Raw genomic sequence first — 144,179 nt, forward strand, 5'->3', positions numbered from 1 at the left:
TGAGTTACTGGCCCATGATCTCTGCAAAGGCCCAGACACATCAAACCGACAAAGGCCCCTATTGCGTTGCCTAGTGTTGCCTACCAGCCAAAAAGTTGCACATGAACACATCACAAAGACTACAACCAACAGCCAACAAGCATACACATTCTGAAGACAGCTGTCACCTATAATTGTCATTTTAAAAGGGAAAAAGGAAGACCATCTTGATGCTGGTTATCAAATTAGCACATAAACAACACAAACCAGTGTTGAAAGGAGAAAACATATACAGCAGTGAACAACAACACAAACCAGCAGAAAACATTTCTGCTTAAGTGATCAATGGCAAAATAAAAACAGTCTTACCTTATTTAACAAGTTTCTTTCCACCTCACTCTCTCGTGACTTTAGCTTCTTGTTTACTCTTCTCACTTCTGCTTCTCATCTCGTGTGCTGAGCTGAACTGCCAATCAGAGTGACTGCCTTCACCTGCAGGATTCAACACGCTGAATTAATGCAAAAAAAAGCCAACTAGCACTGATGAGGGCCAACAGTGTGGGACACACTGCAGCAACAAAGGCGACAGTCAGTCACTACTGTCTCAACATTGACTCACGGACAGTCACTGGCTCGGTGTGTCATGTAGTTCCATTATTTTGGAGAGAAAGCAAACATCTCTACGGCCTATATTTGCAGCTCACACCAAAACTATTTAGATTGATAAATAGAACTTACCTTAAGATTGCAACCTCAAAAGAAAAACATTAAGATCCACATTTTTTTTTCAACTGCTAAATGGCCATAGATATAAACAGATAAACATATCCTTTTTATTGAGTTGCTGTGGTTTTGTTTTACAGGTGCTCAAATCAATATGATTGAAGATGATGTAATTAATATGTTTGCATTCAGTTCTCATCATTTTAAATATTATAAAGTATTGTGTGTTTTTAGGTCGCCACTATACTATAGCTTTAGACTCTTTCTCTTGTTCCTTGGTTGATAAATGCCTGATACATATAACAGCTAAAATCTTCAGAATGGTTTATGAAACTGTGAGTCCTCCTATGATAAAATACATGTCCAAAAAAAAAGTATATTTTAGTCCCTTTCCCCAACATTTGGCTAGAATTAGTGTAAACCAAGCCTGGTTACACCCGTTTTTCATTGCGAGTGCTACTTGAAAAAGACCAAAAACAAAATGAAACTAAGATGTATAATGCACAGATAAACAATGAATCATATGCTTTCACTGCATATTTATTTCAACACAATACATTATTTACAGTTTCAAAATTGCAAATCTGTGAAAAAAGGAAAAGCAAAAAACAAACTTGGCCATAAGGGAACATCACCGGTGATAAGCAGTATGACTGTCACACTTTTCACCTTTAACATAAACATTCATATAGCACGTAAATCAAAATCTTCAGTACAGAGAATGTTTTGAGATGTTTCAAACATATATAAATGCATTGCACTGTATACATAACCATTTTAAGAATAAAATAATATATTTTTAACATTTCCAGCAGTTTCATCTGATAAATAGAGTGATATGAGAATAAGATTTAAAAGGCAGTAGATTTCGTTCTGGAAAGAAAAGCAGAGAAACATAAACAATGGAAAAAAAGTAATAAAGTTTTGAATTAAACTTTCACCACATTTGATGAATTGATATACTTTTACTCAAGTTAGCATTGTTTTCTATTTTCTCCAAAGCAATGCAGATCTTAAGATAGTAGGCTGTGAGAAAAACACATTACATCACACGTCTGAATAAGCTGAAAGAGTAGCACTAACTGTAGGCTGGATTTTTCCAAGGACACGATTACAGCTTTTCAAAAGTTACACACAACTTTCCTTCACGCACTCACACTCACACGCTCTCTGAGTCATCCAGTTTATGGAAAGGACACTGACGGACACGCCGAGCATCCTCAGGTGACAGATGGTCAAATCGTTTTTAGTCAGCTCGTCGCCGCTGTAAGTTCCTGGCATCGGAGATAACAGGTTTAAATGCTTCAGCGTTCTCAGGAAAACACCTCTGCAGTGTATACAAGGTGGGCACTGTGCATGGCAATGGACAATACAGCTTTGCATATTAACACACTAGTTTCTTTGATATGGTGAGAATAAAAAGACATTCTGGTCAGACTCTCGGATGACACCAAACCCACATGGAGAGGCACAATTAGTTAAAAAACTGTAATTTTTGTGGTGCACAAATAAAGCTCATCTGTTTTCTTTTCTAATTTGCATGTATGTTTTCATGTCTGTGTGTATGTGGGAGAAACGGAGGCTCGAAACTGCACAGAAGTTAAAAATATTTCCTGCATCTGAAAAAAAAGTTCAAGGTAGGTGTGTGAGGTTTTTGAGTGGACACACTGGGAACAAAAAAAAAACAGTTTCTAAAATGAGATCTGGCAGCATATCACCTTGCTGTCCAAGCCAAAAAAGTCAATTCCAATGAAGTTTCAAGGCCTTCTGCCAAAAAGATTTCCGAAACAAAGTCCAAAGTAATCTTCACTCCAGCAGTGTCCATAAAATCTTTACGAGGTGGCATAAATCAGAGCAATGTCACCGCCTGTTATAGATCTGCATAGCGAGGTGTGGTGCCTTCCCTGACTGGAAATCACTGAAAATTAGGGAGTTTAGTGGAGCACTGATCACACTCAGACGTGCAGAGATGACTAAAGTAAAGCTTTCTGCTGTGATGTGTAAAAAGGTCTCCTGGAGCAATGTGGTACGCCTTGGCTGTGTCCCTTCTCTACAGGACAACATTTCCATCGAGTCTCACGGTCCAGTTCTTTAAATATAACTAGTAGCTTGGTTGTTCAGTGGACCATCAGCTTTGTAAAAGGGTGGTTGTCAAGACAAATTTCCTTTTTCAAGCTTTCTGTCTACTGGAATAATTTATGTTTCTCTAAGTTGTTGGTGGAGTTTTAATATTTTCCTTAAAAGTATAGGATGGAGGAAGTTCTGCCTGAATATTTTTGCATGTCCTCCTGTCCTTCCTTCTTGCATTTTGCTTGCATTTTTGTCACTACAGTACCTGCCCTAAAAGGTCCCTCTAACCAGCTGGAATTTAGTATCACATCCTGAGATCTGACTGATCCCATCCCAACATCTGATACATCTGTAAATACAACACAAAAAAGTGGATAAAATCTGAGTTTACCATAAATGAGTTGTCACACAGGGCCTCGAGGAGGACACAGGACATTTTCGGTGCTTCAGCAGAAAGGTCAACTCCTGATTCTGAAGGAGTCAGCTCTTACAGTGATGATACATCAGTGGGATATGTTGTGGGTAATAGCTCAAGAAACGGTCACTCAACTGGGATGATTCTTTCCTCTTTTGAGACCGGATAAAGAAATAATCTTTTTCCAAGGACAGCAACGTTTGTCACCATTTGCCAACACTGCAGCTCTGCAGGAGGTCCCAGCTTTGAACAGGTGAGATTGCTCTTCCAGGTGGCACTGTGGGAGACAGCCATCCACAGTTGTCAGCACACTTTAGAAGTAAGCAGAAAATCCATGTTCATGTGTTACTGGAAAGGAGATGTTAATCCCAGATGGAAACAAGTATTAGAATTATTCGATTGATGTAAAAAAGTCAATGTAGTCTTAAGGATGGCAACAACATATGTACATGCTGGTATCCTTAACTGAGGACTGGATTTCAAATGAAAGGAGCTGGTCCCAATTGCTGCACTGCTGGTGCCAAGTCTGGTGATGGTGTCATCGTCAGTTCCTACAAATCTGGAGGCTCATCAACAATACAATAGGTCCATATTACTTGAAAAATCTCTGAGAGGACATTTATTCTCCTTCTGAAACTCTCTATAGTCCATCTGATGAGATGGGGACAACCCAATCAGAATAACTTCAGTGCATATAGGTGTATTTTAAACAGGTTCTCAGTCAGTCAAAAGCTGCTTTATGCTAGCTCCTAAAGCCAAGAGGCCAAGCACTTGAACATATCCCTATACAATTGTTTGTATAATATCTTATGATTTAGCACTCCACGAATTTGCGCACAGGTTAGGTTAGGTTTTGAAAAAGACTCATGGACATGACGTTAAATACTGAATGTAAAGTTATGTACTTACAGTAAAGTTACATAGATTAGGTTTAGGAAAGCAAAGATATGTAGGTTAAGTTTAGGAAAGTTAAGTAACGCTGGTAAGGTTCAGCAAAGTAAAATTAGGTAGATTGGGTTTAGGAAAGAAAAGTTTAGGAAAATAATCATGGTAAGTAACAATGTACCTTAAAATAACGCAAAGTTCATTTGGTGTCACATGAGACACGAATACTGGTCTCCTGGGGGAAAGTCCTGTGTTTGCTTGATCAATCCAGCACCACAACCTATAGGGTGCAGACCTACAGGTCATATGCAGATTTTTGCTCTTTATACTATTTCTGTCTTTACTCCCTTTTGCGCATTGGTCACATGAAAGCCTTCAGGATAACAAATTACTGGCTCACAAATAAGTGAGTTGTATATAAATTCTTTGTGCATTACTTTTTGTAGGTATACGCACAAACAGTAATGACAACAGTCGCCATACTACTGCTAAAGGTCGTTTAACAGCTAAAAATAAGTACTACCATCATCAAGAGGTTACATTAGATGACTTTAAGCCTTGTCTTCATGGTAATAATAATCTTGGATTGTCTGTCTGACTGGGACAAATGAATTCATAACGGATCTGTAAAGTGCAGCATGTACAAAAAGTAAAATTATTACTTATATAGTTACTTCTAAAGCTATTATGATTAGGTGATTCATCTATTGGTCAATCAACAGCAAATTGAGCTTCATTCAGTTCCAGCATCTAAGGAATAATTATTATTAATTATTCCTTTGTCTTCTATAAAATCAAACTAACTATCTGTAGGTTTGGACTATTTGTTGGATAAAACAAAATATCTGAATGCATTAACTTTGGGAAACTGCAAGGGATATTTTCATTATTGGCTGACATTTTATGGACAAGACCATTGAAATCAAGAAAATAATCATTAATCATACTCCAGTTGCTTCAACCAATTCATTATGTACTTTTAAACACAAAATATAGACTTTACCGCACTGTTGCCTGTATTTACATGCTTAGTTGAGATTTATATCCTGTTGTCAGTGGTCTATATGGCCTCCATGTGAGTCAGTTTCTTCCAGGTGTAAATGTATTCCAAGTTTTGCCCTTTTTGCACAGTGACCTTTTCAGCTGATAGTGGAGAATCAGTCCCTCCTTACAGAGGTTTGTCTGCACATGTGGTGTTCTTTGATCCATATAGATGGCTTGCAGATAGACTACAGGTTTCTGTTATTTCCACTTTGATCATCTGAAAGTCATGGGTGAGTGAAAATGGATTATCAGGACCTCAGACTATCAAAGGACACACATATCTCTGTAGTAAGATACAGCATCTCAGAATAGTTCCATGAATACAGAAATCACTGGAATTTGGTTCTCCACTGTAGAGCCACTATGAGCATGCTTGAGTCTGCATCCTTTTTTAGCAGCTTGAATATAAAACTTTGGAATCTTAGTTATAATTATAAAGGAATTCCTTTGACATTTTGGAATTTTTCTTATTTGCTTTCCTGCTGAGAGAAAACACAGAAGATCTCAAATCTGTCTGCTTAGTTAAACTAAGCTTAAAGATTAGAAGCAGTCAGCACATTTACATGTACAGTTAATTCGAGCTACAGTTATAGCTCATTTAGGCCATTTAATTGGACTACTGTTGACTACTTCTGTAAATTCAACTTCATACGATTTCAAATGGAGCAGCACTTTTACGTGTATTTTAAAGGTCCAATTTAAGTCGAACTAATACCATAATTAATTTTTTTAACATCATGTTAACAAACTGAGAGGAAAGTCAAGAACCAAGAACTCTGCACATTAGAGCTATGATCAGGCTCAACCACCACGGCAGCAGTTTTGGTCCCAAGCAGAATTTCAACTGTAATTTTTATATAAAACATTTATTACATGCTTAAGTCAACTTAAGTCTTTTTAGAGTGGTAAAAGATATTTGTGACACAATGTCTGACATGCCACTTCCTCTACCCTACCAAATATTCAGCTAAAAAATGTGTCATATGCCATATATATTAAGCGGACATAGGTTAACGTTTCTTCTCATGAATGAGTCAGAAGTCGCAATAGGATGACGGCAAAACAGCCCATACACGAATCATGACGTTACATAGACTATGCCTGCACTAAAAACAACCAGACAAATAAAAAAAAACGCAAACCTGACCCCCTTAATTTAGAAAAATTACAGCCCAGAGCAGCCCGATCCAGCGGGTAAGGTCAGGTCCAATCAGGCTCAGAGAATCAAAACTTCAGTGTGCATACGTCCACGTAAAACAGCAAATTCTTGTCTTTACCCAACAGTTTTTGTTCAGATTACAACAAGATACCACAGTACTAGAACCAGACTAGCTGCTCCCTGCTTCAAATCTTAAGGCAAAGCTAAGCTAACTTCTAGCTGTAGCTTCATTTTTAATGCAGACACACATTGTATTGATCTTCTCAACTCTCAGCAAGAAAACAAATTGCATCTTTAACTTAATTGATAGCTTTTTAAACTTTCCAATTTCCAATTTTAATTTGCTAATTTAATCAGATGTTCAGATATTGAAAACCAAAAGTGACCACCTTACTTGTGTCTAGGCTTATGATAGTTCAAACAGCTACACAAAAACTTCAACATGGTATATTAGCAGCAAAGCGCCTCTGTAGTTTCTTTCATATCTCTCTTAAAATTTGATTTTGTACTTAAATTTTTCATCTCTTGGCTGGATGCAGTTTTTGAAGTGTCACAGTAGCTGAATTCTCCACTGTACAATATGCTGGGCTGTCATGCCCTTTTAAGAACTGAATTCATTAAATAGTTAAAAAGAGAGAGAGAGCCAACACAGAGTTCAACAGGAAATCACTTTATCATGTTTAGGGGGCAGGCGGAGCGACTCTGGCTGGGGAAGAGAAGACAGAGGAGTGGGAATGAGAGCTGGCCAAGTGTCTCCGAATAATGATACCCAGGTGTGATCCAGATGACCCCAAAAAAGATTAGCTCAAATCAAGCCACGCATCTAAAGTTAAAATTCAAAAATTCAAGAAAAACAAAGTCCCAGTGGGTCTTGAAAGTACTCGCCACTTGACCAACACCAACACTTGGCAGTGCGTCCAGTATGAAGTCACTTATCACACAGAGAGACACTAATATTCCTCCAAGAGAAGCAGAAAGTGATCATTGGGGTAACTTACCCTCTTGTGCAGCCTTTGCTTTGACGTGTTCTGCAAGTAGGGTTAAAAATGTAGTTCATGTGAATGTTTTTTTTTTTTTAGCATGTGGACATAAATGCTAATCAGTGTCTCCGACTAAAGTTCTGACAAAATTACTATCCAGTACTCCTTCTCCTCTACCTCCTGCACTGACATTAGAGACGCGTTACAGAAAAAGAAAAAGAAGCGTTAGGAGATCTTGGGAAATGAATGACAACATAATGACATAACACAAAACATTTTGACAGCCTGGACGACTGTTTGAGGGCAACTGCCAGCACATCCGATCACGGTAAGGTCACAACACCGGCCTGACTGGCAGTCTGTCTAAAACTCACTCCATCCTAAGCGGAGAGTCTTCTTCACACAGATATCCATAATCCGTTGAATACAGGTTATCAACGTGTCAGGAGGTGACACTTCTCAATCAAAGATGGGTGTGGGATTCTTATATCCATTTCTATAATGTTTTGTCGGTACTTCTCAGTAACACATTCCCACTATTCTCTGTCTCGTTGTTGCTTAAATCCCGTCTGTCTGTATGCGCTATTTGGTTTAGCAGAGGTGTTCCTTTAGTAACAGTCCAAAACTGAGTGTCCCTGCTGTCCCTTTTGCGTCTCCTCCTCCTCCCCATAGGTTAGCTAGTACACCTGATCATCAGCGTTCATGCAGTAAAGGTTCATCATTATTTTGATCTGCCGTAGATCCGCCCTACCCAAGTTTAGAGAATTCTGAGTCCCGTTCTTCTCTGCTGCAGCCAAGAGTGGCGGTCCTGGGGGACTGGACCTTACCGATTTCCTCCAGGGCACTGGCCAGAGAGTCCAGGTCCCCCGAGTCCTGGTGCTGCGCTTCCCACAGACTCAGAATCACTGATGATGGGCTCTCCTGACATGCAAAGTAGCACAGATTCCTACAGGCCAGGGAAAATGCAATATTATATTAGAGTGGATCACATGGCAAGGTGTAATTGCTGAGAATGAATGAGAGTGCCGGTTAATGGTGGTTCAGCAATGAAGTGATTGCTTTGTGCTAATTATGATTAGAGGGCCAATGCAAAGAGATTTTTATAAGGGTTACTACTGCACTTCAGTACACTCACAGGCGACAGGTTAGAAAAAGTGCAAAACTGAAGCAACAAAGGCAGAAATATCCTGACTTAACCACTAGAATAGATCAAATTTCATAACACTACATTTCCCATGATACAACTCAATACCATCTATCATTACACCTTTTCCTGTCTGCTACAGACACATTTTTTTCAGACTCAACAATTTTGTAATATGGGCTGTCTCAAGCCCAAGCCTAGCTAACCCCTGATATATATATATATTTTTTTTTTAATAGAAGATTAACATAAGACATCACACTTAACACTACTTTTTTAATTTCACAGGCAGGCTGAGTAGCAACCTTCTTCTCCTATAAAGTTTAGTAAACATCATGTGCAAAACTGGTGGAATGCCCCTTTTAAGTTTGTGATTTTTCCAACCTGGACCCCATTTTTCCACATTCTTGTGTCTAATGACTAATGGGAACATTTTTTCAAAGTGGTCCAGTATTGAATGAGAGCGCTGTAGTCAGTGAAAAAGACTGTTACGTAACAGCGTGAGGCATGTTCACACCAATTTATGCCCACTTAAAGTGCTTGTTTTTGCTACTGACAGGCTTAGATTATTATTCTAATGTATGACAGGATCCCTGCAGAGACAGATGTATTTGTGTACAAATAGGATCCTTTTTGTTTAACAAGAAACAGCCCCGAAATCAACATCACCAGTGCACCGAATATTAAATAAAACAGCTATCTTATCATCCTAAAACACATTTCATGCAAAGCTGACAGGAACAAATACCATTATGGCTCATCTCTATTGTTCCAAAAATCACCAACTGTGGTTTGGTTGAAATAAACCCTTAAGTCACCCAGTTAGATGTGAAAATATGGTGGTTCTATGCACGCTAAAACTGGTGATGCTGTGTTTGGGGCTGTTTATGGGTTAACAAAAAAGATTGTACTGTTCAATAACAGGTTTATCTCTGTAGGGATCCTTTTCAAAATATTGTCAGATATTTCTATCATATGCAATATAAGCCTGTCAGTAGCAAAACAAGCACTTTTAATGAACATAAATTGATATTGCGAACATGCCTGGAGTAGTTACATTGCAGCCTTTCGCTCAATACTCAATGCTGCTCAATATAAGCGACCTTGAGTTCTTGAAAGGTGCCATATAAATCCAATGTATTAATACTGGATCAATTTCAACAGTTGTTCCTATTATCATTTTGACACATTGTAGATTTATTTTGAGTACAGTATGGGCTGTTGTCTTTTTTATATACATAGAGGAAGATATTTTTCTTTTTTGTGATTCCTGAATTTCCAGCTTACATGTTTTTAAAGTTGTTTTTTTTTTTCAAATATTTTACTTCATGTTTTGCTACACAGATATCTAATCATTAAGCAGTCAGTAAAAGTCAGCAGAGATCAAATAAACTGATTTGTCTTTACAAAAAGTATGGATACCATAAAATTCAGTTACAGTCTGTAGTGTGAACCTGTTGTTTACTGCATAAAAAAACAAGCTCTAAGCAACATTTCACTGACACTGATTTTCTTCCCATGCTGTTGTTATAACGCCTTCCAACAGAGTGCACTGTTTCATCACAATGGGATTTCCTTTGTTGCCTTCTCCTCGCTTTTCCTTTCTATCAGACTCTTCCTTCTCAGTGTCAGGATGTTCCTGCACATTCAGAGGAATAATTACAGAAATCTGCTTAACTAGGTAGACACATTTCCATTACATGCTTCCTGGTGTGTTCGACTGGGTTGAAAAACCTCTGAAATCCTTTCCCCCATTCCTCGGTCACAGATGTTTGTTTTCAGACTCGGTTTAAGTGAAATTCCTTAATCACATAGTTTCTGTCACAGTTTCTTAGTTAACGTTTCCCTCTCATGTTCCTCCAACTGGCAAGAAAGAGCGAATCCAGTACTTTCAGTACTTTTTTTCTCCCTCAAGTGCTTGATGGAGCTGACTGCACAGATCTAAAGAGTCTTCATGGCTATAAGCTCTTGATTATTGACTTGTCTTCTGAAGCACAAATAGAGATCACCCCATTCCACGAAGCTAAAATCCTCCGCAGCCTACGCAAATACTGACCTGGCACAACCTCTGGAAAGTTTAGCAGGGGGTGAAGGATGGAGCACATGCAGAGATGCTGCTAATGAAGAGTGCCAACATGAACACATATTCTTGCCAGAGGCTGGCCTGTCAGCGGTCTCAGACCTTCCATCTTATTACTGCAAAACACGGCATCTTCTCTCCAGTTATTCTGACTGTGCTAAAGTTGGCCCTCACATCTCTCGCTCCTCGCTCTCTCTCTCTCTCTCTGTGCATGTGTTTCTAGATCTATAATGAAATCAGCAGTGTGGCGTGTTACTGAAGGCTGGTTGGTGATGGAAGATTAGGGCTGACACGGTGCCTAAATTCCAGATTAAAAATAGTATTCAAAGTAGGAACACGGTTAATATAGACCAGAAAATGCAGCATGTCTTCTTTCTATTCATTATTCTCCAAATAACACCTGAACAAAAGGAATCATATATACGATGCATAGATCTGAGCTTGTGTAAGACAGACATGACTCAGCAAAATGTAAACTGCATACCGCAGCTGGGTGATGCGGCTTAATAATAATATTAATATTTTTAGGCTACATGGGATGCACAATATACATCTCGATATTTTGAAATCTCCTCTAAACCACTGTTGACTACTAAAATCTGAAATTATTACACGAACAATGGTTACAATAAAGTTAAATAAAGTAGCTTCTGTAATATAACAAAATTAAATAAGGTACTGCTATAATAAAGTTCAATAATACAGTTATCATAAAGTTAAAAATAAATTGTTATATAAAAGCCAAATAAAGTACGATTGTGATTATGAGTTAAATAAAGTGATGTTACTCAATCAAAGTACTATTACAATAAAGTTAAATAAAATACTGTTATAATAAAGTTAAATAAAGCGCTGTTATAATAAAGTTGAATAGAGTACTGTTTTAACCCTTTGAAATCTGAGCAGATTGGTTTAATTTCTTTAAAAAACATGGGGAAAAAAGACAATGACGAACTTGGTAAAAAATGTCCCACTAATTGAAGAAATTACTAATTTAAGAAATTAGTAAAAGGTGACAAGAAAATGACCTGAAATTTTGTTTTTACAAAAGTTGGAGGACTACTGGGAAATTATTAAATATGAAATACATAAATAAATTAATAAGGAAACATTGTCCAGAAAAGGATATTTACAATTATTATAATACAAATTTTCAAAATTATGTTACAGAACAAAATGTTTACAAATATATATTTGTTCATTTTCAGCACTTTTTGGGTCATTGTCTTTGTTTTTGTTTTTTACTTACTTATTTTTTGTGTGCTTATTTTGAGCTAATTTTCTTGTACCCTTTTATTCTTTATTCTTGCTAATTTTTGAGCCATGTCTTGGTAATTTGCTCATTGCCTTTCCCCCACATTTTCGAGAGAAGTCAAACAAATTTGATTAGGTTTCAAAGGGTTAAGTACTATTATAATAAAATTGAATAAAATACTGTTATAATACAGTTAAATAAAACACTGTTACAAAAAAAAAACTATTAAAGTACTTTTATAATAAAATTAAAGTACTTTTATAATTAAAGTATTATAAAAATAAAGATATAATGAAATAAATCAAAGTGAAACTAATGGTGCTTTTATTTTGAAGCACCCCGTTCATCTTGGGCGGAGAGTTATTGATGTTTTGCTGTAAACTTGAAGCTTCCAGACAACAGTTAGATGATGGCAGTTAACAGAAAATCAGACTATGCCTTTAAACATGAGAATTTACCAACTGTGAGCTGGAAACAAACTAACAGGTCTCCAGTTAATGTATTAATAACATTTGAAAGTCACATTGGTGCTCTATGGACGCAGTCCGGAGCTCCGCAGATACAAAAATGCACGCCTCCCCTGCTCAAACTGTCATTAAACTCATTAAGTTAAACTAATACAGAGGCATTGTTTGTCACTGTGCGTCAACTGTTAAATTACAATTTTCCTTGATCCTGCAGGATCAAGGACACATTGAAATTCTATTTTTTAAACTTATTTTAAAAATGACTAATAAATCTATCTTCTACCTTTTAAACATGACAATTTCTTCACTGTAAGCTGGAAAAAACTAACAGCTCTCTGTGACTGAATGATGGCGGTCTGAAGCCCTGCAGATAGAAAAGCACACACTTTGCCTGCTCAAACACTATCACTTCAGGAGAAAGCGGTCTGGATGAACGGTCGAGTGTTTGTGAGTCATGTTTGTGAGTCTTTCTTTTTGTGTGTGTCTGTGAGAGGAAGAGAGTGAGAGAATCAAAATGCAAAATGACATGACAATATATGCTTGATGTTCTTGATAGTGATTTTCTTCATCCCACGTGGAACAAGCCAACTGTTTTCAATATATCACCCACGTCTACTGCAAACAATACAGAATAAGAGTGTAATGTAGCTTTCAGAGTACTGTGACATCTGATACCTGTCTATGTGGAGCTTCTGAGCCAGGAGCTGCCAGTCCTTCCCCTTGGCGTTCGCTGTGTCAAAGGTGGCGCTGATCCGCTGACGGATGGACAGGGGGATTTTAAAGGCCCTTGACCCTGTCTGAGAGGTGATGGTACAGTCTGACTGAGTGAAAAAGGGAACCACTCCTTTTTCATTCTAATAGCAAGGAAGACAAGAAGAGAAAGACGTGTCAGGGTGATTTGGATACTGCTGCTGAAATTCTCAATATGAAGACAAGGACTTATCAAGACAATTTGAATCTATACATGAAAAGCTCCCTGAGAGGCTCATTAGGCAAGCCCTTAAATCAAATCAAGAGTTATTCAGTGTAATAAAAGAACCTATTAACAAGCCGCTTGACTGCCCCCGCGCGCCGAGGACACCGCTTCCATGAGTGCCACTCACCTCTACCACAGACGTATAGACCTGGAGTATCTGCTCCTCGCCTTTAACCTGTCGGATGCCGATCTTGCAGGAGAGCTGAGACGAGGAGTGGCTGTATCGCTCCAGAGAGAAGGCACACTGCAGGGGACGCTGGTTACTGGCCCACACCTGAGAAAAGGAGAACTCCTGCCGAGCGGGGACAGACGGACAGCGGTCAGAGGGGACAACAAACTCATTAAGTCAAAGACGTTAGTTATTTGAGTCCCGCTTTGTCTCCCACTTTGCTGTTTACATGATTAATTAAGAGCCAATGAGTGGCCTCTTTAGCCAATCAATGATGTTACCTAATCAAGCGGTTTACCCGTCAGACAGAGCACCAGCAGGCATATAGAGCCCATGGGAGGAAAATGTATCTTTGTGAACTCTGAGGGAGCTGATGTCATCAGTGCAAAAACTGAATAAATTATAAATTAGGTTACTTAATGTTGCCTGAGAGAAATAATCAAGTTACTCTCAACAACTTTTGCATTATAACTCTCAGCATGGCTACATGTGATCGTCTAGAGATGCAGCGGTTATGAAAATCTGGGCTGATAACAATATTGATACAAATGTGATACAGATACTGATGCCAATATCAATACCAAAATTAATAGCATGCTGATACAGATACCATGTTTAAAATAATAAATTGGCCTATAGGTGATACCGATACTGATGTTCTTTTTTGTGTTTTTAAATTATTTTTTGTTGTATTTATTCATTCCTCTTTCGTGCCAAGGAAACAAAAAAAATCTACACTATAAAAACAACTAAACTGTTTTAAAGTCATTAAGTCATTAATCTCATTATCTGTAAGGACAAACACCATTATACACATTTATCAAACAACTTTTAATATAACTATCTGTCACATGAAAGAGATTGAGTTTCCTTTTATCCTTACGGCACCCCGGGGAAGATCTCTGCTTGTCCCAAACATGTTTTCTATTATCCCAGGATGTCATTACTTTTGAGTTCTCCTTTTTGACTTGAGCAAAACTGATGTGACATAACAGAAAAACAGTGGTGCATGCCATCTTATTTGCCGATAGGCTGATGGCAGCCAATCGATGTACTGTAGATAACATGGTGCATCCCTAATTAGGTCAATAAATATTACAGACATACACTGCACATCATTAGCAGAAAAAGTCTATGATTTTTTCAGCAAATGTAAAGCCCACATCATTAAATACATACATTCCAGGCGTTTTTAAGCAATTAGTTGGCTTGTTATATTTTCTTCTTCTAGCTCCTTTAATATACCTCGAATATGAGTGCAAATGCCAATCTGTAACATCTGTAATGTGATCATGGCATTAGGACAGACACGGCTTAATTTTCCCAGTTTGCACTGCACTGTCACCCAAAACTGGCAGCTGAAAAGCCAAAAAGTAACAGAGCTTTGGAGTAAATGGGAATCTAAAAAGGCCAATTTTCGACTTCCATTACTAACTACTGTGTGACCCAGACAGTGGCGCAGTGAGAACAGGTCAAAAACACTGTTTTACCGATGAATCATCCTCTTCTCAGATCCATCAGACAGGAGGATGGCTACTTGTAAAAGCCTCATTTAGAAAAGAGAGGTGTTGAGAATGACGGCCTACAGTCATCTTCCCTGTAGGACCCTCACGCAGCGGCTCTCCCCCTCTCTAAGAAAAGCCTTGTTGGTATTCTGGACGCACTATGGTGGGCTAATTCTGCTAATAGGATGTCACTGGTGGGATAAACATCACAGGGCAGAGCAGAACATACAGCATGTAGACCCCTAGGAAGATAACTAGGAGGTGTGTGTGCTTGTCTGTGTGTGTGTGTGTGTGTGTGGGAGCTTGCCTGCCGGTCATAATTAATTTTTTAAGGGTGTGTGTGTGGGTGAGATAGCTAGCCTTAGTGATCTCCTGCTGTGCCCTTGCTGCTGTCCTTTGGCTTTGATGTGACCGAGTAAGAAAACTGGTAGAGGACAGAGCTCTAATGGAGGAACAGTGGAGGCTGCTCTCTGATAAAGCGCAGCTCGCTATACATCAGAGATGCACATACAGGTAACGTACTTGCCGCTGAAACTTCTTCAAATTGACACACAGCTGTAAAGGGCCTACCTGGCAGGTGGTGAAAGGCTTGATGCTCCAGAGTAACTGTGGGACGTCCTGGATGGACACCTGGAGGCTGAAAGTGTTCCCCCGGAACAGCATCATTTTCGGCTCCTCCAGCAGCCGCCCGCCCCTGCTGCGCTCGCCCACTGCCACCTCCTGATAAGGAAAGGTGTGGGTTGTGTTTTCACGGGGATGGGCCAGGGGTTAGGGAAGTGGAGAGAGAAAGGTAGATATTTTATTTGGTTGACAGACTCAGTGTTCCCAGCCGAGACTCGGGTACAGCACACAGCTGGTCATGGACAACAAAATGATTTCGGTTGATATTTAGAAAGACAGAAAAAAACCCAAACATTCTCACACAGGAAACAAAAACAAACAAATGTGAGCCTCGTTGTATTTGTAATAATTTATCTGAAGAGAAATAAAATAAATAATAATATATAAATAAAAATAAATAAATTAAATTAAAAGACAAATTTAAAAGAGTTAACAGTAAACTGAATTTAGGTTTTGGATTGTTGGTTAGACAAAACAAGCCCGTTGAAGATGTCATAGGCTTCAGAAAAAATCTGATGAGTCATTATAAATAAAAATAACGAGAAAAAACACTGCATTTTTCTACCCGTACCAACCAAAAGATTAATCGATTAACTGAGAGAAGAAAAAGCAGATTCATCAATAATGAAAAAAAATCATTCAGTGGCTGTTTATGTACCAAACTTTCTTTTCCAAAAACTTTTGAGAGATCACTTTCTTAAAAACAGTTTGTGACCATATTATTCTGTCTTCTGATTAAAAAGAGGAAAAAATAAAAAACAAAAAACCCTCCCCCAAAACACAAAGGAATGTCCAAACTAAGACAACAAAACTAATGTAAGTACACAGTAGAAGCTTAAATCTAATATTATTTTCTTAACTTGGTTTTAAGTTATATGAGCCTTAGATGACTTGTTACCATGATTAAAATAAAATAAAATAAAATAAAATAAATAGAGTGTTTGGCCCTTGAAAGTTAATCAGACAGTAAAGCTGCATTTAACTGCAGTACCCGGTAGATTAAATCACAATAAATACATTCATTAAGTTATCTAAACAATCATATCTATATCTAAGGTTGTCTAGCAGTAAAAAAACTATATCTGAATGTTTTTATTTGGAGGTCACATAACAAACATGTCATGCCGATATCTCAAACACTGTGAAACTCACACTAAAACAATCTATAGTGATAAAAAGCACTACAGGTAAGACACAAATATGCATTATTTTTTTTTTATGGGTGCCTATAAGCTCTACAGCAGCCCCTGAGAACCCGATTTGTTAGTCATACAAATTGAAAGTACACAAAAATGAGAAATAAAGTCTTTTGTCAATATTATACTCTTCTCCATCAACCCTGTGGTAATGAAATTTCCCTTAATCTATGGAGAACAATAACATCTGTGCGCATGTGTTTGTATGTTCTTCCATGTTTGTGTTTACATTGCCGTTATCTTGGGACTGCACAGAGGGTGAGCGGTGGTGGGATGAGAGTCTGGTATGTATGGAGCTTTTCTTCTCAGTCACACAGCACAAGAAAAGGGAGCAAGAGGAGGAGCTGTCTTGAACCTGATCAATTCCTGCTTCAAGCTCACAGGGGAAATTAATTGTCGTATGAAGCACAAACAAAAGCCAACAAAAAAAGAACAAATGAACAAATAACCATGTCTGACTGATGGAAAGGTGGGGTGAGCCGGCTCTTGGCGCCTACATCCAATTTCTCTTTGCTCACATGCAATTCTACCTCTCGAATGAAGCCGAAAGTGAAGTAAAGCCGGTGGCTATACGGGACAAATATCAGCGCTACTTCAGAAAAGCTGTGTGTGTGTTTATTAAGATAGGAGACAAATTACACCCGCAAAAAAAAAAGTATGTTTTCACTTGAACAGAAAGTGGTGTGTTTGTGAATTCAAGTGAGCCCACACTCCGAGCACAAGGGCAAACTTTTTCCACAAAGCACCATTCAGCGGCGCAGTGTGACGAACTGCGGCATCTGAGAATGTGTCTCATTCTAACGTGTTCAAATACTTGTCACATGGAATGCAATGCTGAAACACGTTTAATTAACAGAGAGCAAATTAAATTACGCAAATTAAGGGCAGAGAAGCAACCTTGGAGCATCTGTTGTCTTTGTAATTAAAAGTCCCTCTTTGTCTCCTAGTCATCAAGCATCTCCCAGTGGCAATGTTACTGAACAGGCAGATCTTCAGTGGAGCACAAAGAAAACCCAGACAGCAACTCTCCCAGGCAAAACCACCAGCCACAACCACCAAACCTGTGCAATTTAAATTTCTTATATCATATATTTACCTCAGCTGAGAAGGTTGTGTTATCAATTTGGCTTGTTTGTTTGTCAGCCACAGAAAAACTTCACGCCTGGTTTTTATAAAACTTGGTAGAAGGGTGAAGCATGGGGTCAAGGAAGAATCCTTTAAATTTTGAAGTGGATCTGAATCACTCTGAATCACTGTCTATCCAACACTTTGTTTCAAACTGAAGTATCTCAAGAACTATTAAAGAGTAACTAAACCCCCAAAGCACTTTTTAAAGCTAAAAACCAACGTAAGTGGGTATTTTGTAGAGTTTTTGATAGAGTCAGGTCCAAATCTTGACATTTTACTGCAAAGTATCTGCATCTATCCTCACTAATTTTTATTTCTACATATTGTGTTACAGATATGCAGTGTGCTTGCCCTCTACTGGTTAAAACATGGCAATCACAATGGAATTTGAAGTGTGTTCCTTTTGTTAACCCCTCCTTACCACACAAAGGACTAACTGCCTGTGTCTTACCCCCCTGCATCCCCGGCCCTGCCCATTTCATACTTTATTCATGTTTACGAGGCTGGGGTTTGATCACTCAGCCAAAAATGATGTCATTATGTATTTTGTGAAACGCACAAAGCCTCCACAAGTTGTTAGTTATCATCTCAAAGACACACAATTTGATAGATGGTTGCGTTGGCCCGACTCGGCTAGAAATCTGTCTGAATGTGAGGCAGACCTGACGCATCTGACAAAACAAACACAATATGAAGTTGTAGATTCTTGTGGTTCCCAGGCTACCTCCTTCTTCCCTCATACCTGAAATGCATGGGGCGTGTCATCCACACAGTAGACCCTGAGGGTGAAGCCCAGAGAGTTGCTGGTATCCGGACTGCCAAACACAGCCAGCCTCAGCCGCTTGGCCGCCTCCTGGTTCAGCGGCTCCCCCACTAGGGCATAGCGGCCTGGATGCTCCAACAGCACGTGGCACCTTTGGGCGTCCAGCAGACAATAACAGGACGTGCTCTCCTCGTCCACACACATCACCTCCTTTGGAGGAAGGACACATCAGATTCAGTTTGGATGCATTAGCACACATTCCGAGCCATTAACAGTTCATTTTGAGGTTAAGCACGAGAACAGCTCAATAATGGAAAGCTGCCTCGTTGATAATTTTTGCTTCAGAGGATTTAGCACAGACCTATACACAGTGGAGCTGAGCATACAGATTCATAATTATTAACATTTCAATTACTGCCAAGAATTTGTTTGCAGAGGTAGAAAGAGGCTTTAATGTAACCATCAAACTAAAAGCTGAACACCACTCAGCCACTTTTATGGGAGCAACACTCCTGGTTGCAAATGTGATTTACTGAGCAAGATCTGTTATTCTATCTTTTATCTATGAGCTTATTTCATATAGGAAAATAAAACAAAAAAACAAAAACACACTAGAATTATCAGTTCTATGCCTCTGTAAACCACTCAAGTTGCACTTATAGTTTACATCCACGTCTGTGAAAACATGGATGCTTCAAACACAAGATCTTTACGATTAGCACAGTTTTGATGTGGACACCCAAGATTAGTCACCAATTCAATATCTGGCCAAATATCTCCTCTTTTGTTGAGTTATAATATTAAATAATGGTCAGAATAGAGTTTCTGTAAAACATTATGATGTCACAGTGAAGTTGACCTTTGACCTTGGATATAAAATGTTATCACTTTATCATTTTATCCCATTAGACATTTGTATGAAATTTTGTCATAATTCGCCTATAAACTGTTTTGTGACGTCACAGTTACCTTGACTTTTAACCACCAAAACCTAATCAGTTCATCTTTGAGTCCAAGTGGACATTTGTGCCAAAGTTGAGAAAATACCCTTGAGGCCTTTTTTGAAATATGTAGTTCACGAGAATGGGACGGATGCAAGGTCACAGTGGCGTTGATCTTTGATGCCCAAAATCTAATCAGTTCATTTCTTGAGTCTAAGTATATGTCTGTGCTGAATTTGAAAAGAAAATCCCTCAAGATGTATGAGATACCACATTCACAAAAATGAGACAGACAAGGTTACTGTGATGTTGACCTTTGACCTATGACCAAAATCTAAGAAGTTCATTGTTGAGTCAAAGACATTTGTGCCGATACACTCCAGGCTTTACTTTTTTATTGTTTTTAATAATTTTTTAAGAAAATGAGACAGATGCAAAGTCAAAGTGACCTTTACCTTTAAGCACCAAAATCTAATCAGTTAATCTCTGAGCCCAAGTAGATGTTTGTGCCAACTTATAAAAAAAGGTCAAGATGTTGTTGAGATATCATGTTCACAAAAATGACTAAGACACAGTTACAATGACATTGACCTTTGACCTATGACCGCCCAATTAAAATCAGTTCATCTTTGAGTCCAAGAGGACATTTGTGCCAAATTAAAAAAAAAATCAAAAATCAACATGTTGCTGACATATATTCACAAGTTCAGGAGAATGAGACATATGCAAAGTCACAGTGACCTTTACCTTTAACCACCAAAATCTAATCTGTTCATTTTTGAGTCCAAGTGGATTGAGATATCATGTTCACAAGAATGAGACAGATGAGGTTACAGTAACCTTGACCTTTGACCCGTGACCACCAAAATCTAATCATTTCATTGTTGTGTTGAAGTGGATATTTGTGCCAAATTAGAAGAAATTCCCTCAAGGTTTTCCCTCAAGGAATTTGCAACGTGAAAACATTATTTCTCCAGCCACAGCTATCGCCAGCGCAGAGGCATAAAAACAATTTCTCAACAGGACATGAGTGGCTTCACTCCAGCATTTATATTCAAGATGTAACTATATTGTTTAAGAGTGTTATTAAGGCGGTTCACACAGTAAACTGGAAACTTTCCCTCATACACAGACTCAGGATCAGGAACTGTGCAAAGCTGAACGATCGCCAAATGAATAATGATGCATCAACTAAACAGATGGGGATACAGTAACACTGACAAAACGGATTAGCGGGGTGCAGTTGTATCCGATGGCCAATTGCTCCTCATCTTGTGCTCAATCCTCCCTAAATCACCTTTTAAACATAACTGTGACCCACAGGTCCCCTCTGCATATGGCCTGGCTGAGCCATATTAAGCAATGCAGGGTAATTTAGTAGCCCACAGCTTCCTAAACCTGCCCCATTAGCGCCGCAGCAAACATGAAGGATCTCCATGACATAGCTCATCCCCGCCAGGCAGCTGGGGAGAAATGATGGAGTCAAACTCTAGCAGTACAAAAGTGCAAGCTTTAATGGGAATGGCACTGAGAAGCAGACGGAGCGAGGGAGAAGGAAGGAGAGAAAGGCGGAGGGGGAGAAAGACCTCCATCTCCCATTATATTACTAATTCCAGAGATTAGGTTTTGAGTAAGCATCCTTTCTGAGATAAAGGGCTCATTATTTCACAGTGACAGAGACGGGTCACACCGTTACATTTTCTTGGAGAACATCTCCCCCCTCTTTCTCAGAACCCGTCTGCTTCTCTGTCTGTCTCCTTCTCAGCCAACTCTCTCTCCTATCCTCTGCTTTAGGATGGCATATAGCTACCGTCAGTGATGGGTCTTTTGATAGCTCCCTTTTGTGCAACACGTCTGCTGGCAAATTACGTCTGTGTAAATGTCACAGCGAGTGAAAGGACCAGGCCAGGGAGGGAGCCACAGGCCCTCCAAGGTCACGCAAACCGGGGTTGCGCCGCCTCGATGAGGTCCCTAAAGCTTTTGTTGAGGTTAGTTAAACATTAAAAGAGCATCTTAGATATGGATAGAGGGTGTTTGTATTGAAGTCAGATGTCTGAACAAGTCTCCAGGAGGCTGTGAAGTAGCTCTGCAGGACAGAGTTGAAGGACTTTTCGGAGGTGTTATTTTACTGAAAGCGCTTGATGTGAGAAAAGAAATCTCACAGCGGCAATCACCGAGATAGCACTATACTGGATTCTTAAATATTTAAAAAAAGCACACTTGCCGGGTTTTATCTGTTTTTGAACTCACATTGAAGTTTCACAATGGACTGTGTGCATAAACATATTAGCAGTATAAAACCCCCCCTGAACATTTCACTTTCAATACAACTAAATAGCTCGTTTGGGGACATCATTTTAACTTCTACTTTTTAAGTGTTTCATGAGTAGCACTTGTGGATAAAGTACCATCATTTCGATACAGCCCTACTTGCACAGGACCTGTAACACCAACAGACCTGATGTGATTTAGAAATGAGCCCCCTATGTCTGTGTTTCATGCAGCAAATTCGCAAAGAATACGCAGTCTGTATTTGACTTGAATTTACTGCCTTTATCCCCTGAATATGATGCGCACAGTCATTTGTAATCTCTCAAAACAACAGGAACACTACACAGCACCATTATTGGCGATGTACAGTAATACATGTACAGTGTACACCTCTTTTTTTGTTAAATTAACAAAATCAATTCTGCAACACATTATAATGTGTCATCCAGGTCATTATTTTTGGAAATTTTGGCAAAATATGGTAGGTAATTTGAATTGGAAGTTTTACATGACAAATTACCAACATTGAAGATTCACAAAGACTTAAGATCAAAGAAGACCAGCAATAATTACTGGAGGTCCCCAGGTAATACTAGGTGCAATTCATGGATGTAGAAAAAAAACTGGATACACTTTACAAGGCAGGGTCCTGTATGTAACCCTAACCCTAACCCTAACCCAGGTACAAAATTAGCTGTATCTTCTGCATCTTTGGCCCACAGAGCAGACGCACTGGAGACTTTTGCTAACTGAGTGGCTAACTTCTGGTTTAACCCTCCGCTAACTTTCAGGAGATAAACTGATTTGATCGTGCAGCTCTTTTTGACTCGTGAAATGTTATCGGACCAAATAGATCAAATCCTGATAGTGGTACGAGGGTTGGGATGCTGAAGAAAGTGTGTGCTGTTTGTCTCTGTGTTTTATCTCTTGCTACAACTCCCTCCCTCCTCCCTAACTCCCTCACTCACTCAACCCCTCCCAATCTCACACCTTCCTTCCCTCTAATTCACTAAATCAATCCCTCCCTCCCCCCTCACTCACTCACTTACTCAATCCCTCCCACTCTCAATACGTCTCTCTTTCTCTCTTTCCTTCCCTTCTCAGTCAGTCAGTCAATCCCTCCCTCTGTCTCCCCTGTCCTCTCTCCCTCACTCTATTCATTCACCTTCTCCTTCCTTCCTCCCTCCCTCACTCCCTCTCTCACTCACCCTCCCTTTCCTTCCTTCCCTTTCCTCACTCACTCACTCACAGGCCATCTCTCCCTCCCTCTGTTGTAAAGAAGCAGTGATTTTCTGCCGTTTGACATCATTTGATGAAGATGAAATGAATAATGCTGAAGTAGCTGAATCTATTTGGTGGATGGTATTTTCTACAATTCATGTGTCATGATAATTATCAAGAATAATCGAGATGATACATCTTCCCTCATCTACTGTTTTTCCATTTAATAAATAACACAAGATAAACAGACATACAGAATGTGCACTTTGTAAAAAAGATGACTGTGTTTTTTTCTCTCCCTCTAATATAAATGGTGCTTGTTGTGCTAAGATGTTCTGAACAGCTGCAGCGCAAAAATCACAGATTCATGAAGAAGCAATGCTTTAAAATACCATTATCATTAAACTGGGAAAAGAAATGAATGTTTCAATGACTAATAGCCGCCATTCGCATTTGCTCTGACATTTCTTTTGGATGTATGACAGCATGAGGTAGAGCTTGAAAGGCTGAATTTTATACAGAATGACGAATCTGAGCTGGCAACCCTGAAATCGGCTCCATGCTTGCATGACTACACTGCAGGATGAAAATTTTCATCAAAGTAAGTGGTAGCAGTTTTATCAGATCCTTTTGATATTCTGGGCGCTGCTGAAAGTTGTGTGTTTGCACTTGTTAACATTCTGCACTCATGTTGCAGCAAAGAATTTGGACCTGATAACCGCAGCTGAAATTTAATAGAAATCGCTCACCTCCCACTTGTTGTCCTGCATTTGTCTCTTTAGCCGGATGGTCCAATTATCGGCGGCGACCTCCGCGCAATGGGCAATGGTCATGGCTATGGGACAGGACAGGTCGAGGCCTAGTGGGCCGTACGTGACTGCGGGACTCAAGAAGATCTCCGGCCCGTCCTCGGACACAGAACTACAAACAAAGAGGTACAGAAAACAAACATGTTAAAACAACAAATCTCACAAATATTTCTGATAAAATTTATATTTGTCTGTATTGCAAAAAAGGTTTTAAGATGGTATGAAAACGAAGGCTAATGAATCACTGCTTAAACAAGCATTTAGATAGCAGAGTGTGACCCTTGACTGTGAACAAAGTAAACTCAAATCCTTGGACACTCATAATGAATCAATCCCTGACTAGCTGACACGCAGACACACAGATAGAGGAAGATTAAAGCACCAAGACTAATGGACAGTGGGGCTAGGGAGGACAGGCTTTAGCACACAGCGTGTAAGCTTGGTGGGTCGATGGAGCTTATGAAGCCTGCTCTGGCCAGCCTGGTGACAGATTAGCTGGGCCAAGCTGCTCTTGGCCAGGGGCCCAATCTTGGCTGGACGCCCTGAAGACTGAGAGCAATCAATGGGACCACCATCAGTCATGCAGCTGGCCCGGCTGGACACCTCGCATATACGGGACACGATAGCGGTGCTGTTGTCACCGGAGCAGCATGGATATTTCTCAACATCATTAATACAAGTGCAGTGGGGACAGGCGCTGACATGCAGGCACAGATGCATCACAAATGTGAGCACTGTGCACGGACCCACACAAACACGCACACAAATATTGGAAACACCAACAGAGTGGGAATGAGTTAGTATCGTTTTTATAGGTTACACTTCTCATGTTGACACATAAACACTGCACCACCTGACTCTGTAGATAACCAAGTCAATAGCTGTATCCCAATTTTATTTTTTTTTTCACAATGAGACCCACAAATGACCTATTTTTGTCCCTCTACAGGACACAGGGGTCTTTAGATGAAGATAGCAGGTCAGCAGTATATGCAACATAGAAGTGGTATGCATAATCGAAAAGGTGGGAATTTGAAGATTAATTTGAGACACAGTTTTGCACTATATGTCAATATTTTCTAAAAATCTGTAATAAGCATTGTGATTAGTTAGGCACCGCTTCAAACTTTTAAAGTTTAGTGTAAAAGAGCTTAGATAATTGACAGAAGTATATGACATATGTCTGTCCCATTCATGTGAATGTGATACCTTAAGGGAAAGATATCTCAAAAAAGCCTTGAGGGTATTTCCTCCCATGCTCCATTATGTCTCACAAGTCGTTGCAGCAATTTTTGAGTTGATACCATTTGCTACTAAGATTTTATGCTAAGTTTAAGAATGTTTTATTACTCAAGAATTGATAGAAATGGTCAAAAAACCTTCCAAAATACCACATTAAGACACCAAAACCTTGTGGAACACCATCAAAAATCAATGATGTGATTTGTTATCAAGGACTTCTGACATTTGAAGATTTCTGTCTTCTTCTGATGATTGGATGGCCAGCACTTCTGTTCCTAAAATTGCTGAGAAACCCACTAATTGTCAATATATCCAAGAAAGCCATTAAAAAAAGCCTTTCAATGCCAGAGGTCTCTATTTTCTGGCTACTACGTTCCATGATGCTCTAATTATCCTAGAGGTCACTATAGATCATTCTATACAATGATTTCAAAAAATGGCTGCTATGGGGGCTAACATCATCACACATGAATTCAGTTGGGCTCATTATGTATCAGCTCTCACGTCAAGTTATCCAATTCCAATACTATATAAGGACACCAATTGTTAGAAATATTCAAATACAATAAGCTAAATAACACAATTATACTGCATGCAAAAAGCTGCATTGTTTTTGCCTGTAAAGGGTACACTTGTGGGTATCTAGAGAACCCTTATTTTATGATATCTTGAGGTGAAAGGTCAAGGAATCCCTGTGAAAATGGCCATACAAGCTTCCCCCCTGCCAAAGTTTTGCCTAACTTTGGAGTCTTATTTATTCTCTTCTCTTCACTCTAGCTTTAATACTCAGGCGGATATACAGCCTCTGAAAGACAGCAATGTCAGTCGAGATCATGGTCTTGTGGGTCTTTCAAGGGTTAATCAGCTGTCCATCACTACTTCCTGGAGCCAAATATCTACATCTACAGATGTCTTGTTTTGTCTGACCAGCAGTCTGAAACCCAAAGATATTCATTTTAGAGTCATGTGGATACATTTGAGAAACTAAAACCAACAAATATGAAACTCTTACTTGAAAAAAAATTATGAAAAAAGTTGCAGATTATTTTTCTGATCACCTTATCTATAAATTAATTCATTGTTTAAGCACAGATGATTGCTTTGGTACACTAATACACCACTAGTATGCAGCACTAAATTGGGACACAGCTCCTAGTTCTTTCCTATTTTTCTTGAGTAGTTTTTAACAATAATAGCTGTTATTTTTGTAATCTCCAAATTACGAAACAACACTTCCAGCTAACAGGATTTTCTAGTGGTTTCCATGCCTGCAACAATATCCCTACAAGACAACTGACTATTGCTTTCTCAATAAGACAGAGGTGGGGAGGTTAGTGGTGATGTATGAGCATGTGCGTGTTTGTGTGTGTGCCGAGACTGTAGCCTTCCCACGCAGCAAAACATGTATTTGAGTTTGTTTGCTTCCTGTTATTTTAACAGTTTCTGAGGCAGAGTGCTGTGTGAAACTCCGTCATTATACTGTTACCAATCAAACTTAAAAAATTAAAAGGGGTTATGATCTGCTGTCTTAAAATAAATTTACACATCCAGACAGCAGCGTGGCCCTGCAGCTGCACTTTTGTGCTAATCAGCCCCAGGCTCGGAGGAAACCAAGGTTACCTGCTGCTGAGACTATGATAATTAGCCAGATTGCCTGTGAGCAAAGATTAAAGATGGTTATTTAGCATCTCTGATTGTGGTTATGAGAACAAGGAAATATCACTCCAGGACCATGGTTAAATTGTGGATAATAGATCGGGGTTATTAGTTAAGTCTTGTTTCAAATTTGGAGCACATACAACACGCCTGTTTCACTTTCTTAACATTCTGACTGTGTGACATTGGCTTTTTTTTTTTTTTTTTGCTCAGACTACAATCAAAAATATTTTGACAAAGCCTCATTAGACACTGAAAGTCTGTCTCTCAAGCTCTCAGGAGTATGAAATCAGAATTTAACACAATTGCAGCCATAAAACTGAACTTTTTAGTAGGAAATTTTTAACTGAGTTATTTAAAGGGCCAGTTTACTCAAATTAAACCAACAAAAGAAGAAAACTCTGGTAAACAATGAGAAATTATATTTAAAAAAAACCCAAACTTCCTTCCTGAAACAGTATCTCTGTTACTCTGGATATAATTCACAGGACATGATGCGAACAGCCTTGAAGCAGTTGAAATCTCCAGACTGTAAAAAGCTATGGTACCAATCAAAAAGGGACATCACTTGCATCAGTTTATCCGTTTTTTGTGAGTTCACCTTTAGCAAGCGTCAGTGAAACGTAAGCATACATAACATGATCTTTTGTCAAGCAAGAAATTTTAAAGGAACACTTCACCTCCAAAATCATTATTTGTATATCAATCACCCACCCTGTGTTACTTTGAATTTGTATAGAAAACTTCATATCGAAACATTTCTTTAAAAGCTTTCACACAACAGCTTGTCATTTGTCGTTTGCGTAGTGCTTCCCAGAAACACTGCCCTTTCTGACGGGGAAATGAACTGAAAGTGAGAGTTATTGATGCTCTCTTCAAAGCTCCATTGACAAAAACAGTAATTTTACCTCACTGAACACAGGAGCTGCTGATCTACCGCTGCCTCTATCAGTTATTGTATTTGTCTTATTATGTGAATTTTATATTTTAAATGTGAGGTTAGATGTACCCAAGTCAAACAATAAATGAAAACAAACTACTGATTGAAGCAGAGGTAGACCACCTGCGCCTGTGCTCAGTGAGGTAAAGTTACTGTTTTTGTCGACGATGTCTGGCTTTGAAGAAAGCATCATTTCAGTTTCCCTTTCAGTTCTGTCCCCATCGGAAAGGGCTTCTCTTTTTGGGAAGCACTGAGCATAGAACTGGATGAATGGATGTTTTGATATAGTTTTTCTGTCATTAACGGGACCCCTATGGCTTCAATTCATGAAGTATTTCCTCTGTTCTTGGATTATCTGTTAATCATGGAGGTGTGCAAGAAAAACAAAATTTTCTTCACAAATTCAAAGTAACATGGAGTAAGTAATTGATATACAAATGATAATTTGGGGGGTGAAGTATTCCTTTAATGTCTTAATTTATTGCTTTGATTTTACAGTTAGAAATCTTACTGTTTTGATTCACTCACCACTCTCATCAATGTATTTTTCAGCAATAAAAACCTCTAATAACCCACTGTACACTCCCCGCCCAGACACAAATGGCAATTAGCTAAAGCTAAAGATATTTCCCTAAGAGGTAAGTGGTGACAAACACAGGCCTTAAAAAGGGTGAAACTTGGACCTAAATTTGGCAGTGGCCGCAGACGTGACTCCAAAATAATGCTAACTGCTGTTTACTTAAACATTAGCCACAACAACTGTCTAAGGTCAATTTATGTTACAAATGGGTTCAAAAAGCTTAATAAAGTATTGATTCTAAACAGAGTCGGCTTACTCAGTTCATACTAACAAAACAGTATAAATAACATCAAACATAACCTACAACTCAAAATTTAAAGGAAAGCCTTGTCTGAAGCAAGTCTGACTGACACCACAGAGTGACAGGTGGCTCCGTGCAATGTATAACCAAAAAATTAGACTGACACTGCTCAACTTATTGACTCAAACTTGCCTGAGTCACACCATATCGGGCGTCCTTTTTTTTTTGTCACCCACTACGACTCTGTCCTTGGACTACCCACCGTTCCCCTGCTGAGCCGGAGAAGATCACACACAAAACAACCTCGTGAAGCCCAGAGGACGAACGAAAGCTCTTGCGAACACCTGAAACCGAGCCAGAGCTGATCGATTCCTATTCTTTGCCGAGGAAAGCGCCGTCTTATGTAGATGGCCGAGTTTGAATGAGAAGAAAGGATCCAATTTCTCCCCTGGACTCTGCGGCTGTCAGAAGATAGGCTGTGACTGACAGCTCAGCGGTGCACGGCTCCAGCAGCTTCTTAAACGACAGCCAGAGAAGTAAACAGCGTCGGGCTTATCAGAGCAAAGCAGGAGCCTGGAGGGCAGCAGCTGGGCTGAAATGGGGGAGATTTTAGGCAGGGGCAGTGTACAACCAGCTCACTAATACAGCTCCGAGAAACAACCTGTAGCCTCAGTGACCTTTGATCTGTATCTACGCAGATGACCCTTGCGACTTAATGGATGAGTGAAGGTTGAGGTGAGATGACAGTTGGATTTCAAATGTCACTAAATGTCACTTTTGATTCTCTCCCAGATGTACAAATCGAATTTCACTGAGAAGCACAGGCGGTTAGCCGTGTTGTTAGCGATATCTTGCTAGCTTCACACAGACATGCTGACACGTTGATACTGTCTGCTATAAATCAAGCGCTTGTCCAAAAAACTGACTCCTGGTTGTCAGATACCTTTTGAGACTGTGTTGCAAAGAAGTCAAAGTTATTATCCCTCTTTTCTCCTTATCTCTCATGCCACTTCCTCCTCAAGTAATAGCTCTGTGAAAATCCTGACGGTGAAGCTACAGACTCCTGCCGGCAGTCATCTAAACTTTATGGTGTTCCAGATCCCCCCAAAAAATCGAATCAATATCATCTATCATCGCAAAGTTCACAATATTCACCACTCTAAGCAGTCACAACGGAGAGAGATATCGTCACTGTTATGTCTACAAACACAAAACAGGCCACCAGAGTCGTGGAGTGTATCTCTCTCTGCTGAGACAGTTGCTCAAGGCAGTAATGCAATCTGTCTGCAGCTGCCAATGTATTTGTGACACATCATGTCCTCCCCTGTAGTGACTGCAAAATGAGCAAGGACCACATGCTGAGTGGGAATATGTATCTGTATGTGAGTACAGTACACGCTGTCCATCTGAGAGGATCCGCATGTCTGTTCGCGGCGCATGTTCAGCAAAGAGAGGAGGAGACGCTATGGCAGGAAGGGGGATGAGAGATGCGGTGCGACGGGCTGAAAGATTAAAAGAGAGCATCCTAAGAAGCAGACTGCACTGCCTCACTAAGAGTCCCTCACCTGCTGTCCTCCTGGTTGATGATCATGTACATTTCCCAGGTAGTGTCTTCTGCGATCCCCCCATGAGGCACCAGCAGACTGATACCTGCAGAGAAGCAGGGATGCAAAAAAAAGAAAAAAAAAAAAGATCAGAACACGAAACGTGCACACATGACTCGCACACACCTGTCAGGCTGTCAGGTCGCTTTACTGCAGGTGACAGCCAGAGAGGTGATGGCACCAGGAAAAAGGTGACGGGAGCAAGTCCCCAAGGCCTTGTGAATCATCACTGGTAGCACAAACACACACAGTTTCTTAGACACACACATGCACAATATTCTACTGTATGATAAACAATTACTGCCAATCTACGCTGCAGTTGATAAAAGCCCTCAAGGGACAGGATGATGAATGTAGGCCATGAGAAAGAGCTGCCTGAATAATGAGGTAGACTAAGCATCACAGGTTTACATTACATATGCTTGTTAAGATTCTCTTCATAGTGTACAGTGTGTTCATTGATATGTTAACACTGGGAATGCTTGTGAAATGAACACACAAAAAATCTGCATTTGCTCTGCTTAGAAAAACTGAGAAATGCCAATGCTGTCTCACTCCATCACTTCAATAAATAATATATTCATGTTCATGTTACTTATTCGATCGAAGACGTTTCCACACATTCCCCGCAGACCAACACTGACAAGGTCAAACAACTTCAAAATGCAATACTAGATTCCCTGTATCAGCTTCGCTGTAGTTTCAAAGTGGAAACTTATAGATTTCAGCTTCTGTGTGATTTCTCGTTTTATGTTGAGGGATTTTCGGTTTACACACACAGACGTGTCGAATGGAATTTTTTTCCGCAGCGGGCTCACCTGTGTTGGGTACCACCAGCCTGCCTCCAGCATGACCGAACACAGCGGTTGCTTTGTGGAGGGGCCTGCTGAGAGTCAAAGAGACTTGTGGAGTGAAGAGGTTCTTGCCTCTTCTGCCCAGCGTCGTCCCGACTGCGACCCCTCTGTAGTCTGGAGCCAGGCCCCTTGGGAATGTCTGTGGGTGGGACATAACGTGGAACTCTGCCCTTTCTGCCACCCCTACAGATACAAAGACATAAAAGTGACTCTGTAGCAGTGAAATGATTTGAAACATTAGACTAAGAGAAAAAAATGGGAATGTGGAATCACTGTACACTGTAAAAAATGATAGCCCCATGAAGTAGCAACTTATTTCTTCCTTTTAACGTAGTAATGACACATTTGGATATTGATCACAAGTTTATAATTATTCAAAAGATTAACTTCAAGTTGCTTGTTCTTTGTAACGTGTGAAAGTTGTATTTGTTTGCTTGTATTTATTGTTGTAACTATGTTTATGCTGCTGTTTTATATATATATACATACATATATAAAAATACAGATTTATGTACACACACACACACACAAACACTTATACATATATTTAAGTTGTTCACTGTCTTGACTAATTGTGAGTTTGGGTGGGGTTGTCAACGTTCATTTAACTCACGTCTGTAAGTTATAAGTTTAACAATAGATTACAAGGGGTGTGGGGATGGGGGAGATGCCAATGAAATTCAAAGTTTCTGTGTAGCTGCCATTTTTTAATAAGAAAGGCAACAAGACTGGAGCCCGAAAGAGTAAGCTAAGTTGATTTTATTCACTTTTTTTAAGGCAACAGGTGAAGTTACATCTCTAACTTTGACAGACTTGAAATGTATTGCAGTGTACAATCAGATTTTTAACTCCAAAAGCAATGTAAACTGTAGGTTTAAAAAAAAATTATGGATGTAGACACAGTGACATCGTTTTGTGGACTCCTGTTTTGAAGCTTCGAGTTCGACAGTCTTGGATTTTTTGGGTGCCAGTAGTGATGGAGGAGGAGCGAGGGGTGGATCTAACTTACAGACTGCAGCCCCACGCATTATGCAACTTCCAAGCCGTAACAAATTGGTATACATGCCATACAGTTGTCATGAATGTTGAGACCAATATCATTTTTTGCACCAGGCAGTAAACATGTTTATTTCTGCTTCAAAGTTTGGCATTTGGCATTGAAATTATGGTCCCATTCTTTCAAAAATGACCACAAATTTAAAGTGGTAAATCGGTTTCACTGTAAACTGCACAAAGGACAGCTTGACAGGCATAGCAACAGTAACTAAGGAGGATGGCATTGCAAATGGTCAATTCTTGATGCCCCTCAAGGTGATGACCATTTTTCTTTGTATGACAGCTTTCTTCAAGATTGCTTCAAAGCATGTTCAAAGCATGATGGATTATGCTTTAACCTTCAGAAGCAGAACATCATATTACTCTGTAATTCTTGCCTTTCCAAAAGTGGTTGGCGACCATAGGCACTGACTTTCAAAACACTTCTATTCTCTGACCTTTGACCTTGAGATCAGGCAACGGGTCGAGGAGCGAGCGCTCGGCCATTAGCTCCTTGTCAATAGAGTCCTGGAAACACATGGGGCTGGTGTAGGTACGTGACACTGACAGATCCGGTTGCATGGATGAATTAATAAGCAGGGGGTTTGCTGGAAAACACACAGAGAAAAAGTGATATTTACTGTCAACAATTAGACGCCTTTACGCAACAACTACATTAGCAGAGAATGGCTTTAAATGAGACTTCCTCTATTAACAACAACAAAAAAACAAACCTAAAGCATGTCATGACAACTACTTTTTTAATCCACCTGTGAGTATTGCAATAATGTCATCCCCATGGAAACAGGAATAGCTTTCACCTGACTGTAACAATGTCTCAATTAAAAGCGACAACTGGCACATTGGAAATTGCTGGGGTGTAGTAATATGCTTTAATTTGATGTCATGGTGATTTAAAAGAATGCTGTGACAATGTGAAGTGCCAGTGAGTTACATTCTAGTTTAATTAACAGAGTTTACTTTGTGAATATAAGCATTTTCCTTTATGATGCACTGAATCAGTCACATAATGTAGCCATATGTAGAGAAAGATGCCCCCCTTAAACCAGAGTCATGTCATGACATGGCAGTTAACTGTTAAATAAAAAGCACTTGAATGTAACAGTAGCATGTGCAGGAGGATGATGCATAAACCAACACACTACAGGGAGAAATAAATTGGTAGAGTAGCCAATTATGATGTTGTAGCACAAAAATGAAAATCTTTTAGGCCCCCAGCTCAAAATGCATGGTCAGACTAAATAAAATAAACTGAAATCCCAACCCTGATTTATTATTGGATTATCTCAGAGCCTTGCAGGCTTTCCTTCAGGCATATTGTTTTACTTCAGGATGTCGTCCTTCAGCAAGCTTGCAAAAAATGTTGGCTAATTCTTGCTATCTAGCAAATGCTAATATTTGCTTGCTAGCTACCTTATAATATGTAGACGTTAACTACATACACAGTGGTGCAGAGGTAATTAATGAAGTGGGTATACTACTAGGGAGATGGGTAGGGTACCGAGAAAAGTAGGTAGACTTCTACATATTCCAATTCTTAAAAAAGGGGAAAATGTTCACAAAACTATATTCATAATTAGGCCTTTAATAATTTAAAATTTGTAAATTCTGAGACAAAATGTACTAAAATCCATTATAAATATTTGTTTTTCTGCACTTACTAAAATCCATTATAAATATTTGTTTTTCTGCACTTTTTAAAAGGAAATTTTCTTGTTTGTTGCAGTTTTTTTTTTTTTTTTAAATTTTCAGGTAATTTTCTTGTAACTCTTTTTTTTTTTAAACTCATTTGTTGCTAATTTTTGGGCCATGTCTTGCTAAGTTGCTCATTGCCTTCACTCCGCATATTTTAAAGAAAAAAACCAAACAATTTGCTAAGGTTTCAAACGATTAATGGAGAAAAAACTTTTTTGTCTTTTCAAATCAATCAAATAACTCCCCCCATAAATCTCTGATCATCATATTTTAGGCCTTTCAAAGCTTTTTATGTACAACTTAACATAAATACATAGATTATATTTTAATTAGATCAGTTACCCTCAAACGGTTCTGGAGGAATAAATCTCATGAACGCAGCAATTCAATACATGTGATGAGTGTAGATTTAGAGCCATATATTGTTTAGACGAGGAATTAAGGGGAAGGGTGCATCTTCCTCCATCTTACCCAATGTACGTTGTACTGGAATCAAATCACAGGACTTTGTGGATCAATCAAGAAACACAGAAACAGAGAGAAGAGATTATAGATAAGATAAATGTGTTTATTGTGAGGTGAAATATTGCTGTGATTAATGACGCGTTGACAGCTGTTTCAGCGAGCGTGAAACGACAATGTAAGACACGCTTAAGTAAACAGCGTGGTTTCTCTTAATGAGCAAAGAAATGTTTATTGTCAATTTATTTTGCTAGGAATTGGGCGAGCTGTTGTCATCGTGACTCATGATCAAGGACGTGATTGCAAAGAAAAAAAGAAATGAAATGATTACAGTGGAACTACTGTGGCAGCGTATAGCTGGCTATAGGGACGGGAGGGCATGTTGGATTTTTACGGAGGTTGGGCGGTTTTAGCCCCTCTATCAAGGAGAACAGGGACCAAGATTAAAGCTTTCCCTGGCTCCTGCTGTGTTATCAAAATGAACTTTATTATGCCCTGCTGAGAGCTGCTGCTGTGGCGACCCATAATGCCAGCCTTGTAAAAATATGCCTCAATCTGTGGGGCAAAACACACCACGCCTCTGAGCTCTGATGTTTCTGTGTTTGGAGCCACGGGGCCACAAATGCTCCATCCGGGAGCCCGGTGGAAAAAAATGAAAACACTAATAAATTACGTTTTTAATTTTGGATCATGAATAATTAATGGAAGTTTTGTCATATGTAACATAATACCCAAAACAGCCCATAATGCCACAAACTACCCTGATGGTACGCCTCGTTTAATATTTTGCTGAAGTCACAGCACATCTAAGTAATAATAGATAAGAGTTCAATTGTAAAATTGTTAAGAGCCCAAAATGTGCTTGTTACCATAACTTTTTAGCGAGCGTTTATTGCTTGGGGTATACTGATGTTTGCAATAAAGAAATAAATGCATGGTGTACTTTTTAGATTTAGTTTTACACTGCATGTGTTATTGGACATTTAGTGCACTGCAGCACTGACAACCAGAAAGCTCATGTAAACAAAGTGAAAAATTAAATCCAGTCATTTTAGCCCCTAAAGCATTTTAATAATTGATGTAGTTATATCACAATACAAGGTAGTGCATGTATAATTCATAAATATATACATTAATAAACATAAATACAAAACTGTACAGCTCACTTGCATGATCTGTGGTTTGTATTACATGCAATGACATTAATGTGTGAGAACATTTACAGTATAGGAAATGGAAATTAAGAACTATAAAGAATTAGAACCACATCTTGTGATCGGCTCAATGTGTCTGTGGGTGTGTGTGTGTGTGTGTGTGTGTGTGTGTATGTGTGTGTGTGTGTGTGTGTGCTTTATATAATTTGTTCCCTTATAGACAAGCTGTAAAATGAGACTTGCGTCTGGTCTCCCTTCTTCATTCATGCGTAGTTCTTATGTTTGAAGGAGAATGACACTTCATTTATATTATAATGGCACCTCACTGTATTACGAGGAAAAAAAGTGCAGACCTAATTTGATTTCAAACAGATTTTCAGGGTCTTTTGAATCATAAAACTAATTAAAACAGTGTGGTTGTGACTGCAGTTAAAAAGCTACTTTTCAGTTTCATTTTTTTTATTTTTTCAGTTTTAAATAATAAAACAACCCAAATTCTTATGTTTTTGACTATGACTATGACCTTTAATGATATATACATTAAAGAAGCACTATGTAGCATTTAGTGGCATCCAGTGGTCAGGATTGCAGCTTGCAACCAGCTAAAACTTAACCCATATGCCCATGTCCCAAGGGTGAACTCATGGTTTAAATTCCTTCAGTGTTCACTGGAGATTTTGACCGGGGGCTAAGTTTATTCACAGAAGTCTCCTCCTCTCTAAGACAAACAGACCAGGTGATTTAAACTTGTAAAAACACTGAATAAAGAATATGATACAAATAAGTGTTCCTCTGCGACATTCACCTTGTTGCAGATGGACTGCTAGCAAAGCACATACTAATATGTATTTAACTTTTACACTCTGCCTTAAGAAACAAATACTGTTCGTCTTGATGCAGGTGGGCTGCTAGCCTAGCATCTGCTAATGTGTGCTCCCCTTTTTGCTCTGATAACTTAAGATCCAGATGTTCAGGAAATTTTTACCAGGGGCCGAATAAGCCACAGTGGTGTCTCCCTCTCCAAAACAAAAAGGCCAGGTGAACTAAACCGATAAAAACACTGAATAAAGCCCTGTCATGTCAAAAGTCAATGTTTTTCCAATGCTGCTTAGCTTGCATAGGGGCTACTAACTCTGGTGGTTTGTCCATTCTAGGCTACTGTAGAAACACGTTGGGGCAATATGGCAGCCTCCATAAACTTGCTTCTTAAAGGGTTCATTCTAAGGTGACAAAAAATTAAAGAAAAAATATTTTTATATTCGATTTCTGCCAATATATCTCTGTAAATCCCACACACTTGACTCCCAAATCCGTTTAGAATTGCAGCAAGCACATTTAATGCTGTATTTTCAAGGTATGTGCACTGAATGCCAGTTGTGCTTGTCTCTGTTTGGTCATTTTCAGGATCCAGATGAAGCCACTTGTGCCAAGGTGGGCACAGCTGGGGTTGTATTTATGCAAATAAGGTGGTGGAGAACAATTTTAGTACTTGCTTGTAACTGCGTTTTAACAACCTCTTACTGCAAAGTCAAGAGCAAAGAAAACTTTTTGTATCTTTAGGTGGTGAAGAGGCTTTTCAAAACCACATAAACCCCTTTCATGTGTTTCTAAAGTCATTTAGATTCCTAGTGTGGTTGGAAAACTTTATTACCAAGTATAAGTTTAAATGCATATCAAAACAATAAAGTCTGCACAGAGTTAAATTAAATCACTAAATTAAACCACAGCTGTTGGGGTCTACAGTATATACTGTATGGGGTCTTTCTCTTTTAGTTTATTAACTACCTGTGGCTATCATACAGCAGCAGGAATGGTAGGTGTGTTTCAACTCTGCTCTCTTCAATTTATGGTTTGTGCTGAGTGTAATTATGCAGGAGTCAAACAGTGTGCATATCTTAATGAATTAATTAAATCAACTAACATGGCACCACACACTAGGATATTATCCACACCACTTGCTATACTTTTCTATACACTATACTGGTAATACTAGGGCTGAAAGTAACATTTTTTTTTATTATCTATTTATCTGCTGATTATTTTCACAATTAACTGTTTAGTCTATAAAATGTAAGTTGTAAAAAAAGGATCAGAGGAGCAGCTGCTGTAGGTGAATGCAAACTTTTAGACCTAGCAGAAGAAGTAACACGTTTTATTGTGGCAGGCTGCCTTAAATAAATAAAAATAAATAAAATAAAAAATAAAAATGATATTGATAAAAACGATATTTACAGCCAGGTGTCATGATTATAATTTAAAAAACATATTACAGAACTATAACAATTTAAGCACTTTTTCCAGGTCTCTTTTTTTAAAAAATTTTTTTAAGTAAAGGTTCAGGTCATTTTCTCTCTTTTTTTAATTTTTTAATCTTAACCATTTCCTTGTCATTTTTCTGGGTTATTTCTTATTTTGCTTCTTATTGCCTTCTTCCCATGTTTTTTAAACAAATAAAGCCAATTTGCTCAGGTTTCAAAGGGTTAAATATTATATCATTATTTAAAACATTGTCTTTTCATTTCTTTTCTATCTACCTTCTATTATTTCAATCACGAGTAACAGTCTTTTGTCCACTTCTTCATGGATACAGTCTGTGGTGGGAAGCCTATGTTGACAGTGGGATGTAGCATTTCATGGCTCAATTTTGAGTGCAAATCGGATTTATAAAACACATATAAAGTCAGTGGCTCACCTTGACGAGAGGTCTTGAAGCTGAAGGACTGAAAGCCCCCAGTGAGGGCGGAGGAGTCGATGACATCAACACCGTACTCGCTCTGGCTCCTTCGGTAAAGAGTGACAGCAATGATCAGCAGCACCACTGTCACCACCCCCGCAGCAAGGCCTGAATACAAGGCCACATCACTGCTGCTCTCCACACCTTGGAAAGGAAGAGTGAGTAAGAGAGAGATTTTTAAGCCACTCTTTTCGCTTTTGCTTTCTATGTCTTCTTCGCTTAATTAGGACGCTGGGAGACATTTTCTCCCAGAATAAACTGCAAATGTGTGTTGCTGAGGAACATTGGCTGACTTAAAGATATGAAAGTCTTTTATAGGAGGCAAGTCTACCTTGGTTCCAAACTACTTTAGTGCATTTTTTTTTGTTTTCTATTCCTTGTCTGCCCTGCCTCCTGATGCACAGCTTCATTGTTCCATCGTGGAGTGTTAAAGCTACTAATGAGGAACCTCGGAAGGAAGGCGATTATAATCAACCCAGCACCTGACTGTCATTTCAAACACTGCTTGGCTCTGGTGTTGGAGGCACTCTGCGTTCCGCTGGGATAATGTGACAAAACCAATTCATTAAATTAGCTCATCGGCAATGATTATGCTCTATCTGGTCCCACCAGTACTGCAGCATCCAACTCCACAAAGAGAAAAGAATGAGTGGGAAATAAAGGGGTTGCTAGCTTGTTCTTGAAAGATAATGAGATCTGCGCTGAAACAGGACATGCTGAGAAATCCTCTAAGTAGCCTGAAGCTCAAATGAGGAGAAATTGACAAAATATGCAGAGCGGCATTAACAGCTACAGTAGCAGGTTAATTGGGGGCTTGGGAAGTTTTGGCAGCCTGGCTGCATTCTTTTTCCCGTTTCTGACAAACAGAAATACATAAATGTGTTAAAGGACAATAAGGAGAACATGTGCCTGTGGCTTAGGTAGGAAACTATGCAGCAGTAATCAACTCATAAATGGCCCATTACCCCATACAGCAATAATGCATTAAGCAGTGGATATACAGCATTAAACCACAGGCTGCTTGGCTTGAAATGCTACACCTGATGTATTCAAGGATAATGGTTTAAGTGGAAATTTACAGCATACTGGCAAAAAAACTGAGGTAATAATGCAGAAGATTCAGTTGACAGAGCTGTCATTAATCATAACTGTTATTAAAGGGACAGTTCACCCAAAAATGAAAACTATCTCCAGCGCTCAACAAAACAGTCTGATGAATAGCACTACAGGTGAGAGGAAAAATATGTGTTTTTGATTTTGGGGTGAACTGTCCCTTTAAGATTATTGTACCTGCACAATATTCTACAATGTCATTTTTCAACAACACAGGAGTAAAGGGTATTTAATTCAATTACTGTCTACGTACATAGACAAATGACATGATCCCACATGTTATTACAAATGTTGTAAAAATGGATGTCAAGGCTGGAGGAAAACACTCAGTAAGCATTCCAGTCTTCTGTCTAATCATTTCAGCTGCAATAAGAGAACAACCACCAGTCAGACACATCTTCTCTGTGACACCAATATCACAACCAGCCTGGAAATCCAATGCTTTTAACGGAAATACATTTCTTTTCTTATCTGCTAAAATACATGCAATGAATAAACATATTTAAAAAAATGCTTGTATTCTCCACATATTATTCAAACATATTGTATTCTACCTGTCTGTCAGAACATCTGAAAAAACTCTCGCCTCTATTCTAAATAAGGGAGAATTCACTATGAGTCATGCAGAGTGTGTTAGTTTTCATAACCCAACTGTCAGAGTGATTTATCCCTCTTACACCATGGCTGCTTTCCAGCCATCAGAAAATAAGTATTGTTTCCTATTTTGTGGCATGCGCTCTCTTTGGGTAAAAATTACTGATTAGCCTGGCTCAAACACCAGTCGGACATATTTCTCTCACTTACTGCCAGTTCGTCCTGCTGATAAAGGTCTGGTGCATCAGGGTCCTTAATAAAAAAAAACACAGTGCAGGCGCTATTCTTGTCAAACATGGACTTTATGCTACAACACTAGTAAAAAGTAAACCGTGTAGCCTAGCAACAGCTGAAACAAGCAAGTTAAAGTAACATATAAAAGGTGATGATGAAACAAAATAAGTGCAGTGAGGCTATCTGACCCCCTCTAGCCAATCAATCGCAAGTATTGTCTGCTCACTGTATAAACTAAATGACAATCTTCTTCCAGGCCATGGTTATGGGTAGTGATATCTTTACAATAATATAACACTAAGTAATGGAAGCAGAGGAGAAACTCACCCTGTGGCTTCGCATCATGCAGCAACTTTCGATCTGCAAAGACAGAGAAACATCAGAATTTCTCTTTGACCTTTTTGAATGCTACAAATCTTATTTAATTACTCCTTGTGGGTGCATCCATGCCTGTGTGCGCTGTGTGTGTTTTGTATGTAAAGTGAGGTGGATGAATAATGAAGATGGATGATGGCGCTGGTAATGAGCATGATTATAATGACTATCATGATCTAGCCCCCACACTGCCAAAAATTACAAATAGTAAATCTATAATGACATAGTCACTGAACACAATGGGACTGACAGTGATGACACTAAGCTATCGTTTCCTCATTGTTACACGGTGGAGAGAGATGGCGGTGTTACCCACTCTGTGTGCACAGGCCGCCGGTGCAGTTGTCAGTAGCAAGCGCCACCCCATCGCACAGCCGGCCTCCGTGTTTGGGCTCTGGAGCGGTGCACTCTCTGCTGCGCTGCCTCTCACAGTCCGTGCTGCACACTGACCACTCGGTCCACTCTCCCCAGCCTCCATCCACTGAGGGAAGCAGATACAGATGTTTAAAGGGATAATTTGGATATTTTGAAGTGGGGTTTTATGAGGTACTCATACATAGTCAGTGTATTACATGCAGTAGATGTCAGTCAGCAGGTTCCCAGTTTGAAGAAGCAGACTGGGGGAAAGACATGGAAGCTAAGTGATGGGTCAGCAAATAAATATATTTTAGCCACCTAACTAGAATTGCTGCCTTGCAGTTGTATGCCTCAGCAAATCAGCAAAGTTACACTAGACAGGTTTCCATTACAGATTTGCGCAAAACATAAGCAATATTTTTGAAATGTCGATAACTTGAGAGAAGACTGCGTTTCCATTGAGTGATGTTATGCAACTTCTCCTCTGGCGATAACACTCCAAGAAGCATGGTGATGGATGTTCAAAACATCAACAGCTTTATTTCTATTGCAGCCACCACACTAGCCGTCATTATTTCCAATCCAAGGTGACGTAGGCGTGTTATGAGAGCAATAATTGTAAGGTGGGCCCCTTATATGTGGGAGGGACCGCGGATGAGGGATTTCTGGGAGGTAAGGGTCCACGATTTCACAGAGGAATTGTGCATTAAAAACTCCCAGATGATCAGCTCAGCTTTAGAAGAGTTATGCGATGCAATAACAGCTCTTGTAGCTCCTGCTGCATTATGAGGGAGCCAGTTCCTACTGACAAGAGCAAAGCCATACACCACTGAAGAAGAAACTACCTCCAAAGGCATTAAGTATTTGGGTTGTCCCTCTGTCTTTCTGTCCTTCTGTTTTTGCAATATTGCATCCATGAAAACAGGAGGGATGGAGGGACAGAAGGAAAACCTGAATACATAATGCCTCTGGTCATGGCATAAAAAGTACCACTTAAAAAAAATTCAATATCAGTTTAAGTGAACACTACATAAATAGTATTTTCACTGCTGCACCTCGCTGTCAGACAGTGATTTTCAATGAGAAAATGAAGCCTGTTACATGCTCTCTTCAAAACAGACATCGCTGAACACATGAGCTGCTGATCTACCGCTGCCTCGAGCAGCTATTTTGTTTGTGTTATTTTGGGATTTTGGAATTTAAAAAGGTTAATTCCGATTGACTAAAGTGATGCAAACAAATGACTTTTGTCAATGGAGTGTGGTGGCTTTGACGAGAACATGGATAGAGAACTGAAGCCTTTAATGGCTCCCCTGTTGGACTGGGCTGTCTGTGCCAAGGTAAAGCAGTGAAAATACTCTCAATATAGTGTACACTTAAACAGATATTTACTTTATTTTAAAGTTGGACTTTAAGGTGGCTAAAATACATTTTACTGCTTGCCCCCATCCATAGCAGTATATTGCTTAGCTTCTGTGTTGAACTCTAGCCCACTTCTCCAAACTGGGGACATGCTGACCATCATCTACTATATGTAATAGACTGAGCTATGGATAAGAGCTTATGCAACCCTACTTCAAAAAATCTGAGCCGTCCCTTTAAGAAAACAAGGAAGCAGATTTACATAGACACCACATGCAGAATGCAAGGCTAGAAATACATTGTCATCCCTTCAATGTGCAAACAAAACACTCAAAGCAAAGCACAAAAGAATAAAGAAAATACAGAAAATAGATTTTTTTTTTAAAATGACATAACAAAGATTCTCTTGCTGTTTATAAAAGATTCAAACCTAGCTGATTACTTCTCTGGGAGTTTTTGAAAAAACACTTTCAAGGTAACGGCTGCACCACTAACTTCACAGAAACATTTTCCTCCTCAGGGTGCCAAAATGTTGTGCCGCCTTACTGACTCGGAGCACAAAGACACTCTGCTTCTGCCGTACTCCATCAAGTCTCCTTTCCACCTCCAAATGCTCTAAAGGTTCCCTTCTTCCCGCTAATCTAAACGCAAATGCACCCTGTTTATGTTAAAACTCTGATGCGGGAGAAAGAATCCTTCAGAAGGAGGCAGTTGGCAAAGAGGAGATAATGTTTGGAGGAGTGCACTGCCTTCTGCTGATAACTTTTTTTTCTTAAACCTGATGAACATTTCCCTTTATGCTGGTGCTGTGGTTGAAATAATAAAATTTAGGCTTGTCTAGAAAAAAAAAAACACTTGGGCAGCGCAGATTACACAGACGTTTTGATAAGTGGAACTGCTGCTCTGCCCTTTTTCTCACATGCTGAGCTCCTGTTTGCTTCTCTCTCTCTCAAGTTCTCTTTATCGTTTTCTTTTTCTCAACCGTTTTTCTCTTCATTTGCTGTTTTTTAAAAAGTACACTGCATTAGCTATCAGATACAAACCAATTTCACTATCAGCACTGGAAAAATGAAATGCCTTCACTGCTAACTGCAGAGCTTACCTCAAGCTTTTAGACTGAGACTGACAGCTTCCTCTGTTAATTATGGGTAATAAAATCACCTGACAGAAGCTTTTAACTCTCTTGAGAGTAATCGATCAGAGAGACCATTTTGTTGCCTTTACTTTCTGTCACATTTATGGTCTTTTTAATTGATACTTCAACATTTTGGGGAAATTACTGGCTTTGTAGCAAAAGAAAATCAAAGTTCCAGCACACACAAAACAAAAAGGGTTTTGTTTTTAATATAAGCTGTCAATAAAATAAGTGTCAACCTGGGAATGCTGGTGTGAGCTGGAACTTTGGTATGTTTTTCGTTTACTGTTGTTTATCCTGCAGCGGCTGGCATGCAGGAGAGAGGCATCTTCAGTTCTAACCGCCTCATATGATTATCAGTCTCTTGTGCAGATAGTGGGCAGTGCAGAACTGTAGTAAAGAGCCAGCAAGTGGGGACATGAATATTCATAGTGTGCTGTAATGTTAACGTTCTGATTGTGGAATACTGCACCTTCAATATTGCCAATAGGGGCATTTTGCCTTGGTGGAGGTCTGCGCTCTGCGAGTGTCCTTCTACTTAATAAGTAATATCTTGTTTGTTACATCCATACAAAGACCAAAGTGTAACACAACAATTTGTGGATTTATGACGGTTGTGCAGCACACTGTTTCCTGGTAAGGCAAAGTAACAGTGATGACAAGACTCCAGAAAGTCACTGCGTCCAGCTGAAAAATAGTTCCAGCACATAACTCCCAGTAAATATACAAATATACTGGGATTAATTGTCATTATACAATACAGGGTTGCACTATGGGATGCAGCTGTAGCCCCATCCAGAAGAGAAATATATATATATATATATATATATATATATATATATATATATATATATATATATGTATGCATGTAACATGCAGCAAAGGGCCAAAATCATTACATTTACATGGGACACAATCGCCAATCTGTTTGGGGAAAGTCTTTGTGTTTGTTTGACCCATCCATCAGCCTAACTTTTCAGTTCTTATACCACTTCTTTACTCCTGTCAGTAAACTGACCACATAATTGTAGCCTTCACGATTGTGTGCAATGAAAAATCTGACAAGTTGATCTTACCTAAATTAATCTTCGAAACCAATTACCTGAAAAAAATGAAAGTAAATACAACTACAAGTCTTTATGTCTACTTCATCTGTAATTGTTTACTTGAAATTGAGCTGTATTTACTTAATTTTGTGAAGTTGCTGCAACCATGACAAGTGAAATTACCTGTGTCAGCAACTTCAATAAATCAAGTTAATCTGACTTAACTTGATTGAGATGAAGAGGTTTTGATGAAGATAGGAGATCAGCGAGTTTTTCTTAACATGTTTAAGAAGATACAAATATGACTGACTAGTATGTAACCAGCAGAATGATGACTATGAAGACTGATTTAATTAAACTTGTATTTTTTAAGTTGCAACAACTTCCTAAAAGTGAGTAGATATGACTACATTTTAAGTAACTTTAACAATTACATATAAAGTGAAGATAAATAAGATTAACAGTTATAATTACTTACATTTTTCAAGGCAATTTCCTAGATTTAAAGTAAATTAACTTGTCAAACTTTCAAATTACAGTGTGGTTTATGTACAAATGTGGTGCGTTGCATATGTGCACTAACAGTGCTTGACAAAAACCTGCATATTTACTGTAAAAGGAAGATATACAGTTATGTATTAAATTAACATGCATTTATGCAAACACATGCACATACAAAAAAGATGCAAGTTATAGTGCAGAGACTTAACACCAAAATACTTCAGCATCCTTCAAGCTAACACACAAACACTAACAGCTTGAAGAGTGTGTGCTTGTGCTTACCTGGACACAGTGTGTTGCAGGTGCTCTTCTGTACTGACATGCCCTCACAGAAGGCTCCCCCATTGAGAGGAGCTGGATTTGTGCAAGTGCGAGAACGTTTCTGCACACCACGACCACAGCGCACATTACAGGGAGACCAGTCTGTCCACGATGACCAGCCTCCGTTTCACTGCGTGAGCCATAGCATGAAAATAAAAGGGATGAACAGACACCACACGAATGAAAGCTGGCCTACATTCTGTCGCTGACGGTATATTCTCTGTTGTAAATAAAAACAAAAACAGGGGTTCACTCAAAAGTGACAAAGGAACAGAGGTGTCTTTATAAAGAGGATCAATGGTGTCTTCCCTCTCTACTTCCTCCTGTGATTTGTTGCCTAAAATAATGCTGCATGATTGACTAATCAGCTCATTTGCTGTCATAGGATGGGAAGAAAAACTAGTATTCAACCATTGTACATCTGTCAGAGGCTATTGGGAGTAGTTAGCCTGTCTAGACTTCATTAGCATTAAGAAAGTTAATGATTGATGGGCCTCAACAATGAGCTGTCAGAAAGAATTAGACGAAAATCTGCAGTGGCTAAGCGTCCTCCACTAAAAACATAAAAATAACAGGAGAAAAGGTCAGTAAAATGAGCTCCGAAACATTCCAATTAACAAGGTATTCCTCTGGTGTGAAAAAAAAGGTGGTGTGAGTTTGACATTATAATTTCACTTTTTCTCCTTTGTCTCTGCAGAGCTCTCTACAGGACTGTAAAATGCTGAAAACAGTGTCTGTTGGCCTGCAGGTATACAAAGCGTTTGGCTGCAAGGTGTTCAGCAGTGTCAGATTAAAGCCGGGGAGTTGTGACAGCCCACGTCATTGCCTCTCCATCATTAATAATTGAGTTCTTGTAAATATTGTGCTTGTGTCTCCTTGTTTTTACACATGAGGGATCACTTGCCCATTACCTGCTCAATAGACTCTTGTGTGGAGAAAAAAAACCGACCACACGCTGCGGTTGAGCGGTGCTTTTTTATATTAATGACTTTGGGGAATCTGCTTGAGGTGCCAATTTGACAGCCTGCTTCTGTAGTGGAAATTGATATTTTGATGCAGACTGGAAAGCTGTTTGACATTGTTTTGATCATCTGTACTGCAAACCTAAAGAATTATACTGTCACATCTTTTTAGCTGAGATCTAACCTCATACAAATAAGAAAAGTTTAATATTTTACCATAGACTATGACGGTGGCTGTGGCACTGCGTCTCTTGGCCACAATGTTGTTGGCAACGCAGGTGTAGTTTCCGGAATCAGAGAGGCGGGCTTCGGAGATGATCAGATTATGGTCGCCTCTTGTATCAACGGCGCCATCAGAGTTGAGAGGTTCTTCATTTTTTAGCCATTCCACCTGAAAAAACAGCAGAGTACATGCACGAGTGACTAAAAGGCTTTCACGTAGACAACTTCCAATACTTTGATGCTTCATTTTTAATTTTATAATTTTTGCTGTGTTCATGCATATGGCATATATTTTGGCAAGATAGTGTATTTTTGTTTAATCTTGGAATTTACAGCTCAGTCTAAAATATACTGTGTAAACAAAGTTGTTCCATTTATAGTGTTAAGTGCAAAAAATGTGCCAGCTGAAACTCATTTAAACTGCAATTTTTGATCCCACAGGCATCAAAGCATAAAAACATGCTTGCATTATTTCTGGGTGTCTTTCTATATATATATAATATATATATATATATATATATATATATATATATATATATAATATATATATATATAGTATATATATATTAATATATATATATATAGCCTGATATAAATATTTTATATATATGCGAGTGTGTGTAATATTAAAGCAGGCCCTAATAATTTAATAATTATAATGAGATAACCCCCCTCAGCTTTTTAAAAGTTACTAACTGAAGGACTGCAAACTTTGAATAACTGGCTGAAGTGACACTTGATGCAAAAATAGTTACAGTATTAGTTACTGCATTGTAGAATTGCTACCTTTACTTAAAAGATAAATAAAAGAAAAAAAAGATATGAGTACTTCTACATCTGCATGTTAACTTTAGTTTGCTGGAATATTAAATGTGTTTTCTTTCACACACTCACACACACACACGCGCACGCGCACACACACACTTCAAGCATTGCAGTGCATACACAGTTCTCCTCTCCATGTCTGCATGCCTGTCCACTGCTTTTTGTCTTACCTGTCTGTCTGTCTGTCTCTCCGGTGCGACTTTAAGAAAGTGCCTTTGTGCACCGAGTTTTCACCTTTTGTAAAATGAATGAGTTGTTTATCATTTTAGTTTTTGAAGCCACATGCAATATATTGTGCAACATGACTTCTGAAACTTCTTCTAAAAGAGAACATTGGGTTGGATCAGTATTACTGTGCGGTTGATTTGATGCGTTTGGCTTACAATCTAACCATTTCTTTGTTATCCTTTGTAAAAGCACCAAACAACCTTAAAAAATCTCAGGTTTTGAGGTGTTGAGTTTGGTGAAACTTCATTAACTTTGTGAAACCCTGTTTATGATGAATTCTTAATAATTGGTAACCTTGTAAATACAGCAAATGTAATATAAATTTTTTTATAAAAAAAAAAAAAAAAATGTGTCATTTTGGTGGTATTGAATATTTACACATTTTCTAACATATTTTTTGGGTTTTTTGCCTTTATTTGATAGGACAGCACAAGTGTGAAATGGGGAGAGAGAAAGAGGGAATGACATGCAGCAAAGGGCCGAGGCCGGAGTCATTTGACGCTACGCTTTTCATAGCATCAAATGACTATTTAAAACCAAACTTAGCAGTAAAAATAACATCTGAACATACTTCAGCATGATAATAACTAATTGAAAAGACAGGAAGCATCTTTAGTAAAAATGTATTTGATGTGTACTTTCAGGTTCAGTTTGTCCCGTGTCCACTAACATGGAGGGGGCGGGCTTTATGAGCTATAATGCAGCCAGTCACTAGGGGAGGGTTGAGGTGTTTTGGCTTCACTTTTGGGGAGCTGTCATATAGCTGTCCATCTTGATATACAGTCTATAGCAGACACCTTTATGCAAGTCATTGTTTTCCCCTCCGGTGTGGACAGGACTTAATTGCACTCAGTCTTTATACATAATCAGAATATTTTTATATTTTTATATCTCATATAATATTTTTAATATAACCACATTTCAACCATTAATCCATTATTGTAGACTATTTACAGAGAATGGGAGCGGGCTTTATATAGTACACTGAGATATGTATGCCCTTGTATTGATTTTTACAGTTATTTTGATTAGCCATTAACCCTTTGAAACCTAGAACAACATAATTTTTCTCTTCTGCATTCAGAACGCCTTTTACAAGTATTAAAACTTTTGAAACCGAAAAAAAAAAATGCTTGTTTTCTTTCATGAGAAAAAGGTAATGAGCAACTTGGCAAGAATTGTCCCACAAATTGGAGAGAATAAATAGAATTAGAAAATTATCTATTACAAAAGCTGGGAAAAATGCCCAACTACATCTATAATTATCCCAATTATTTTAATTAAAAGATTAAAATTATTTTACTGAATTATTTTATCATTTTTAAGAAGTTTTCTTTCCAGGCAATGTTATTTTATAATTCTTTAAAAAGTTATTTTTTAAATTTATTTTTAATATATAATATATATAAGTTTTTTATATATCATATATATATATATATATATATGTATATATATATATATTTATTTTTTTTTTTTAACTTTTTTTGTCCTTTTTTGTTGCCAATTTTCAGGTAATACCTTCTCAGTTTTTCCTTACCAATATTTGGATAAATTCTTATTAAATTTCTAATTGCTTTGTCCCCATGTTTTTGAAACAAATGAAACAAATTTTAAATACATGATCGAAGGAAATTGTGTGACAGTATTACTTAACGCTATACTCTCATTTTAAGGGTGTTTCCCGAGACAGTTCCACAGAATGTGTATATTTTTACTATGACATTGAAGATTATTCTGATTGCAATATTAGGGCTTTGTGGTAAACATGAATGACACCCAGTCAGAGGGAGTAAAGCAGTAGGTAGGTCTCATCTTCTAATCCAATGTAGCGTCTGTGTGGTGAGTGAAAGTAATAAGGAGTTACAAAATAAAGGACGCTATGTTGATGCTCCTCTCTTTGCATGACTGGCCCTGTAAATTGCTGGTAATGTGCCACTGGCTTGAGCTTTTCATTGAGGGAGACGAGCTAGGGCAGGAGGGAGGGGGGTTTGATTTATGGCAGTGTATTTGAGGATTAAAAACTCCTCCCCACTGGGAGCTCCATGTGTTTGTGCATGGGGTTGCACTCAAGTGTGCGTGTGTGTGTGTGTATGTGTATAGAGACTGTCCATTTGCCAAGGGAATATAACAACAGCCAACAAACTCAGAGATTGCTTTGCTCTTTCGAAGCACCCCGGATGAAAAAATTGAGCCGGGAAATCAATAAATCAGGAGTCATGTTGTCGCAAACGTTTTTTTCTCCTTTTGATGGCCCTAGAAGTCTTTCATCATGTGCCTTTAATTTAACTCTTTTCATCATTTGGCTCCACAGCTTTCAAGACAAACCGAGCAGCCACAGTGGTGGGCTGCTTCGGTCATTCTATCAATCCAGGTCTTTATATAATTCTTTTTTTTTTTTGCCTTTCACTATTTCACACCTTCAATGTCTAATCAAGCTGTGTGTTGCCGTCCGTGCCGTATTACATTCTCCACAGCTGCCACCATTAATCTACTCAATTATGAAAGCAGTCTGTTTCAACCTGCCATGGTGGAAAAAAGGGCAAAATTTCTATTTCAATCACTCAAAATTTACCCATATCTCGTGGTTTCATCATAGCAATTATTATTTTGCTTTTATGCATTTTAAAGGATTATTCAAGCAATCACATTATAATTTTGTGTTTTGCTTCAAGCACTGACACACTGCCTTATCTATTTATCTATCTAGAGAGGTCTGATAGTCCTACAAATAGAGTAAAGTCTGGTTCATCCTCTAATTGAAAAAAGTTTGCCTTCTTTAATTCACTGCCGCCCTGTCCGCTATCTGGGAAGTGGGGAGTTAACCTTGACAAGTGGGAGGTCTGTGCTTTATCACCTTCTCTGCAAATACTGCAGCCTTTTTTGTGAAGGGATGACAGAGGTGAGCTCTGTTGTTTTTTTTTTTGTTTTTTTTTTTACCAGGGTCACATTATACGCAGTCTGTGTATTGTCTGCAGTATTCCAAAAGATTCGCCCTAAAAGGCATCTCTGATGTCACAGAGAGACGATGTAAAGGCTCTTTTAAAAACAGGTTTGACCCTAAAAGCACGACTCTTGAGAGCGGGCCGGTAAAATAAAAAAGTTTACTCGAGGTCGAAAACAGGCCAAAGTCAAAAGCAAGTAGTCAGAGAAAATGGCTGGAACACTAAAGCGGAGGCACAGTAGAAGATCTGGTGGAGAAGGAATGGAAGTGGGACAGTATATATGCTAAAGGCGTGATGGGGAAGTGGGAACAGGTGTGTAGGGGGAGGATTTGTGATGGGAAAAGGTGGCAGGAGGGAGTGGCAGGATCTGAAATGATGGGAGAGTTCGTACACAGCAGGGGCCAAATGCGAGACTAGGAATCAGCTGACATTGTGACAGATGAAGTCTTTGGAAGCCATTACATAATAATGAACCAACAGCTGGCTTTCTGAACAGAATGACAGGATATCTGCTGTTATACAAGCCACAACAAAATCATGCATACTACAGCTCCAGTCTTAAATTGCTTTACTTATATATCCTTACTCTGAATGCAATGCAGACTATGATATTCACAGCGTATAGCTCCTTTTACTCGACCTCTTTAAGGTGGGCATTTCAGACAATTATGCCGCCTCACCATTCTGTATAAAAGGTACAATCGCAAAACGTGGGGATGGAGTTGCCTACCCTTTAAGCCTGCATCAGAGGTAGTTACAGCTAGCAGCTAGTGGGGCTAACAGCGCTATAAAAGCAGCATAAGCACAGTGCAAATCACTGGCAGAGGCTAGCCAGTCAGACACACATACTGGGCTCACATGCAGTGACATGCAGACTGGACTGTCTACTACAACAACAAACAGAGAAGCTCAGGTTACAACACACACAGAGGTAGACGACTTCATTCTCTAGTAAGGGTGCCATTACTCCACTATACTTTTAAACAGCAAAAACCAATTTGCTGCTTTATTAATTTTCTGATTGTTGTGTAGAGCTCCTTGCCTCTTGTGAAATTCAAAGTGTGTGAGTTGTCTGGACACTGTTTTCAACATGGAGGTAGCTGAGCTGGTGGCTAGCAGCTAATGGTGCGGCTTAACATCAGCAGCAGTGCTGACAGAGCTAATGGGGCAACACGTCTGTGATGACGCTGCCCAAAATCGCCATATGAGCACAGCGCAGAGCAGTGCCGATGAGCTATCCAGTGGGATACACACATGCTTGTCAGGCAGACCTGGCTTACCAGAACAGAAAACAGAGAAGCTCGGGTTACAACACACACAGAGGCAGCATTCGTTCTCTGCTCAAGATGACATTACTCCACTATATCTTTACATAGCAAAGAGTGGCTTGCTGCTATATTAATGCTCTGAATATAGTATAGGGCTCCTTTAAATTACAGCAACTTCATGTGTTGTTATGATGTGAGAAAAGGTCACATTAATTAAAGGAGGATGAAGCTACTGGTCACCAACTACTTGATAAGGGGAACTTTTATAATTATACAAGTTTAGTGTCATAAGGTCAGTTGTGCTTCTACACGCTCTGTATATCAATTCAAGCACAAATTGCTATCTCTACTCAGGCATATTATGTTGAAATAACTTGAAAATTACTTGAAAATAAACTTCCATTCATAACAAGAAAAAAACAAGTAAAACTCAAAAACTATTTTCCTGCATGAAGTGGGCAGCTATAAACAAGTATGATGGAGAAATATAAAGCGCGGAAATTCACTGAATTGAAAATTAACCCCCAAGCCTTTGTTCTCTCCCATCACATATTCAGGAGGGACACATATTTATAAAGCAGTGCGAAAATTGAACTTGACAGGTACCAAGATTTAACCATTATGTTGTGTGAATTAAATATATTTCAACATTTAGTGGATAATAATGCCACCTCAGGAAACACCGAGTCAAGCTAAATGCATTGCCTGAAGCAAGATATTCAGAGACGCTCCACACTGAAGTACATTATAAACATTTCTTACAATGACAAATCTAATTTCTATAGCCACTTAGTGAGTAGAAATAATGAGCTGGAAAAATGTGCAACTATTGTCTATTTTGTATCATTAATCAGTTATTAGAGTAATGCAGAGAAGACATAAAGACAGTGTGATGTGCATTCATTTTTGGGTTAATCATGGACCTGTATGCGTGCAGGATGAAGGTGGTGAACCAAATAACAACCTTACAATGTAATACAATACACCTATATGATATTATAACTGTAGGGTTGTCCAGCTCAGCAGATAATGTTGTATACAACATAAATTACAGTACATTAACACTATCAAAGCTTCATTCTGCAGGTACATTATAAACACTAGGTTGTTACTAGAGTGGCCTCTGTGACAAGCCTGCCTCCTCTCTTGCTGTTTGTATCTCACTCTAAACCTTGGCACAAGCCCTGTTCCCATATTGACAATCCCTGTCAGCAGCATTTGATGCAGTATGCCAATATGGTACTTGGCGATAAGCTCATGGCAAACAATCATTTTTTTTTTATGTTGTTCACTCTCTCACATCAAAATACTTGAGTAGGAAATAGTTTTCTTTATGAGAGAAGAGAGAAGAAACTGTAATAATTGTGGATCAGTCACATCAATGGTACCCAATCTGCTTAATAGGCACAGATTTCTACCAGAAAGTACCTCTCACATACAAAGAAAACTGTTATCATTACTTTATCATTTGCTAAAAGAGCGTGTGCCACTCGCCAACCATTTTGGCAACTAATTGCAAAGTGACTGGATCACATTGTAGTGCTCTCTGACACTCAATGGTACCAATCCATCTGTTAGTACATTTACTCAAATACTGTATTTAAGTGCATTGTATTTATTTGTACTTTGCTTAAATACTTCCATTTTGTGCTACTGTATACTTGTACTCAACTACATTTCAGAGGGAAATATTGTACTTTTTACTCCTGCACATTTATAAGTTTTAGATTCTTTGCAGGTTCAAAGTATTAGGAAAAAATATAATCTACTGATAAATTATGATGTATACTCATGGATAAAGTACAGAAGCCCTGAGAAGCAAGGTTAAACATTTTTATCTCCTACATAGGAGATATTATCTCCTATGTACAGGATAGTATCTCATATGTACAGGATACTATCTAATACATATGAGATATTATCAACTACATATGAGATTTTATCTCCTACATATTGGTTCTTATCTCCTACCTATGGGGTGCTATCTCCTACATAGGAGATACACTTTTGGCTTAATTAGGCTGTTTGAGAGTGAGAAAGCCATGCAGAATAAAGCGCTTAGTGCAAGATACAAAGGGCATTGAAAGTACAGCTATAAATGCGGCATAAACACAAGGTTTTACCTTCTCAGTTAACTAACTTGTTCACTGTGAAGCATAATGGGAGTGTGCAGTGGCACCAGGAGGATTCTATTTAACATGCATAAGAAACACCTGTCTGCAATGTCTAGGTTCCCACGCAAATATATGGATACTTTTCTTTAAAACAGGCTATACTGCATATTGAGTACTTGTCCTTGTACCTTGAGCATATTTTGATATTTATACCTTTTCTTGGAGTATAACAACTACCAAACTACCAAACTGTAAAGAACTTACTTTGAACTTACTTTATTAGTGTTTGGTAGCTGGGGTTAGCTAGCAATTTTGTCTTCCTGTTTTGGTTATGCAATGGTTGATGCACGTGGTTTGTGCTGGAAATTGAGCCTTCACATTCCTGGGAGATTGACCCCTTGGCAGACAGAACTGGATGGTGAAAATGAGGCTAATAGGGAACCAATCTAAACCCCAAAGGTCTCATTATTTCATAGCCATTAAATTGCGCAATCAGCATTAACTTCACAAAGAAATATCTAAACCAAAATCTCTATTGCCGCTTTAAGAATACCTCATTCAACAATGTTTTTATACAAATCACTGCCAACACTACTTATTTAGAGTTAACATATTTACAACAGTGAGTGAAAAATAATGCTTATCAGCTTATTTGTGCCCAGATCATCAAAGGCAGAATAATGTCTAACCAATAAGCAGTGTACCATGCAGTATCATTATGGGCAGCTGCATTTCACACCAATTTCTGGAAGCAATTCTGACACAATAATGTAAATGTAATATACATCACACGAGGCCATTTACTTTTACTGTAATATATAACATGTTATTTAAGTTCAATCTAAGTACCAACATGTCTAAATATTAAGTTTACACTAAAGGAGAAAGATTTCTCAAGTCAGTCTAACAAGAAATAATAAAATAAGCCCATTTTATAGATCTACTCAAAATCAATTACTATACTGTGATATTTACAGACTGAAGGAGGGCGGCTGTGGTGTGGACCTCTGGGATTATTGTATCACCAGAGTCTGTTCAGTTGCACAAACATGCACTAGTTTAGTGCATTTAATATCTGCCAGAACCTTGCAACCACATTTAAAAACACAACAACTTTCTAATCAATCCTTTTTAGTTGGTATCGATAACAAGTGAGCTGTGCCTGAGTGTTGATGTATTGATTACTGCAGTATGGATCTGCCCTTCACTAAGGATCACTCGCCCACCCTCTGCAACACTGTCGAAGTGTTTAAGATGCTACGTGTTTGTGATGTTTTCTGTCCCTGTTCCCAATACTGACTGTGTTTTTGCTTTGATATTACATTTAAGATACTGAAGATGTTTATGGAAAAAATATTGATGATATTTAATTAATAGATAAGAAAACAGGGTGAGCACTTGTGGCAAGCGTACACAAACGTTACCAGCCACCCTAATCACAATCAAAGGGTGGAAGAAGTACTCAGATCAAGTACCAAATTTACAGTGTAGAAATATTATTATTACAAGTGCAAAATATTACTTAAACAGAAGTTCAAAAGTATTAAGTTAATTATTAAGTTCAAAAGCATAAAAAACATGCAAAGTACCAAAAAATTAAACTACTCATGCAGAATTTCAGAATAACGTATTTATTGTATTAGTGTGTAGTGATTATTGATGCACTAACGTGAAAACATCACTATTGTTGTAGGAAATGTACGGACTAATTTGATGTACCCCATGTTCCCAAACATTCTTAAAGATCATATCAACTTTCCAGCCCCAATGCACTTAAATTCAAGGACCCAACATGGCATAGTCTGAAATTCAGATCAAGGTTACTTACTGTTACAATACTGACAATTTCATGATGAAAACTAGCATGCCTGTCAGAACATTTCTCAATTGTGCTGTGTTACAGTGGCCCCGTTCACATTCAGAATTAACATGCGTCTTGGGTGATTGGATCACAAGTGGACAGCTGGAGGCACAGGTGTGAATGCATTAAATACGTTCTTGATGAATGTTGAGATTTGGTCTTTTTGAGTTGGTCTGGGTGGGATATGGCCAAATTGTTTAAGCAGTCTCATGTGTCCTGAGCCACAGTGAAGGAAAACCTGCTGCACTGATGCGCAGTGGCTATCACAGCAGAGTTGAAAGTGTTACCTCTCCCCTCATTCCTCCTTTTTTTCTCACATCCAGTTATTTCTCAAATTGCATAATATGGCTTTGTCCACAATGTCTGAAAATTTCAAAAAGCACATAGAGATATATTACAGGTGTGTTGAACATCTTTGCCTGGAATAGGATAAGGAATAGACCCTGTCTGTATTGCATTCCCACCAGTGAAAAACAATAGAGCATTTGGTCTTTGCAAACTGAATGTTAATTTGCATCTAGAGTGGAGAATTGGGACCCAACCTCAAGTGGTCACTCGAGACGCATGTGGAGACGCATTCTAATGCCAGGATAAGAGCTGTCCACTTGTGACTGGATCACCCAAGAAGCATGTTATTACCTGGTATAAACAGGGCCAGTGATGGCAGACTTTGTGGTCTTTTGCCTTCTCTGTAACTCAGCACAGCAAAACAATATATTGTGTAAGTTGAGCGATAAAGACAGAAAATTTCCATTCTTTCCCAAAATAAATAAATTCAAGCACTTTGACTGACCCCTGACTATTTATTACAGGTATAAGAATACACATATTTGTATTGAAGTGTTCGATATGAGGCTTTCAGCTCAGTATTCATTGCATTTTAAAATGTATATTGTGCTAAGAAAGAACTGATTTTGCTTAACTCAGACTCAGACTGAAACTTTTCCAGCCAAACCATAATTCCTGCTTTGTACAAAAAAATAAAAAATAAAATAAAAAAATTTGTTGTTAATTTTTATACATTAAAAAAAGAGGAATTTTCTCTGACATTTCAGAAACAATTGTTTCTTTTATTTGTATTTGTTTATAACTACAATACTACATTTAATATGTTATAAGGAGCTTTTATGTGCTGCTAATAAGACACCTCAGCATATGGGACACTCAGGTATAGCTCCATCAATCTTCAAAGTAAAAGAGATCATACTTTATCATGCTACTTTTAATAAATAAATGAATTAAAATAACAGGAAATAAAAAAATAAAAATCATCCCTGGTATTTCCCTGTTTTTGCTGTATCGTAAACCTACTGATCAGTGACACCACTTGACTGTATCAAACCGAACTGTGAAATTTGTGAACTGTTACACCCATAATAATTATGACTATTTTTTTTTTCACCTCAAATTCATAAACTTTCAAAGAGTTCAAGACTTAAACCCTGCACTGAATATATTGACAGATGGTTTAATCTATAACTATACATTAAAATTTATTAGTTGATTTATATTAATAATCTGAATCTGCAATGTACAAGTCAAGGTGGTAAAAAAATGTAGAAGGGTACAAGATGTCCCTTTGAAAGGTAGTGGAGTAGAAATATAGGGTAGCATAAAATATAAATAATAAAGTAGAATACAAGTACCTAAAATTGACATTAAGTATTGTAATTGAGGCATTTTATTTAGTTGAATTCAACCATTTGATCATGAAACTATAAAGACATTTGTAAAAGTGAAGTCAAAGTATCTAGAGGTGGAAATGAGCCTCAGTTGTTGTCTTCTTCAGTGTAACTGACCACATAATTGTCCCTGTATTCTCTCTGTGATCGTAGCAGTAGAATATATGTGAACTCTCTTTGGTGGTGAGTGTTCAATTGCCGGGGCCCTTATCTCTGGGAATTCTTACGCTAAAGTAAATTAAAATAATCATCTTGTACTGCTTGGTTTCTCTGTCTCATGTTTTTTCTTTGATTCATCTCTCTCACTCTGCCCCTCCTTTACTGTTTTCCAGTGTTCACAGTAGGAGGCGTTGAAACCCAGAGTGCGATTTGCATTCTGTGTCGGTCCTAGAGTCTCCCCTTCGGGGTAAAGAGATAGAGAGATGCACATGCTGATGAGAAGGCAGGGACAGGACAGACTCAAATGAGCCTGATAAGCCAGTGCCTGGGGAGGACAGGAAACGGATTTGCTTAATTGGCAAATTTGTTCCACTTAGATAGCAGCAACCGGTGTTGAACTACACCACACCTAACCCAGCTGAGCGGACCTTACGGCGGTCTGCTAGAGGCGAGGGCGACGCGGTGTCAAGGTCACCGTGTTGACCATTAAACAGCAGCTAATTTAAAGCGAAGCTAATGGAAACTGATCTGCACTGTTTAGAATGTTTAGAATGAGTGGATGAAGTATTCAGGTCCTTGTCCTAAAAGTACTAATACCGTCCTATGAAAATACTCTGTTAGACTTAAAAGTCCAGCATTGATGGTACTTAAGTAAAAGTAGATAAGTATGTAAAAGCTTTACAAGTAAAAGTACAGTGCAGAAAAATCTAACAAAACAAACCAAATCAAAAAAAAGAATTCCAAAAAAACTAAAAATTTGTTAAAACAAATAGGACCCACCTCCCCAGAAAGCAAAATTATATTAAAGGATAAGAAGAAGATAAGAATATCCCAGAAAAGTCAAATTTATAAAAAAACATGTAAAATAAAAAAAATAAAAAAACAAATTAGAGTCATCAAAAGTCATCAAAAACACCCCTTAGAACTAAAAAAATAGCTTAATTAAAAATAGAAAGATGTGGATGTTTACAAAAAGAAGTTGCCAGTTAATTTTCTTTGAATCGACACATTGATTAATCAACTAATTGTTGCAGCTGTACTTGTAGAAACTTGTAGTTTAATTAATAACAAGATATCATATTTTATAAACTCTTATAAAATCTCTCTTAATTTGTAAAGTAATTAAATCTGTCAGATAAATGTCAGATAAAATAGTGAAGTCAAAAGTAAAATACTGGAGTAGAAGTATAAAGTGGCATTAAAAGAAAATACTTGAGTACAGTATAAGTACCTCAATTCAAACTTAAGTACAGTACTTGAGTAAATTTACTTAGTTACATTCCAGCACTTAGTAACGGGCAATTTCCAGCCAGAGGAGAGAGAGCAAATGACATAAAGTCATGACATATTGAAAGCAGCTTCAAATGGTCAGCAGGGAGTCCGTGCACTCTACGGAGTATCATTTTTCTGATAGCTTCAAGCTGTTTGAAGAGGTCGAGATGAGAGAGCAAAAAAAGGCCCGCAGCAATATGTGCACATAGGTATCATCTCAAACTTGACACCCAAAACAAGTCAGCTCAAGTCATTCCAATTCCTCCTGCATCTGGACTAAATACTCAGTTATTCTGAAAGCAAATGTAATGACCTACATTTACAATCATTTCAACTGGAAGCCAAAGCGACGCAAAGACGATTACAAAGCATTGCAGAAGATTTTGTTCCATCTGATTCAATTACGGTTGAGTTTCATTAACAAGCGCCCGTCCTCCTCTCACTTCCTGCACCCCTCTCCCTCAGTCATGTATGGCCTTTTCTCAATGCAACAATGACTTTCATGAAATCACATTAAACAAATGAGCCCTCTGAATCTGACAGCAGCATATTCCAGAGACGGGGGTGGCTAAAACCCTTGTTGTGTCCTTGGTTTATCTCCGCACCGTCTCTGGAAATGTTATGTTCATCACTGAATAATTACATTTTAAGTACTTCAAATGACTTTGGATGAGAGGCTTGATGATTAATTACACTTGGTATAGAATACTTGGGCGGTTAATGCGAGGCTAATGATTGTAAAACAGTTTTTTTTAGAAAGTTATTGGAGGCCTTTTTTTTCCCTCACTCTCTACCAGTAAACTTTTACCCTCATAACGGCAGCCACAGTTTTCACTTCACTCGTTCAGAGCTGGCAACACTCAACAGCAATTTTGCTTGGATGTCGTTTTAAGTAAGCTGTATAATAGATGTTTGTCGGTTTTCTCCAACAGTCAGACTAAATAGAATAATAATTTTCCTCGTTGTGACAAATATCTCCTAAATCACATAAATCTGAGGCCTGAAAATAGGCCATGTTGTTCCAGAGCCATGCTTCAGTTGCTATTTACAACACCTACATGTGTTTTTTTAATGTGCTTTTATGAGGTTTGGAAGTTTTACCCACAAAAACAGGTTGGGCTTTCAGCTACTGCGCTTTATCAGTCATTTGCAGGTATTTTTTAAAATAATATTCCATAGTAACAACTAGGCTTGAGATGTGTAGCATCACTTTGTGAGGCTATAAGATCTGAATAGTAAAGTGTAGTAAATGAAAAAGTGTAATTTTCACTGACAGTTATGTTTCCTGACGGTGCCCTAGTTGTTTTCTTAGAGCTACATTAATTATGCCGTCATCATTATGGCCATGATCTTTATGCTTTGGGGATTTTGATTTAGTTATACAAGCTCTTATGCATATTTAACATTTTACAATTGAGAATGAAACTGTTTTTTGACAGATTTTTTGAAACTGTGTCTAGGCTTCAGGCCTCTGGGTGGGTGTTTTCCAAGACAGCAGTTGCAATGTTGATACCAGACGGGCTTTTTCCCCTTTTTGTCAGTGTTAGCAAGTATCTGGGACAGCCCTTCCCTGTACATCATTCAACATTTGGAGGGATCTGTTGTTCTTTGGAGGAGGCCATGCACTCCACTCAGAAAGTGGAACCTCGTCAGCTAAGCTTGGCTTGGCGTCCATGCTGAAAGAAGCCTGGCATACTAACTTTAACACTGATTTCCACTCAGTGTGTCTTCATTGTTAATGTTATTTTAAATGCCTGGCAGCCCCCACATATCCCACACTGGTCTTTCATATGTCCAGTTGTTGTTATGAAAAATGACCTCTGTGTCACAGTAGGTCATGTTGTGACCTCGAAGGACCAGCCTCTTTTTTAAAATTTTGACAAAATAAGTACACAAGTCAAAAAATAACACTGAGCTTTATCGAGTGTATATTGACTTCTAAGCGAAAGGGGATTTTAATTTCAGTGCAGCTTTAAGAAAAATGATTACGTGATTATCATGCCCTAAACAGAACCAATGATGTAATAACTTTAACATCACAGTGTATATAATCTGTATTCGAAAGTGCTCCCTGTCTATAAAAAGTGGAGCCAAGTGAAAAGATTTGGCCATCTTGACTCTTGTCACCAATAAACTGAGGCGGACTTAAGCTGTTTTACGATGGTACGTTCTCTGTGGTCGGACTTAGAGCGCACACAGATTATTGCCTCTATCACTGCTGGGACAGATAATATGGCATTCTCTGATTTTCATTAACATCCTACACAGCAGCCCAGTAAACTCCCGGGTGGCTTAGTTACAGCGAGATGCGGATAAAGTTCTTTCCTCTCTCTCGCTGTTAGTGTTGCCTCTGAGAACATGAAGAGAGCGGCGACATAAGGGGATTTCAAGCTGTAAAGTCGGCTGTACAGCGTTTATGTCTTAAAACAGCATGCAAAGTTGGAACTCATTTCATTTGCATCAGGTCAACTCAGCAATTATCTCAACTGTTAAAGTATTAATTTCCATCAGGATCCGTTGAAAATTGCCTGAATATGAAACATTCAAATAAATGTCATGACCAAAATAAATATGGCTTGGAATACACACAGGGTTCAACAGAACACACTGCACCATGACCTCAATTCCTTCAACTCAAACTGTAGCTACAGCTTCACTCTGAGCCAAATTTCACAGAGCTGGTTACAAAAAAAAGGCTTTAACCTCTCAGCAATGCCTTAAGTCATGAAAAGAGAAGTACAGTCACATTCCCAACTCTTGATGTGAGGAGTTTGTTTCCCGATGCAAGTCATACTGGAGGGAGCTGGATTTGTCCCTGCATTATTTACTATAACCATTCTCTTTGTTAGCCAGAGCCACATTAATGAATGCATGAGGCGTTGCCTATTTGATGACCACAATGCATGGGGGAGACTCGTGGTACACCGATGCTCCATTTGTGAGAGCTGAATCATTCATCACACCGCACACACATACACACACAAAATGCATAAACCCACTCTTACATGCACTATGTGCGCTGTGGAAGGACTCCGTGGTCATCTTTAAGGAGTCTTAAAGCTCAAATACACTTTTGTCTTGTGATCAATGTTTTATTTATACAAAAATACAAAACCAATAATGCAGCCAGCTGGAGAAAATGTGTGGGCTTTATCCTTCAGGTGTACATTTACACACCTTGAGCTGGAATAGAAAGAAGACCTATTGTGCTTATTTTCAGGTTCATACTTATATTTCGGGTTTTTCTACTCTCTTCTACACGTATTTACATACTTTAATATTTTAAAAAAAACAAAAAACGTTTTTTCCCCATACTGTGTGAAACTGTGCTGGAACATCTGTATTCACCCCACATTCATTGTCTGAGATGCTTTTTAAGCACTTGTCTCTTTAAGCCCCCTCCCGAAAAAGCCCAGTCTGCTATGATTAGTCAGAGTTCCCTAAACTTCAACATCTCACTATCTAGCACATGGATGCATTATAGGAAGTCTGAATACAGACATGGAGTCCAGGCCCTGTTCATTCCTTTGAGAGCTGCTCATTGGCGCATGAAGCAAAAAAACCCCAAAAAAAACTAAAGTCTTTTTCTGAGTATAAAATACGATAAAATACCCAGATATACTGGTCCATAAGACATGTGCTCTAGGGACTTGCGGTGGCCGAGTGTGCCTGCTTTTACCAGCGTTATTACCTGGCGCTGTCCTTCAGCTATTTATGCACATGTGACCGGTTCTATCTGGCCGCATTCTCAAGTGAAGCCACCAGTGTGTGTTGCATGTGGATCAGTCGGTGCTGGCTGGCTTTTTGCCGGTGTACAATAACAACACCACAGGTTCTGTCTTCTCTTCTGACGCCATCCAGCCGCATTCTGCTTGGACACAGAAAGTGGCTTTTGGCATCACACTCGTATGCCAAAGTACTGACAGAGCGTACGTATTTGACAAGTTCAAAGTGAGAACGGGCTGAAATAACTTACTAATGAAAAGTAAAAAAATTACACTTCATATTGAAGTTCTTGAGACATCAAATCTTAAATCGGTATGGATTCTGCAAAAAAAGTTAATAGGTAAGATGAACAAGCTATAAAGCAAAATGTGTGTTTTTTACAGTAGTGAAAATGTTTGTATTCCATGCATGAATCAATGATTAAAACATGATGTAGATGTTTCCTGCTATCAATTACTGAGGCTCTAGAGTAAAAGTCAGCTCTTTAACCTCATTGGTGCATAATCTACGTGCTGGAAAAGAGCCAAACTCCTGAAAAAGGGTCACTGCCTGAATCAAACAGTTCTGAATGCAATTAAAAGGTTTGACTTATAGATGACGTCAATAAATACAATAAATATAAACATACCTGTCTTCCTGCTGTTTACAGAGGTCATTGACGTAAACAAAGCTTTTAGTATTAGCATCATAAAACATTAATAACTTGTCAGCCAGTACATGTAAAGACCTGTCAGTCATTTTTGGAAGTAAACGCAGGGTTTTAGTCTTGTGCTTTGTGTGTGCAGGTGGTGCTGCCACTCTGTTTACGTACGGATCGTGGACTGCGCCTTTAAGTAAATGCAAAGCTTCAGATGCCTGGGCACACAGGCTTTGATACTGACACATCTGCCTGCTGAGCCTTCACATGAAGGCGCACAACATCAGAGAGCAGCACAACACACACCACTCAACAGGACTGTCCGCAAGAGCCTCATTTCATATTCATAGTAAAAATTAAAATGGCAACGGCAGGCTCTCTCTCTCTCTGACACACACACACACACACACACACACACACACACACACAAACACTCTGAGGAGGGGGAATGATAGCGAGAGTGAAATGAATACATGACATCTAAATAAGTTATAGCTGTACATCCTTTTACCCGAGAACATAGCGATTGCACATGGATAGATATTACTCCCTGTGTATGAATGATCTCTCCGCCTTGAACAGAGCGAGCCTCAGAAACTAAACAAACGGCAGCTTCAGCTCATCAGCTGCAACTCTGGCTTCTACTAAACTGAAGGAAAAATGCACGTGTTTCTGTGTGTGTGTGAGTGTGTGTGTGTGTGTGTTTGTGTGTGTGTGTGTGTTTGTGTGTGTGTGGCAAAACAACGTATCATGAATATAGAGTTACACTGCAAGGAAAGCAGACGGATGACTGCTCCTCTCCAGGCAACACAGGAGAAAATGTTCATTGTTTGAAGTGCAAGGAGCCCTCACCTCAGCCACGGGCACACCCTCTGGGGGACGACAGTGCAACACAATCATGCCGTTCAGAGGCACCTCGGTGCCTTGGGGGTCCTGCTCAAAGTTCTTCCTCAGGTCTATGGGAGAGAATAAACAATGTGCATTAAAGAAAAACTACAGGAAGGGAATTTCTACATGTGTGACCTTTTTCCGCTTACATATATGAACATGGAATACATCATGCTACCAGTCTGAGGAATAACCTTTTCGCAGACAGTAAGGTCAGTGTGCAAAGTGACATGTTGCTTACAGGCAATGCGGACAGTTGCCTTGCGGCTCTTGGAGGTTCCCAGGTGACTCCAGGCGACGCACAGACACCAGTAATCCTCTGGGCCGTGGAAGTCCTCCACCTGCTGACGGGACACGTTGATCATCACCTCGCGGATCTTCAGCCCTGCAGACAAGATTGCTTGATTAGCTTTCATTATATCACAAGGGTGATCAATAAGAGAGATGCAGATTAGCAGGGACATGTTGATGAGGGAAATCTGAATATGATAAGATTATCAGCAGTAAACAGATTTGCCAGGAGGAAGAGAGGGAGAGAACGCTACTCAAATCAATTTCAGGGATTTTTTTTTCTACTGTACAAGTTCTGGTTGTACATTGTTAACACATTTTGAAACACTATATCTTAATGAAAAATGACTGAGCCATCTCTACACTTAAGTTTAGGTATGCTATGCTTAAAAAGAGAAAATCCACTAGATGTCATTGTGTCATTGTGTCTTCAGAGGTCTGAATGGACATTTTTACTGCCAAATGTTTGATTTGACGACCTATGGTAAAGGTAGTGTCTCTAAGCTTTAAAGTGACTGTTTACTACAAAATAAGAAAAAAAACCTTTCAGATCATTCATTGTTGTTAAACTATACATTTAATGTTATCTATTATATAATGGGTTTCACACATATTATTTTATTTGTGGCAGTCTCCCACTATTAAAATCTCTGCCACCACAAATTGAGTTTTTATTTTAGGAGCTGCAATATATACTGTTCATTTAGTCACTGCACCACACTTTCGGAGTGCATAGCATACTCTGGGCACAGATGGAGCAGTAGGACGTCAGGCACATTGAAAGTGGAACATAACTGTTTATTCTGCTGGGTCTGTAGTTCACATGCATTCAAAGCAGCTGCTCCTCTCATCTGTCATTCTGGTCTGATCGTCTCTGAACAGACTGACAGATCATTTATCCAACCCGCTCACAAACTGCTGCTGAGGAAAAAAAGAAGTGATGTGAATTGAGATGGGGGGGTGCAGAATGATACAGCGGGACACGAACGCATTTAAAAAATCAGATGACAAAAAATATCAGAATGAATTTTCAACATTTCTAAGATGTTTTGACTGCAATGGTAAATTTTCTAGAATAATGACGTGAAAATAATACTATTACTGAAACAAATGGAAATATGCATGTATACTAACATAAGAATTATAACAGTGCAGGTGCAGTTTTAAATTTTCTACTGTTTTGCAAATTTAAAGAAGGGACATCTCAATCGTTTGGTAGAGGCCTATATTTAAAAAAATATGGTATCACAGCCCTATGGAAATAAAAAATATGCAAAAAATAATAAATATTAAAAAAATAGCATTGCCTTTTTCTTAGTAAAGGTTAAGATGAACTTATCCACTTCAAATTAAAGAGATAATGAATACTGATATCTATACCATTTCTTTCTTCTTTTTTTTTAAACCCTTATTAAAACTTCAGTTCTGGCAAACAGATAGCAAGCAATGCAAAACATTAGTATTGAGCCCTCATATTCTCTTTTATAGTTTCTGCAAAACATAATCCTTTTATACACAAGTGACACTAAATGCTTTCCAGCGGAGGCTTCAACTGAGAGGAGGAACACATCAGCCTGTTATTGTTTTAAGGGAGAGCGTGAGCACTCATTATTTTCTTTGAAGGGGCTATAATTTAAGGTAGAAAAGAGAAGCAAAACAATACAATTAAATGCTTCATCTGAACACCAATACTTTCTGTGACAATCAAATAATCTATTTCTGCAACAGAACTTTGACTTAATGTCACACAGGTCCTTCGTTAATATCTGTATATTGTCTGGGATGCAGCCCATAATGAGCTAGGCGTGAGGCAAACATTTCCGGAGACAACTGATGGGAATTTAAAAGCCTGCTATTTCAATTATGCCCGACTATGAACAAAAGATGACAGGCTCGGACCATTAACGAATAATAGTGAGGCTTTATTGGGCATCTAGGAAATTGCAGCTTTCAACCAACATATGTGATGTCCTGAGACCTCAGTCAACCAACTTGAATAGATTTATTAATATATGAATACAGAGTTATGAACAGATAATGTTAGGTGCCATCCCCATCTCTAAACGCAGTGTGCAATTAAAAATGCATAGAGGGGGCATGGGGGAGTGACAGTAACAAATACACACCCCCCTCAAAGAAAAGTGGAATTAGAGCCTATGGGCGGATACTGGGTTGGAGGTGGTGCTGATTAAATGGCATATATGAGCAGGCATGAACTTAACTGCATTCATAGATAACAGCCAGATGTGTTTTGTTTTTGTGCTATAGAGTAAAACTCAGGATTTGTCCACATTTCTCCTCAGCAAAATTGTTGGTACAAATGTAGAACCCTGAGTAAGATTTACATAACTACACTGAAGCAAAAAAAAATTATTATCCAATAATATTTAATGGCTAAAGTAGGGTAAGTTAAAGTTAGAATTCACAAGAAAGGTCTAGGGTGAAGGATTTAGTGATATCTAGTGATGAGGTTACAGATTGCAACCAAACGAAACTTCTCTCATGTGCCAAGCATACAGAAGAACTACGGTGTCTAACACAAAAATGCAAATGGTACTACCTAAAGCCAGTGTCTGGTTTGCCCAACACGTTATCATCCCAAGTCGTCACATGTTGACGCTTTGCAGTGGAATTCCGCATGTACATATTACGGTCTAGGTATCCCTGTGTCTGCTGTTGACGCTCTGGGATGGTGCTACGGTGATGTCAACACACACATAGTGGGGTGATGCTGCATGTGGTTATAATTAATCAACAAAAGGATATGACAACCAATACTGGATCATCAACAAATACACATGCTGGCATGGATGGTTAGGTTTAGGCAAAAGGGTACATGGTAAGGTGTAGAAAAAACCTTATCACATTCAGAGAGGAAGTGAACACCGGACTACCGCATGAAAACCTGGGGGGTCCATCCACTGCTTGCCCTATAGGGACCTTCTTACTCCTTATATTACATCATTACTGGCAGCGTTTCAACCTGACACTGTTCATCTGAACCTGCCTGTTCAGTATCATACTGCCAAGGCAGGAGCAGTCCAGCTGTCCACCGGCGTATAATAACAGCTATAATAACACTGTGAACAGTTCTGTCTGGACATGTTCTCAGCTGATGCAATCCAACAGCTTATCACACAGATGGGAAAAGGTGGCTTATTACATTGGTATATTATGCCTAAAGCACTGCAAAAGCAGCGGAATAAGATGACTATGGAAAGCGAACGGCTTGGTTTGTCTGTTTTGGGCTACTTTAGAAACATAATGGTGAACTCCGGGGAAGAGGACCCACTCTGTATGTAGATAAAATTGTTCATTATACGGTAACACAAACACGATTCTTAGTTTGAGGGTATTATAAGCCAATGAAAACATACCATTACATTCCTTTAAACACTATACTGTGGACCTTTCAGTCTTGGTTGATTTGACAACAGCGGAGGTTACTGGTGGTAACACCAAATGCAGATAAATACTGCAGTGTATTCTCCTTGAGCAGCTACTTTCTCAAAAATACATCAGAGGAGCAAGTCTCTGTTTACAGTGCAGCCAAACAAACTCGCGTTGTCTTGTTTGTGTAGATTTTTGATTACCAACCTTATTGACAAATACATCGCATTTCCTGTGATTGCTCCAGACTAAACGTAGGATGTCCTGGTAGCAGAAGCATGTTTGGTTTGCATTAGCAGTAACTCAAAGCTTTGATATAGCTGTGGCAAAGTGAACAGTAAACAGTGAGGTTTATATTAATGAGATAACATGCTTCCATTCTGGGGATCCATCATGTGTAGGCAGGTAATTTGAATCCTGCATGAGGATGGCAGACCCCACCACTAACAATAAAAAAAATATGTGGAGAGGTAATAACAGAGTGTAATATCTTGAATAGCTGAAAGAATGACAATAAACAGTATCAAAGTAATCTTTAGATATAACAATTATATGAATTTTCATTGTTATGAACTGATTAAAATATACAAATTTTAGAGCCTTTTTTTTAAAGGTAGTAAATCAACAAAAATCTTACTTTAGACTGATTTTGAGTGCGTCTAACAAGTCGTGCATAACAACACATCTCAGAGCAGCTGTTCAAAAATCACTGTAAAGCTCGGCCTCTCGTGGCTTATTGCTTAATTACGCAGCCCTACACTTGTAGAGGAGTTGTCTCTCCACAGGCTTCTTCCTTCATGCAGTACATTGCAAACAGCAGCTTAGACAGGGGTTGGGATTAAATGAAAACTAATAATATGAAATGAAAGGTTATCAAAGGGAGCCTAATGAAGTAATGTAAAACAGAAATGTTCTCTGAAGACACTGTAATCCTCTGCAATGACTGACTGATATTATGTACAACACACACACACACACTTGTTCCCACACCCACCCACTCCATCTACTCCTCCTTTCCACCGCTTCAAATTAGAGACTTAATCAACATGCCTGATTAAGTGAGAGTGAGGCACATTTAACTACAGGAAAATAAAAACACAAGATTGCACTCCAGTGAGAGGGCAAATTTAGGCTTTTTCTTCAGATTTATCCACAACACACTCTCCTCAGTTTTAACCATATTAGCATACAGTGCAGGATAAAACCTTATTTTCACTCAAGATCACATATTGACAGCACTGTGGCTGACTTAAAGCATATAACAGAGATTTTTTCAGATTCTAGTCAATATCACATTCATTCTTCAGCTAATATTTCCACCAGACCCTTTCCTAAGCTTTCCTTTTTTAAAATTTTGAAAGCAGGGTTAAAATCCACATCATGTTTTATTGTTTAATTAATGCCATGTTTAATTAATGCCTATGCCATATTCTCGGACTAATAAATACAAAATAGAAAATCTCAAAATGTTAAGAAAAGTAATATATCACAGTTATTTCTCTTATTAAACAGCAAAATGCAACTGTACATCTTCCAAATCAACTTTCTCTTGGTCACGGAAGACTGAAGAGGCTTAATTGATCATAAAACACGTTTCATTCAAATTCAACTGAAACAAAACTAAACTTGCACTCTTGGTTATTCTTGCTCATAATCTAGGTGGTCGAAGCAAATCCTTAATTCAACAGGTAAGATGTAAAAAACTTTTCCTATTCCCCACAGTCTTTCTGCCTGCTGGCCAGCTGTTAACAGTCCTGTAACTTGTAAATGTTGTTTCCGTTAATTTGGCAGTCCATCCGAGCTGATGAGTGTATCTGTCTGCCTGCAGCTCTCAGATCTCACAAAACTACTGGACCAATCAGCCTGATATTTTGTGTGCACATGTGCTTGAGGATTCATACTTGTTGAAAACCTGTCTGTTTTGTACTGTGTTAAACTGCTAACTCTCAACCAGCTGCTGGGGCCTGCAAGTCCTCAACAAAATCACACTGCAAAAGCATAGAGCAAAAGGCATTTCTGGCAATTGGCTAGGCTAAAAACAAGCCTTTCACTCTGTTGTGGCCACATTTTTGCCTTCACTGTGGCTCAAAAACTTATATCAATAGAAAATTTTGGTCTTATTTTTAACTAGAGCATCTACAGGATTTTGATTATTTCCATACACGATATGCTAATGCTCCACTAAAGTTAACTATATTTTGAGATTAAAAACCAAACATACAAACAAAAAAAATGTTTGTTATTTTGCCGCCATCTTGACTGTAATAGAGCCAGGAGGGACAATTCCACTTTTTATAGTTTTGCATATTTTGTTTGCAGCTATATATACATGTATTAGGAGTGTAAATGATTGTGAAAAAACAATTTAATAGAGGAAATTAAGCAATCTAAATTATTTCTTACTACTGAAAAGACATATTTTTGTGACATAAACACAGCTTGGTGTTACACCTCTCTAATGCAGTCCAGCGCTTCTCTGATTCTGGTTCAGTTATCCTCTTCTCTAGCTCAATATTTAATCTGACTTAATAGTGACATTCTTTCATGGAGGCACGGCACTTCAGTTTGACTTCAGAAAGAATCACTTAATTTGGAATAACAGATCATGCCGGTTTTCCGGTTTGGTCCACATAGCATCTGTGTGGAGAGTCATCAAAATGTCAATTTAGAATTTGAAAATTCTTAAAAACAAGTAACCTCGTGCCACATCTGTCTTTGATGTAACCTCTAAACTTCAGTAAGTGCTTACTGACAGGCAAATTTCTTGCTGGATTGTGACAATAGCCTGAAGCACTAAGGGGAATGGAGAATGGGTTTAGGCATGTTGTCTCTTAATTCACAATGTTTTTTCCACAATCAAACCTCCTCATTTTTATTAATGATGAAGAAAACAGAAGAAACTAATGCATAAACAACAGTGCGCTACTCCTGATGCAATGTTTTAGGCTGAAAGCAGAAGAAACTGACTCATCGAGGGTGGAGTGAGCTACAGATCTGCAGATTCACTCCAAAAGCTCTTTTTCAGTCTGGCACACAGTGAGAACATTTCTGAGCACCAAAGGGAAAAATGTGACTCTATATCAGCCCATTTCATATTACAATTAATGGTGTGATAACAAAAAAAACTTCTAAGGTAAGGAAAACACAACAGTTTTTAGTTTCAGCAGATAGCACACAAATGACAACACAGTTAGGAATATCATATTCCACTCCCCTACATCAGGCACACTGGACCTTTCAGTCTTAGTTGATTTGGCAATGCTGGCTGTTACTGGTGGTAAAAGCAAGATAAATATGCAGTAAACTCTCCCTGAGCAGCTACTATGTCTGAAATACAAGAGAGGAGCAACTGGTGTAAACAAACTCGTTCATAAATACGTAGTGTCTCCTGTGATTGTTTCACAGAAAAAGTTGAATGTTTAAGTTTAATGTGTAAGCAACAGTGGAATATGTGTGGTGTGCATTAACAGTGACTCCAAGCTCTGATACGGCTGTAGGAAGCTTCAGCAGTATCACGGTGCTAAAGTATACCCGGATATTTAGAAATTTTGAAGGTATATACCTTCAATGCAGTCATAAATACAAGCGCTCCCTTTTAAATTAAAGTCATTGTATGTAGAGCACAGCATGTACCACCAAAGCTCAGTCTTCGGTCTCTACTGGTGGAACAGGCTCTGCTGGTGGAGGGAGAGGTTACAGGACTGTAAACAGCCAGCGGCAAGCATGGCAGAGAGATCACTCTATGAATTAAGGATTATTTGAACAAGTTGGATAAGTTTCATTTTGTTGCTGTTGAGTTTGAATGAAGTGTGAAATGTTTCATGAGTTAACAAGCCTCATTGCTCTTTTGTGACCGAGAGAAAGTTGACACAGTTGTATTTTTCTGCTTAATAAGGGAAAACATTTGTGATAATATTACCTTTCTTAACATTTTGTGGGTTTCTCTTGTGTATTTATTAGTCTGAAAAGCTAAAAGTAAGTAGCCTACTTGTTATTCCTGACATATTGTGATATACTGTGTACTCTGGTGAAATTTAAAGAAGTTATGAAGGTATGAAAAAATGTATACTGCCCAAGCCTAATGTACACTCAACAATGACAATGATATTAATAAAATAGCTTTCCGCATTGTTTCCTGTGGATCTCTCATGCAGGAAGGTAATCTGAATCCTGCGCAGTTATGGCAGACTCACCTCATAAAAAAATAAACGGAGAAATCTACTCATTTTAGAACCTTATTTTTGATAAAAAAAATAATTTCAGCTTGCAAGCACTTATTCAAACACAAATGCATGAAATAGCCACCCACACTGAAGGGTGGCTATTGTTTGTTTGAGTGAGGGCCATGGTGTTTCTGCTGAAGGCGAGATAAACAAAGAGAGAAATCAGAAAGACACTCTGACTCCAAGGTTCCTGAACATTAGGCAGAGATCAAAGAGCCGAGTCCCTTTTCCAAGTAGCCTGGAATGACACGGCGCCACAGATATTATCCAATAACTGCTTGGTCATGTCGATGACATGCGGTCACTTCTCTGCCTTCAGGAATACAAACATCCATTCAGCTCCTTCCATGAGCCTGTCCTCAGCCACCTGTTCCCTTTTTTGCCTCCTTTTCCTTCAGGCTCATGCCAGTGGCTCTTGACAGAGCACCAGAAAGCCTCGACAACAGCCCTCAAGGTGGAGCAGCTTTGCCTTTAATCACGTCCTTTAATATGTCTCTAATGCAGCCTTCACAAAGGAGTCAGGAAGAGATACACCAATGTTGATGCTCACTCATCCCACGTTGCTGTCGTTCTCTCTTTCTTTCCCCGTCTTTCTTTTGGTCTGCCTGGCACGGGGCCTGTGGTGTGATTTCTCCCGGCTTTGGCCCATTGTTTCGCCTTGGCTGCATCTACGAAAAGGCCCTAAGGGATCCAGGCGGTGCCAGCTACAAGTGGCTCCTGATCCAAGCAGCTCGGTGAAGCTCGTCTAGTCCGGCTCAGTTCAACCCGGTCCAGGATGCTTCCGCCATACTCCGCTTCGGATGGGGGATTCGCAGAATTCTGTTTGTGTTAGGGATCGGCGTGTGGCAGCTGTGTACATAGCAGGTGACACAGCGTGGGCTGTGGGTTGAGGTGGATGGGTATAGCTTTAGGAGCGCGTCTGTCTGATGTGAACCCAGCTTTGGGGAAATGTTTGTGTGATGTGACACTGCGGCATGCAGCTCAGCATGTGGGGGCTGTGATGGCTGGCTGAGGGCCAGACACAGACGAACCCTGCTAGACAAGCGGAACATGCTCCCAGCAACATCTTCAGTCTGGTCCCAGCTGTGTGTGTCATACTTAATCCCAGAACCAAAGGGACGCATTACTCCGTGCATAAAAAAATCATGATAATTCAGCCATTAAAATGCTGCGAGTCCTTATTTGTGTCATTCCCCCAGTCGCCTTGTTTATGTTTATCCAAAAACTGCGTGTCTGCTTATTAGGAGCCAGTTTTGCATACGCAAGTAGCTTCACACTGTGGGCCACTTCATTCTATTCACTTCCATTTCTTTCACTAATGCTTGGTGACACTGAGGCTGGATTGCACCAACAAGGATTAACTTTTCAACTTGATTAAATCATGGTTTAAATTTACATCTTGTTGCACCCAACTGTAAAACTATCTTAAAATGAGAAAAGATTCGATTAAATGCTCTTCAAATCTCAGCTCAGATTTATCTCTGAACCTAGATATAATTAATTCTGTTGCACCAAAATTTTAAACTCCAATTTCAGTTGTGATCCACGGTTCACTTTAAAACTACAGCTCAGGAGGTTTAACTTTCACAATGGCGGCCATTTTGAGATGGATTGAGCGAAAGAATCAAGTTCCTGGAAGAACGTTGAGAGACAGACTCAACCTGTTTGACTTTTATGATGATGATGATTTTTTGTCAAGACACTGGATCACCAAGAAAACTGTTTTGGAGCTAAACAGGACATTTGAGCCGACTGTTAAACATAGATGTGACAGAAACACAGCTGTATGACTAATGCTGTGGTCTGTTTCTTTCTTTTTTATTTTCTATGATTTGTCAATATAGTTAATTAGGCCATCAAGTTTTTCTCAAAGAAGAAAAAAATTGAGCCTGTCTGCTGAGCCATCATCTGTTCAACTAGCGTATTTTGAGCTAGCAACAATGTGACATTTATTGTTACAGAAAAGTAGACATTTAAACAGTTAATGCCTCTTTACCTCACTTTTGCACTAACTAGGTGCCACAAGTGTGCTGATTATTTTTTAAATGATTTTTATTAATTAGCTACTGATTAAACTTAAAGCCATCTTTAAGAAGCTGCACAGGGCTGAGTTTTAAAGCTACAGTGGTATCAACTGAGGAATCCAGTGGTATTAACCATGGCATGCTAGCTTTTCTGGAAGGTAGCGGAATAACGCTCCAATTTAAAGGTACATTTTGGCGATGGAAAAACGGCATGGTTATTTCACAGGAGTCCCTTGACCTCTGACCTCAAGATATCTGAATAAAAATGGATTCTGTGGGTACCCATGAGCTTCTCCTTTGCAGGTACGCCCCCTTTATGTTAGTCCTATGCAGTTTTTTACTGTCATTTTGCTAAACAAGACAATCTGGTAAGAATTGATTTTGCTCAGTATAGTCAATACAGACTTTTGTAATGCAAAATAATGGAATAGAAAACATGTGATTTAAAAATGTGATTAATCCCAATTAACTTTTGAAATTCTGCGATTAATCATGATTAAAAAAACAAAAAACATTTGACAACCCTTGTTTAAATAAATAAGCTTGGCTTCACTAAATCGAGATTAATTTTAAGGGTTCAACAGAGCTCTGTTTTACTTTAAATCGGGATTTGCTCACTTTAAACCTAGTTTGACTGAACTTTGATTCGAGCTAATCCTAGATTAAACTGATCCTTGTTGGTGAAACCCATGTTGAGAGTCCACGGCAGCTCACTCTCCCTCAGCACCTCTCCATCTTTGTCCTGAGTTCAGCTGATGTTATCTCAGCTGGCTGGGATCAGAATACACAACAGTGGAGTCAGTCTTTGACAGAGCATCAACAGGAATAGATATCCATACTTCCCCTGTCCTCCCTGCATTCAAACGCCTTCCCTCAACCGCTATCTCTTCATCACTGAATCTGCAGGAGCCACTATCCTCTCCTTCTCGAGACAATCGGCGTGGTGTCCGTTTTCAGCCTCTCTTTCACTCTCCCATTTTCCAACCTCCTCTTCCTCCCTCTCATCCTCTCTTTCGCTTATCTCTCCATCAGAGTATCATGCTTTCAGCTGAGGTCTATAGGCACAGATATCCCCTCTGTTCCACCTTCCTCTCTGCTCTTCTTTCACTCCGTCCTTTGATAATCTACTGACTTCTATCACTCATTTCCATCTCTTACAGCATTTCGATGAAGACAAAAATAAAGTTGTCTTCTGAGATAGGTCACCGTGTGGAGTGCGCTGCGAAGAAATGTTTTGTTTACTGCCCTTGTTTTGTCTTGTCTTTGGAATTTTAAGGCAAGCCCGTTCCCCTCTGAATAACAGAAGCAGAGTGATTTACTGTCTATAAAGACTCGATACAGCATCCTAAAATCAGTTTGAGGAGTTTATCAGCACGAGCCGTTTTCCTGAAGGGAGGTTAAAATCTGGGTAGGGATGATTACATGGAATATCCAGCTGAGCCGTGTCTGCCTGGGCTTTATCAAAAGGCTTTACAATTGCAAAGGGATAAGGAAATAAACACTGCTGCGCTGAATCTGACGATACACTGCTCTGTGCAAGAATAATCGCAAAGATCAATGCAACTTTTTCTTGACAAAATCCTAACTTTAGTTTGACAGATTATCTTTGAACAAAAAGATGAAGACGGTTCATGGGGAAATACAGCAACATAACAACGTATTTAAACATTTAGGATGGTAAAGATCCTATTTTATACTCATTTTCAGCTTCATACTTGTATTTTAGGTTTCTACTATAACGCTGTCATGCTTTAATAATCAAGACATTAAGACATTATTTTTCTCACACTGTGCCTGAATATACCTGTACGTAATGTACCTGTAGAATCTGACATGTTTTTATTTATTTACAAACATACTGATCCAAACAATTTGTCAACACAGAAACGTCAAAAAAATCTTAACACGCCATAAGTTATTGAAAATATTTATATTATTTGATTTTTAAGATATGCTAATTCTTATGTAAGCAGAGTGCAAAGTGTTGTGATGGATTCAGGACTGATTCCTCAAGCACCACCTTTTTTTGTGTGTTTTAGCTGCAGGTACCATAACTTAATGCCAGTACGAGCAAGGTGATGAAACGGAAGACAGAAATCATAGCTTTTGACAACAAAAAGAATAAATATTGTAGCTATTATGTTTTGTTTTTTTGTTTTTTTTTTAATTTTACATCGATATATACGGGATTATGCAAACTACAATTTCCCACTGCCATTACAGGGAAATTCCAGCGTAATGACAGCAAAATACTATGTTTGCACTGCATGTAGGTAAGACCCCATAAGGTAATCAAGTGATGACATAAAAGACAGAAGCCTTAGCTTGCTGTTGTAGAAAGGCTGAATGCACAATTATGTTTCCTACATTCGATCAATTTAAAGTGGATATGCAAACAACAAACTTTTTAGAGGGTTAAAATGTTTATGTTTCAGGTTGAAAATAGCCTGTGTAGCAATTTGTGACATCATAACTTCATGGAACTCCTAAAGGCTTGTTTAAAGACACAGTTTCTGAAAACAGACTGTGTGTATATTTTTCTGTGGATGTGCAATTTGATTCACAGTATTTATATAGCACCTCTACATGCTTTGTATTAAAAATACATGGAGATTTGACCTTTTACAATATTCTGTGTTCTAATTTAGCAGCTCTTTCGGTAGCATTTCACTCTCACTCTCAGCAGGACATGGTTTGAGACATTGTCTTGCATTAGTCTTCACAGCCACAGGAACTGCATAACAATATCTGGACTTGTTCTGTACAGACAGCTCTCTTCCATTTGTGTTTATGTGTGGCGGCCATTACTGTCAGCCTTGATCAGTCTCCTGTTTCATGGTTCACATTGGGCCAGTTACCTTTAGTGCCACAGTGGGGGCAAGCAGACATTAATGACAGCTTTTGATGCTCGTAAAGCCAGAAACTATGTTTGCTCAACATCATAACATCCACTGTGGATGTGTAAAACTCTCCCTCCTGTGTGTGCGATACAGATTTACACCTTTGCACAACAGTTACGTAAACCCAAAGGGAAACTTGCAACCAACACAAGGAACGCTAAGAGTTGTTTCCAAAATCAGTGCGAAAATATCGTTGTATATCCAAACTGATGAGAAACTGTAAATTTAATTATGTTAACTTGCTCAAATTCCCATTCTGACTAAACAGATGTGGACTGCTGCAAAAAACCTCCCACTGGCCGACTATCACAATATGCTTCCCACCGACTTACTTTTGCTCTGTTATTGTTTCCAGTAAAATACAACAGTGACAGGCAGCTGATCTAGCTCTGAGGGTAGAAAACATTAGAAAAAAACATTTGTGCTCTTTAGTATTAAAAGCAAACATCACAGATCTTATTTTCCCTACTTTTGTCTATCAAAACTGCTCAAGCAGTGAACCCTCAATGGACCTAATTATGCACCACAAGTACGGCTGTGTGATAAAAACACTTTAGTACAGATACAATATGAAGTAATAACAGGGAGAATCAGCAGCATCGATTCTATTATCTAAAGCTGCTACAGCACTATCATGTAGGTGAAAGCCAAGTGTCATGATTAATGAGATATATGCATTATTAATAGACCGCATATGAGTACATGTAATTGTCACTTCAGGATTCAAACATCAAGCATTTCTTTTTACTCTTCTCTGTTAATCTCATAATCACATGCATGCAAAGGCAGAGCAGTTGTCTACCACTGAGTGAAATCCATGTATCCCTAAATATGGTGATTTTTATTTATTAATTTATGGTTTTTTGGTGTCTTTTTTTTTGATAAACTGTGTTCCTCTACATACGAGAAAATTTGTCAACTTTCTAAGATAAGTGGACCTTTTTAAAAACCCATTTGATTACCTAACCAATGCATTGCCATAAATGTACTTGTATCTTATCTTATACTTGTAACAGAAGGCAATGGAAGATTTCTGGTTCTGGTTTCTGTTTGTAGTCCGAGTAGATTTAAATAAATCCTGTTTGAGCAGGCTGCAGGTCCTCTTCATAAACAGTCCAAGTGGAGAGCAAAAAAGGTGGAAGGCACTAGCTGAAGTGAGGTCTTGTAACCCATTGGCTATTCTCTAACAGTGATTTACATAAAGAATTTTATTTTTTTCTGATTCATTTGCATTCATATGCAGATATCTGTTTATAGAAATTAGCAGAAATGTTTTCTGTTTCTGTCTCAAGTGCGCAGCAACCTCCAGGGCTGAAAAACAAAGCCAACTTGCAAATGTCAAAAACTGCAGTTTATCAAATAGCCACTTGAGGCTGGCTCTGAAAGTGAGTAAATCCCCACTGATCCCTTTGTTAAAATACCAAACTTTATAGCAGAAATAAACATGTTTACAGCCTGGTACAAAAATGATTTTCGTCTCCATGGCCAATTTCCCCATTTGTAATGACTGTAGATAGGGTAGAATTTTTATACAAGTCACTCTTTTATATTTTAATAAGGCTTAAGGTTACCCACAATTAAAGCTGGGCCGCTTTGGTCACTTCTGAATCCAAAAAAACACGATTGCGACGGCTGAAATGCTGAACTCAAGGGCTCAAAACAGGAGTCCAAAAAGCCAAAGAATGATGTCACAGCAGCTACATCCAATAATTGATAAAGTCTATAGTCTAACGTTGCTAAAGGAATTGCAAACAATGAGCAGTGTACTGAAGAGACGACAATCCAGAAGACGCTTTCTTGATTTTTTTCAAAGACATGGGAAGAAGGCAATGAGCAATTTTTGAAGAAATAACCCAAAAATTAGCAAAAAGAAAAAAATGCAAAAGATTACCTGAAAAATAGCTAAAGAAAAAAAAAAATAATAATAATAAAAAGAAACAATAACAAGGAAATAATTAAAGGAAACATGATTTTAAAAAGGTAATTGCGATAATTATAAATATAGTTTGAAAATCTACTAAATCTTGCAGTTTGTGGAACATTTCTTGTCAAGTTGCTCATTGCATTTTTTCAACATGTTTTTTTTTTTTTTTTTTACGAATTTAAACATCAGTTTGTTCAGGGTTCAGGTTTAAATACCTGTGAAAGGTGTCTGAACAAGCACAAAAATAATAAAACAATAAAAAGCAGCGCAATAAAAGTAATTTCTATTCAGCTTTCAAAAGGTTAATAAAGAACTCTTTTGATATGTATATAAGTTATGTAATAGTTGGACATGGCCATTTACTGTAGTTTATATGTTTCTGAGGCTGAGCCAAAGATGTCATGGGAAAGCACAGATCAACTGATTTGTCATCCATTATGGTACCCTTTTTTTCTTTTGTGTTGTGTCTATATTAGGGAACAATATTTTGTGGAAGCATCCCTGTTCTGCTATCATACCAACTGCGCAATTTTCATGCACAGCACAAAGACAACCAGAAGCACTACTTTGACATGTTGGTATTTTTCTGTATTTAGCACAAAGGTGTAAGAAGTGACACAGACAGTTGTTTTATTCCGATGAGGCAGCACAGCGCTGAGTGTTGGTATTTTGGTGAAAGCTGAGTTGTATGTGGTAAGAATAGAAATCTAAAAAACATTTTTGTTTTTGCTTTTTTGTTTGGGTAGTGCAGCCTCACCCGGCAGATAATTTGGCGATTCTGACAATCAGCACACGCTAAATCCTTTGAAGGAAATGTACAGTCCTAATAATGTAATAAACAGCTTTAATTAAGCACTCACAGGCAAGTGGATGTGACTACAGAAAAAAACACTCTGCAGGAACTTAAACACTAATTGGTACTTCTTAGCAGTATCTGTCATCTGCAGGTGCTTTTTACTAAAAATATGAGTCATCCTTTTTTTGGTTTCTGTGGTTAAATCCCTTCAGCCATCTGAAGGCAGCAGGACAGATATACGTGATAAATCTGCATCCTCCAATTTAAGAAGTAGCACAGTGGGCCAAGCCACTGCGCACAGTGATCCACTGTGTTTACATTGATTAAATCATGTGCAAACAACACCGGGCTACACAGATTACCATGCAGACTTGTACACATCAAACTGCTAGGCTGGTATTTATGTGACATCCTGTAGTTGCACCGGACAAAAGAATCTCACAGTGAAAAGCACTGAGACAATTACCACTCATTCTCTCGCTCCGCCTTCCTCTCTCTCTCTCTCTCATCGAAAACACAGCATTACCGACAGCCGATATTCCCGCGCGTCATGGCCTCCTTTTTTTCATCAAGCAAAAGTGGCATCTCATTTGAATTCTTGAAATGCATTTATAGCTGTGATACGTGACACAGCAAAAACAGCTTAAAATCTGTTACCCTTTTCTATTATTGAGTTGTATAGTGATTGAATAAATAATATTGACAACAGAGTGTGTAGGTTAAGTACAGTCGATCACTGGAAAATGTCTAAGGGTAATATCACAGGAGGCACGACACGTCTCTAACTGCACTTTGACTGCCTCTGCAATTCAACTTTAAATGCTGTGCCATCTGCATTTGGCTGCAGATTTGTTGTGCCTGATTATATTTACGTCTGCAAACTCGGCATCATTCAAACATTATTATCCTACCTGGAGAAACTCTCTCCTCTGCTTTTAGTGAGCTATTTTCAAAATGCCACAGCTGTTGAAGAGGTACGAAACCGGTAATGAGACTGGCTGAGAAGTTTAATTTTTATCACCGCAGCCCGTCTCACAGCATGCTTTAACACTTACATCACAGTTTCAAAGTTTTCATTAACCCATCAAAAAGTTCCTGTTACTCAACAGTATCTGGTAACAGTATCTTTTAAAAATAAATGTATTTAAAATGAGAGTTTGCCATTTTGGACTTTGGTGTCTTGCAGTGAGATAGATAAGAACAAGACCACTCTCGTGTTGAAGCTACTACCAGCTCAGCTTAACACAAATCCTGGAAATGAGGAAACAGCAAGCCTCGCTCTGTCCAAATGTAACAATAGTAATTTGTTAACTAGCAGATCTTGATCTCCCCAACATGGTGCCCGCGCAGATACATCACGGCAAGCTTGGAGCAGCGACCCATGAGGTATCCCCGTGTCTGTATCTGGTGTCTACTACATACTCAATCTATATGTACTGCTTACTAATAAATGATTTAGTAGGCAGTATGCAGTATGCTGCAACCTGTTTTTTATTGTCAATTAATCTGTGATTATTTTCCTGAGTAATCAATTAAGTTGCTCTATAAAATGCCAGACAATGTTAAAAAAAAAAAGTCCATCATTTTTTACAAAGCCCAAGATAACGTCTTCAAATGTCGACCCAGAGATATTCAGTTCAGTGTCACAGATGAGAGAAAACCCACAAAATGTTCACGTTTAAGAAGCTGGATTCAGAGAATAACTACTTTTTTTTCTTTAAAAAATGACTCAAACAGTTTAATCAGTTTTGAAATAAGTTGGCAAATAATTCAACAGTTGAAAACTAATCAATGAATCAATGAATCGGTGCAGCTCTAGTATGCAGTACTGCAGCGGCTCTCACATCCCCGAAATGCATTGCAACAAATTTCCAAACAGGTTTTATTTGGATAAACTGACCACATATTTGGAAGCTAAAAACTTGTCTTAAAAAAACATTAAAACCTTATAAAGTGACATTAACAGCGTTTTGCCTTACACAATATCTCTGCCATTGCAGATAAGACGAAATGCATTGTGGGTCAGTTGAGTATATCTGATAAGCCTCGGTCTCATACTAAGACGTTTTTGTTAATATAGCATAAATATATTATACAGTGTGAATGCAGACTACAGTAGTTTTAATATCCTGACCTGTTTTGAAATTGGGTTGCATCACGTACATAAGCATCACAGATCTCTTTAATCTCAAATATGCACACACAACAAGATCTGAAAATGATGGCATATCACACCCTGCAGGATGCTATCAGGATTATCATGCCAGAGGGAGCCACTTATGTGATCTCTCTCACATGATCTCATTGGGAAGCACATGTAAACAAAAGGGGGTTGACTTGTTGCAACAACTTGCTGTAATGTTAATAATTCTTTGCAGCTAAAAAAACAAAAACTAAAGAAAAGCAGAAGGCTAAACAAGTCTTGATGAGGAAATGTTCTGGGAGAGGAAGTGAACACTGGTTGTCTATTCTTCAGCGCGAACGGGAGGTAAGATTTTAACTGTTATTTTTTTTATATCTGTTAACAGATATCACAGATGTTACCTGTGTTCATAATTCTGTTCATAACTTTTATGGACAGAATTTCTAGGCGCAGCCAGGGTGTTGAGGGGGTCCAGTTTGGTGACCTCAGGATTGGGTCGCTGCTTTTTGCAGATGATGTGGTCCTGTTGGCTTCATCAGGCCGTGACCTCCAGCTCTCACTGAATCGGTTCGCAGCTGAGTGTGAAGCGGCTGGGATGAGAATCAGCACCTCCAAATCCGAGACCATGGTTCTCAGCCGGAAAAGGGTGGCGTGCCCCCTCCAGATCGGGGACGAAGTCCTGCCCCAAGTGGAGGAGTTTAAGTACCTCGGGGTCTTGTTCACAAGTGAGGGAAGGATGGAGCGGGAGATCGACAGGCGGATCGGTGCAGCGTCTGCAGTAATGCGGACTCTGCACCGATCTGTCGTGGTGAAGAGGGAGCTGAGCCGAAAGGCAAAGCTCTCGATTTACCGGTCGATCTTCGTTCCTACCCTCACCTATGGTCTTGAGCTTTGGGTAGTGACCGAAAGAACAAGATTGCGGGTACAAGCGGCCAAAATGAGCTTCCTCCGTAGGGTGGCTGGGCTCTCCCTTAGAGATAGGGTGAGAAGCTCGGTCATCCGGGAGGAGCTCGGAGTAGAGCCGCTGCTCCTCTGCGTTGAGAAGAGCCAGATGAGATGGCTTGGGTATCTAATTAGGATGCCTCCAGGATGCCTCCCTGGTGAGTTGTTCAGGGCACGTCCCACCGGTAGGAGGCCCCGGGGAAGACCCAGGACACGCTGGAGAGACTATGTCTCTCAGCTGGCCTGGGAACCCCTCGTGGTCCCCCGGGAAGAGCTGGACGAAGTGGCCCGGGGAGAGGGAAGTCTGGGTTTCCCTGCTTAGGCTGCTGCCCCTGAGACCCGACCCCGGATAAGCGGAAGAAAATGGGTGGATGGATGGATCTGTTAACAGTAGTGTACTGGCTAATGTTACCCTCGAGGGATATAATGTTGACTGTTGATGACGTAAATTTTAACCATACAGATTTAATTGCCAAAATATAAAACAAATTCCAAAATATTTGGGATGGCCCCAGTGAGTCTACAAGCAGTTCATGAGGCCTCTTTTTTTTCTTTTTTTAAATGTGGTTTAGTGTGGTTTTTTAAAAAGTGTTACAGTGCTTTGATATACTATGTGACATATTAGGTACAAAACAAAGACTAGAGAGACAGAACATAGTGATGAAGAAAAAAAAACAAAAAGTAAAGAAAAGAAACAATCCCCCAATAATTCAAAACAAATAAATAAATAACTAGACTAGACTATAACTATGCCTGCATGTACCAGTCAAGTTGCACTTATAGTTTACATACATGGATGCTTCACACACAGAACATCTATACAACCAGCACAGTTTAAAGGTGGTTCTTAAGGGTTCCTGAGTTATGGCCAAGAACATGTTTAATGAGGTCACCATGACCTTGACATTTGACCTTAAACCACCTGATTCTAATCTAATCTAATGCAAGGTCAAAGGGAGCTTGACCTTTGAATACCAAATTCTAATCAGCTCATTGCTGAGTCCAGGTGAATCATTGTGTCAAATTGGAATACATTCCCCCAAGGCGTCCTTGAGATATTGCTTTCACAAGAATGAAACAAATACAACGTCATTGTGACCTCTGACCACCGTGATCTAATTAGTTCATCCTTGAGTCTACTCCAAAGTTTATGCCAAATTTTAAGAAATTCCCTCAAGATGTTCTTGAGATATCAAGTTCACAAGAATGAGACAGAAAAATTCACAGTGACATTGAACTTTGACCTATGACCACCAAAATCTACTCAATTTATCCTTGCATCTAAGTCCTGATTGTGTTAAATAAGAAAATATCACGTTCACAAGAATCAGACGGACGTATGAAAAACCTGAAAACATAATGCCTCTGGCTATGGCTGCTGGCGCGGAGGCATAACAAGCAAAAGTAGCAAGCTGTAAGATATGTATTTGTAAAAATGTAAAAAGACAATTTGCAGAGAAGTAAGAGCTAAATTAACTCAAACTGTCAAACTCTGACTTCTGTTTTATGGACCAGCGGGGAACATTTCTCTTTAATATGATTAAGAAAGGAATTCCATACTAAAGGTCTTTGTGGAATTTCTTCATAAGTATTTTATTTTGCAGTGTGACTGAATCTGTAAACCTCTCACACTACCAGATAATCTGTGCCAAAAATTTGGTCCTGGTCAAAGTCCCACACCTGATTTCTATCTCTAAAGGGAGGGGTGAAATTGGGATAAATCAGCCAAAAACTTCCATAGTCTGAGTACTAAAGTTGTACCCTCAACTTTAGTAAGTGCAACTCGATGAGAGTGGGATCGATCTTCTCATCTAACTCTTGGCCAGAAAGCGAATAAGCATATTTCCAGAAATGTCAAATTTTTCCTTTAACACCTGGCCAAAACATTCTGGTTCCCCTGTGCTCATAACTTATTCATGCATCTCACAAAGTTCTGTATTAATTCTGGAAGTGTTATACTTTCCAGCCCCCCCCTCCCCCGATTTTCCTGTTGGACTCCCATTGCCCTCACATGGTTCCCTCCCGGGGTCATGATTCTCCCAGATTTCTCCTGATTTATGACAAATTTTCAGAATGTTTTTTCTTTTTTATTATCACAACTTGTTTCTGGCAATGTACAAAGTTCATGAGCCTATGACTCCAAAAATCTATTATACATTTACACAAAATGTTTTCTGGCATGCAAGTGATGCGGAAGATAGTACTCGTGCCTCCTTTTTTATCAGAGATCCTGAAATTCCCTAAGTTGTCAATACTGCAGTCAGTTTTGATAATGTAATCTGTACAATAAAGGAAGCATATTTCAAACCATGTTACTCAAATCTAAGAAAAACTAATAAATAACACAAGACACTCTAATAAACTCAAACTGATAGAAGCAACAAAGAGAGAAACTGTTTTGATGTCCAACATTCAGTGTCCTCTTTTATCTCACCCAACATTTCTGTATCGAAAGATGTAATATATCTCAGGTTGACAGCAAGCCCACTCAATTGTTTGAATAGCACAACAATGCTATCATTCATGATAACTGCATAATGATAATAAATGGGTATATTCATTACAGCCTTCACTATATCCTGCGGTGATACATGACATCAGCGTCTGGTTTAAATCTTCAAAACAAGAAATCACACGTTTATTCTTTGAACTCTCAACCTGTGTACAATGTGTTAATTGAATAGTGCATGGTTAAATAATCACACACAGATGAGATCTCTTGTCTCTGGGCAGAAAGCTGTTTTTACGCCCCTAACCTTCCTGGTAAGGATCTCAGCTCCAGTAGGAAATACATAAACCACAAAGCCAAGAAAAGACAATTCTTCCAACACCTGACACTGCTGTATTTGTTGCTGTCTCAGAGAAGTGCTGAGAGTTGAGTTACATGCACAGTGGCGTCCTGCTCTGAATAAATGCGATCTGTCCACAACAGCCGGCTGTCTAGTGCACAAGATTGCATTTGTGGTGCTAGAAAAACAGCTTTAATGTATCTGTATTAATAAGGCTTAAACGTAATATGTGTCAGCTCATGCCTTTCTGTTCGACAATAATTAAAGAACCAGCCTGGCATCAAAAAACGAAGCTCCGGCAGTGTCTCACAGCATCAGATACTGATGCACAATCTGTGATGGGTAGAAAACTAAAAAAAAACCAAAATTATAATTATGGAAATGATACCCAACAACGCATGCATCCACTCCACTCCACTATTTGACGTTCAGAGCGATGGATGGAGAATAAGACAAAGAAGTCTGCTTAGGGCAGGGGGAGCTCAGGTAGAAAGGTTGACAAGCACAGGACTTTGAACCTGGAGACCGGTGTTTGACCGGTGTGCACCTAAAAATCAATGTTGAGTTATTTTGTCACATCAGTCGTTATTTACATGAGTCGACTCTCATGACTGACATCAACCATGATCTCTCCCTAGCCTAATCCAAGTCGTCTGAAATTCCACCTCATGCAAGCATAAAAACTGATGTGTTTCCACACGTATTTTATATTCACAATTTTTAATTTGTGCAATTTGAGGGTTAATGGAAACCCACCTATTGAATGTCATCTTGGATATCTGAAATGCACTTACTGGCACCGGGAAAAAAATTACAGATATACGCAAATTATACACAGTCCTGCTATTAAATGTTAAAACATCCACTTATATGATTTAAGGATTTAAATATATCTTACATTTAGTTTTGACTAGCCCAATCAAAATTGGAGATATCTTGAAATATAATTTTTACTGGCAAGAATGTATGGTGGATGTCCTTAATTAACATTCTGACCAGTGAAGATGCAATTTGGCTCAGAGAAATGCTATTATGGATATCTAAAACATAATTACTGATAGGAGTGTGGTTGGATGAAATGTTAAAAGGCTTGTCATAGGCTGCTGGCCTCTGCCCAAACGTCAAAACATGACGAGCAGGGATGAGATCATGTTGCAAGAACTTACATGAAACTAAGTATATTTGACATTTTTGGAAGGAACTCCCATTTTCACAAGACAAATGCAGCTCACACATTGTCATGGACAGTTGAGCAGTCAGGATTAGCTCGCAGAGAAGATGAGTTGCAGGTGTGAAATATTTAGCCATTACATGGTGGTTGAAAATATCTCTTTTACTCTGCTTCGCATCTTACAGATCTGGAAACACGACACGATTCATCCAGTTGGAATAGACTGTATATTGTGCCAGTTTTTCCTCACGCTTAGGGCAACAGCAGTGGAAGCTACTCACAAAAGCTGTAATGGATATTTTCTTCTTTCTGTTTCTACATTTCTTTTCCTTGTCTGCTGCTCTGTCTCCTGGAAGGCACATCTGAGCTAATACTGAATCTGAGAAACACAACACAACACAAAGCTAAAATACATCTCCCTAGCTGAGTTAGGCGCCCCTGGACAGACACGGTCCTTCATCCTCTGCCTCGAACCCCCTGGTCAAACAATGTTAGGGCATGTGTTGTTGAGTCTGTCTGCATTTAATTCACAGCTTACTGCTTTAATAGCTACAGCCCCCTGCTCGCTGCTGAACCCAGAGGCCATTCTGCCACCTGAGTCAGACATAATAGCCTGTACCGAGATACAGCTGTTCAAATGCCTCCTACAAATGAAGCTGGATGGACAGCCAGAGGTGTCTTTGCCATGTCGAGATGTTCATTTTCTCAGTATGTAGCATGTTGGCCCACCATTGCCTGTGTACACAGCACAGCTTGTGACAGATAACGTTTAGAAACGCTCACAGAATCCTCTGTATCCCACACCTGTGAATACTAAAGCCTGTCTACACATCAACATGCAGAGTGGGCATCCTTCTAGGGTTTTCAACCAGAGCACACAATTTTGGAACACAAGTAGATGTATTTAGATATTTATGTTTCTGTGCAAGTGCTCAGAGGAAAGAGAAAAAAGGTACAATTTAGACAAAGCAAATGCATGAGGAAGGTACAATGACAGGGGAAAAAACTAAGAAAAACACATGCTACTTACCAGGCATGTAGCATGTGTGCTAAGAGCAAAGTGTCTTCTAAAGACAAGTTGTCATTTGCCTCCATAAATGGGGAGTGTAATGCTCTGAGAAGCTGCACTTAAGCACAGTAGTGCTAACTTATCAGCATTCGAACACATGAGCCAATACAACAGTTTAAGTTAAACGTAAGCATGTACATGTATCTAGGAGTGTGTATGCATGAATAGAAAGAATGGTACTTAACAAAACCCATCATGTAAATCTCACCTGGAAGGCAAACCCAAACAGATCATGCCCTTCATTTACATATTTTTCTTCTCTCTCTCTGTTTCTCATCATCTCTTCTTCTTCCTGTGTTTTCAATTTTTAGTATTTCCTTTCTTTTTAAATTATTTTACTTCCACATTTTTCTTCCCATGCTGTCCCCTGTTATTTATCTGTGTCCTTATATGTTTTGTAACTCAATAACATCTGTACATCTCTCTCTCTCTCTGTCTGTTGTTTGTGTGTGTGTGTATGGGGGACAATATCTGGTGTTATACATCTGTGCAATATTTACCATTATGTCTTTTATTGAGGGGGATGTGCAATATCTGGTAAGGGGCATCTGCGCAATAATCTTAATGTGTGTGTTCTGGTGTTTATGGGTCTATGTGTTACTGAATGCATGTATTTTATTGTATATGTATACTGATATATCTTGTGTATATGTGAAGGCTGTGTACTGTTTTGTCGCCTGTTTCTCTTGAATGCCCAGGAACAGTTTTTCCTACGGGAGTCACTTAATGCTAATCATACATTTGATGTCGCCTTTTTGGATTTGTTAGTATGTCCATATTGTCTACATGAGTATAACTTCTTGGAGAATAATGGGGAAAAACATGCTAACATATCCCATAGAAAATGCTTATATGCTGAAGAAAGCAGGTCATGGTTACCATATTTACCAGATTAGCATGTTAGCATGAGTTTTGTACAGCTGTGGTACATGGGAATATAATTAGTATTGTCTTAACCGAGACAGATGCAATGGCACAGGGGACCATGACCTTCAAATACCAAAATCATATCAGTTCACTGAGTCCAAGCGATCATTTGTTCAAAATAAAAATAAAAATGGTTCAAAGTGTTCTTGAGATACTGCGTTCACAAGAATGAGACAGACAAGGTCACTGTGACCTTGACCATTTGACCTATGACCACCAAAATTGAATCAGTTAATCATTGAGCCCAAGTGGACCTTTGCACCAAATTTGAAGAAATTCTCTCAGGTGTTCTTAAGATATCGCATTGACAACATTGGGACAGACGGACATATGGACATATGGATGTACAGATGGACAGACAACCTGGACACAATGCCTTAACTATCGCCGGCTCGGAGGTATAAAAATGTGACCATGTTATCAGGATTCACCATCTATGACAATCTACACAACATTTTGTGCCAATTCATCCAGTTGATGTGGAAATACTTCACTAAAAAAGTGGTGATGAATCACAAAAGTTAGAAAGTCTCATCCTCTGGGAAATTAATAGAAGCATGTAAGTTTTTACAAAATCTCAATAATTATTGAGATATTTCATTCCAGGCCAATGTGACTGAGTGATTGAACAGGCTAAAAGCCATGCTGCTGGAAAAAGAATAAAAAATGCTGTTTATTTTTCGATTCTAGACAGGCAGATGGCTCTATACCAACTGTATGTGATTGTGTGAATATTGAGGAGATGTGTAATTCAGTTATACGGTGGTCACTGGGAAAAAAAAAGGTGTTTCTGAAATGTGACAGCTTTGGTGTTGAGCTGCTAAGCCCAATGATGAAGCAGTAGTCAGGGTTTTTTTTTCAGCCTTCAGCAATAATGAATGGGATTTCTGTTTGCCAAATGTGCTTTTAAAGGATATCAAGTCACTGTTTTTACAAAAAGCTAAATTTCCTGGAAAGCACTGGACAGTTTTGCAATATTTTTGTTTGACAAAGCCATAAAATAATGCTGATTGCTATTGGTTATTATATTTTCCATTTTAATTTCAAAACCCATCACAATTTATCTGAACAAAAGCAATCAACATGTAATGGACAACATTGGAGGGGAATCATTTTATATCTCTTTTCACTTAAAGGAGTGTTGACTCTATCATTTGGGCCTAAAAATGATGCCACGCTCAAAAGGACACCTCCGCTGTGAACAAATCATGTGTTAAGCAATGATAATGTTAACATTTGAAGCTATTTACTGGTTCCAGAGGGAGGCTGTTGGAGTGTGCAGGCACATCCAAGTGTGGGCTGGAAAAGATGGCCAGGTCTAGTGTTCGTAAAAATCAACCAATACTGGCATTAATCAGGGGACATTTTGTTTTCCACTTTTCTTTTTTCTCCCTTTTGAAGCATCATCCAATAAAGTAGCTGCAACAGTTTCTAGATATGTCATGCCAGAGAGCCACTATTTCATGAAAAGTTTGCAGTTTATCTTGTAAACTATACTGAAACACTGAACAACCTCTACACAGAAGTTCTGATAACTTATGTTGCACTGTGATAGAATCAAGCAAAAGCCATGACTGAAATATCTAATTAAACTATAGACATGCTGCATTCATGACATTTCTCCATTAGGTTTCATTGAGTGAGAACCAGTTGCAATATACAGACTGTAATATTGAAAATGCCTAATATAGTAAAAAGGATTGTTGGCAGTACTAACCAAAATTAATTCATTTTGCTGTCCTGGCATCCCTATCAGCAGAACAAAAAACACACTAAACTACAACGCTGAGGTGATGCAATACTGTGGTCATGCCAAATGCATCATGAGTTATGGTTAAAGGGACAGTACACCCCAAAATAAAATCTACAGATTTTTCCTTTTACCTGTAATACTATTAATGTAGGATGTATTAATATAGGAACTACTTTTTACCTGACTAAACAGGGGACACATCCCCCTCAATATTTAGATCATGTGCATACATGATTTGTATTGCAATATTTTTAAATGTCCTTTAAACTGATTTCAACTACTAAAATAAAAAAGATAAATAATAATAATCAACTGCAGATAGAATAAAGTTTAATACAGTTGCTACTGTCAAATAATAAGTTGAATATAGTACTGTTATAATAACCTTTAATAAAATACTAGAACTTCTAAGAAAGTTAAATTAGGTATTTTATGATGACATTTTCAAAACATATTGGAAGTGTTGATGTTTTTGCTGTGAACTTAAAGCTTCTGGTCGACAGCTGGATGTTGGCAGACAATTAAACAGATATCAAGGCACCTCTAACCGTGAGGATTCATTCACTGTGAACAAGCAACAAACTAACAACCCCCCAGTTCAGATATAACAAATATTTGCAAGTCTCAGTGGTGCTCCGTGGTCGCAAAATGTGACAAAATAGTCGCGATCGGAGCTTTGCAAATGCACACCTCACCTGCTCGCAATACCACCACTATCACTCATTAAAAGTTTACTGTAAGCTGGAAACACACTGACAGCTCTCTAGTTCACATACTAATAGTATTTGCAAATTGCAGCAGTGCTACACGGTCACAAAATGTGACTAAATAGTCATCGATGGAGCTCTGCAAAAGCCCTGCTTTGTGTGTGTGTCTGTGAGAGGCAGAGAGCCGTAGAAGAGATCGAGAGAACCAAAACACAGCTGACTCATCGAAATGACATATCAATGTATAGTCATTTTATACGTCACATGTATAACAAACTGTGATACATCAAGTATATTCGATATGACGCCCACCCCTACATATACACAATAAACTGATGCCGAAAAGGCACAAATTGCTGAATACAAAGTCACCAGAATGCAGAAAAGAGTTTCCGGATCAAAAGAAACAAAAACTAGGCCCTGATTTTTTCTGAAAACAGCTGCCTCTTGTGGCAGAAAGTGATGCCATGAGATCAGTAAAAGTTAACTAAAACAATAAAGTGAACCTAACACAGCCACTTGAGCCATTGTTGTCATTAGAATATTGACTATAGCAGCCTTAAGCAATTAAAACACCTTTGTTATGGTTAAGAAAGGATTGCTATCATGGTTTGAAGAATTGTAGCTAGGACATGGGGCAATGCATACAGTCTAACTTTAAGAAAAAAATACAGTGTCTCATTGGCAGTGGGATTAAGTCATGAGTTTATGCAGGCAGCTTCCATCAGTCTCTCCACAAACAGAAGGACTCATTTTTGCCTTCATTAAATTTAAACTCTGCAAGAGCTGCCTGTCTATCTGTAACATTTGTCACCTCAGCTTTGAGCACAGGTGCTATAGCAACAGCATGAAGTAGGAAGCAGCCCTGAGAATAGCATACACAAAACTTACTGAGAACTTTTACAGTATAACAATTCAACTAAATATCACATTCATGGGAAACAACTCATTCTTTTTGGAACAGATAATTTCTTGTATCTGTTCTTAAATCTGTTTCTGTGGTGCTTCTAGGTTTTGTTACTTAAGCAAAGGTCAAGGTTGCAAAAAAAATCTAATTAAAAACACTAATTCAACACGCACTGTTTTCACATCTTGCAGCTGGTGCTTAGAGGAACATATCCTTACAGTCCAGGTTTTTCTACTTTATAAGATGGCAGTGCAGGTGGATTTTTAAGATGCTCTTCTTTTCTCAGTACTTTCCATCCAGTATTTCTCTTCCTTGTGTCTGTCCCGGAGGAAACAGATATGAATGGTGATAAGGAGCCAGATGGGAGCAGAGCTATGAATCCACACTATAAGGCAGTAAAAATTTAGAGGTCCATTGTTAACTCTGGAGGGAGATATTGATTGGTGCTGTGCGTTAAGTGAAGCATCAACACTGTCGCACTAATAGTAACCAAGGAAGGCTCATAAATATTTTGCCTTCATCCCGACCTCTTTCAGTTGGTTCTGATGTAATTAAATGATGGTCATCTGATGTCTGCTGCAGACCTTGGGCTAAATAATCGTGTAGATAACCAGAATTCTCACACAAGTTCATGGACAAAATATTAAAACTTTTCCATGACTTTTCAAGGACCAATAATAAAAATTCCAATGACCATTCACAATGTATAACTCAAAGAAAACTATATTGTACTTTACAAATAATGTTTAGTATCTTATTACTGATGGTTGGAGAGGTAGCTTCCAAGGTGAGGGAGTGAAAGCCGAGAGTTCAGTTGGCCTGTTGCCTATTTTGTTTAAAAAAGTGACATTGGCTTCTGAACACCAAAATCTAAGCATTTCATCATTGAGTCCAAGTGATCATTTGTGCCAAATTTGAAAAAAACTCCCTCAAAGTGTTTCTTTAGACACAGGGTTCACAAGAATAAGAAAGAAGTCACAGTCACCTTGACCTTTGACCTATGACAACCAAAGTCTACGCAGTTCATTCTTCTGTTCGAGTGGACATTTGTATCAACTTTGAAGAAATTCCTTCAAGGCATTCTTGAGATATTGCATTCACAAAAATGGGACGGGCAGACAACTTGAAAACATAGCGCCTCCAGCCATGGCAATAGCCGTTGCTGAGGCTAAAAAACCGTCACACATCAGTGCACAACTATGCAGAGCAGAGCTACGTTACTTTACAGAGATAAATTTGACATTATGTTACATAATTTTCCAGGCCTGGAAAACAAGATAGTGGGATTTCATGACTTTTAAAGGCTGTCTATGTCTGTGGGAACCCTGGATAATACTTTTATGTTTTCTTGCTCAAAGTCAGACTTAATTATCCTGATACTTTAAACCCAACTTTTTCACAACTGATTGAAGACCAAGTAACTTTTTACAGTGTATACTTGAGAATCAGTTAATTTAACAACATCAGTATACATTTTAGGGGAGAAAGTAAAGTATGATTCTTTTTTTTTTGTCAATTTACTTTATAAACATTACAAGCAAACTCATGAGATATTTAATGCCCATTGTGAGATGATGTAATAAAAACAGGGCTTCTGAAAAAAAGGACATCTTTCTTAGTGGTTTGAATTCCAAGTTAAAACAACAACAACTGCATTTCATCAAGTTGCATCAGTAAAAGACACCATTCCCAGTTCAAAGTCAAATGCTCAAATTGAACAAGTAGGTGCCTTTCATGCTCTAAAAGTTGTCATTTTCAGTTAAGATCAAATGTGACACACAGTGCGCAGTGAAGAGGAGAGGCAATATATATCTGCAGGGTTGGACGTAGTCATGGGCACAAAGCACTGTCTGCAAAGTTCATTCTTAAGACCTCAAACCTTGCTATCAGAGATGTGACTGTTATGCTCGTAACTTAAAGTGACAGGAGGACAACTTGATTGGAAAAAATGAGTTAGGCTGAAAGTCTGTCTGCATATATTGTGTATGAACAGCATGTTTATTTTTCCTTGATAGCAATGTAAGAAATGTTCAATAAATCCTCCATATAATTAAAACACCCATATGCCCAAAGTGGGGGTAATGCCCCTTTAAGGCCAGTTACCATCTGCCATTAACCAGAAGACGCAGACCAAGCAGCAGCCATAGAAGAAGAAGACTGGGGGATTGGCTGAAGTTATTTTTAGTATGACTTTTTCGACCATGAATAACAGCGCACCATGATCGCCACATAAAGTTAGCTACAGTAGCTGTAAAGTTTACTCATGTAATGCTAATGGTAAGTTAGGAAGTTAGCAAGTTAGCGTGACTGTCTAACTGGCTGTTTCATATAACGATATGACATAATGTGACTCAAGGTAACATGAATAAAACTTTAATACATTAACACATCTGTAAATATGATTTCTGTCTCAGTCATGTCAGACGGACTTTCATTGCTACATCACAATGTCGTCAACGTCCATCTTGTTGTTGTTTTGTTTAAGAAACAGCAGAAATTATAAACTGTGGGTGTAAAAATTGCACACAAAGTTACTGTTGAGATTTTTATTTTGTCTATTTATTCTGTAATAATTGTCTCTAAAACAAAGTGTTCAGAGTTTGACATGTTCCTTACCAGAGCGAATATTTCTTTATCTGTTTATTATTATATTGATGACAATATTTTAGATTATAATTGATTTGTTCTACCTCAGATTTGTGAAATATTCTGCTGTTTGGCAGATGTTGTCATGTTCTGATAATAAAAAAAAAAAACAGCTCAAGCCAAAATGAATCATATGATTTCTTCAACTTTCACTTAGGAGCAAAAATAAGCATTTAAACTAATATGATTATGATGGTAATGATTGACTTTTTTGGTAGATAATTATCGTTATCAAGCAAAATGAAAAGTTTATAATGTGTTAACATTTTTAGCCATATGGCCCAGGCCTTGTCAGTATAAGTATGTATGTCTGTGTGCTGTACCTGTCCCGAGGTCGGTGTGCTCCTGAGACATGTGCTGGCTCTGGTGGACCCATTCCCCGTTGCACTTGAAGAAGATCTGAAGAGCAGGCCGAGCTTGACACCGCAGCTTGATGGGGTTACTCTTGACAATGTAAGCGTCAACAGGCTCCTCCAGAAAGTGCGGCAGAGTCCCAGACTGGCCATGCTGCAGCGCTTCACCTCGGGGACCTGAGGAACAAAACGAGAATGAAAAGAGATGCAAATTGAATGACTGAACAAAAACAGAATCTGGAAGTTAATTATTAATCAACGACAGCAGGGTGGCTGATTCAAAGCATCTCCCGATTTCTTCCCTGCCAACTCACCCTGCAGTGAAATGTTGTTTTCAACACAAAAACACCTCAAAACTCGCCCGCTCTCTGTCTTCCCCCGGCTTCCACAATCCCTCACTCTCTCCCTCTCCCCTGAAACCAGCCCCAACTAGCAGCCATTACTCCTCACAGCGACGTCTCCCTCAAACAAATTGTTTTGGAGCGCAGCGTGAGAAATAACACAACAACAGAACATCACCCCGTCCCCACAGCCAATTCTTCGCCACAGCATTACAATACAACCCCCACTTCTCATTTCTCAGTTTATATATCCTTGATTCCTTTCCTCACCTCCTCTCCTTGCTTCTTAAGCCTCCTGCAGACTGTAAGATTTTTGCAATCTTATAAGTTTAGTGCAAGCTATATTCTTCCACATCTTAACAAACTTGAGTACAACATCAACTTTGATGTATGTAGACTGTGTGATGACGTCACCTACTAAATCGCAGGCTACGACGTCAATACGCAAGAACAAAACGTCATTGGTGTGCGTCATCCATCTACACCGCTGTAGTGGTAAGAGCAAAATGTAAACAAACAAATCAAGCTCTTTCTATATAGTGGCATTTATGTCTGCCGAAAAAGTCTAAAGTAGAGGAGGAGAATATGGATGCCATCGTGGCTGGGAAAAAGAGGCCAACTTGACATGCAAATTATGCATCGAGGAGCTCACACTAAGTATTGCCATGTACTAGCATTTAGTATTTAGCAGTGTCACACTGATCAGTGCATCATTTTACGCTGCATTTCCATCGGTTGGTCAGTAGGCGCGGGCTGTAACAGCACGCACACAGTAAGATGGTTTCTCTCTCACTGTGCCATGTAGGACACCAAAGATACTGCCATGTGTCTTTCATGATAGACATCTTTGGTCTGAGACAGCCCAAAATCGCACAGTGTATACCAGTCTTTAGGCCAGATCCACACACAGTGTGTCCCGGGTGTTGGACCCAGCAGAATGAATGTTTAAGTTTCACTTTCCATGCACCTGGAGTTTTGATGCTGCATCTATGCCCACAGTGCGCTGAGATACAATGCAAATAAAAGACTATATTTCAACAGCACTCCAACTGAACGGTCCAGCTCCAAAAATAGAAAATCTATTTGTGCTGGCAGATGATTTAATCGTGGCCGCCTGCCACAAATAAACAAGTATGTGGGAAACCCTGCAAACAATGTGGGAACACAGGATAGCTGTTGGACAGTACTGTGTGTATGACAGTATGACAGTATTTGAAGTGCAAATAAACTGTTGATTACTAACAATTTTCACTACTCGCGATGCACGGAGCAGCCATATTGGATTTTGACTCCCCAGTGCTTCACAGCATTTTAAAGCAATATCAATATGCTGTGTGGCACAGCTGTATCATCAGCTGCATGTCAAGCCTCTTTGATATGTCACTGGTGCTGAAAAGATGGTGCTGCTAAGGAAACACCTGTGCATTCTCGCTCACAGCTCTTCCACCAAGCCTCCTCTCTACTTTAGATGCATTTTAGGAATGGAGACATCCTTTAGAGAAAAATTTCCCGGGTCACAGGCAGGAGGACGGAGGAGACACAAAATAGAGAAATGAGAAGAGCCAATGATTTTACAGAAAGTCTACTGTAGCACAAATTCCCCTGAGGGCCACGGTGTTTAATATTTTAAGTACACAAGGACTTTGCAGACAACTAGATTTTGCAAAACTCTGAACATTTTAGATTAAAAAAAATCCTTATCCTTGTAGACTTTTTAATAATTCATGTCATTAGTGTTATTGTCTGCAAACATTTTCTCTCTGTATTTTTTGAAGGGTGAGGTGAATGAGCTCCTCCGGGATATGTGAGGCATTTAGGGTTATCTCTGCTGCACTGTTGGCTCAATATGTGTTGTTTTTCTTCTCTGTATGGTAACAAATAGCAACGGCAGAAATGCAGTTTTGTTGGATGGCGAGAAATCCTGATTTAATGGGAGTTTTCAGGGGGAAGACTCTCTGGAGATCTGGAACCAACACATCTAAAACAAGCAGCAGTTTTTATTGCGATGCAATCTTTCTATAGCAATGAGTCCTTTTTGACAACCTCTGTGCAGAAAGAACAAAAAAAATTGGTATAAATGACTGGAACAATCACCTCGTTAAAAGTGAAGACGATGGAGACGTTCTCGTGATGATCAGACAGTAGTCCCATAAAGACGTCTTTGATCTCTCAGATGTTGGTGTTCACTAAAGACAGTTAATTCAGCTGAAGAATTCACAGACAACACACTGGCAACACATTTAAGAGGCATTACTCCCTTCTTCCCCTGCCCGTCTGAGGTGTGTTCCAGTCAGTGCACGTTCTGCTACTTCTGAGGCCCCGCAAGTGTAATTACACTCTGACTAATCCCCTAGTTTGCTGGAACCTCTTTCATGCAAGTGTGAAGGGTTTAGCGAGGCAAACCGTCCCGCGCCCGCCCCTCCCGATCCAAACTCCCCGCTGCACACTGCATCCTCCACAGTGATGGGTGTACCTCTGAAAACCCCATCAGGATTAGAGAACCCACTCTCTCTTTCTCTCTCTGGCTAATCTAATCCTCCTACCTTTCCTGCCGGATGTCTCCTGATTGAGGGGAATAGATAAAAGACTCTGTGTGATTCCCTGGCTGCGAGAATCACAGCACCCGCTCGGTTTCCCTCTCCCCTCCGTGCGACATGTTCACGTTCTCTCTCTCACCCCATTCCTAGAACTGAGGTTCAACAAAGAGACATGCTTTTAATTTCAAAATGACTAGCCCCGGGCGAGCTTTTCTTCTACAGAGTGCTCCAATTTGTTTTGCACGCTGTAGCATTGACATGCTGTGTTTGTGTTTGGATAGATGCGAAACATAGACGTGAGTGTGCATCCAGACGATGATAGATGGGAACATGAATACTCAAACGCGCAGCTGTCAGACAAAGCCACAGCCCCATAATGACTCATTTGTTAATAGATCAGGTATTATAGTAATGCTCTCCAACGTGACAGTTTAATGCCACAGCGACTAAAACTCGAATATCAACAGGAGCAAGGTTTAGCAAAGCATTACGGGCTCTATTTCAGAGTGAGTTGTCCGTTGACTTTTTGCATTTTCATTTTTTATTTAGCAGGTGGGATAGTGTTGCAGTAGACAGATTAGGCAAGACACACAGAGAGACACTCTGGTGTGATTTAACCTCAGGCTGGTGGCGGGACATGTGACTCTGGGGGGAAACACAAGCACTTAACAGTCTCTGGAACCAGCATAACATTGTCTTTGCTCTTGAAATGGCTGCATATAGATCACAGAGTGCAACACCAAGCCGGGACTATTGGATGCTTCTCTGGCACTGCACATTGTAGTAAATACACAAACAGTGGCGGATCTTCCTATAGACGACCATGCGGAGGGGTGACAACTGAACATGCTGGAGCATTAATGGGTAAGGTGGAGTTGAGTGTATGTGGAGATCATTAATAAGTGAGTAAGTGCAGGCTAAAGCCATCCGGGGCGCAGTACAAAACTAGAATAACTGCCTTGCAGTTGTATGCAGCCGGAATACAGTCAAGTTGCATTTAACATGAATGCTTCACACACAGGCTGCGCAAAAGATCTACACAATCAGCACAGTTGAAGATGGACAAACTGAGCCCACAAGATTAATGTCACCAATTCAGTATGTCACCAAATGTTTCCAGTTCTGTTCCTCAGTTACAAAGTTGACCTTTGACCTTTTTGATATAAAATGCCATCACCTCATCATTTTATCCTGTTAGACGTGTGTGAAATGTTTTATCAAATTTAGCATATGAATTCTAAACTTACGATCAAAAATGTATATTTGTGAGGCCACAGTGAGCTTGACCTTTGATGACCACATTCAAATCAGTTCATTCTTGACTCAGAGTGGACATTTGTGCCAAAATTGCAGAAATTTGCTCATGGTGTTCTAGAGATATGGTGGCACGAGAATGAAAAGGATGCAAGGTCACAGTGACCTTGACCTTTACCAAAATCTAAGCAGTTCATTATTAAGTCCACCTGGATGTTTGTGACAAATTTGAAAATAATTCCCTCTAGGTGATCCTGAGATATCATATTCATAAGAATGACACATATGCAGGGTCACATAGACCTATGACCACCAAAATCTAATCAGTTTATCAATAAGTGAAGTTATTTTTTGTGCAAATTTAGGAGAAATTTCCTCAAGGTGTTCTTGAGATATCACATTCACAAGAATGATACAGACGAGGCCACAGTGACCTTGACTGTTGACCTATGACCATCAAATTCAGTTTATCACTGAGTCCAAGTGGACATTTGTGAATTTTAAAGAGATTCCCTCAGGGTGTTTTTGAGATATTCACAAGAATGGGATAGACAGATGGGCAACCCGAAAACAATCTGGCCATGGCTATTGTCGGTAAGAAGGCACAAAATGACACAATTCACAAATTCACAAATCACACAATTTTGCAATAACAGAGAAAAATAAAACATGAACTGACATCAGGTACTTGGGTTAGGGACAATTTTAATGAACATACGTTATCATATAAGTAGCCATTCCTTAAAAAAAGGCTTGTTCATTTTTATCTGATTGGATGTTGTAAATGTATATGAGTGCTGTTTGTTTCTCTGTTCAGCTCTGCATGACGTTAAACTATGTAAATTATTTCTTTATTATTTAAGAATACATATCACCAATTATTTTGAGATTTTACGATACAACATCAGAAAAAAAAGATTCTCAGTAGCCTACTTCCGATGTCTTAGCATTTTAAGACATTGATTTAAGACATTTTAATATGAATTAAGGCCTTATTTATAGCTTAATGATTTTAATGACTTAAGGATCTGCAGGACCCTGCCTTAATATACTTTTTCTCTTGCTTTCCCATTAGCTCTTTGTAATAAGGACAATTGTGTGTCAGTGTGTGTGTGTGTGTGTGTATGGGGGGTTAGCCTCCCTAGGGCAATGAAACTGCTAGGTCCAGCCCTGTACACACACATGGAAATGAGAAAACTGATGCTGTTTCATGTGAGATGTGTCTCAAACAAAGTGGCTGCAGCATGAGATGGTGTTTATGGTGCTGTGGGGCTTCTGTTTGCCGCTCTAACATGATCGACTCATTTACATCCCGCGGCTGGTGTGGGGCTGTTATTGGTTCATCTGCACGTTTCCAGGAAAGGCCCAAGACCAATATTTCTCCTCAATATGGTTCGCCGCTGTCATTCAGAAGACCGCTGTGCCCCGTGCTTCACAGTTTTCACAGTGATGTACAACCAATGCCTCAGCCCGGCAATAAGACACAAGGGGCACAGATACATCTAGCCCAGTTTGAGAGGAAAACAAGATATCACTGCCAAAGGGCTGAGTGATGGCTCTATCAAACACCCTCTCTCATTCTTCCTCTCTCTGCCTCTCTGTCTGTCTCGTACACAAACTTTTGTCCTGGAAATGCACACACTGTCTGCTAATACAGCTTCAGCTATGATGCAACCTGTAAGGGAAACTCGCAAACGCTTTAATTTCCTCAAGTACGGCAAACGCTCCATCTCTTTGTGCAAAATTAAAAGCACTGGGTTAGTGTGGTCTCCTCTGTCAGTTCAATGTATTCATAGCTTTTAGTGGAAATCTAAAAGAAATGAGGGGGAAAGAGCCCCAAGCTGACTGAACTAATTTGGTAAAGCCTTTGGGTAGTAGCACAGGCTGCTTCACACAGAGAAAGACGACTGCTGCTCCGGCACACTCGTTGTGATTTGTAGAGACTGAAGAAAGCAGCCAGGCTGATGTTTTGCCAAAATCGGCTCCACTTGCAGCACACTGCAACCTCATCTCCTGGCAGACTAACTGCTGTCCTGTTTTCATCTCAAACACCAGCTGATCCGATTCAATCCTACAGAAACACTGGGCCCCAAGAGGCATGTGTCCTATTCCTGCTGCTTTTTGTTCTGTGTACAAGCAGGGGGTGTACACCAAACCTCATGTCAAATCTGCACATGACATGGACTCTTCCTTTCAGTTTTAAAGCTTAGACTCAAGATCATGGACAAGTGAGTTCATCGTGCTTCGATCACAATATTGCAAAAACAAGGACATGCTGGTTAAACTCATCCACAGTTGGTGTCGAAACAGAGTGCAACAAAACAGTTTCTTGGGTACTGTCTTTGATATCGAGATTGAGAACCCTGAAGTTTCTGTCAAAAATTAACATTAAATCGTCTTACCTTTAATGTAGATATTTATCGAGCTAAATTGTTTTGGTGAGAGTTTTCAAGTGGTGGAGATTTCATATATAACTGGAAACTACAGGCCAGAGGCAAAAGGAAAAATACATATTTTTGATTTGGGGGTGAATTGTCCCTTTAAGTCCTTTTGGATAAGCAGGAACATCATCATAAGATCCTTCAACCTTTTCACTGTCAGCACTGTGAACTTTTCATTCATCACCCAGCAGAAGGCCACCACCAATGACACTCCACCACAATTCACAAGTGACAAAAATCCAGCATCAGCCTGAGCAACACATCCCCAAATTCTGCACAAAGGCTCAGAATACACCAGGAACCAAGCAGCTCCACTTCCTGCCATGCAGAACTGATTACAGGGAGATCCTTGGTGTTTAAGAGGCTGTTGCCTTCTGAACCTGAACCTCCTGCCTCTGCTGCGCTTAACAGGAAGTAATTGTTACACCCCTTTGACACACATGCTAAATACAAGCTCAATCTGATTGTCCTTTTGACAACACGTACAAAACAATTAGTCCTGGGTTAATATGGGTCGTTGCACAACTGCAGCTTCATGTCACTCCCCTAACAGGGCTGTCATGTCTCAACATCGTCAACACGGGTCATTGTGGCTGCATTATGGCTCAAAATCTGTGGATTTATTTCACGTATTTATCAGATTTGGAAAAGTGTCTCAGAAAATAACACCTTCTGATGATGTTAAGGACATCAAGGCCACTTTCTGCTTGTATCCATAGCAGGTACGGTACCTGTTGTCACAGTTTCCTCCCTGCAGAGGCTGAAACCATTTGTGATACATTCACACCAAACATGTTTGCTTCAGTTTGAACGACTTGTAATGGATATAAATGACCTTGCACTTGCAGTAAACCACAACAACACCACTTTCTCCCTCTGGCTCTTAAGGCAAGTTTACCTATTTGTGTACCTTTTGCACTTGCTATTTTGCACATGCTCTTCATGAATACAGTCCACTGACCCAGACCCAATTCAAATATCCACAGTGTCACATGCGTGATCTCTGATATCAGACCACTAACAGCTGCGTGACACCAAAAAATGCATCTCCCGCTAACACTGTGTGTGTGGATTGCCAGCATGAAAGAAAACAAAAAGGAGACAGTGTGTGTTAGCATGAAAGACAGAAACTCAGAGAGTGGGAGAGAATATATGGCTTTAATAAAATGCAACATTTGCTTTAATGTGGTGTCCAATAATCAGTGGCTTGAAGCCGAAAACATTTTACAGGACATCTCATTTTCAGAATTATTCTTACAAGAGGAACTGACCATCCTTTAAATAACTGAGAAATGCTGCAGTTTTAAAATAATAAAAACATATCACGCATTACCAGTTTCATTTAAATTGGCCCAAGATGTTAAAAAAAACTGGACAGAATCACGGGATAAGTTCTCCAACTGCTTTAACTCACTCGACAGCATTCAGTATTAATAAGCAGGAAGCAGCTGCTACGCCATGAATTAACAAACAAATCTACTAATTAATTCTTAGTTGTAAATTAAGAGCCGGTGGCATAATTGTTCGCTAATTACTTCACCATGTTGACATTTCAGCAACAGGTTTGAGAAATAAGGTGGTTAGTTAGTAAAGGGGGGGGGGGGGGGCATTCTGTGGATGTTATTTGCTGCTATGCGTCGTCGCTCGGGTGTAAACAATGACTTTCAGGCTAATGTGTCTGTGTAAATACATGAATAAATACAGCTTGGCAATGGTCAGTGCTGCATTAATTATATATGCCCAGTGTGAGGTGTCTTCATAGGCAGCACTGACGCAGATCCGTGCAGCAGATGGATGGTCGAGAAGGAGGATCAGAGGTGAAGCTAGCAGAGGAGATGGGGGTGGAGGGAGATTGGTGAAGCAGATGATAGGTGGGTGTTGAAGATAGTGAGAAGCACTGGGGGAGCATCTGTTCAGATCAACCAAGTGCAAGGCAGGAAGACAAAAAAAAAAAAAAATGTTCCGCATTTTCAGGAAGTGCTTGTATACCTGAGTCCAAAAAGAAAGGCACTTCTGTTTTTGGGTTCTAAGCCAACTTTTGCCCAGACAGATTCACCACAGGGGAAAGCTAGACTGGCAAAGATGGGGTTTCTTGATCTCCCAGCACAACAGCAAATGGGGCGAGTAGGCAGTAACACGTGAAAAAGCCTGATTGTGTTTGGTGCTCTGCAGACACTACCCACTATTCAACTAGGGCTGAACAATTAATCACATTCAAGCCGATATCATTGTTATGTAACAGAACTCAATCCCTTAAAGGTGCATTATGTAAGATCTGGACATAATTACAGTTTGAAACATTCAAAAAATGAACTAACCCTATCAACAGAGTGAAGAAGTCGCACCTTTGACATTATGTCCAAGATGTCTGTGTATTGTATTGCAGAGATATCTACTGCTAAGCATTTACTTTGTTTCTTGTTGACAGACAAGTATTAAAGAGTGTTAAATTTTACCTTGACAATACTTGTCTGTCAACAAGAAACAAAAAAAAGACAAGATTCATTGAAGACATAATGAATTTGTTTGGAGATCTAAAACACAGCTTTTAGCATAACCGCTAATTCAAATAAGCAGAACAGCGGCCTTAAATTTGCGTAAACTGAAAAAACATTGAGTTTCAGAAGCCTCTTACCCTCCAATCTGAGGTTGTGATCAGCTGCCATATAACAGAGAAGGTAAATGATTGTGATTGCCATGTTATGCCTTTATTATTGTTTATAAAGCACTGCCGACGTGTGGATTATACGTCACCCAAGAGGCGGAGGCTTATGTGTTCAACGTCACGCCTGTCGAGCCTGTTTTGGTTGCACGATGCCGTGATGCAGAGTATAGTGACACACTGGAGCGGAATGATGCCACCATTGGTTGGGTGCAGGGGTGATATAAAAGGGGGGCTTTGTTGCGGCTCTACAGTGCGATCTCTGTGTAAAAGTGGCCACAGACTGCAGACAGACAGACAGACAGATATATAAACACCCGGCAAAATACACTGTTTCTGTGCTAGTTCCCGCCACAGCTGTCACCAGGATCACTACTTGCCATGATAACACACTGACAGAGACTCAGAAGGTGAAAACAATACCAGGTGTCGCCACCTTGTCACAGCTGGTAGCAACAAACACGTCTGAAAAAACTGGGCCTCCTGTGCATGATCACTCCCCCACACTCCATGTGACATACGATAATGACATTAGATGAAGACGCGTATAATGCCAAGTGCAAACTCTGATGCTTGCAGTACTACCGTGTGAAATGGCCAAGGCTGGGTTTAAGTGCAAGCTACATCATCACTTATCACATTGTTTGTTGTGGTGATTGTGTGGTTGTAAACACAGAGAGTGACTGTAGATGCATAGATAGATAGATAACAACATGCTTACAGCAAGCAAGGTGGTAAAGCCATGGTCAGTGTGCACTTTAGGTTGTGTGAATGTTACTCTAACAACTGGAGACCAGTGAGAAGCATATTTATTTTTCATATGTTAATCACATCAAGCCTGTTCTGTAGTGCTTTGTTGTTCTTTTTACAGTTCTTATTTATGTATGTTTATGTATTTATCTTATTCATTTAAGTCATGATGGTCATATCACGAGAGGTCCCACAATCCGACTTTATCATGATACTTCAGTCACAATACAATATTATTATTATTATTGCAATTTTAAACTTTTTTGCCATAAGCTAAATATTGCAATAACATGTATTGCAATTTATTATCTCTTTTTAACTGTAAATTATGCCCTGCGTGTGTTTTATCTAATAAGATTAAAGGATAAAGTTTCTCACCTCTATCTAGTGGACTCAGTGGAAGTGAGTGGAAGCAGTCAATTATTAATTGTTCTAATACCAAAAGTCTAATTTATATTTGTAATATTATAAGTTATATGATAATAAAAATCATTGGCATCTCTATATTGATACAAAATTTGTACCAGAAAAATATCACTATACTATGCTGTATTGATATCCTCCCACATTATATTCCATCTTTACATGTTGAAATGACATATTGTACTGTGATGAAAGGGTTTTGCAGTTAATTCAACAGCTAGATAAAGATATGTTATTCATACTAAATAATGCATCAATCTATGTCATTTCATCATAACATGTTGATCTAGCACATATAAAGGAGCGGTGTATATTTTGTACTGTATCCAGTGTTGTGTTGGTCACACTACAGAATGATTTATTTCTTGTGTATAGTGAATAATACAGAAGATAAAAAAATACTGCATCACAGTTGCATTATTGGTGTGAATTTATTATTCCATATCCTTGAGGCCTTCAACAGTATCAAAACACATCAACCCACGGCTGGAGATGTCCTCCCTGACAGACTGACAGGTGCTTAGCGACCATGTGTCGAAACACACCAGCTGGATGTACACACACTCCACTGTCCAGTAAAAGTTTAGCTAGGTTTCCATGTCATTCCAAAATCCTGCCAAAAACTGGATAAAAGTCAAGGTGATAGCCGGGCAACAACCAGATTTTCTGCTGTTATTTAAAATCCCATCTCCGTTTCCTTCCAGGTTCTTCTCCTCCCTGTCCCCAGGCAAGTCTCACAGTGACTTCTGTCAGCCTGCTGAAACGCCTGCAGCTCTGAATCTACTCTCTAACTTGTAATTTCTTTGCAACGGGAGTCACACAAGCAATACATTTCAGCTCTGCCTCTCAGACTCTTAAAAACAGCATGGCCTCAACAGAAAGAGAAGCCAGAGAGCTTTGTTCAAATATTGATGCAAACCTCTCATCTGTCATCTCAGGACACAACAGACATGTGCGCGCATACGCACACACAGACGGTGTATGTGCCACAACTGAAGCACTCCCAGGCAAACACAGTTTTTCTTACACACATGCCAGATGTTGTCCAATCAAAACATGAACAGACAAATGTTGACTCTCTGCTCTGATCGACTATTTCCCTCTCATACGACCACATTTTTAGACCTTTTTCCTGCGTGGATTCAATGCATTTTTGCTCACACAAGGCAAGAAAATGTCTGTTGGTCTTTATCGGCAAAGCCCCCGCTTCACACTCAAAGTTGCACTCACATGTGGGAGCTGCTCAGTACGCCCGAGCTCTTATCTGTTGGACAGCAGCCCCAGTGGAGCAGCGGGGGGTTAGGAGCCTTGTTTAAGGACACCTGGATGGTGAAAATAAAGGATTAAGCACTGCTCACACACTTCCCCATCAAGATCTATCCTGTGTATCTGTGAGGAGGGGCAAAGTAAGAGTTTGGGAGTGTATGGTACATCAGGCGTCTGTTGCTTTAGCATTGCTGGAATGGAGATTACAAAGCAGATTGCCAAAGTACAAAGTGTGAACAGTAGAAATGGAGTCTCTGATAAGATGCTCACCTTCCAAAAGAACTTTGGACTATACTGGATTTTTTGTTGTATTTTGTGCAAAATGACTTCTTTTTCATTTTGGGCCTTTATTGGAACGTCAGTGGCATTAAGTGTGTGTGTTGGGGGGGGCAATGACCCTGTTCCTACTTCCTACTGCCATACTGCCATACTTCCTACCTACTTGCTCAGACCACACTCACCTTCGAACTTAAGCTTCATTTTGATCTCAACTGCACGCTTGTACAATTTCGGGACTGCATCTTGCACTGTTGTGATGCTGTTGCATTGACAAAATCTGACAGAAAAAAATAATCAAAACAGCTTCTGTGGTAGTTCCACCATGATATTTGTCACCAGGACCTAATTTTTAGGTTTAATGGTTCAATAGGAGGCACCACTTGTTCCAAACAAGTACACTGACCTGGCGCAAAATTTGGCCCAAAAATCGCCAAACTTGGTGTATATTTTAAATTAAGCTGTTGAAACATGTCTCCAAAATGTTTTTGCAATTGACCAACAGGGGGGAACTGCTAGGGCAAAGAAGAGCTTGGTCCAGTACAGACTTGGTCATAAATTAATGAGATTCTGTCCGGTCGTGCTCATTATCTTAAATGCAGGTTTTAGAAATGGTCTTAAGGTTTCTCACCCTTGCAGTTTCAAATTTAACAGTCCATGTTGACATCAACACCAGAATCACTGGGCTCAGCTATATTTGAATGGGACAGATCTGTGAACACGCTGTCATGTGACACAAACACTTCCTATGAAACAAACACTTCTTAATTCCTTCAGATATATAAAGTTTTCATAAAAGCACCACAAGAATATATTCTGTTGTCAAAACAAACTACCAATTTTTAAGAAAGCGTGTGTATGTGCACAAACCAGAGTGTGTGTGTACAGTTTGTGTGCATGAGTTTGTGTGAATGTGTGTCACCTACAAACACCCAGGTGGTATATGTGTCTTCATCGGTGTTGTGACAGCTTGCCAGCCTGGTTCTGGCAGGCGGGAGATAGTGCTTCCCTCAGCTCTCCTGATAATCAAAGAGTAAACATGCTGAAGCAAAAGTGGGTTACCTGGATGTCAAACTGACAAAAAAAGTCTCCCATTTCTGTCCCGTGAACCACTTCTCAATAAGATTTTGCACACGCTAATATTAGGAGGGAAACAAACTCATCTAAATAAAATGCTGAAGACATTTGCATATGCCTTTCATATTCAGTGTGTCAAAGAATTCACAGACTTTTTCTTCCACCAAAGAAACAAGGAGTGTAAACTAAAAATATGACAAATAAGCTTTACAGTCATGTATATCAGCGCAGAGAGCAGGGATAATCCTTGCAAATCCACTCAAACTTGTGACTTGACTTTTCAGAACTTATAATAAGTGGGCCTCAATGATGGACAGTACCAATTTAAGTGTATTTTGCTTCAATATTTTGTTGTTTGCCTAAAATATTTTCCTTAAACTCTGCTTGCACTATATTTGTCAAACTAGAAAAGAGGTGTCAATGTTTTGTGTTCTTTAAATGTCACCTGTCTTCCTATGGTGATATTTTTAGATGCTTATTTTTCAGACTCTGAGCAGAATATGCTGAACAGTCATTAAAGTTAAAAGGCTTAACATTTTCATAAAATCAAACTTGATACTATTTATGGTCAGCACCAGCCATCCTAGGGCTTTACCAGACTCAACATCATGTCATTCGACAGGTTCTTTAAATACTAATAATTAACCATTCATTCTTTTTTTCCATAAAGAGTTTGAGAGTTCACGTAATGTAGCGATTCACGTAATATAGTGAACAAGCTAAATGTGCTAATTACAGATCTATAATGTGCAACAACATTTTTTGTCGACACTTGACACGAAATCTTGATGTATGCAGCTGCTTGTACCAAATAGGAGTGTGAATATGACGAGCACTCATTGCAGCAAATTTCTGGGACAAAAACATCCCAAGTAGTACACTGCACACTGACTAGCAAAAAAACAAACAAATAAACTGCTTGAAGCAATCTCAGTCGACTTAGGGGTCTCCAACTGATGAAAAAATCGATGAAAATCACTGACTTTTGGGGGCAGCCCTAAGCCATCCAATGTATTTACAATTACTTTATTATTTTATTTATAGCAGTTCTGATTGTAAGTGGCAGAGTCCGCCATTCCCAAGCTCCATTTAAAGTCACAGGAAACTATGCATGTTTTTTTCTTGTTTTAATCAACAACAACAGTTTGTATGATATCATATGAATTAGTGCCCCGTGAATGAGGTTACGTCCTAAATGTACAGTTACACAATGAACGTACAGTTACGGAGGATATTTTAAGGCAATAAAAGTTACTATGGTTAGATTTAACAAAAGAAACATGGTTGGGTGTCTTTAGGTTTAGGCTAGTAGAATCACTGTGGTTGGTTTAGAAAAAGAAACATGGTGAGGATGTACCTTAAAATAACTCCAAGTTCACACGGTTTCTTACACGAGTCTGGATAGGAAAGTCCTGGATGAAAGTCCGGTATTTTGAGACCAATGCACCACACCAGCCTGAATCATTACTGCTCGGGACTGGCTCCTTGTTTACTCCCGTAAAGCATTTGCCAGGTGATCACAGCCTTTCAAAATATATGGGCTGTACATGGATTTGGGTGCACTTCTAATGAAGACCAAATGTTTCCTACCACTGTGAGGTCATATCAGAGGCATTCAACTGGCAAAACACAGGGCAGCTTTTATTGTGAAGCAGTCACAGAGGTTAGTGCTGACTGCGATTGTTCATCAAAAACACATCTACAAAACAAGACAGTTTCTGCATTTTTTGACAGCAGATCAGTTTTAAATATTCCACGGAGTGATGGAACAAGAAGGAGCAGCTAAAGTGAGCTGTCAGATGAAAAGTTGCAGATGACAGGTTAGACACCTCCAACTTCTCAGCTTCAAGCTAACCAACTTCTTCCACTGTATTCTGCTGTTGTGTGAAAAACGACTTGTGCCATGTACAGCATTAAATCGTATCCTGATTGCTCATAAAATGCTGGTAAAAGGAAAATCATTGAGTGATTTCTTGATTACCGTGAGTTTGTTTATCTGCCTCCCCACAATTCTCCATAGTCACCAGGAGAAAGAGGTGTTAAACAAAGCAACCACGACTGAGTTGTTTAAGTAAGAGTATAACTTTAAGTTCTAAGCATTGTTAAAAAGCCAGACTTGGTTTCTGCCTACACATCTCCACTGAAATTAAAATTCTGAGAAGGAAACTTTAATTTATGCCTAGTTCACACTACACGACTTTAGCCCTGCTTTTCCACTCGCCAACAGTTTTTGGAGCTCCCTAACAAAAGACCCAGATCAGAGGCACATCGCTGTTGGCACGGTGCTCTCAAATCAGTGCTTGAGGACTATGTGTGAACTGTTCAAAGACGTGAGCCGAGAGGCTCGCCAATGCATTGCAGACGCTTCCCAGATATACGGCGGCCTAAATTTCTGGACCTGTTGGGGACCTGTTGGCGAGTTACAGCTAATGAGAGTGCAAGACACGGATTGAGGGGAAATGTGTAACAATAGAAACCTTGCTGTATGTGTTGCATTAGGAACACAGACCAAAGCTGTTTTTGCACCTAGAGGAAGCAGGCTATAAATAGTAAAGACGTGAGGAAACCATGGATGTATTATTTAGAACATTCATGGTGTAAACAGGATATTTTGTAAACACATGTGGTTATACAACAACAAAATCCTGTCTCGTGCACGGCATCACTCTATTTTCTGTGTTATTTATTGTGAGTGTTTTCATGACAAAATGTCTTCTGAAGACCAGATACATTATTTGGGAATCTTCCTGGTAAAAGATCTTTTAGTGTGAGACCCCCAAAACAACTTTAAGACTCCTGATTACAAGACAGAAAGTTGTGTAGGGATATCAGTTTTTGGTTATGTCTGTTTTCCGTAGACTAACACCCATTAAAGAAACCCTGAAAAGTGACAAATTGGCAACACTGGAATAGCAAAATTACCCTGTAGACCGATATGCCTACTCAGTCAAAAATGTTCTTGGCGAGTGATTGATTAACAATTAACAGCTGACATGTCTATTATGTAGTGAGCAGTAACCTAAAGGGATCTAAGGGCTTTGAAAGTTATATTGTATGAACTGAATACTGAATTACTGAATACTCAGAACTTCTCTTTAACAAGTTGAGTCTCACATATTTATTTATACAGGGATATTGCTCCTCAAAGGAGACATCTTGAAACTTTTCTTTAACCAAATAAACCTAATGGCAAACTATTATCAACAATAAAATTACCTTACTAGTCTGCAGCCCACCACTTGAATCAGTTTAATCATCTCCACTTCTAGAGGAGAGTGAGCGTAATATTGGAGAGCCTCCAGACTAGGATGAGATGATTTGATTTTTTTCACTTAGTTTGTTCTTATCGCATGAACAATCCAGTCACTTTTGAGTAATGAAGCAGATATGGAATGCCTTTAATAACATGTTATATGCAGCACCATTATTACCTCATCTATCAGCGCTGATTCTCTGCTTTTCCTCTGATGTCGTTTAGAAAGCAAGCCTCCGTTGACTGACAGTGATAGCAGACAAAAGAAGATAATTGCTTACTTACTCTTTGCCGTATAGCCTTTGATCCATTTTGTCTTCTCTGACAGTGAAGAGACAGCGACATAATTAAAGGCATTGTGTGGTATATACAATCTCGGCTGTGATCACACTGGCAACCTGACAGCTCACTCTAATGTGAGTGTTCTTTGTAAGGGGCCTCAATAAATAAGTAAAACCCTCGAAAACAATCCTCTCTTATTCTTCTTCGCACATTTTCTTCCTCCCACTTTTTCTTGAGAGCTTCAGCACAGGCCGCAAATAAGAGTGCAACTCTATTATTGAAGGATTTTATGAATAAATTACCGCTGTGTGGCCGTATGTGTGAAAAAGGTTTGGAACACTAAACTTTATTTTACACAATGCTGTTTTGTCATCATATGAAATGTTTGGCAGGGTAAAATGAGATTCAATAAAAATGTTAATATCCTGGAAATGACTCGGCGCACAGCTTCGGTATTATTATCATTAATCATCTGTCGTTATGTACAAGGTTGATTATGGAGGGTGATATCCTTGAAGGTTTTTTCTCCTTCTTCTCATTGGCTTCATGTTTAGTTTTTACAAAGAATGTCCAAATTGAGTAGTGGGTATAGCAACATGATAAAGTGGCAAATTTTCAAAAAGACTTTTGCCTCAAGTTTGATGGCGATGGCTTTAACGACAGCACAAATGGTTGCTGACACAGAGTGGTGGTATTGGTGAAAGCTGGCCGTAAATTACAAAGTAGGTGCATGACTTGGCTGTGTACCAACAAGGCAAGCTGCTGATGTATGTTATTTCAGATCTGGAAAGTGTCACTTCACCACTGAGACTCAGCAGCCTTTGGAAAAACAATTCCAATTTACGTCAATGCATTGGGTTCGATGTCATCTTACAAATGAGGAACCTCGTCTACTACACCTTTAAATTGGCTCTTTTACAGTATTTGGTTGCTTAATGGGCTCATTTAAAGAATACATGTCTCTGTGCTAAAGAAATGGTGATTAAACTTGAAATGTGTTGCATTCCTAATACAGCAGGACTGCATGAAAAATGTCACACTCCTCACTATCATTAGCCATAATAGCCTACTGCCTTTTATTTGTGTTGCATTACCCATGCAACTTGTAAAGAAAAAGCTCTGGAGGGTACACTTGATAAATCAAATTTATAGCTTGCTTTTACATTTTCCAGCAGGGCACTCCGCCAATTTTACACATGAAGATCTGTTTAGTCATCATGCAGAGTGCCACTTCGTTGGTGCAGAATTTCCTTTGTGTTTCTGGAGGGTTTTCTTAAGTCTCAAAGAGACTACAGCCACATTAGCAGCTCTGTGGGGCTTTACTAATGCTCACATCAGCATGCTAATATGCAAACAATAGCCTTTTTTACAGCGATTGTGCTGTAGGGCTGCTACAAGGTCCCTTCTTAAGTCCCCTTTTACACTAAACTAGAGCTGCACCTAACGATTATTTTTTTATCGATTAATTAATTGATTATTTTTTTGATTAATCTATCTATTATTTTTTTATTGATCTATTATTTTTTTGTTAATCCGTAAATATAACAACAAATTTACTGAAAAAAACATTTTAAAACTTGTCATACACTGCAGGGCATTATCCCCCAACAAAAAAATAGCCCAGTCTTAACTGGTAATCTGTGTTTTACAGTCTCACATAAAGTCTCTCCAATGAATGGTGAGGCAAAATAATGGCCAGTCATTCCCGCTTTCACAGGCTGTGTAAAAGGGGCTTATGATACTGTGAACATACTGATGTTTAGCCATTCACCATCTTGGTTTAATGTGATAGCATGCTAACATTTGCTAATTTGATTTTGAAGGTAGACCTATTTATTCATGAACCAAAGTATTGGAAAAATATAAATCTTGACCTTATGATGGCACTGGATGAAAATCAACATTAACAAAATTACTGCAATTTATCCTGAGAGGTTGTATTATCCATCCAATAGTTGTCAAAACGTTTTGCTTAAACCACAAATATGTACCTCACCATGCTGTTGGAGAAAAAAGTCAAAAGGTCACCAAAGTCATTAGAATGTATACTCTGGAGACTATGAGTATACCAAATATTATGGTAATCCATGAATTAGTTGTCGAGAAATTTGACAAAAAGAACTGCAAATATCAGGATTTTGATGGTGCTAGAGAAATGTTATAGATCACCAAAATTAGTTGGCTTCATCCTCTGGGCACCATGAATGTCTGTTAAAATTTTGGATTTCAGTCCATCCAATACTTGTTGAAATACCTAGAAACAACCCAAGTGATGTCATCAGGGTTATCTCAGCTCAAGCTTGGAGAATTTAAAGCTTGTATAAAAAAATGTGGAGGTAAAGTTTGAAAGACACAAGTGTTTTTCATGCAGGGTCTAATGACTAAACTACTAAGGTGCATGAAAGGAATTGTAGGATAAAGCTTGACCAATGCTAGGGACTACAAGTCAGAAAATGTCAGCCTTTAAACCTCACGCAAGTCCTTAAACTTACAGAAGTGGAATACTAAATCATCTGACCTGTACAGTATAGTGAATTCTCTGCCATAATTTTGCCAACTTAGCCTGTTTGGCCTGTCCATGAATGAGTCTATAACTGATGGGTTTTGCAGTCATCAAACTAGAAGTCATTAAGTCAAAACATTATTCAAACTGAATTGTGCTGTATAAGAATATATCCTTGTTCAACCTGTGACGGTCTGATTGCAGCACATAATATTCCACAGTTTGACTTCCAGCTTTACAGTAGAGATTAAGAGCCAAGGTTTCAAGTTCAGCTTTAAGGCTGCACGGAAGCCTTGAACATTTTCAGAGGCTTATCTATCATTTGAAAACACTCTTTCTACTATACAAAAAGGTGTTAACTTCCGCCAATATCAGTCTGACTCATTCAGCTCCACTTTCCTTTTCCCTCTGGAGAATTATGAAAACCCAGAAGAATAGATGGTCCACACAATCTTCCTCCACCCAGTAATGACTTACTCATGGTATTATTCCTAAAGATAAGGTACTGATGAAAAATAAAACACGAAGGAATCTGTGACGCTGTGGGTTGGCTCTTAAGCTAAAGAAAATGGAGGTTAGTCAGAAGCCCAGCAGGAAAGCAGTCAGTGGTCCCATGACATATAAAATTCATGACAATCAAACACCTGTACAGTGCTTTTCCATGTCTCCAAGCACCTTGCATATATCAAAAGGGAAAGATCACTAATGGTCCCTGAAAAATGCAAGAAAGCGAGTAACTTTATCCTGCACTGCTTCTCTCACCAAGCACTGTCACCTCATCTCTAATTTTCTTCAGCGAGCGGGGGGCCAGTGGTTCAAAGAGACGCACTGGAGCCCAGTCTGTCCTGCATTTTACGTCCCAGTGGAGGTCTTCAAAGGTTTCTTTTAACTGCCCCAGTAATGCAACCTGAGTAGTTGGTGATTATGTGTTCCAGCCGAAAAACAACTCAATGCCACAATAGATTTTGGTATTTTATGTTTTTGCAAACCACTGATATTACACATTTGTATGTTTGTTAAATTTGTAAGTTTCATATGCAGCCAATATGTTTAAAGTCAATTCTTCAATTTTTAATTTTGTGACGTCACTGTTGATGTTGATGTCACAGTGAAGTGGACAATTGACCTCTTGGATGCAAAATGTCTTCACTTCATCATGAGATCCTGTTAGATATTCGTCAAAAATGTTGTCATATTAACCTTAGACCACCAAAATCTTAACAGTACATTCTTGACTCCAAATGTGCCTAACTTCAGGAAACTCCCCCAAGATGTTCCTGTGATATTGCATCCACAAAACTGAGACAGACACAAGGTCACAGGGACATTGACATCTGACCACCAAATTCTAATTTGTACATTCTCAGGTCTAAATTGGGCTTAATGAGGTCACAATGACCATGACATTTGACCATCAAATTTCAAAACAATACATTCTTGAGTTCAAGTGGAGATATAGATATGAGGAAACTACCTCAAAGCGTTCTTGAGATATTCACAAGAATGAGACAGAAACAAGGTCACTGTGATCTTGACCTTTGACCACCAACATCTAATCGGTTTATTGTTGAATGCAAGTGGTCAAATTCAAAGAAATTCTGTAAAAGACAAGACAACCTAAAAACATAAAGCCCCCTTCCATGGTGGTCACTAATGTGGAGGCATAAGAGCACTTGGTTAGGGTTATAAAAAGATCATGTTCTGGCTTAAAATATCTGGTTTGACTGCAAAAAAAATGAGTGGAAATATCATTAAAAATGCCTGCTTTTGTTGTTTTGCTGTACTCTAACAGCTCTCTGCTGCTGTCTGCTGCTTGGCAGCTGTCACGCCTGGTGTCACAACATCCCCCATCTCCTCCTCCTGATGTGAAACTCAGCTCATATACATGTAATCAGAACTAAGCCACTTAAGAAATGTTGATATGATATGTATGAAGTGCACAGATGCAATATATATTTCTAGTTTGCAGGGATGTTAAATTCCAGCATTTTATTCTGACAACTGGGCTGCAAAAAGCTCTGCAGTAAATGGATTGTGATCAAGATGAAAGTTGAGGTAAAGGTTGTATTCAAATCAGATACAGAAGTATATAGTCGGGTGCTATCTAACAAGCTCGTCCTTTGACAGAAGGATATGATTTCTACCAAGCAAAGCAGATGAAAGTCCCTGCTTCCCTGTGCAATACATTACTAATGAACAATTTACCATTTTACTCCTTAATAACTTAGAGTCCCAGTGTACTGTACCAGGGATTCCTAATGAATCTTTAAAGAAACAGAAAAAAAGCAGCAAAACAACAAGAATCAAGATCTTTTAAGGCTGAACACCCTCATTTGTCAAGGTTAGATGGACAAGGCAAAAGTATGTCAACACAAATCTCTTTGCAGTTGTCACACAAATGAAGCTTCACTTCAAATAACCAAGCAAATGAGCAAATGAGCAAGTGAGCAAGCGAGCAGGGGCATGCTCAGCACCTTGTGGCACATCCTCCTGCACACAGTGTCCCAGATTCCACCTTACGTAACCTGATTATTTGTGCACACCGTACGTATACTCACGACAAACAAAAAAAAAAAGGAGGAGGCACAGTCATTGCTCAGTGTCTCAGGTATTGTGGGCTACCTATGCATTGAGGTTTGCTATCTCAGCAATGTGTGAAGTTAAAGGAAGAGAATGCTGAGTAAAGCTAGCTAAAAGACTATAGCCGCCATAAGGAGGAAGGCTGTGCAATCAGCTGTCCATATGGATATAATGAGAACTACGGATCTGCCTGAGCTCCATCACGGAGGAACGTCTAGGTGGCTGCATCTGCACACAGTCTCAGACAGAAGGCAGTATCTCTCTCCTCATTAGAAATCCTATTGGACTTTAATTAACAGGTTAAGACCACTATAAACCCGCTGCCGGAGCCCACCATCAGAGGCAATAACGCCTCAATTAGAAGACCTTGACAGCTTGAAGCTTCAACCCCTCGGTCAAAACCATCACCTCTCACTCACAGGACAAACCCCCACATGTGAGCAGCTGTGTGAATGCGAAGCAGGATGCCGCTGGAGCAGAGATGTATGTGCTCTTCTCGTGAATAAATCACTGCCTAAGCAATGTTTGAATAATGCCATGTAAGCTTGCAAATCCTGGAGGATCAGAGATAACGCCTAATTTGGAATTTTGAAACAACTAATTTGTAAAGGCAGCGGCAACGCAGTTAAATCCATGCAGGTGGCATCATTGGGGTCTACACTGTGTGACTGCTAAGTTCAGGAATTAAACTATTTTATCTGCTGTTGGATTTAATGAGAAATTATGTGATGAAGCGGAGTATATCTAAGGTGTCATCCATGGTGATTAAAGGGATACTTTGCAATTTTCAACCAGCTTTTTATCATAACAATGTGGGTAGTATGTGTAAATGAACTGTGGTATACTTCCCTCCATCTAAGAGGTGCTATCTGGCGGAGTTTCGCTGGCTCTAAGGCTGTTGCTCGAACTAGAGGCTGTACTTCCATATTTTCATGTTGCTCGCCACCCATGCCACCACCGCAGACACTAAGAATATCGACGACAATCAAGACACAGACCCGTTTTCAAAAACAGGTTTTAGCTTACTGTTCAGCTGTTATACAAAATCATTTGTTGCCAGCCAACCGCCATTGTTCCAAACCAACAAGTTTGCTACCATCAGAGGCATTTATTGATCCGTTGCAGCGTGGTGCATTCTGGTAGTTGTAGGGTTTCTACCTCCTGAACAAAGAAAAATACTACAATCCTTTTTCTCTTTTTTTTCAACTTCCTCTTATTTTTGGTGCCCCCCCCCCCCCCCCTCACAATTAAAACATTTGCCACCACAAACAGATTTTCTTGTGTTGGAGCTGGATCGTTCATTAGGAGTGCTGTTGAAATATATATACTATAAAGATAAAGAAGTATCCGCTGCTGAACCACCAGACTACCAAGCTGCTTCAACTCCTCCTCCAACGCCAAAAAGATGTAGCAGGATTTAAGATCAATTTTAATTTCATTTCTTCTACGTTTAAGAAAAATGACAATAATTCTACTTTGTACCTTGTTTCATTGCACCACAGTCTTGGAGCACAAAGCGTACTCTGTGCACAGATGGAGCAGTATAGCACTAGGTGCATTACAAGTGAAACTTTCCCATTCATATTGCTAGGTTTAAAAGTTTGCAATTTCTCACAGCAGCTGCTCCTCTTGTCCATTGATTTGATCAATTATTCATCCTGCCAGTCACAAACTGCTGCTGAGGAAAAAAAGAACTCATGGAGAGCTCTCATTCAGAGACTCTAAAAAAACACCACATTTAGAGAGGGGCCACAGGATGATACAAAGGGACACACAGGCAGATACCACCACACATACACTCCACACTAATCTAATTCTATGGGAAACAAATTAGTATTTGCATCTTTGTACTGCACAGCCTAGTTTTATGACAAGTCAATCTTCGCAGCAGTGAAATGCTGGGAAATGTGTCAGTAAGGAAAAAAATGAAAGCCTGTGATGATCACAGCAACTAAAATTAATGTTGTTTTGACTGTCCCAGACGATCTTCCTAATGGGAGACCTGGAGCACAACAGTGGCATACACAATAACAGCCAAGTCACAGGAGGTCAAGGTGAATCTGCCACTCAATCTTAAAAACATGAGAGAGAGGTCCACAGTGTGTCGACCTGTGGGAGTCCTGTTTATGCAGCTTGTCGAGTGTGTGTGTGTGCGCCAATGCATGATATGCAGACAAACAGGAGAGGTGAAGAGTAACGGTGACCTGGTGCATCGAGTCGAGCCAGTGAGGCAGAATGTGTTCGAGTATGTAAGTCAGCAAAAGTGTGCATACTTTGTCTGGACACGTTTCTCCATTAATGAATGTGTTCTCCAAATACCCAGGATTATGGCTAATCCTGAACATCGACTGATCCCACAATGCAGTGCGAGTGGGCTAAATGTCAAAAAATGATAATTTTGAATTAAGCGTGATTCATGGAGAAATTCTTTTTTAATTAAAGATTATTGTGTGACATTTGTGCGCCGGTACAGCAGACCATGCAAGGGCGGGAAAGATGAGCAAGGGGAACGACAGGAAAACACAGAATGGCTGCCCTCGGGATCAATATCAATTTCCTTCTGCTATACATAAACATCAGACCACAGCTTAATCCTCATGCTTTATTAGAATCTATCAAAGCTATTCAAACACACATTCTTCACACAGTTAACCACCACTGCTTCATATGACAGCAATTAGAATATTCATTAGATAAAAATCTCTTTAGCTCGATCGATGGTCTTTGAGCCAAAGGGATCTCTGTAGATATCTGAGTCAAAATCCATTGGATACAAAGGATCCAATTGCATGAGCTTTGCGACTTCTCCTACCCCAGTATAAATCAATACGCCAGCCCCTCTAGTGGATTTAGCTGCTTGTTAGCAGGCCTGAAACAGCTGTCTTACCCTGTGTCTTGTGATGTTCTACCCCCTTCTATTTCGGCCAGTGCTGGCGCCCCACTTTTGGGTTCATTGTGGGCTTATCAGTGTACTGTGCTCAGGTGAGTGAACACAGCCCCACATCTACTTAGGCTTTTCAATCTCGCTGTGACACGGTCAAATCAGGAGAGTGCACAAGATTAAATCGATGCCTGGCCAGTTGACTGCTTGACGCAGCATTCTCTTCCAGACCATTTCCTTTGCCGCGCCATCTATCACTCACGGCCCGAACACTCCTCTTCCTCCACCTCTTCTTTTGTCTTTTCTTTTCGGTTTTGTCTCGTGATAATGGGATCACACCGTCCACGACAATGCCTGGTCTCTGGGGACGCGGCACGCTCGCAATTGCGGAGTTCATAATATCTGTAAACCAAGTGATTCCTTTTGCTCGCAGGTTGCCGAGGGATGACAAACAGAGGTGACATAGCAACACAGTCTGTGCTGTGGAGAAAAAATCTAATTTACAGTTTGCCCCAGAGGTCAGCCTGACGGACCAGGTCCAAACATCTATCAGATAAATCGGCTTTAGGGCGCCGGCAATCCACTTACCAACTCCACCTTCTGCCTGCTGCCCCGCCAGTTAAGTGACTAAATTGTGCCATAGTTGAAATAGACAGACTGAAGATCTCTTCTCTTGAAGTTCAAGCCTTTGAAATATTAAAAATGGTGGCATGTAATATGGATGCATACATGCATGTCACAAGCCTGAGGGAATATTAAACCATGCATAGTTGGGTTTGAATGATTGATTGTTTTCATGGCTCACCTACATGTGCACTTTCATGTTCGCTCCGCTGTTTTAAACTGTCAGAAACCTGCACCCCTCGCACTAACAAGCATCCCGATCTCATTGATGTCCAAGAAAAGACAACCGAGGGAGGAAGAGCTCTGTCTCTGAAAAGATATGAGACTCATATACTGTAGGTTGCCTGGGAACGCTGCTCCCTTGTTGCAGTGGCAGAATAATGGTCCAAGCCGAGGTTAAATGTCTGAGGAAATTGCTGTTGTTTAGCTGCTGGCTGTTTCTTTCAAACAGCAATCAGGTGAACAGCTGCTTAATGGTATGTTCTTGAAATCCTCAGCAAAAGGAGTGCTGACTTTTTAAAAGACTGCTGGTATAATTTTGAAAATGTCTTCAAGACCTATGGCAGTGTTTCGAATTCATGATAGGTGAGCAGATTTTCAAAATACAGTGTGATGTTCCTACTCTTAGCAGTCTACACATACAGTGAATATGTTTTATTTATGTTGCAAAAGCCTGTAGGAAACTGTGCTTTTTCATGTATCTATAACACAGTTCCAAATAAAGATAAAAAGCAGCACTTCCTGGGGGATATGGTGATTTTGCCAATAGCAACCTCCAGAGCCATTACCTTTGTTTCTGCAGACCCAGCATCACACCCTAACGCTATCCCCTACCCCAGTGGTACTCAACTTAAGACTCATGGGCCAAATCTGGCCGCCCAACAGTGTGCCAAGAGGCCCCAAAACCATTTTCTAATTCGAGGTAAAAATAAAGTAATTCTGGACAACGGAAATAGTTTTTGTAATTTTAGTATACATAAGGTGCCAGAGTGCATAAAACAGAGTTTGTTTATTAAAAACGAGCCAGTGGTCAGAGGTCCTTGCTAAGACCCTAACATACTAAAATTCTGGAAATGTCCAAAATTCCTAAAAATGTCCTAAAATAACATACATGTTCTAAAATCCCAGAAATGTTCTAAAATCATAAAAACGTACTAAAATCCAAGAAATCTCCTAAAATCCTAGAAATGTCTTAAAATCTGAGAAATGTCCTGAAATCAAAGACATGTCCTAAATACTAGAAATGTCCTAAAATCCAAGAAACATCCTCAAATCCCAATTCTAGAAACATTCTAAAATCTTAGAAAAAATGTCCTAACATCCTACATCCTAGAAATATCCTAAAATCTGACAAACACGTATGACGTTGCTGTGATTGGCCCCTGCCACCTGTCATTTTGCAAAAGTCTCCCTCCACAGTATCCCTGCCCTACCCGCTAACACTAATCCTGTGGACATTAACCACATTACTAATTATAACCACAAAATATTCAAGCTGTGCTACTATATTATTTATGAGGTTGTTAAATTCAGGAGTATTCCAGAGTTAAAGTCGCAGTTTCACACCACTTCCAGAGACAGTTTTTCTACAGTCCTCATTAACAAATAACAACATCTGGTAATGACACCAACACGCAGCCCTGTCATTAATGGGCGCCTACACGAAAGCAAACCAAGCGAGGAGCCATCACATGTCCGCATATCCACTCTCTCTTTAAACACAGAGATTTGGAGCGCTGAGCTGAGTTTCACTTCAGCTGCCTCATTGACCTTTCTGTGGCTCTGCTGCACTGCCTGCTCATAGTGCTCTGCAATATCTTCATTAGTACAACCTGACGGCGGAGGGTGTGTGTGTGTTTGTTGGAACAGGGCTGCACTGCACTGTACAGATGCACAGCTGGTGTCCTGTGTTGCATATGGTTGACAGTTAAGACACTAAGAAATAATCACTATCCTTAGCGAGGTGTTTGTTTGCATGCTATGTATTCCCTGGAGATATAAGAGTTGATGACATATAGACCAAATCCAGCTTTTACTTAGGTAGCCAACCTTGTTAAGCTCTTGCCCAAGCAGATCCTCAACTATAGCGTTATCTGTCTGGCACCAATGTTTCACTGTTTCAGACATCAGCCCAGATGACAGAATATAATGTTGTACATCTTTGCAAACCACGGATATGTGCACTTATATATATCATATCAACATTTTTAATGCAACGTAGTTTTAATAACATGGATATGAGCTGATTTTGTCCTCGGGAGGTGGAGGTGGCGTGACGCTTGGGCAAGATGGCTGTCAAGGGTGTTTTTAATGACCTATTGCAGCTTTTCCAGTGGCTTTTGTATCACCAAACATCACCAACACCAAAACATAAACCTTCCTAACTGCAACAAAGTGGTTTTGTGGCTAAAAATGACACATATCAACTACAATGGTGTTAGAAATGTAAGTTTGAATGTATCCCCTAAATAATAATGTACAAATACAGGTATAATGTATGCTTGATTTCAAGAGAGGTTCAATGCCAACATTGTTTCTGGTGGTTGGAATGGGTCTTTATACCTGTGGTTTAGTTCTTTTTTTCCTGACTAGGGAAAGAAAAAAAGGAACACAGCTGATTTTTATTTCTGGTCTGTGTTGTCTTCACACTTACTTAAAAAAAACCAACCCAAAAACGAACAAAACAGGAGGGTCACACATGAAGTCAAATGGACTGACAGGTGGCTCATTGATTGGACAGTTGTGGCGCCTGCCAGCCCGCATCATCATCGCTACATGGACCCACGAGGGGAAGTCAAATTTTGGGATCTGACAACACTTTGCTGCACCTTCTGTGTTTCTCCATCTTCTCCTTAAGAGCTCACAAAGAAATGACTGATGATGAAAATTAATGACCCTGACTGCAGCTTGACCTCATTCTGTAAATCATAAATATGGTAAAGACACGTCTCGTACTATTACACTGAGGGGGAATACTGTGTTGTTTCACTTACTTTTAATTGACAGCTGCAAAAATTCAGTAGCACACAAGCTCAACACACCTCTGATTCTACTACTCTCCTATTCACGTCCTCATTTTCGCAGCACTCTCTCACTCACTGGTTACCAAATGATCTTGCACAAATATATTCGCTGATTATACAGATCGCCAATTAGATTTCGTCCTTGACAGTTCACCGCAAGCAGACAAATTTAATTCATGCTAAAACACAGCTACTATTACAAAATCCTCTGTTTTTCCTTTTTAAACAAACCTGAATTAGACAGACAAGCGCTCCAGAATTCATTCTTTCCCCCATTATACCCTGTAGGTAACCAAGTCTCACCGGCTGGATGGACAACCCAAAAACATAATGCCTCTGGCCTCCGCTATCACTGGCGTGGAAGCATAAAAACCACAATGCCCATCCATCTCTGCCCCCCTGTTTCACCACTGATCACTTTAATACAGAAAAAAGCCATGACAGAAATACTCAAAACTGATCTGTTCAGCATTTTTTTTGTTTCTGGAATGAAATGATATGCGGGGAAACCACTGTCACTGCCATATGCTGCAAACCAGCAGCAGAGATGTTGGCAAATAAAACACAAGAGAGATGTTAATGTATCAGTGTGTCTTTAGTGTTGGTGTGTGCGTCTATTTGTGGGCCCCTGACTCTACGCTGTGACAGTAGGCAGAATAAGAGAGTGTTTTATGGCATCTCATTGAGACACCCTTGACGGTGACACCTCCTCTACACTATTCCTGTCGCCGGCTCCTTAGCTCTCTTCCCCCTTTCACTGCCTTTCAGCTCTATTTCTTTCTCGCCCTCTCCTGCTGTCTCTAAATCATCCCCCCTTTTTTTCCGTCTCTCATCTTTTCCTATCCATCTTTCCCAATCATCTTCTTCCATATTGCTCTCTATCCTCACAAATCTTCCACTCCACCCATCCGAGCACTTCCTCTGTCCGCCGTCTCCCTCACTTCATATCCCTCTTCACCCACCCCTCACTCTCTCTCCCTCTCTCTCCATCCAAGCACTTGGTACAGTAATGGTGCACTCTGCCACCATGTTCATTTCGGCATCATCCCCAGAGTGGCTCTGTTTTTATCAGAATATCAGAAATACATTTTTGGGAAGGCAGTAGAGAAAATAAAAAACTGGCACTTTTCAGGACGGGTAAAGCTCGATTAATGTCGTCTCTCTGGGCTGTGCATTTTAGGCAAACAGTATATACGTTGATGATCCGCACTGTGAATACCAATTAGTGTGCTGCAAAGTAACAAAACCCATTTTCTTTAAATAAAAACACAAGATTGCATTTGTTTTTAAAGGTGATGAACAAAATAAACTAATGAACAGAGGGGAGATTTATGTGCACATTAACGAGCCATCGAGAAAATTTCCTTGTATTTCTTCTCCGAGTTCTGCTCGTATTCTTTATACGGGGCAATGCTTTTTGGAGTCTGTCCACTTATTGATCAGCATTGAGACTAGAGGGGGTGGCCGCCTGTATGGCTTGTCTGACTATAGTGTAATTAAAGCTGAGGCAAAGGATGTGTAGCACTGACAATGCTGGCTTCCCTGCTTAGGGAAAGCTTTTTGAGGAAATGTTACAGCTCAATCAGACTGGGGGCTTTGGGGGTGCAAGTAGGAGCACAACAGCTTTAGGTTTTAATGCAACATTTAGTGTCAAGTCAGGGGAGACAGCTTTTTAAAGCATAATCAACGTTCGTGGGACATTAAGCTCTGCCGTAAAAATGAGTTTTAAATAATAACAAAATTGGATTTGATGCCCTCCTAGAGTCCTTTTTGCTTTCCAAAACTCATGTTAAAGTTTATAAGACCATCTGTTTCAGGGAAGAGAGAGGCAACTTATCCCATTCACTAGAACTACTGACTCACATTTATATGCCTCTGCTCACCAGTCAAGTTGCAGTTGCAGTTTCAATCCATGTCAGTGAAAACGTAAATACTTCACACACATCTTCCCGACGGCAGCGCAGCAGATCTATACAGTCAGCACAGTTTCAAGGTGGACGCTCAAGGTTAGTGTTACCCATTCAGTATCTGACCAAATATCCCAACTTCAGTGTGTCATTACTTCGTCATTTTCTCCTATGAGACATCTGTCTGAAATTCTGTCATAATTTGTTGTTGAATTATGGCCAAAAACATGTGACTTTCAACCACCAAATACAAATCAGTTCATTTTTGTGACCAAGTGGACGTTTGTGCCGAATTTGAGGAAATCCCCTAAAGGCCTTAATGAGATATCACATTAACTAGAATAAGACAGACACAAGGTCACAGTGACCTTAACCTTTAAACACCAACATCTGATCAGTTTGTTGTTGAGTCCAAGTGGACATTTGTGCCAAATTTGAAGAAATTCTCTACAGGTGTTCTTGACATATCATGTTCACAAGAATGAAACAGATGATGTCACATGTGACATTGACTCAAGGAGTTGTTGAGATTATTGCATTCACAAGAATGAGAAGAATGCAAAGTCACAGATCTTGACCCTTGACCACCAAAATCTAATCACTTCATCCTTGAGTTCAGGTGAACATTTGTGCCAAATTTGAAAGAAAAAATCAAATAAAATCCCTAAAGATGTTTGGGAAATATTGTGTTAGAAATGAATAAGACATATGACTCACATTGACCTTGACCTTTGACCTATGGCCACCAAAATCATTTCATCCTTGAGTACAAGTCCAACGTTGTTCTAAATTTCAGGAAATTCCCTCAAAGATGTTTTTGAAATAACGCATTTACAAGAATGGGACGGATGAACGGATAGCCCCAAGACATAGTGACTCCAGCCACAGCTATCACTGGTGCTGAGGCATAACAATACTAATGTAGGCACTGGCAGATCATTTCTATTGCAGAGTTCAAAGGGTTAAATCAACAGCACAGAGAATGCAGTTGAAGTCACTGGAGTGTGTGTGTATTTTATGACTGCCTCCAAATTCTCTTTCCTCCTCAAAAGCCTGTGAGGAAAGTCAAAGTGTGGCAGGATGCAGAATAAAATCCCTCTTTAGGGATCATGACTATCAAGGAGCAGTGCATGCAGGATTTAGATATATTTTCCTGCCTTTAAAAAACGCTGACATCACTGCGAGAGGAATGTGGCTGCTTTCAGAAACGTGGGCGATTGTTGGGAGTAATGGCGATTGGAAAATGAGCAGACCAGTGCGACCCTTCCTTCTGTTACACCACATTACCCCCGACTGCATCCGAGGGTGATTCACTCAGGAGCTCAGATACAGGACGCGCTGTGGTGGGCAGATGTCATACACTGTTAGAAGTACACTAGAACAACCGTACAACAAGCACACACATGCGCGCACACAGACAGCTGCACACTAGCATACGCAGGCTTTTTTCATGGGCCATTTCATTCACTTGATCTTGTGACATGGCGATGATCTCCATTTTGTCATTTTAAATTGTAATTGCCCTGAGTAGCCTGGAACGCTGTCAGAGAGGGAGGAGGGAGGGAGAGGAAGGCAGACAGACCGCTGGAGAGAGAGAATGATAGAAAAGTCAGAGTAAGGGGAAAAAATGTGGGAGAAACAGACAAATGAACAGGAAAAGATTAGAGGAGCTCTGAGATAGAGGGGAAAGAAGAAATGCCTCGCTCTTTGTTTCTTTTCATTTCTAGCACAAGGCAAAAAAACACTATCATAAAGCTCCACTTTTCTTCTGTCTCTCCTCTTCAAGAGGTGGATGATAACTCCGATTTTCATTTTCTCCACCTACCCTTCCATTACTCAGATGACGGGGCTCAAGTAATTATTCCCTGGCTCTCTGTGCTGTAATTACAAGGCTCCAGAACAAAAACACTTCAAGTCCATCAGTTTCCCTTCATCATAATTCTCGTTTGAGGATGTGTCCCCGGCCTCATGTTCTCCACTGGGAGGCTCGCCGTTTGTCCCCGCTCTGGGTCACACGTGTCATTTTTCTATTGACTGTGTCAATACCTACTCCATTAAGGCTTTCATACACACACAAAGCTATACATACGTACACTGTGCTTTACCTGGCTGCGTGCTTTAATTACCACAGCAGACCTGTGAGTGCCCATCCCCCCTCTCCTTTCACTGCCTGTTAACTAACACAAAGAGTGTTCAGGGAGCGGCACTTAACATCACAGGTCATATACGTTACTCTGACAGCAGCAGACGGTAACCACTCAGCAGTTTGATGACTTGGATATGGTCTGAAAGTTGAAAGATGCGCTCTCCTCGCAGGCAATATAATGGAAAAAGTTAAACTCACTACAGACTCTATGCCGGCTACAACCTAGAATCTAAGCAAAATCATTTTCAAGGGAGAGCTCACCCAAAAATGAAATTCAGGTAAGATCTACTCTATGAAATTATACTATAATATCACTATTCTAATACAAATAATACTCTTAAGTGCACTTTTTAAGATCCATGTCAAGTGCTTCAAGAAGGCAGCAAATCATCACATTTTTAAAAGAAATCTGACAAATAATAAAGCAATTCTGATTTTTTTTTTGGGAGCATAAAAACCTATAAAGTGAGGCTGAACATTGTAGTTTCACCACAGCAGATCCTCCTCAATAACATCCACCATCACGTAAATACAGAGCCGAGGGTAAGTACAGTCAAATTCTCTAAACACAGCGGCTGCCTTTTCCTAAGTCCCTATGAATTCTACTTTCTCATCTTGACGTTTTCTTTTGACATTAAGGAAAAGTGGTTAGGAAAGGTGATTTTGACTTTTCGACTGCAGCCGTAGTCCTGGCTGTTGTTGACTTTGAAAACATAAAAGCATGTACATGTTCTAGTTGAAACCCAGAACACAAGTATGAACCTAAAAAAAATTAGCATAACGGTTCTTTCAAAAAAAGAAGACAACTCCAGCCTGTTGTTATATTAATACACTGCATGTGTTTTAAGCACAAAGTGCCAGATCTACTCCTCAAACACAGGTGGAAACATGGATTGTTTGAGACAGAGGGAGTTCTGTCCCTCTGTGTCAAATAATCCCATCTTAGAATATGCACGTTTCCCAACTTCAAAATGTGCAGTTCATAATCAAGATTGGACACAGTTTTAGATGCACATTAGATGAACACTGGTTTTTCATCAGAGTGTGCTGCCACATTTCTTAATGCATGTCTGACTGCACAGTTATGGCTGTTTGAGAGTTTAATTGTAATTTAATGGCCCTGTTAAGAGCCTTTCTCTATATGCGTGCACACATTCAAGCTCTGAGGAATCCAGTAATGTGAAAAGTTTTACAAGTTCACAACACACTTTCTGACTGTGCTATATCTGATCTGCAAGGGAGCGGTGTTATTTTCTGCTCATAAAAACAGAGCTTTTGATCTTTGCAATGCATGTGTAGCACAACAACAAATCATTGTACTGCAGCGACATCTTTTCTACCAACTGCTAATACGAAACTGACACGAATGAGCACATATACACAGTAAATTAAAGCGGGATGCATCACGCCTTCTTTCATCTTGCTTTCTACCGTATAAATTCTTTCATCTGCTGATTTTCTTTGCATTGAAACAGTTTTGTGGAGCCCCTTACTTCAGCCTTTATTTTTTTCCATCTCTGTTTCTCAATCATGGATGAATCTCGTTTGTGATGAATAAAAAGCGAGGAGATGCGGCTGAATTGCCCACAGAAGTAGAAAAAACAGTTGAGTCTTGCGTGTCTCCCTAATGATCAATCACGTTTGATCCAGATCAATACAAAAGCAAGAAAAAAAGATTTATGTGTCTTTTGAGAGAAGTGCTTGAATGATGGGTAACAGTTAAATACTGAACAAAAGTGCGCTACAGTTTGTCAGTGTGAAATAAATGAAGAAGCTTCTGCCAACAGAGCCATGCTTCGAACTGCTCTTCGGGGCGATGTTGATATTTATATCATATTGACATTTAAATAATAATGTCAATGAGGTTGTCACTTACTATATTCATTAGTGTTCGACCACGTGGGGCGCTAACAAATCAAGGCTTAATGGGATACTTTGTCAATTTTCCACCAGCTTTATATCAAAACAATGTGGGTTGCATGTGTAAATGAACTGTGGCAAACTTCCCTCCATCTAACCAGCACCTAGATGCCCTTGATTCCTTGTAAACAGGAAGTGGGGGCCATACTGCTTCCTGCTTAGTGAAAATGGATCAAATATATAGCAGTATTGTGTTACTGCACTGCCTATTTCTCTCCTAAACTTACTCCATAAACACATTTTAGTGCCCTGTTTAGCTGTAATAGTAAGAGTTTTTGAACAGGAGGTAAGCACCGTATTGCTTCCTACATAGTGAATCTGTGGCCAAAAAACTATGGCTGAAGAGTAAAACTAAGCATTTCTTGCCGCAGATATTTTCAGAAAGAGTTTAGTTCCCTGTATATTTAGTGACAGTTTGTGAAGTGGGTGCCATACTGTTCCCAGCATAGTGAATATTGAAACCAAAAAAACTGAGATCGCCATTGTGTCAAACAGAAAAGTTCACATTATGTCACACACTAGCTGGAGCATTTCTTGGTCTGGTACGTCACAGTGCATTCTAGTGGTTGTAAATTTTCCACCTCTTGAGCAAAAGTTAATTCCACAGGCCTTTTTCTCTGTTTTTTCTGGTCGTGTGGCACCAGTTTAAAACATATTTGCATCTTTTTCTTGCATAGACAGTCTAGTTTTATGTGAAGACCCTCTTTATATTGGTGAAATACATCTTTAAATATTGAAGAAAAGTGTGCCACAGTGTGTGAATCTAAAATAGACGAGGAAGCCTCTTCCATTCAACAGAATCATGCTTCAAAAATGTGCTTCAAGGCTACACTGATATTCATAACATATTGACATTTGAATAATAATGTCAATAACATTGTCAGTTAATATGCTTATTAGTGATCGACCACATGGAGCACTTACAAATCAAGACTTAACTCAATAAAAGCCCCTCCAATATTGTTGTCAGTGTAGCAGTTGGTTCAGATTGCAATCAGTGAAGGAATGTAGGCCATCATTCACTTGAGGGAAAGTGCAAAATAAAAAGAAAGATTTATGCAAATATATGCACAACTTCTAATTTCACCACAAAGTGAATTCCCGATCCTTTGCTAAATGTGTCGATGCGCTTTGTCAAGAAGATGATTGCTTGGAAATGTCAAAGAAATTTGCTTGCAATGTGACAGTATGTGCCATCCTATAAATATCTCTGCAGGTTACAACCTGAACTTTTATTATTCCCTGTGTGATTGCACAATTAGTTTAACAATGTAACAGCAGCATCGATCTGAAGCATCTGATTAAGCCATAGTGGAGAATTAAATGCTTCATATTTCTGCATTCAAAATGTTTTCATCAATATCAAAGAAAAACTATACTCTCATTTCAAACTGAATACTGAATAATGGCTGATGAACACAGTCTCCAGTTTATTAGTAATGAATAACAGCGTCTTGTTTTTATATAGGAGTTCAACATGTAGTCAAACCATTGATCCACACCGCCGCTGCAGTCGTGATCAAAAGTACCACATTTTTTACGTGCAATCAAATCCAATTAACAGCTCCAGGCAGCAGACAAACACTTAACAAAGCTAACAGTGTGGAGGAGCACTGCAGTATTACTCTGATACTAAGGTAGAAGCCCAACAGCCCACGGTGAGGAAAAAACAATCACAACCAAAAGGAGCAGTAAGTGTTTGTCACATTGCGGTGATTACAGTTCAGAGTACAGACCTTGTTTACTTCTACCCGTTATATATTGATATATATTGTTGCATTCTGCTGCTCATGGCAATCCAAATCCAACATGCAAGGTCTGGCACTTTCCCTTGCAAGTCAACAAGTTATGAATTGCAAACACTCCATAGCAAGGACCGACAGTGGCTACGGAAAAGAAAAAGAACAATTTCTACTTTAAACTAAACCTCCCAGGCTGTGTGCTGCAAGCCGATCCAAAGCTTCAGGTTATGACATGTTGATGTTAAAAATGAGGGCTAGAGATTTGAATCAAGTTTCTTTATTGCCATTCTATAAAAACAACAATACAGGTAAGTGTCTCCCTGAGCCACACGATGCAAAGAGTAGCATGAAAGTGGAAATTAAAGTAAGATTGAGTAAAATAACTAAAAAAGGGGATGTCTACAGGTGTCAGACACTTAAATTCATTGTTTTTTTATGAACTTTTCAGGATAATTCTAACCAAATCTAAGACTTTTATTTTTAACAAATCTTTCTTATTCAAGCATTACAAAGACGTATAAAGGTAAGTAGTATTTATCCTGCATAGAGGTAGGTTTTTTGTAGGAATATGGTTTTGCGAGTGAGTTAGGTTCATCTACACTTTGCCATGTTAGTGTAATTGTAAAGTATAAAGATAGCATTAGGTTCAGTGGTAGGCTTTACAATGTGTAATATCAGTCATATGAACCTTCACGCAGAAGAGTCAGACTCATTTTGACAATAAGATATTTAAGGACGGATAAATAAAATATAATAAAATATTTATGGTAATTGGCCCTTCACTTCTGTACTGCTTTTCTCTCATTTGACCATTCAAAGCCCTTTCACATTTTAATTAAGACCTTAGAGATTAAAATTTAAGACTATTTACTGACTTTTAAGGCCTAACCTTAATAAAAAATTCAGGCATTTTAACGACCTCCAGACACCCTGAAGAAAAAGAGCACAAGAAAACAACATTTTGTTCCAGGTTTCAAAGGGTTAAAGTCTGCCCGAAAAAATAGTTTTGGATCAGGCCCAAGTCCAACCAGTAGGTGGGGCAATAGAAAGGGGGGGTTTTGTCGATGAGGAGTGGAAGAAAAACTCTGGCACATCCAGAGCATCGCTCGAGTCTTTGTGTAAGCTCTTCTAACCTTATATCAAAGGGGAATCAACAGTGATGAGATCTCCAGTCAGTATTTTTAAAAAAGGTAGCCTGTGCATTTCTGCACTTTTGCAACGAGGGAAAACTGTGGATAACAGTCAATGCCGGCAAGTGTTTGGAGTCTTGTGTCCTAGTGTACACAGAGATGTTTTTATTAAATGAAGAATTTCTTTTAAAAATATTTGGATATCTGTAGACAGGGCCTTAATATGAAAGGAATAAATGGGATATTTCATGCCATCCTCTCCAGTCCAGTGATGATGTTGAGGCTGCAGCACTGGGCCCCCTTCTCCCACACTGACCTCACTCCAATGTAAAAATACAAATATATAAACAAAATATATACAAAATATATATTTAACAGATTTCCTGACTGAATAGACTTCATTATGTTTGTGTTTGTTGGCATTACTATACATCTGTTTCTGTCGTTAGTGTATGTGCGTGTGTGTGGGCTGGGTGCAGCCTTCGTTAATGTGCTTTGGTAGGTGGGTGGTTTTTCTTGTTTTTGTTGCCTTTTCTTGCATTTAATTTAATATATATATATATATATATATATATATATATATATATATATATATATATATATATATATATATACAGACACATATCGAGAAGTTGGTGAAAGTAGAACAAAATTATCTGAAAATTATTTTTTTTAAAAAAGAAAAAAATAAAAGTTAAAAAAAACACACACAAAAAAACATTATGATAATTAGAAATATCTTTTTCCCCCTAGCCTTTTCTTTTCTTCCTTTTGTTTTCATAGCTTCAAAATAATAAAATTTCTTGCAATTGTGGAACATTTTAGTCGCTAATTGCTACACCAACACCCCCCTTTTAAAAACGAAATTGCACCAATTTGCTCTGGGTTTGAACTTTTGAATATCTGTGAAAGGTTTCTGTAAGCAGCACAAAGAAAAGTAATGATGCTCTGGGTTTCAAAGGTTTAAACCTTGTATAGATTCCACTTGGAAATATGCGTTTACAGTTAAGGCTATCCTTTCTACCAAGATGCATGCAAATATCAAACAAAGTGATGACTTTTTGGTACAACTCATAAGAAATGAATGCAAACATGTTTCTGTGTAAAGGAGTGAAATGCCTACACTGCCTTCCACAACTGACTGTACTTTACATACAGTACATGTTGTTTTGAATTAAACAAGACAAAGCAAAAAGCAGACACAATTGTGACTGCATAATTTACACCTTCAAAAAAACCCATAAAGCTAAGTGTTATTTTGAAGTCTGTTTATGACAGAATTTCACATCTCACTTCCAGTACTTCCCAAACAACCTGAGGGAATGGAGAGTTGAAAGAGAGATGCGGAATAATTCAGTCGGAAAATAAAATGTGAGCAGCAGCTTGCTCACTTTCAGTCTTTGCTTGGCTGTCGACCTCCTCTCTCTCCCCGAGCCCAGTGGCTCAGAGGTCCCTAACCGCAGCCTGGCTATGGCCAGATTGTCAGGACCAAAGTATCGTGGGAGGCCAACAGGCAAATCTCACAAGTGGCAGAGGTGACATCTGTAAAGTGTCATAATGAGATCTTTTAGTGTGCCAATGAGGTCCCCGAGAAGCTCGGTGACTGATGCCCACAGCTGGTCATTATCTGCTTCACTCACTGCAGAATCATAAACAGCTCTTCAAAAAGGCCCTCAAATCTCAGCCAGGTAGTTCTCCGCTGTGTTCAGGCCAACGTTTGATGAAACTCCCATTTATTCACCTTAAGGACTTGGCCACTTCAAGGTCTGTGGCGTGGCCACTGCTTGAAAGAACATTTGCTTTATTTACAAGGACTTTTATGACGTGCTTCATAATGCTGCTGCTGATCCAGCCTGTGACCTGACACGGCTGCACAGACACAGCCTTGAGGTCCGTATAAAAGGCACCCAGCATATCTGTATCATTACAAATTGCAGCTCATCTCTGCATGGACCTGTGGTCATCAGTCATGAGGAGTGACTTTATCTCTCAAGTGCCAAGGATAACAACGGCAGGGAGACATTGGATGGTGACCCACGGGTTGATGGTGGGAGGGCTGATGAGGCCAAAGACACAAACAGAAAGAAAAAAGGTGCGAGAGTGTGTGTGTGAGAGTGACAGAGTGATGGAGGAAATACTATTAAAGGTAATGAATGTCACTCTGTCATTCCCACTGTATGATCCAGGTGCCTTTGCCAATTATCCTGACAGCCAGAGGTCTGCTCCCACTCTCTTTCCCACTGGGGAAAAGCTCAGTTCCAGTGCCAAACGCTGGCCTTGTTATAGCATCCACAAGGGACAATGGCTCCAACCAGAGATCATCGCTTTTTAGATAAAGAGCTGTAGCCTCTGCACAGCTGTAAGAGCAGAGATCAAGGCAGCGCTTGATGTGGACAGTGAATTTGATGGCAATCCACTTGTACATGCCGGTGTTTACAGACACGATGAAGGATAAATAGAGGAGTCTTCTCTCAGCACTTGTGGACCAAGTTTTCTGAATAATGAACTGAATAAGGCCATAACTCCGAGCACATTTTTCTCAGCGTTGTTAGGATAAATTGGGAGATAATTAAAACATGATCCATCCCCCTGTAATTTAGTCGAATATTTCATCAACAACGCTGCATGGAGTGCTAATTGCACACAAAATATCCATAAACGTCTGGCCTCCCAACAATTAAAATGGAAGCAAATTAATACACCTATACATCAAAACACTAATGAATATTCGGAGCCTCGGGTCCCAAAAATAAATAAATGATTAAGGTTTCACAACACTTCACAAAATTAATCTCAAGAGTGCTTTCTCACCTAAAACATGCAATGAATGGGTGCACAGCATATGGCAACTAATGTTTAATCACAATACAGGCATAAGCTCGGAGGGAAGGAGAACACGCACACAAACTGCCCTCCTTAAAAACAAAGAACTAGTTCAGGCACTTCAGGAAATACCCAGTGTGATTTTTAAACATTTTACTGCAACAAATAGTTACACTGCTGCCTCACTTACCTAAGAAGGCTGAGCTCTGCAGGAGCTTGATTTAATAAATCTGACCAAATATGCAAAGAATTTTAAGAAAAATAAACCCAGATTGATGTGTACTTATACAATAAAGCGCATAATTAAAGTACACTATAAAAAAAAACCATTTACAGTAAAACACTGACAGTTGTGGTTGCCAGGGAAAAAAAATGTGATAATGTGTCTGACATTACACTATGCTTTTTTTTGGTAACAGTGAATTTCACACTTCACACTGTTGCTTGTTCACTGTAAGTAAAGTTCAACCTTACAGTAAATTCCAGGCAGCTGTGGTTGTCAGAATTTCACTGCAAAAGATAAGGTACAACACATGAGGCATTACAGTTGGCTGGCAGAGATTTTAAAGTCAACAACTGCTTTGGGTAAATAACAAAGGAAATGATTAATAAAGACCCCAATGTGGGGTCAATATAGCACCGACACAAGAATGGGCTAATTTTAGCCAGTACCCATTGACAGGGCTGGACTGCAACGAAATATATCAGATCTGGCATTTGTGACTTATGTTACTTTTCTTGGGGGGGGGGGGGGGGCATGGGGGTACATTTTAAAGTTAAAGTTTGTGACTATGAATATAACTTTTTGTCATATTTGCTGAAACTGTCACCACATCCACACAGTAAAACATGAGATTGATAGTCTGTAAAAAAAAAAAAAAAAAAAAAAAAAGGAACCAAAAAACTCTTCGTTGTGCTTCTGCTGACATTTGCTAGAACAGACCAATCAGAGCACTGCATTTCTAGCACTGCTGATTGGAGCTTTAGCAAGATCTGATTCTACCTAACATTATCACAGATTTTATCAGACTAAATGATGCTGTTGCTTATTGCTAAATTCAGTCAGAGTTAATTGAACTTTCGAAGAAAAATCAACCACTTTAGCTCACATTTATAAAGCTATCACATTAATGGTTTAGTTGACGTTACTGAATAATATATTAATTTAATAATGTCATTCAAAACGGGTTTAATCCATTATTACAGCTTCATTGGCCAGTTATGGTATTATCGGACTGACGACCACTAACGATACCGTTGACAGCTCTGCACTTTATCTGCTTAAGCTAATGTCAGTGTCCAATTAATTTGATTAAGTCTCCTTATAATCTCTCTATTAACAGAGAGGAAAAATAATTATTTTTTTTCTGCAGGAAACTGCATGATTTTATGGATCATTTGTATTAAAGATTTATATTCCATATTTATTCAGCTGGATTAATTCTATAATGTGTAGTCCAGCCAAAGCTATGGCACAGAGGGCTCGGAAAAGCAGGGAGCATGGAGAGAGTCTTGGCTTCCCCTGCCCTCTTTCTGGACGCTTTCAACTTAGTTTGGAGATAAAGTCACAGCTTTGATCTTCAAACAGTCTGTTTGAGATGGAATTGGATCCCTTGGTTATTATCACCACACAAGAGTTGGAAGTTTAATATATTTTCTACTTTTCTAATCTTTAATCATTTTAATTTTTTAATGCTGCAGTGTCATACGAAACCAAACCTCAATAATTCAGTACGCAAACGTCATTGGAGAGAAAAAAAAGCCCTTGTTGCGGACATATTTTGCAAAATTGATATCTTTAAGAATAAAAACTAACTTGAGAAATAACATGTTATGTGTGAGCGTAACAATATTGCTCTTTATTATGTAGCTTTTAGAATTATTGATGTGTAACTATAAAAAACATTACTTATGTCCTCCTCTATGGGTGAATGGTAACCGACTCTTGTTGTTAATTAGTCTGAAAAGCACACATTCAGAGCAAATACGAGGCTACGGCTAATTAGCATCTAAATCATTTTCATTGCTAATGGATAAGTCAGAAATCCTCCTGATGTGACTCTGTGATGTGGTGCCATTCTGCGTGGGGCTTGATGAGATGGGAGGCCGGTGTGTCAGCCAGGCTGGCTGTGGATCCCCACTGTGTCCATCTGTGTATCCATCCTGCAGGGATCCATATGGGGCCCACTGATAGCAGAAAGAGGACGACTGCATGTGGCCAAAACATGTGGTCATGACATAAAAGAGGATGCACGCTGCACATAAAGTAAAGCTATGGACAAGCCCCAGTGCCATGAGTTAAGGAGTAAATGACCTGAGATGAGCAGTACAAGACATATAAGACACTACAAAACTGTAGGATAAGTTGGAGTAAAGTTTTTCCACAGAGTAGAATAAAAAAGTGGTGAGGAAAAAATAGAGAATTAAAACATCTGCCACAACAAAGTGTTTTCTTGTTTTTGGAGCTGGACCATTCATTCAGAGCGCTGTTGGAATATATATGTTTTGTTATTCATTCCACTACACTCTTGAAGTGCAGAGCACACTCTCTGCAAAGAGGGAGCAGCAGAACACCAGACACACGGGAAGAGACAAGTGAAACTTAACAGTTCATTCCACTAGGTCTATAAGTTTGCATTCACTTGAATCAATTGCTCTTCTAATCCATCAATCTCATCTGATCAGCTCTAAACAGATTGACAGATAAATTATCTACCTTGCCAGTCACAAACTGCTGCTGAGGACATATAGGACTCAAGATGTGCTCCACCTCCACTGCTTTCACGCACCCACTAAAACCTCTGACTTTGGAGAGGGGACACAGAATAATACAAAGGGACACACATGCTGCCACACATACACTATAAATCTGTGGGAAACACTGCGTCACCTTAGGTATATTTCATGTTTTATAGAGTTAACCATTAACCAAAAAAACTGATTTATTGTCAGTAATAGTTGCAGCTCGAATAAAGACATTTTTTGAGAGACAAAAAGAGATCCTCTGAGACTTCTGGTTCAGTCCAATCTGTCTTGAAGCCATTTCATGCTCTGACTGTCAATGTGACAGAAAATCCAATTTACACATACACTTCCTATACTTTAGTTATTTAAAATATGGGTCACAAGGCCTGCTAATGTATTCTCAGCTACGCAATATCATGGTTTTTCCTTTTTCAAATCTGACACAAGCTGTCCCCCCCAAACGTTTCATCTCTGACAAATCCACTGCACCCTTTTGTTGCGCTGCCCTGGGTTTTCTCTCCCATCTTTACAGGGGATTTATAACGAGCAGTGTGTGAGGACAGTTCACAGCGTCATTAGTAACCTCACATCCATACAGCCGCCACAACTAAGAAATGGATCACAGTGTTCAGCGCAGCATTGTACAGGCTCTGGAAAACTTTTACGTTCTTTTTTTTCCCAAAAGTAGGCTGATTGTCATTCACACAGGCTGGTTATCTTTAATGAATATTGCTTTATCCACACTGCTCTCCTGTGGAAGGACTCAAGTTACAGTGAACCTCTTTTACTACACTTTGCTTTCTAACAGCAATAAAACTTCCATCATAATCACCAGTCACTTAAATCTTTCTAAACAGTCAGTTGATATTAGTCATTTCACTTGATAAATAACTGTGCTGTAATCTCTACTGCCTGACCCCAGATGTCCCTTAAATATGTCACAATATGGTCCTGATTCCAATGTCTTTTAGGCTACAGTCAGACTGCAGGCAAATCAGATTTGTTTCTTAAATCAAATGTTCTAGACAGACTGTACTGTTATTTGAAAGTGACTGGATCGCATCATTTCTTCCAGACATCATCAAACTAAATGCATCTTATTGGTAATGACGTACATGTCAGAAAATATGCAGCAATGCTGGTGAAGCAGCTTTCCGGCATGAGAAATGGTGCTCCATCCTTTTCCAGTCTAAACAATTATGCTGTCAAGTTGTGGTTATTTAATTCAATTTGGCAACTGTCTACGTAGTTGTTCTTCATTATGTCCTTCGCTGAGAGGTGTAGAAATCAGTCCTAAAAACCGAGAAATTAGTTAGCATTTGCCTGTACCTCTTCTTGAAGTCAGTGGGTTTTTGGTTAGATATGATCTTTGGTGAATGAAATATTTCACCAATATAAAGAAGGCCCTCATATAAAACTGGGCTGCAGCAGACAGATGGAAATACTTTTGAAATTGCTGCTACATGACCAGAGAAGACAAGAGAAAAATGTTGCTTTTACTCAAAAGGTAGAAAACCTAAAACTTCCAGAATGCTATGTGAGTGACATAATGTGGAATGGTCAGTGTGAAATAAGATCCAGCTGCCAGCTGGATCTTATTAAACAGTGAGCTAAAACATGTTTCTGAAAACAGTTGAAGCAAGAAATATGCAACACAGTAACAGAATATTGGTTTATATTTGATCAGCACTACTTAGTTTTACTTTTTGATCTCCATTTTTTCAGGCCTCGTTTTCACTGTGCAGAAAGCAGTGTGGCGCCCACTTCCTGTTCATAAATCCTTGCCACTGTGTCAAAACGGGGCATTGAAATATGCTCATGAAAACTTTTTAGGCAAGAAATAGACAGTGCAGTAACAAAATCTTAATCTAAATATGGTTTGATCTGATCTGCAAAAATTGCATTTCAAGTGGATTTTTTTCTGCTCTCCAGACTTCCTAAAATCAAACTGGATACAGTCTGGATATGCCAAAAAACAGATATGGGCTGACAGTCTGAATGCAATCAACTTCTAAAACAACTTTAAGGTCGAGTTCAAACACCCACATTTTCGATATTTTTGAGAATTGTGTGCCAATATTTTTTTGACATAGCAATAAATATTTCATGGTTGTACTCTGCTTATTGTACATAGCATGCTGTCTTTCTCCCTGTCTGTCATTATTTATATCTATATTTTCTGCTGATAGATGATGCTGCAATACTCCCATTTTCCCTGTTTTTGTCTATTATATGACAGGAGACAACAAACACAAATGACCTAAGAAACTACAATAGGAATCATATAGCCGTAAATATTTATCTGGTAAAAAACACCGAGATTAGTGCAGTGATAATACCAAACAAACACTGCAAACCTGTCCGTAATAAATTCTGCTGTCTGGCCCTCTCCGTCAGTGCTTCCCCTCTCATCTACAGTGCAATACAGTCAAGCAGCTCAGAGCAGAAAAATAGGCATTACCAAAGAACCAACAAAGAAAAACTACCAAACTGAGATGTCATAAATGCTCCCTCTGTCCTTTAGTGCTCAGTAATAGAATAAAAGCTTGGTCTTGCAGGTTGTCCAGCATCAAGTAAGAGACACACAGCCAGAGTACTTCAGAAGTTTAAAGAGAAAATCTTGAAAAAAAGCTAAAAGCAGGAAGTTCAATCTCACACTTGAACACATAGTAAATATACACTTTTCAGACTACGTCAGCACGAAAATATCGAGGAGGCGGAATTCATAGGAACAGGAACAGACTTCCATAACAGTTACAATCCAATAACAGTTATTATTTTGAATTACCCCTGTTGCATACCTTTCTTTCTTTATTTCAACTTGCTCTATTTTCTGGCATTTCCAACACTGTGCCCACGCCAGCGTCGGCTTTTGTGTGCCGAGCTTTCTCACTAGATTGCTGGCCAGCTAGAGGAGACTAAATGCTGGGGGAAATGTTGCTGTTTTAGGACCTGGGTGGCCTAGCAATGAGTGTTGCAAGGCAGGTATGAGTTGTGTACTCTGGCAGCGGGTTTCCGCACGGCTCTGCCAAGTCCATCTGGATTCTGCCCCACCACTGTCCAGAGTAATTATTTCTCCCGAGAGTTGCCTCTAATGCTGGCCACGTTGCTTGCCATACAAAGCGCGCTACGTGCCCGGAGATGTGTGTGAAAACGGCTTTATGTAGGTGAAAGGCAGTATTTTGGAAGTCTGCTAATCCGTGTGTGCACGTGTGAGCTTGTGCGTGTTTGTTTTTGATTTCAAGTTGCGTTGAGTGAACAAAGCCAGTCAACTGTTTGGCCTGCTGTGAAGCACTTCATCTCAATTTATAGAAGCAATTAGGACGTTTTTGTTTCCCTGCTTTTATGTTTTTGTAACCACCACAGTTTAAAAGGAGTGAAAATTGTGCCCGGCAAAATTAATAGCATAAATGCTCAGGCGGTTATGATCAAGTGTCTTATTAGGCTGGACTAAATTAGTTATGTGTGACTTTTTTTCTTTCATGCTCGGTTCACTTTTAATGAGAAACTGTATTCCAATTTCATTTGGCATGATGTGCAATAACAGCTATCTTAAAAAGAGATATGATCTCAAATGGTCGCAGTCTAAAGATATCCTGCACAACATTACAGCGGACAGTGAACTAACTGCATTTCCTCCTGTGGTAAAAACAAATAGAATTCAGACACCAAATCCTCCAAATTCACCGTTTCATCATCAGTCTCCTCAGAGGACTGCAGACTGTACTGTACATGAACAAACTAGGGTTTGTTTCAGGGTTTCTCACACAATAATTTATTAATAGTGGCCCACCATGTTTAAACATCTGCCGCCATGCAGGGGCCTTGTAGGGGAGGGGAAAAACGGGACTGAATACCCAGGGCCCCAACAGGAGAGGAGGCCTTGAAAAGCCTGAATGAAAAGTTTGGCTTTCTTTGCAATGTTTTATTTCTAAACAATTCAAGCCCTAACTAAACTTAAACTGGCTGAATAAATCAGTTGAATGACTGTGCTTTGTATAAAAAACAGTGGGCCTAGGATTCAAATGCAGCTCAAGCCAAGTGAGTGATTACTTACGCTGCTGAAGCACCAATGTACACTGTCATGTCTTATCCCCCAGAAAGGGAAATGGGGTTTTCAAAAAAGAAAACAAAGAAAGAAAGGGAAATAAGGAAAACTGACTTAATAAAAAAAGAGATAAGAAAATCCAAAGGTACGTGAGAGCCACATGGATCAAGAGAGGATGACCGGGGGGAGCCCACAGAGACTGCATTATGCAAAGGCACCAGGATTTGGTACTATGCCCCTGCTGTCATATACATACCGTTCGAACATTCTCGGAGTGCAGAGTATACACTGGACAGAGACGGCACAGCAGAACATAAGGGGCAGTGAAAGTAAAAAAAAATAAACTGTTCACTGTGCTGTGCAAGTTTTCTCTTGGCAGCAGCTGCTCCTCTCATCCATCGATCTGATCAGCTCTGATCAGATCGACAGATCAATTACCCAACACATGCCTCAAACTCCTTAAACTGTTGGTGGGGGGAACAAATAACTCATGACAAGTTCCACCTGCACTGCGTTCACAGATCTTGAAAAAATGTCCAGATGATAAAAAGTTACACATACACACACACATGATAGTGTGGTACCCAAAGATACCACTTTTTGGTACTCTTTCTGTAATAACAATGTAATTTTTTGAAGAGCTGTCGACAAACCATGTTTCTCCTCAGCAATAATTTGACATTAAATGATACTTGGTATTACTGACCATAGACTGTAAAAAATAATGGACACTGCTATCATGATGTCATGTCGTCAGTTTGGGAACCCCCCTTTTGAAGCCACAAATTGGGCAATTCAGCGGTGGCCATCTTGGTTTTTTGGAGCCAGAGGTGATATACATCCATATTTGGATGGCACTGTGGAAGGGTGAGGGGTGGATCTGACTGAGAAGCCAAGAACGTTATTGGCAGACAGCCTGTCACCTCCGGTACAGTTATCATGAATGTTGAAATTAGCTTTCAATTAGAGACCAAAATTGTTTTTTATATCAGGCTGTAAATATGTTTATTTCAGCTGTACAGTTGGGCATTTTAATATGAGGGTCTATGGGGATTGACTGTTTTGGAGCCAGCCTCAAGTGACCATTAGATGAACTACAGTTTTTGGCACATTATTAGCTTTGTAGGTTGCCACTAGGTTCTCACCAATGTGTGCTCATGGATACAGAAATTTGGCACCAATTGATTTAACCTGAATTGATACTCTGTAGTCCTTAAGTAATTCTGTCAGTACCCATACAAGTACCAAGTCTGGTACCCAATCCTAGATCAAATGCACATCTCTTTCAAGCTGAATGGTGTAAAAAGGGGAAATGTTAGGTAAATCAACCATGCAGTTAAAAATGCAAATAATGATGCGCCATTGACCCAGCAGAGCACACTGTGAACACACTGCCAGTCATTTTCTTTCCTCTTCCTCCCTTTCTCTCCATCCCCGAGGCTATTTCCTATCACGGGAAGAAACGGGTAGTTCCTCTATGCAAATGAGCGTAGTGAGCAGAGTAGCTGCCGCTCACTCTCATTACCTCATACATCATTGAAGAGTAGAAATACATGCAAAAAATAGGAGTCAAAGAGCAAGTCACTACTGAGTACCTCCTGTTGTCCGTACTGTTTTTGCCAAACTTGACAGAATGCTGAGTTCGTAGGGTTGCATACTGGCGAGGTCTCTCTTTTTCTCTCTCTTTCTCTCTGAACTGAGGCCAGGGTCCTCTTGGGCCTGCTCTATTGTGCCGGAGGAAAATTGCCAATCCAGGCTACTCTGATTGAACACTGAAAGCAGGAGTTTTATAAAGGAGCTGATTTGCTATTCATTACCTCTCACTCACTCGTTTTCTTTCTCCCACACTCTTCCGTTTTCCACTGGCTCACTGTGCCACACTCCAACTTCCTTTCTTGGTCTTTTCTCCAGCTCTCTTTATACTGTGTTCACCCTTTCCTTCTCTGCTTATCTCCCCCCCTCGGAGACTCCCATGGTTAGCCTAGGATATAATGTGGCTTTCTCCGTTTTTCCAGCGCTGTGTGTGTATGTGAAATCACTGTTGGTTAATCTGTCGATACGGCAAATAGCGTAATTACCTCCTGGTTTACCAAAGGATCAGCACACACCTGCCTAGATTATCAAGTGAAGGCTGTGTTTGGAATATGCAAGCCATCAGACAGCTCTGAATGTGACAGAGGAAATGAAGCAGCAATGGCACAGATAAATAAAAGAAGAGTGCACATGGATGAAGAACAAACGGAGCTCCCTTGCCACTTTGTTTGACTGACATTGCATCAAATAGCTGTGGATTTTAAAACATCTCAGAGCATTTTCTCTGCCAAGATTAAGATCAGTTCTTGTGATCAATGATTCAACTGATACTTGAATGAAAGGTTGTAGTTTTTCCTTCCACGGATAGAACAAGGTAATGCTCTCCCCAGGTTGTCTCCAGGTGCTCTGCAGGGTGTTCCCCGCTTATCGACCAGCGTGTGCCGGTTTTGGCCAAGCATGAAAAGGATAAGCGAAAATGGAAAATCGATGGGCAGATGGACAACATTCGGCCCTGGCAGTCAATTCTCAGATTACTGTGATATCAAAGTATAAGTCACAGCAAATGTACTCACAAACAATTTAAATTCTTCTTCTAATTGTGCACTCATACAACTTGCAGGGCAAGTTTCTCAACCACTCATGCTGATGAGCTAACTGCTAACATGCTAGCTTGCCAGGATGCTAGTGTAGTTGTCACTATAGCTCCCCGAGCC

At 39.3% G+C, this 144,179-nt stretch overlaps 1 protein-coding gene across 1 annotated transcript; it reads right to left on the minus strand.

The window, feature by feature from the left end:
• Positions 1–6,674: 6,674 nt before the first annotated feature.
• Positions 6,675–96,416, minus strand: LOC121960063 (netrin receptor UNC5D-like). The gene is given in 19 exon segments (XM_042509661.1): positions 6,675–8,201; positions 12,877–13,055; positions 13,305–13,469; positions 15,422–15,571; positions 18,539–18,769; positions 23,742–23,913; positions 30,026–30,110; positions 30,883–31,101; positions 32,412–32,561; positions 37,978–38,163; positions 40,288–40,320; positions 40,652–40,816; positions 45,019–45,187; positions 45,583–45,588; positions 46,243–46,410; positions 63,808–63,911; positions 64,085–64,228; positions 94,769–94,975; positions 96,395–96,416. Coding segments are annotated over 19 exon segments (2,754 nt in total). The 3' UTR covers positions 6,675–8,002.
• Positions 96,417–144,179: the final 47,763 nt, after the last annotated feature.

The sequence above is a fragment of the Plectropomus leopardus genome, chromosome 20 (assembly GCF_008729295.1).
Source record: "Plectropomus leopardus isolate mb chromosome 20, YSFRI_Pleo_2.0, whole genome shotgun sequence".
NCBI classification, from domain to species: Eukaryota; Metazoa; Chordata; class Actinopteri; order Perciformes; family Serranidae; genus Plectropomus; species Plectropomus leopardus.